Source organism: Catharus ustulatus, chromosome 2 (assembly GCF_009819885.2).
Source record: "Catharus ustulatus isolate bCatUst1 chromosome 2, bCatUst1.pri.v2, whole genome shotgun sequence".
Classification (NCBI taxonomy): domain Eukaryota; kingdom Metazoa; phylum Chordata; class Aves; order Passeriformes; family Turdidae; genus Catharus; species Catharus ustulatus.
The window spans coordinates 23,172,517-23,316,695 of NC_046222.1; the positions used below are offsets into that span (position 1 = coordinate 23,172,517).

Below are 144,179 nucleotides of genomic sequence, written 5' to 3' on the forward strand. Positions count from 1 at the left end.
AAGGTTGCTCATTCTGCTTCACTGGAAACACTTACTTCCCCTTGACAAACACTGGGCTTTGCCCAATGGAAAAGCCTGTCAGACATCATCAGTTGTGCAACCCTAAGGCAGGGACATATGTATTCAAACATGGCACAGGCATCCTCATTCCTCTCATTAAAAACAACAGCTCTGATTTTCTGTGCTGGGCGCTGCCCTGACAGCCCTGCTGTCTGGCCCATCTCGCTGCTGGAGGCTGTTACCTCTGGAGCAGCACTGGAAAAGGTCTGCTAAAGCTCAGCTGTGCATGTGTTAGCCAGAGCCACCATGGGCTGCATGTGGGGACACGTATCCTCTTCCCCTGGCTCAGCTTCTGTGACAGCAAGGCTCTGTCACAGGGGAGGATGGGCAACTGAAGGCAGCAGCATCACTGCTGTAGTTACTGGAGCTCAGCTGAAAGAGTGCTACCCTGTCATTATTATTGATGATGCTGTTAGTATTATTACTGCTATTGTTGTTGTAATCCTCTTTTAATTTGCCCCAAAGAAATCAAACTTCTGTTACTTTATATAGGAGCCATTCCCTTGCCACTCACAAAGATCTCCTGTCGGAAGTGCTGGAGGTACTCTGGAAAGTATGATGCAAGTTTTTAGACCGCTTGATATGGGCTTTTGAAAACTGGACTCAAAGTCATTACACTGCAATAATTTACAGTAATTTCACGAGGTGCACCCTTTTGACTAAAATTTTGGCCTGAACCCAGAAGTGAGCCTTATAGTCTGGTGTGCCTTATATAATGGACAAAGTTGCGAAATTTGCCAAACTGAAAGTGTGAACCGCAATGGGGGGGGGGGGGGGGGGGGGTTGCTGTGGGAGCGCAGAGTTGCAAGGGGGGCAGGACCGGGCAGCCGCGGCCAGCAGGAGCTGCGTGGGGAGGGAGGGAGCTGCCGCCAGCCCTGGCCCCGGCAGCTGGTGGCGGGGGAGGGAGCCAGCGCCGGTCCCGGCTGCCATGTGGGAAGGGAGGGAGCTGCCACTGGCCCCGGCCCCGGCCCGGGGGGAAGAAGAAGCCAGGCGGTGCTGGCCCCGGCGCAGGCACGGGGGAAGAAGAAGCTGCTGCTGGCCCCGGCCCGGGCATGGGGGCAAGAAGAAGCTGGCCCCAGCCCCAGCCCGGCACAAGCTGCGCAGGGAAGAAGGGAGGGAGCCATCACCGGCCCCAGCCCAGCATGAGCCGCGTGGGGAGGGAGGCAGCCGCTGGCCCTGAACCGCTGTGAGCCATGGCCGCCCTGAGCTGCACCTCGCCAGCCGGTGCTGGAGGCGGGTAGGAGTGCCGAGGCCCACGGCACGGGGAGGGCACCTAGGGCTGCATTTAAAGGCTACGCCAATCTGTGAAAAATGTTTGCAAATTGAGTACCTGCCAGTAATTAATTACTTTGTTGTGTGCAGCGCAGCTCCTCACTGCAAAAAAAAGTACGTCTTATAGTCTGGTGAGCCTTATATAATGTAAAAAGTTGTGAAATTTGCCGACTCCCAGAGGTGCACCTTATAATCCGGTGCACCTTATGGTCGTGAAATTACTGTAGTTACTCTGGAATTGACAAGTGCACCAGCTGAATTTGTAAGGTGGGCATATACTTGCATCAAATTATAATGCCAAGTGATCAAGGCCTCTGAAAGATCACAGAGTAGTTATTTCAGTTTAAAACGGAAGACGAAAAGAGACAAGGTTTTCTCCATTACCCAACAAAACAAGTGGCAATGTTTTTTATCAGGCAGCCACAGATGTTTGAATTCTGTGACAGTGCCTTGATCACAGGGCTTTTTCCTCCTGGTTATTTCCAAGCTTCTTAACTATCATGTTGAATAAAGGTGCAGAACTATCTTGCATGATGGATATTACATGTCCGGTTCTTGTGAATTTAACCTCATTCTCAGCCTTGTCTTCTTCCAGAGTGGTGTTTTGTTTGTACCTTGTTCATCCCTGGATGGGCAGAAGCTTGGCAGCCCTGCCAGCTGGTGAACCTTATGCATGAGACATACCAGTTACCCCACCTCCCACCACCTGGCACAGTATCCACATCTCTTACTTTCCCTGTTCAACACTACTCACAGTGTCCCTCTCTGGCACCCTGCATGTCTGCCAGCCAGCGGTTTCCGGGGTTGGGAGTCCCAAGGCTGCAGCCTCCACAGCTGATACAGGATATGTGCCTTCCAATACTCACGTGTGTTTTGGATAGAAGCAGACCTGCTCCTGCCCATCCCAAATTGACTTGGCATACTACGGTGACTTAGACTGCTCTAAGGTATGCAGCAGTATTAAGAAAAAGCCTCAAAAAGGATAATCAGGTGCCTTTTCTCTCCTAGCTGGAGAGGCCCAATCTGCACACCACCTTTGTTGCCCTCTACATCAACAACAATCATCACTGGCACTTCTATCCCCTTCTTCCTCTACATTTTCCACCTTCTTAGCTCTGCCCCTGTGCCTCCACTTTTATGACAGCAATCTGCTGCCTGGAGGAGCTGTTTTGAAGAGTGGATAGGATACAGATGGATGATAGATGGGACGGAGGAAGTATGTGTAGGTAGAAGGCTGCTCAGGTAGAGAGAAGGGATTGTGGGATTCAGGAAAGGTAGCAAATTGGAAACAGAGCCCACTTACTCCAGGGAGTATGAAAGGAATAAAGGGCATCAGGGGAGAAGTGGCAAGAGAAGTGGAGGAAAGGTGACAGACTCTATCACCTATCTGTCCTCTCCTAAAAATCTGAAAATCTCACTGCCAAGTTCTCTTATTCACAAACTTCCTGAAATCTACTATCCTTTCCATCAGATTGATGACACCCAAAGTCCCACTGATCCTTCTCCCCCACTTTTCAGCATTTCTTGCCTTTTTCTGCTGCTGCAGAAAATTACTTTTCTTACTCAAAACGTGCTGATAGCAGGAAAATTCTCTGAGGCTGAAAAACCTTGAGATGCTGGGGTTGTGACCTGATACTTGGGAGCTTACCTCCTAGCTTTTCATTTATTTTTACACCAGCCTCACAGGAGCTGAGCTGTGCCTGCTCTCACACCTCTGCAAACAGCATCTCAGCATCTCCCTCTTAGATCCTACCACCAGCACCAGCTGTGACCTCTCAGTTGGGGTGGAAACAAATCCATGTCCTATGGCCACACATTCATTTTTGTTCCCCCGCCTTTTTTTTTTCTTATGGTCCCTGTTCTTCTGTAAATCTCTGCTATTTTGTTCTTTAAGCTTTTTTTTTGTTTGTTTGGGATTTTTTTTTTTGGCAATATAATTTTTTTGTCTTATCTCTAGTCCTAAACTTGTCTCTTTGCCAATCACCAAAGATTAGCAGCAAACTAGTGCTGCAAAATCTAAGTGGTCTCATTAGACATGAAATAAGATTAGTGGTAAAGAACAGGAGTTTGCTCTTCCCAGGTAACTTTTTAGCTGTGCATTGTCTCAGGTAGAGAACACTGTTTTATTTATGCAAGCTTATATTTTATAGCTTTTTTCCCAAGTCACAGTGAAAACTACTTTTGTTTCCAAAGAAATTCTTATATTCTTAGAACTTGAATATGCCATTTGGGCCACATAAATGTACAGTAGTTTCACGAATACAAGCCGCACGGATTATAAGCCGCACCCCCGGTGCCTCGACAATGTTGCTGTCTTTGTCAATAGATAAGCCGCACCCCGAATATTAGCCGCACTTTCGTTCGTCGCGAGAATCCGTGCGCAGCTTTCACAAATTGGCCAATTAGTAACAGGATCGCGGCATAGCGGGGTTTACTGGCTCGGGGTGGGGCCAGGAAGGCTCGGCCCGCTCATGGTTGCCGATAGGGGTGGATGGCCCGGCTCGGCACTACGGCTTGGCTGGGCCGGCCGGGCGGTGTTGCTGCCGCCGCCGCCGCCAGGCTCCCTGCTCCCGTCTGCACTGCCACTGCTGCGTTTGCTTGCCCTGCGGGCGGTGCTGCTGCCGCCGCCGCTGCCAGACTCCCTGGCTCCCCACTCCCGTCTGCACTGCCGCTGCCATGTTGGCTCGCCCTGGCCGGCACTGCTGGCCGCCGCACCGCCGGGCTCCCCCACGCTGCTAGCCCCGGTTCCCCTGGGCTCCCGTGCACTGCCAGCCCTGCTTCTACGGGGCTTTTCCCCGCCGCCGGGCAGCCCTGCGCCGCCGGGCTTCCTGCTTCTACTATCCTATCCTATGCAATGTGGCTCCCGTGCACTGCCAGACCTGCTTCTACGGGGCTTTTCCCCGCCGCCAGGCAGCCCCGCGCCGCCGGGCTTCCTGCTTCTACTATCCTATCCTATGCAATGTGGCTCCCGTGCACTGCCAGCCCTGCTTCTACGGGGCTTTTCCCTGCCGCCGGGCAGCCCCGCGCCGCCGGGCTTCCTGCTTCTACTATCCTATCCTATGCAATGTGGCTCCCGTGCACTGCCAGCCCTGCTTCTACGGGGCTTTTCTCCGCCGCCGGGCAGCCCCGTGCCGCCGGGCTTCCTGCTTCTGCTATCTTCCCCTATGCAGTCGGGCTCCCGTGCACTGCCAGCCCCGCTTCTGCCGACTCCCCCGCCATGCTGGCCCAGGCTCTGCCGCCCTCCCTGCCCCGCCCTGCTGGCTCAGGCTCAGCCGCCCGCCCCCCGCACTGCTGGCCCCGCCTCTGCCAGGCTTTCCTACCTCTGCCGGGGCCGGCTGGGCTCCAGCTTGGCTTGGGGCTGCCGCGGGCTCTCACTTCCGTGTTGGTAGCTTTTAGAATTTTGTTAATGTATTAGCTGCCCCGGAATATTGGCCGCACTTCCGGGTTTCCACCAAAATTTTGGTCAAATTGGTGCGGCTTGTATTCGTGAAATTACTGTATGTTGGCCAGATGTTTAATATCCTTGTTTCAATGTGTTTTGCTTGACAATAAAAGAATAATGAATGTTCCTGCAGGACAGCTTGATGTAGATCAGGACACAAAAAATGCATTTTGATTTTTGAGAGTGCAGAAACAGCAGACACGAAAAAATGAATTAAATGCAAATTCTGTTCCTATTTTTCCTCTGTGAACTTCATATTTTATCCATAGATTTGAGTACATGCATTATGAGTTGACCAGTCATTTACTGTAAAAACAAGGCAAATATACACCTCAAGTCCAGTCACAATGAATGCCACATAAATCACCCCCTATAATGAGTTTATGGAATCTGCCCCTCCTTGCTATACTCAGTGGATATCTTCAGCTGCCTTCCAGCAAGGCTGAATTTGGTGAGGTAAGTGACAATCTTGAGTGTTTATGTGTTCCACCTGTTGAAAGGATGAGTGTTAAAAGAATACTGACACTACAAGGGATCACATTTTGCTGTAATTTATATATCTTAAAATTCTCCAGGAGTTACTGGGTGTGTGTTGGTGTACCTGAAGGCAGCATTAAGCCTACGATTTATGGAAGCAGTTTAGTACAGCGATAAGCCTATCAGAGATTAGCACACACACACACTGAATTTCTGCATTTTGTAAGCTGCCATCAATCCCCCGTACTGCCGCCAGAGCAGATAATATCTTCTTGTCTGCAATAAAATACACTCTTTCTAAATCTGGTACCAGAGATATTTATTCCTTGCACAGCTCAAACATATGAATAAAGAAGTCAGAATGACTAGATCAAGTCCAACACAAATCTGTTGGTATGCAGCATATTATTTGTCATACGGCGTTATTCAAGTTCCATGCTCAAATATGACATGAGACAACATATTGGGAAACTGGAATATGAAATCCTGGTTCTGCCAAGATCATGGTGGTCTACTCATGTCACTGCTTCCAGTAGAGTTTGTGTCTGGGCAAACCTCAGTTGAATCAGTGCTGGTATCTTTCACAGAGCACGGACTACAGATGAAACTGGGAGATGAACATTGGTGTACAGTAATTTCACGACCATAAGGTGCACTGGAGTATAAGGCATACCTCCGGGAGCCCACAATTTTTGCAACTTTGCACATTATATAAGGCGCACCAGACTATAAGACACACTTTTTTTTTTTTTTTCAGCGAGGAGCTGTGCCATGCGCAACAAAGTAACAAAATAGTAATGGAATCGTGCAATGGAAGGGTTTACTGGCAGGTGCTCAAATTGCAAACATTTTTCACAGACTGGCGAGCCTTTAAACTCAGCTCCAGGTGCTCTCCCCATGCCGGGGGCCTCGGCACTCTCGCCTGCCTGCGGTGCCAGCTGGCAAGGCGCAGCTCAGGGTGGCCGCGGCTCGCAGTGGTCCAGGTTGGCTCAGGGCTGCCCGCAGTTCAGGTGGGCTCGGGGTGGCTGCGGCTCGCACTGGGTCGGCGGATCCCCCTCTCCCTCCCTCCCCGCGCAGCTCGCGCTGGGCTGGAGCCAGCAGCGGCAGCTCCCTCCCTCCTTCCCTGCGTGGTCAGCGCCAGTCCGGAGCTGGCAGTGGCAGCTCCCTCCCTCCCTCCCCACACAATTCGTGCCTGGTTGGAGCTGGCAGCTTCCTCCATCCCCGCGCAGTTAGCACCGGTCCGGAGCTGGTGGTGGCAGCTCCCTCCCTCCTTCCCTGCACAGCTCACGCCGGGCCAATGGCGGCAGCTCCTTCCTTCCCTGCGGAGCCTGGGCCGGCAGCAGTGGCTCCCTCTGTCCCTCCCCGCGCGGCTAGCGCCGGGCCGGAGCCAGCAGCGGTGGCTCCCTCCCTCCCCGTGCAAGTCACGCCAGGCTGGAGCCAGCAGCTTTCTCCGTCCTCGTGTGGTTAGCGCCGGTCCTGAGCCGGCGGCTCTCTCCCTTCCTGCGTGGTTAGCGCCGGGTCAATGGCAGTGGCTCCCTCCTTCCCCACTTCTCCCCGGCTGGTGGCCGCTGCGTCCCTTCTCCCGCTGCGTCGCTTCTCCCCACTTCTCCTTGACTGGCGGCTGCGCAGCGTTCCCCCCAGTTGGCAGCCGCGCCGTGTCCCTGTGTCTCCCCGCCCGGCGGCCGCGCCGGTTCCCGGCTCCCCCCACACGGCCGCAGCTCCTGCGGGTTCCAGCTCGGCTTGCAGCTCGCACTTCTGGGTTGGCAAATTTCCGAACTTTGTCCATATATAAGGCGCATCCGGACTATAAGCCGCACTTCCGGGTTCAGACCAAAATTTTAGTCAAAAGGGTGCACCTTATAGTCGTGAAATTACTGTACTTGAAATGTATTGTGCAGCTAGGGCTAGTCCCTAATGGTGTATTATCCTCTGGCTATTCACCTCCTTCAGTCCTTAATGGTATTGCAAAAGGAGAGAAAACAGTCGCAGTAATACAGAGCAATAACCACCACCAAAAGCTGAGTTGTTGTTCTGTGTCAGACAGCACTCCTTTTCCCAGAGAAAAGGGCACTCAGTTATAAAATCAGGAAGCGCTTTTAAACAAAATAGAAAAAAAATACTCTTCTGAGGTAGAGCTTAAAATGAGCCTGGGACTGGACTGGGTGGCATGATATGTGAGGTTTGTGTGGCATCATTTGGGAGTTGAGAGATGTGAAATGTTTTTTTAGCAGTTCCAACGGGACCAACTTTTCCCCAACTTGTGCTCCCTCTCTGTTCTGCTATGCCTCTTCTTCTGCTTATCTTCTTTTTTTGGCAACTAGTTCTTCTGAAGAACACCCCCCTTTATTTCTAATAAGATATTGCAGTACACATTATAATAAAGACCTGATCTTTGGTACAAAACAATAATCCAGCAAATTATATAAAGGATAAACAGGTGAAGATGTTAGTCCCATCATTGGAATGAGATGTAGGGGTCAAGTGTCATTAAAAGTAGATGTCACTAAAAGTCTCTTTAGGAAAAACCTCTGTTTCCTGAAGGTGGGATTTCTCTGTGTGGAAGTAAACCCAGAAGACGCTAGTCACATCCTGCTTATGTAAGAGTGTGTAAAACCAGAGACAGCAGAGGCCATTCTGTGTAGACCAGAGCCTGACAGTGGCCAACAGTGGTACCTTGCCAAGAGCAAAGAAACAGGGCCAGCATATAGCAACCCCTGCCCTGTATATTCCAGTCTCCAGCAAGTTTTGGCTTAAGAACTCCCTGTACAATACAGCAGCAGAACTGCATCAGGTAGCTTTTGATGCTTGCTTCTTCCAGGATTGTACTGGATTAGTTCTGAAACTCACATGAAGTTCCAGCACCCATTAAATCCTGACGAAAGGTACTCCAGAGCTTAACTGTGCATTACATAAAGGAGCTGTTTCTTCACTCTGAACCTGCCACCTGCCTGCCTTGAACATGTGCTGTGTGATTCCAACACAGTATTTCTGGGGTCTTCTGCAAGCTGAGGCAGAGGAAGTCATGTTTGCAGGCTCAGCAGTGTTAGGTAGCACACACCAGCATCAGAAAGCCACATAGGAGATGCTGTTATTTTCATACAACTTCTCTTGGGCTTTCAAGAACCCAAAGACTCTTTGTTTTCTGGTCCACTTTATTGACTGGATCTGGCTTTGTAGGTTTTTGTGGATGGATATACATGATGGCAAGCCTTCCTGGCAAAATGAATGGCCTGGCTATCCAAATGAAATCAGAAGAGTTTGTTAGGAATTTTTTCTTTCTTCTGATTCACAGCCATGTTTCTTTTCACCAGTGAAAAGTCCTGATGTGTCAGAGGAGATTATTCAAGGCCATCCCATGGCAGTGCAGCTGAGGAAAAAGTATGGTTTACAACCCCGCTAGAAGCTGAGCATGCTAAATACACAACACTCTTGCCAGCATGAAGAAAGCATGTAGCTTCAACAGCGATTTCACTGTAACGGTGGAATAGATTTTCCAAGCTGTGCACAAAACTGTGCGGTACAACCACCTTCCTCCCTCTGAATTGCTTTGCAATGGGTGTGAAGTAACACAACAAGCACATTTAGAGCCATGATAAAGTCCTTCTGATTTTATGATAAAGGCTGTTGGTATAAAGCCCCCAAACCTTACATGTCTTTTCAGACACAAGAACTGTTTTTTGCACAAGGACAAATGCAAGCTTAGGTCTGCCAACACTGTGCCAGGCTTAAGAAGATAAGAGCCTTCAGTTGCGCCCTCCCATGTCCTCTCATGCTCCTTGTCCCACTACAGGTAGTCCCCTGAAGGGGCAAAACATCCATATTGCTGGCAACAGAAATATCAGCAAAAACTGTGCACCCATCTAGCATTACTCTCTCACTGGGCTTTGTTGACTCTCTTCCAAAACTATCTCTGTTCCTCTCTGAGAAAAATTAGGCCTCTTCCCTTCTTCCTCCTGAACACTACCAAAAGAGGAGAGCATGCATGGCAGTAAAAAAGTGTTATTAAAGAACACTAAAGGTTCTAGCTGTTCTGGAATATTTGGGGAAATGTGTGAATACAGAACCAAAAATGACATTCTACAGGTTTCAAATATCCCACACAGGATTGTTGCACAGAGAGTGAGTTAAAGAGGGTTGTATATTTGATGGCTGAAATACTGTCAGTCTCTCCCCTGCCACGAAACATGTTCACAATGCTTAGACATAAAGTCCAGTATTTCACTCCATCTCAATAGGAATTTTATGACTAAAGTGTCGAGCATAAGAAAAGACCAATTTGTAGTTTTATTGATCAGGCTAAAGGTCAGGGGCAGACATGTAGGTTACAGTGCTTCCTCTTAATAGACACAGGACAAAGGACCTACCTTCTGAAAGCTTAAGAATGAAGCAGGGAGGGGGAATTTACACTGATGAAACATCTCAGTTGAGATGTCAATCATGACCAAATTGGACAGACTCAGAGATGAGAGGCCTCACAACAACCACAGCTTTGCCCTCCTGCCTGCACGTTCTGGCAGAGGGGCCTGTGTATGTGTTTGCTGAGCTGTGATGTGGTGATTGGGCAAATGCTAGAATGCCATTTAATGTAATAAAAACATAATTCATGTTGACGAAGTTTATGAGATCACATTTCCCAGCCCTAGCTGAACCATATAAAGCATATACTATCGCTACAGGCATTTTGGCTGAAACAGTAGGGGCTTCTACTTCATGGAGATAGCCTGGAAGGTATTTGTCACCATGGCCCACTCTGGGCTGGCTACAACAGTAGAATAACGCAAAACTACATTGATTCATTGTCAGGAATTTAGTTTAGATTCAAAATGCCATAAAGTGAAATGGTTTCCACAGCAATGTCAGTTTTTCTCCTCTACTTACATTAATTTTATCCTCATTTGCCCCTGTGAATCACCACTGAAAGTGAGACTTGGTCTCTGTAGTATGGGCTGTTTCTGGTCTCTCTGTGTTATGTTTGCAGAGTAAAGCTGCTTATGGATGAGACTGTGCTTGCTGTGCACAGCTTTTATTAAAGATAGTTTGAACTGACTTTTGTTCCTTCTGCTTTTCAATTACGCCAAGAAGTCATCTTCATGCCTCTGGCAGGTCCCATGCCTATCCTCCCTGCTTACCCCACTAAAAGTAGCAATAGGAGGAAGCTTTCATACTTTCCTACCATTTACGATAGATATATGCAGGGCAGGCCAACATTATTGTAAGTGGTTTCATTTAGGTGTTGCTTTTCCTGACCTTATTTCTTCAGGTGTATTCCCTACAAAGCAAAAAATGGGTTTTGTTTTATGGGAAATTTAATCTTTATGTACAAAGAAGAAGGATTCCTAAGTCATAAGTGACAGGCTAACACAGCTACGCTTTTTGAAGAGGAAACCAAGAGCTGAAACCTTCCCTTTTTGCTTCTTTTACCCACATTATGTTGAAGGTAAACTAAGACTGAAAATAGGCAACGCTACAAGTCCCTGAAGATGGTTTATCATTACATGTTCAAAACATCTCTTAGGTGCTGGTCCCATCATCCATACTGTAAGATGGAATTAACAGAGACAGTTAAAGGTCCTGAGAAGTATAAATTTAGGAATTTATGTGTCAGAAACTAAGATGGTCTAGCATACACACTTGCACATGCTGAACCGGAGAAAATACCTACTTTCATTCACATTTTCTTATTCCAGATCTCAAATTGGCTGATTTTTTCTCTGCCTGTATCATCTCCATCGTGTTGGCTTTTGAATTCCAGAAAGAATCTGGCTTTATCACACATATACCTTCTAGAAATCTCATTCTTTGCCTTTCTTTTCAAGCTATTTTTCTCTCTTCCACCGTTAATGAAGTTCCATCATAGGTTCTTGCAATTTTGAGACCTGAGTTCTTATGTCTTGAGGCAGACATTTGCATAGCTAGTTCCATACCTTGTTGCTACACAGCTAGGTGGCTTCTAGGTGCCTGCTGCACTATCAGTCAGTCGGAGCTTCTTCTGGTCGCAGCCATTTCATGACTGTGATCAGCTGAGAGAGTCATAAAAACATTGATGTCTTGTCTAAGAGCTCATTCTAAAGAAAAAGGGGCAGTCATGTGATAACACAAAATCAAATAATAGTTACCTATACCTCACTTGCAATCTTTATGCCTGGCAGACTTAAGAATATGACGTAATTCTTAGCACTCATCTCCCCCTGAGCCATATCTTTTCTCTGGACCAGCAGAGTTGCAGAACTCGCTTTCCTTCCCATTACAAGGATAGAATAGCCTAAGCTCTGTGTGTATTCAAATTATAGCCTCAGTAGTCCATTAGTGTGCATTTTTATCACCTTCACTACTTACATATGTGAATGTCTGCTAAATAGTTTTTTCTAGAAAAGAAGAAAGGGTTGTGTTTACTTAGTGTAATAAGAAAATAGAAGAGGAGCAGAAAACTGAGAGCTGCCAGCAACTCTACCCAGCATTTTGCAGCTGAGAGGGTTTGCATTTAACAACCGAGGCTACTAGACATCAGGTCATCCAATTAGCCAACAGCAGTTGGGGAAAGACACTCTCTGAATGAAGCCAAACAGTAGCTACAGTGTCTGTGGTGTCCCTTATCAGGGAGGGCCCAATGGGAGTTGGCCTAGCTGAGACAAAAAGTCAGTCACATCTCACCAAAAAAAAAAAAAAAAAAAAAAAAAGCACCAGGGGTTGAGTTCAAGCCCTGGGAAACATTTGTTAGGTTAGGACGAACCTAAGTGTTCTTCCCACAATCCTTAGCGTTGTTATGTTAATTGCTTCAAGTTCTGTTCCACTGTTGGTTACTTGTTCCCCTCATATGGTCATAGTTCCAGAAAGTTCTCCCTCCAAGGGTATATATTATTTTGGATCCTCGGAGTTTGTCCCCATACAGGGTTCAGTTTCTGGGCATCACCCCTGTTTTATTTTCCATTAAAGTTCTTTAGTTCTCGGCCAACTCCAGTGTTCCTGCTCCTTTATTTTTGCCACTTAAACCCTCAATACTCTGAACCCAAAAGTTTTGTTGTGGCCACCCTCTTCGTGACAGGGACCCATTAGTGTGAGGGTTTGAGAGGACAATATCAAAGAAGAAGATTAAACACTGCAAATTGTTCAGACTGTGGAAGAGATGGGATAAGAGGCAGAGATCATTAGAAGAAAAGCATGAGGAAGGAAAGCTGAGGGGCAATGGGCATCCGTTTGATTTAAGAGAGCAGAGACAATCAAGTAGCCTTATGTACAGAGGCAAAATTTTAGTCTTAGAAGCATCTTATTGGTATGGAGTAAGGCTCCTTTTGATCTCGGATGTATAATTGCTGGCTAAGGACACAATGAAATATTATAGAGAAATTGGGCAGAAAAATTTCAGCAGCCATTATAATGAGGGACATGAGATCAGGATGAGATTTGGGAAAGTTGAAGATGAGGGCAGAAGATAGTTTTGGAGCTAGAAGAATAGAGCATTAGAAAAGAGAGACAAATTTGAAATTGGGGCCCTACTTTGACCTTATAGGCAGAATAGGTGTAAGGAGTCTCTCAGAGTTGAAACTGGAGATAATGCTCTGCTAGCCAGGACAGTGCATTTGAGATAAGGGTGGAGAAAAAAAAGACATTTCACTACGGACAATTAGTCAACACAGGTGAATTTCCTGTTTTCAACCTACTTTTAGGACATCCTTTGGCATATGTTTCCAGTACCCAACCAACTCTCCAGGCTGGCACACAGATGAAAGCAAAGCCTGACCTATTCCCACAGGAACTGCTGTCACCTGTGCATTTTGTGAGGGCTTCTGGAGCCTTTCCCTCATCATGCTGCACAGTGCAACTCTTCCCCAAGGAGCTGTGAACAAATTTGCCTGTGTGGGCACACATGGGAACAGTGCAAAAGGATCTTCAGTGCAAAGAGGCCTGGGTAGGGTAGTGACAACTTTTGCCACAAAAAGGATGTGTTCCAACCACAAGTGAAAGCGACTTCCATATTTGGAAGTCTGTATGTCAGGGTAGGTCAATGCCATCTCATATAAAAAAACCAAACAAATATGTGTAAGATATTTTCTTTTTTTTCAGTGGATGAAGCAAAATTGTGTCACCTGAGGACAAGCCTGGTTGATCTCCCCAGAGAAAGGAAGCCCTCACCAGAACCTAAAACTAGGTAGAGGAGCCAGGAAGCCACAAGAGTAGGCAGTTATTGCCAAGTGTTTGTTGCAGGGGCTATAGTAGCAATGAGTAACATTTCTGGCAAGTTTTTCATCTGAAAATCTTGGAGGTGAACAAAGAGGAGAACAAAGCCCTGAGCTCAGCTCCATATCCCACTTCAGACTTACACCTCTATTTTAATATAGAATTCTTAGTGTTGGAAAAGACCTTCAAGATCATCGAGTTCAACCATTAACCCAGCACCACTATGTTCCATGTTCCACATTAAACCATGTTCCCAAGTGCCACATCCACACATTTTTTGAACACTCCCAGGGACAGTCGCTCAAACATTTTCCTCAGCAGTTCTACTGTCCACAGTTCACTGTTCTAATGTCTGTCCTCCTTTCAGTCAACTTTTTTCCTATTATCCAATCTAGACCTCCCCTAGAGTGACTTGAGGCCATTTCCTCTTCTATCACTGGTTGCCTGGGAGAACAGCGAATCCCCACCTGGCTACACCCTCCCTTCAGGTGGTTGCAGAGAGTGATAAGGTCCCCCTGAGCCTCCTCTTCCCCAGGCTAAATAGCCCCGCTTCCCTCAACCACTCCTCACAGGATCTGTGCTCCAGACTCTTCCTCAGCTCCGTTGCCCTTCTCTGGACCCACTTCAGCACTTCAATGTCCTTCCTGCCGTGACGGGCCCAGAACTGGACACAGGACTCGAGGTGCGGCATCACCAGTATGGGGGAACAATCACTGCCCGAGTCCCGCTGGCCACGCTATTGCTAATCCAGGCCAGGATGCCGCTGGCCTTCGTGGCCACCCCTGCCACTGCTCCCCGCTGCAGCGGCGGGACACGCGGGACGCGCCCGATTCTCGAGGAAGCAAAAGGGGGCGGGCCGTGGCTGCCTCTGCCGTCACCTTCCCCACGAGGTCGCAGCAGCCGGGGCGCAGCCGGCAGCTGCTCGGGGCTGGTTTCCATGGAGACCGCGGGAGGAGCCAGGAGGGGACATGTCTGCGGGGACGTGCGGGGGGAGCGATGGCGGCGAGGGGCAGCGGCCTTAACCCTTAGCTTGGGAGCCAGAGGCTTTCCCGCGGGCCCCGCAGCCGATGGAGGGACCCCCCGACGCTGGGGCGGCTCCGGCTGGCACAGCTCGGCGGGACGCAGCCCATAACGCAAGGCAGTGACAGGGGAGGAAGGGGAGGATGAAGAGCGCGTTGGGGATACCGCTGTGCCCGGCTGTCACTTCCATGGACGCCTGGCCGAGTGACTGCTCAACATCACCATTCTCCGCGGAGATCTCCCGCAGCATACTTAGGGAAGGCACCAGCCATTCTCCCCGTGAAATATTGAGCAGTTTAACCCAGCCACATCCTCTGGTGGGAGCGCCGATGGTGCCTGTGGTCACGCTCCATTGTTGGAATACCGGGTGCGGGAAGGTGGTGGCGGAGCAGTGAGCAAAGCCCCAGCAGCGCTGCATGGGCAAAGGAAACTGCCCGTGTGTCAGTACACGGGCCTGGGCTTCACACAGGAGCGAGCTGCGCAGTTCAGGGTGGTGGTTACCTGCGGAAAAGTGCTTGGTCACCATGGTGACCAAGAAGTGCTCCATCTTCCTGGGAGTGGAAAGCAACAGTCCCAGAGCTTTGCTGTGTGAGACCAGTGGGTTAAATGCAGCTGGCTTCACGTTTTGAAGCCAGGGATTGCAGTCTGTGTTCGATTTGTACATATGCCGGTGACTATACTTATACAAGAAGGACACTGGTGTCCACTGCAGCCTGTGTCTTCCAGAAAGAACCGTACAGAAGAGTTAGCAGCAGCTGAGAGTGGACCAGGGCCTAAGGGTGGAGGCGGCAAAGCTGTTGTCTGTCTGGTACTTTGAATGGTAAACTCAGTTTTAAATAAAGATTAAGATGTATTGATGTGGTTGGGGCTGGGGCTCACCAAGTTTTAGCTAAGGGTCTTCAGGACTACCAAATGTTCAGCTTTCTGTTTTAGGTAGTTATATGTGCATCAGTGTATATTTACATATCATTTTAACATAAATCTGTTGAAGCCAAAAGTATCTGATGAAACTTTTTGGTTGGATGTCAGGTTTTTTTCATTTGTTTGTGATACATTCAAATAACACTTCTAGCTGTCCATCTTCAGGCATACCAAGAGCTTTCCTGATATTTTGGAACTTGGGAGTTCGCTTTTGTTTGTTTGTTTGGTGTTGCTTATTTGTTTTTGTTGTTGTTGGGATTTTTGTTTGGTTTTGGTGTTGGGGTTTTGGTTTGTTTGGGTTTTTTTGTGTGGTTTTTACTGGTTGTTGGATTGGGGTTTTGGGTTTTTTTATTTCTTTTTTTTTTGGGGTTTTTTTAGTTTTGCCACAAGCATCCCATAATTTGATAAAAAGTTATTACTGCTCCATGCAAACTTTGGTCCTTTTCAGGAAGTCCTAAATATTGATTTCAAAAAATATCTCTAAAAGCCCTCATCATTGGTCGCTCTCAAGAAGGTTTACAGCAAATTCCCCTAACTCTCAGGTAAAATTCTCAGTTACTGCATGTCTCTCTAAGAAGAGGGTAACTCCTAAAAGTGAGCTATGAGACTTGTCTGGTTATTTACTGGTTCTCATATATGGGAACTCTAAGGCTTTCAGCCAGAAGGAGGGAAACAAAAAAAAAACCAAAAAACAAACCAAAACAAAAACAAAAAAACAGAAAAGAAAACAACAAAAAAAAAAAACACAGAGAAGGAAGGAAGGGAGGGAGGGAGAGAGGGTGAGGGGGGATTCATCCTTAATGTGAGTCTTCCTGGGATCCTGGAAATGAAGTTTGACTGATGGAAGTAGTGGCAGATTCCTGAAACATTTTGGGGAGAATTTTGTTGCAGATGAGAAGGACTTTTGAGTCCATGACCTGCTTGCACTTCAGAAGAAAATGCCCATTAGGGAGGTGAAAAACACCACTTCTGTATGAGTTCCTCACAGTGTGTCCAGCTGGGTAAGGCAGTGCTGTACTTGAGCACTTGAGCATGCCCCACATGAGCTGGGGTATCCCTGCATATCCAGGCTGAGACATGATCCCCAGAGGAAATTAGCCATATTAGCATAGGGTGACACTGAGGTTAATCTCCCCCATTTCTGAACAGAATTCTCTGGATCTCTGAGCACATGTGGTTATATTGTTCCTAACTCTCTAGTTATTTGGGACACAACTGCCCATGACCAACTCCAGGAAAAGTGGAAAGTAGCTGCATAAGGCAGCACCACCAACCCTGCAGTCAGCTCTGCCAAAGCTCTGGATTGGCAATGCCACCATAGAGAGGGACTGAGTAGGGTACAACATTTATGGCTGAGGCTGCTCGTCTCTCAGAAACATCCTTATTGCTTCTATTTCCTTACTTCTTGAGTCTTGAGAGATACAATTGCAGTTCCTCCCTTCCTCCCTTCCTTCCTTCCTCGTGCAGAGGAAACTGAATTTTGCCTACATTCCTCAGAATCCACCAGCTGCCTCTGTTACTGCTTGGGGGATCTCTGCTTGGTGTAGCCACATCTTTTGAGACCACCCAGCTCAGGTATGTTTGCTGTAGCTAAACTTGGCAGAAAGACCTGCTTGCTCCCTGTCACCTTTCTTCCCTTCCCAGGAATGGCAGCTGCAGCAGAATTGCCTGGCTGCTTTTCAGAGGAATGTATCCGAGAGCAAAGTGAGGTAGTGGTCTCACCACTCAGTATAATTAAAGTCAAACATCATTTTTGTGTAGCCTGTGCTGTGGCAACCATAGCAGTTACTCCCTTTCAGCTGGAAGGTTTAGAAGGCAGAGCCGTGGTATTTCACAAAAGATCCTCCTTGCAGGCAGGGCTTTAAACCATCTCATTGAATGAAATATGCTCAAGAAGTGAAGAGTAGCAGAGGGGGGAAGAATGCACAGGGTAGGACAACACTATTCCTGGCTGTAGTTCAGTAACAGTTCCTGAGGCAGCACCTGTTAGTACTGTTAGGGCGAAAAAGGCTGTTTATACTTAGTGCTTTGGTACCCTGACAGCATCCCCATTTTTTCTATCATTCTCTCTTGAGTTCCGTGGAGAGGCCGTATATTGCCTTCCCTCTAGTCAAAGGGAGCAGGGGCTAATTGCATAGATGGGTTTCTGCTGAAGGTGAAAAACAAAGGGCTTGCTAATTCATGCACACAGACAGGAGGATGTAGCAGTATACTGTCAGCCATTCCAGGTACCATCAGTAAGGCAGAGTGAAGCAGCTTGGCACAGTGCACGCAGCCCTTGGGGTAGCAGAAAAAGCAATACTGATAAGGAAAAACAGAAAAAAAGACAAGGGGTCAGATTGCTTGGTTGTGATATATGACCCTAAATTCTTTGAGCACCATTATGGGAAAAGAAGTGGTGTGGCCACAATGCTTTTGCATCCCAGCTACTCTGGACTCTAAACACACTCAATGTACAAACCAGGTAGTGCAATTGCCAAGGACAGAGCAGCAAGAACAATCTGGGATGTGCCAAAGGGACTGTGAAATCCCTGACCACTCAGGATGGGCTCTATGTGTTTTATGCTGGAGGTCCTGAGACACACAGCCAGAACTTGGGTCATGATTTGCTGAAAGAAGCAGCAGAACTGGGCAGCCTAGAGTAGGAGCTCCTGCAGTGCAGTCTTGGACTTTTTCAGGGGTTACAGTTTCAGTATTGCTGCCAAAGAATGCAAAGGAAATTGGACAATCACCCTCAGCTAGTGCAGGAGAATAATATCATGTGAGTCTTACATAGTGCTTTCCAACAAGAGATCTCATATCTGTGTCATTACTGATAGTTTTTTGTCTTCGGAAAAAGATACATGGAGAAGGCAAGTGAAAATGTCCAAAATTGCCTGGTAAACTGGTGGTAAAAAAAATAGGAAACCTACTGCCTCACACTGCCAAACTGAGTTCACTTGTCACACACAAGGGAACGAAACATAAGGCTGCTGTCTTCCTTTCAGTCCTTCTGAGCTCAAGGCAAAAGCTCTCCCTGAGGCTGTGGATACTGAGGTGTCCTATGCCAGGATGGCAGATGCCTGCGCTGTGTGGGTCCCATCCCCTGTGAAGATCATTGTCCAGACAGCATGTCTCACTTTACCACTGGTCTGAAGTATTCCTTCCTCACATGGATTGGCAAATGGTGGGGAGGTAACTAGATTGATCTCCCTTGTAGGCCTTTCTCTGGGACTTGGTACACAGGTTCCAGATGGTACAAAGCCCCTGCTGCTTGGATCTGCACAAAAACCTGTGTCTTCTTCAACCTATTTCACAACAGATTTGGCTCGCTCTTGGTCGGTTGCTATTTGTACAAATTAAGATGAACTGCCAGGAACATTTGCAAACAGAGAAAAGCAAAGTGGGATGTACAAACAATTCAAAGTAAGTCTCGAATCTGGTGAAATGCTTGCAGGTGCTTATAACATTTGACTTACTCTAGCCCATGTATTACCCACTCACATACTCATTTGTCCACCTTTCTTCTGCCCTCACGCCCACGCACTCACCCTTCACAGATTCATTAACCTTCTTTTCTCCCCACCATTTTCTCTTCCGAACACAGTAATTCCCACACACAAATATACCTTAGACACACTCTTTGTTCCCCACATACAAGCACACACACATTTCTGAGTGCTAAGTGCAGTGACTGTAGGTGGTGTGTAGCAGACGATGCTGTAATCCTATGCTGTAAAAAGCCTTTGGGATTAGTGAGCTGAGAGCTCTGATAGTTCTCACTTTCACACGAAATACCACTAATCCAGTTTATGGGGCTGACTGTTTAGGTCCTTCCCTGACCTCTGCCATTGTTTTCCAGGGGATCTCTCTGGTCATCTTCCTCTTGCTGTACCTTGCCTCTTTCTCCCTATGCTTTTCTTTTTCCGTGTTGTTGCCCTAGACCACGGTGTTTTAGAGAGCTTGGCCATCCCTGTATCTCTCCATGACCTCACTCTGGCCCTGATTACCTCACTGAGAGGTTGAACAGGGATGAGCAATCAACCTGCCATGCAGTGTGGGGCATAGGGCAAGAAATCCTGCAAGGTATGGTGAGACCAGAGGCAGATACAGTAAGTGGTAGGGTGGATCTTGCTGCCGTCCAAGCAGTGCTGAGTCCGCCTGGCATCGAGCCTGCCTCTAATGGAATGTGACCCACTGCTGGGAATGAGCTCATCTGTAATCCACTTAATTGAGTTTTATGAGCAGGATTCTCACATCAGGGAGCCAGCCTGCCTTCTTCCTAGCACTCATCCTCCTTTGCTTGCTGCCAGGGGAGGAGAAGGGGAGTGGAGGGGGGTGCATGCACTACTCCACTGAGGTGCTGATAGTCTGGCTTCTGATTTTCTGTCTGCCCTGGAGAATGTGCAGGGAGCTGGACAGACATGCTCTTCAAGACACCCACTGCTTCATAGTGTAATGTTGTTTGCTTCTGCTGCAGGATGCTCAAATTTCCATGTGACTATTGGTAATGCTGTTAGGACTGCAGAGCCTAAAGTTTTCCCAGCATTTTGGTCTCTGTGCAAGTACTGGGTACTCAGACGAGATGCTCTCATGTATGCCTGAACCATCTTACCTGTGAGTCCAAGTGTGATGTGATAGAGTCACTCTGATCTCACACCGACTTTCAGTGTGGAGTGATCTAAGTGGTGGAGCTGTCAGGATCCTGTAAGAATCTTTTTTTACACTGTAATATCTTGCCATCTTTAGCATTTGCATCATCATTTGTTTGTACTGTGTGAATTGGTCACATAAGAGCCAGCTAACAGATGCAGCCTTTTTTCTTGGTGAAGCAGAACAAAGAGAGGCAGAGAAAGAGAGGGAGGAAGGCTTCTCCCCAAGGGGGCATGACTTTCCTTGGAAAAGGCTATTAGAGACCCTCTGGCATGTGAAATTTGGGATATATTCCCTTCAGTGCTAGCATAAATGTCTGTATTTGAAATAAGTACTGTCTGTCACTTCTAGTATACTTCATAGAAGAAAACTTTTCATGGCTTCAGATCAAGTGTTACATATTTCAGAGCAGTAGCTCAGCAGTTCCACAAATCCATAGCTTTAAGGAAAGGTCATGGCATAGGGAAAGGGAAGTGTACTGACATGTTAACACAAAGCCTATAACGGACCTGAGCAGGGTCATCACTGTGTATTGAGTCCTCAGGTGTTCCTTAAAATTCCCAGACACTGGACTCATTGAAATACATTATAATAGAAGATCTCATTTTTGTAAATATGTGTGCTTTCTGTCTTCACAGTTGCAGACAATACTGAAAAATTGGACCAGAGGAAATCTGAGGATTCAAAACCCAGAGAAGAAATAAAAAGAATGTAAATAGGTTCTTCCATATGAGGGTTTTTTTTGGTTGGTTGGTTTTATTAGGATTGGTTTTTGGGGTGGTTGGTTTGGTTTTTTTTTTTTTTTGAATGACATGTGTTTTAAACCAATCTGACATAGAGATGCAATGAATTTCTATTGATATCACAATGCTGAACTGATATAATGACTGTTCAGGATGGTCCACTGTAACTGTACTGCAGATGAAGTGCCTGTTCTCTTCTGCTTTCTGAATTCAGGATTCCCTCAATTGAATCATAGAATAGTTTATGTTGGAAGGGACTTTTAAAGGCCATCTAGTGCAATGAGTAGGGACATTCTCAACTAGATCAGTCTACAGAACCCTGAACTTGAATATGAATTCACCCTGAACTCACCCTGAATCTTGGATATTTCTAAGGATGAGGCATCTACCACCTTTCTGGGCAATCTATTCCATTATTTCAAGACCCTCATGGTTAAAAATTTCTTCCTTGTGTCTAGTATACCATCTTGTAGTTTAAACTCACTACCCCTTGTCCTGTCACAACAGGCCCTGCTAAAAAGTCTGTCCCCATTTTCTTATAAGCCCTCTTCAGGTACTTAAAAGCCTCATTAAGGTCTTCCTTCAGCCATCTCTTCTCTAGATTGAGCAGCCCCATCTCTGTTAGTCTTTCCTCGTAGGAGAAGTGTTTCAGCCCTTGGATTGTTTCTGTGACCATCCTCTGGATCTGCTCCATCAGGCTCATGCTTTTCTTATGCCATGGACCCCATAGCTAGATTCAGTGCTCCAGATGGGGTCTCATGACAGCAAATCAGGGGAATAGAATCACCTCCCTTGATTTGCTGGTCATGGTGCTTTTGAAGCAGCCCAGGATATTATTGGTTCTCTGGGCTTAAAGCACACAGTGCTGGCTCAGATCCAGTCTCTGATTCACCACTACCTCCTTCCCGTCAGGGTTGCTCTCAATCCCTTCATTTCCCAACCTGTATTGATACTGTGTTGCCCTGACCCAGGTGCTGGATGATGTGTCTTTGTTGAACCTCCTGAGGTGCACACAGGCCCACTTCTCAAGCTAGTCCAGGTCCTCTGGATGGCATCCTATCCTTTCAGGTATGTCAACCACAGCACTGAGTTTGCTGTCATCTGCAAACTTGCTGAGGTTGTGCTTGTTCCCATGATTGTATTGATGAAGACATTATACAGTACTGGCTCCAGTACAGACCCCTGAGGGACACCACTTGTCACTGGTCTCCATCTGGACATCGTGCTTGCATTAGTAGTTGAGTACTGCCCTCTGGATGGGATTATCCAGTTCCTCATCAGCTGTTGTTTTTCAAAGAAAGTCTTTTTTTCTCATGGTCACCTACAATCAGAATCCAGCTGGGTCAGCAATGCTAGTGTTTTTTGGTTTTTTTCCCAGACTTTTGCAAAATAAGCACTGTAGGAGCTAAACATTCTTCTAGTACCCAGCATCTCACTCAAACATTTCCCCTCTGTCCCAGCCCCATGTACACATATGTGTGAGGAAGGGTTTTACTCACATAAAAGGACTCTACAACACTACTGCTACCAACGCAACAGATAAATTTGTTGCAAATCGCTGACAGGCTGGTATTCAGTTGGACAAACTTAGACAGAGACTGCCTTGGAGTCAAAAAAGACACCTTTTTTTTTGTTAATACTGTTTACTTTAAAATCTGCAGTCATCCCAGCATTATACGAGGTCCCCAAATGGCCATGCAATCTGGATAGAGGTAACATTGTTCCAGTGAATCCAATGCTGCAAATATACTGTCCCACTTAAATACATTCTTCTGCCGTGCCTTTCACTGTGAAACTCTTGACATGATGTTCAATGCTATTTTATCCCTTGAGTAATACTTAGCTTCAAAAATGGCAGGAGACCCTTGGTATTGCCTCTGACTCTCTCTGTTTGTAGGATCTGCACAAAACATGGTACATGGAGAAAGGAAGAGCTGTTAAAAGGATGAAAGCTGTTCCAGTAAATGTGGTTGTTAGAAGCCAGTGCAATATCTGTCATTGAAGAAAGCAAAATATTTTAGGGTATTTGTACTTTATGGCACAAAGATTTTTTTGAGAAGTTTGGTAAAAATAATGTTTTTGAGAAGTACACAGTCCAGGAAATTTCTGCTGTCATGTCTTGTAGCACTAGAAATGTCGAAGTTTCTGCAAAGATCTGCACACTTCACTCCACTGCCGCTTCAATCGCAAAGAGAAACTTGTGTATCATTTTCTAATGGTTGGCCTAAGAAAAGACCCTCTCCACAGCATTTGCCTCATGTTTAGGTGTTCAGGCAAAATAGCAGGAGGTATCTTGTTTATCTAGGACAGAGGCAATCTTGAAGTAGCTGAGACTAAAATAATTGCTGCCCTTTCCTCTTTCTTCCCACACTAAATATCTCCCTTCCATGTAGATTTTCCAGATTTGCTGGTGTGGCTGAGCTAAAAGCAGGAGACAGAGTGCTGATAGGGGCTGTGCTGTGCTGTGGAGGTCCATAACACATCAGCTGTGGAAGGTCATGCATCTCGCCACTCTCAGTAATAAGTACAGAGCTTGGCTCTTCAGTCTCACCCTCCCCCAGTGAGCTCTGCACATACATCTACAAAACACCCACTTGTGTGTATGCCTATAAACAAGATAACAAATCATGCTACCTAAAAACCTAATTGAACAATTCCTCCTACAACCTGGGAGTGAAAAGAAGAAAAGACTATGCTGTTTTTTTCTATTTCTGAAATATTGAAGAGCTACTTAGCTACTGTTATGACAGAAAGGTAGATATCTAGGTTGATTACACAATAAGAAAGGAAGAAGAAACTGTGGAAGACACAGAGAGAGAAAAAAGCTTTGTGTTGTGTCTCTGTCAGCTTGATTAGTGGCTTTCTCCTGAATCCTCAATGGAGAGGCCTCTATGGGTCAATCTCATTAGAGATAAAAATGGCAGAGCTGCAGGAGTCCACACTGAGCTTTACCTAGAAAGTTTGACAGCAGAGCCACTGCTCAGGCTTGGAGGTACAACAAGGTGAGGAGGTGACTGAGCTGGAGATGGCTGGAACAGAGCAACCACCACTGACCAAGTGACCTGTGGAAACCTATTTGTTCAGGAAGGCACCAAAACCCAGGCCGGTTTCTAACAACAAATCAGTGGCAAGACACCATGACAAGTAGATGCTGAGCAGACAATTTTCCAAATGAGTTGACTAACCCACAGGTGACATTTTACAGGTTCTCGGAGAGTGCATCAAAGGTGAATCTAAGAAATTAATCTGTTTCACAACCAACAAGTAAGGTTTTAAGATCAGCAGCCCTCATGGGGCAGTGTGAGGCCTACAAAATTTTCTCAAGGAAAGACATCTAAATAGCATTCAAAATCATCAGGATCCTTAAAGTCGTGGTATTTGATATCAAAAAGAAATTGTCATAAAACAGGAAAAAGTCTGGAGTTCCTGAGGACAACTGAATTAGGATCCCAATCTGTTTTCTAGGGAATATTTTCCATGCAGAAGATTACCTGGTGGCTATCACAGATATCTGGAAAGTCCTGTGCTTTTTTTGGTCTGCAGTTGCTACATGCAACTGCCCTGGGTTTCTCACTGTAGAAAGAGGCTGAGTGATGCTTTCCTATCTCAGGGGTGGAGTGACATTGGGTCCTATTTGTGAAATGCTCTTTCATTCTCTAGTACAACACAGCATGCCAGAGCGGTGAACAGTGCTGTGGACACTTGGCATCTCTTCCAGGGGCAAGAGGGAAAGAGGCACATGGGGGTATGTGATGTGTGGGAGAAGTTTATAGTGGATTTGCTCCTGCTGTCAATTCTGTGGAGAGAAAGAATGGGACTCTCACTGCATGCATTTGCAAGGTCTGTGGTGATATGAGCTTCCTAAAGTAGGTTAGGATCAATTTCTGTGTTGTCAGAAGTGGTCATGTGCTTTGGTTTAGGTATTTTTGTGGTAATGAAGGCTGGTTGGCAGTACCACTTCACACTTCCAATGGGATTATAACTTAAAAAGGGACAAAACACTGCAAGGCAAGGGAGTTTCCTATGACTTCTTCAGTGCTGCTTACAATACACCTGTTCTGTCTATAACTGTCATAGCCAGGGGTACCACACATCCATGCTCAAACCCTCTGAGAAACTCCTAAAATGAGATCCTGTGTCTATCATGTTCTTTGCCTACATCCCTCCACTCCAGCTGCCTGTGATCCCAGCTGGTCTTGGCTCAGCAATCCTTTTGTTTGGAGCTGTGTGGCCCCGAGCCGAGTCAGACAACATTCTCAAAACATTAAAGGAAATTAAAGACCATTCAAGGAAAACTTTTCTTTTACTCCCCTCTGGTAGTAGGACAGATGCTTTTGCTTTTCCAGTCCTGCAGTGGATCAGGTTTTTTTTTGTGAATTTGGGCTCCACAAAAGTATTCCTTGCTCCTGTCTCCAAGGAAATTGTCTTAATATTGATGTTTTGGTCCAAATTCTTTGGCAAAAGTCCCCTTATGACGTAGAAGTAACATTTTCCCAGGAATTATAGCAAGTTACTCTCTGTTAGGGACCCTAGTTGTGTTTAGTTAAGACGCTTATTTAGAGCTAAGATAAGACCCTGAAGCTGGTTTTCCGTTTTTTGGGGGGTTTTTAATAACTCTTTTTCTCTTCAGTTTTTCTTTAAAGCCTGCTCTATGGAGGCAATAAAAACCTTTGCAGTCCAACAAGACCCTGTGAAAAAATTCCTGTTTACCTGGTCTATAATATCACTGATCAACTCCAGATCCTTCACTACATTTTCACTTTAATATTTACTTCTGTTATGAGGTAATCTGGAGAAATCAAATGAGGCTATGAAATTTAATTTTGCAGAGGTTCCCCTAAAATTGCCAGCCAACTACTCTAGGTCTGAATCAATGCCATGCAAGAGAAGTGCTTGGTGTTACATCCTCTAATTCTGACTGTTGGCAATCTCCATTGTGTAGAGAAGCTTGAGGTGGCAGACATTCATTTTAATATTCCCATTAGAACAATCCTGCTAATACAAGTGATTTAAGCAAAGACTTTTGTTGTAGAAATAATAGCTTAAGTGGAGGTGGAACCTCCTCTATACCTCTTTCTTTTTTTCTTTTGAAATCTCAGTGCCTACAGCATATTATATGTCACAGGAAATATCAGTGTAACTGCATATTGTAATTTGCTTGCAGCACATATTGTCGAATCTGTCAATGAAGTGTTTGGCAGTGATAACAATACAGGAAAAATCTTTTTTATGATCTAGCAGATTTTTTTATCAAGCTGTTTAAGTCTCTTACTATTTGGTGGTGGTCTAATATCATAACAAGAAGCACTGTGTAACTTATGCTTCATCCAAAGTTAAAACATTGTTTATAATGTCTCTTGGCTTGTAAAATAAAACCTTGCCAGAAAAGGCCTCTTTACCTAAGAGACAGGCATTTACGTGACCAAGGACTTCCCTCCACATCCTCCCATCTCTGCAATCAATTGTGTAGTTGTGAATGATAGAGTCTACAAATGGAAATGTCAGGCAGAAAGTATTTATGCAATTTTGAAAATAATGTAGATACTGTAGTTGAATCTCAGAGAGATAAGATTACACTGTTTGTGTCTGTTTTTGTGTCTGTGTGTCTGAAAGAAAGAGCAAGAGGGAGATTACATTGTGTTAGAAAAAAGGAATGACAGTGTGTATAAGAGAGAGATAAAATTGTGTTTTCAGAGCCTCTGTGTCAGAAAGATTTCATTGTGCAGGTGTATTTGTAGCTGTCCTTATGCTAAAGAGAAAGGTCTGTGTGTGTTTAGAGGGAGAGATGATGGTCTATTTGCATTGTAGGCATGCAGTGTGTTAGAGAATGTATGCCTGTGTGCGTATCCATGTAAGAGAGACTATACTCTGCTTTAAACATTTAGGAAAGTCATACTGTGTAAATGTTGCAAGTTTGTTTACAAAGAAAACCACTGTCAGAGTTTTAGAAACATTTTTCTGAAATTCTGAATTTCCCAGAGTGTCTTATACTTTTCCACTCAAAGCAAATTTAGTAGCTCATATTAAAGTATTTGTTGAAGAGGCAAAGTTGTATCAAGGGAAATATGAATTATAAAATTCTGTCTGAAAAAAAATCAGTTGGAATAAATGTTCATGTTATTGATAAACAGCATTTGGAGTAAACAGAAAAAGCCAAAATTATCAGAACTTGCATTTTGCCCAAAGCAAATGTTAATGTCACTTGTTGGGTATTTCATGATAAATTCATTCAAAGCCATAAGTTACCAAAAAACATCTTTTCTTCCAGGAAATATGAATATGTAATGGTGATTCAGATGCTGAGAGTTATGATATATATCTGCATTTTTAAACAGAATGCATTATATTCTTTTTCACAAGTACTTTGTCAATCTAAACTCCCTGATAAAAGCCCTGCCCTTTCCTTTCCTTTCCTTTCCTTTCCTTTCCTTTCCTTTCCTTTCCTTTCCTTTCCTTTCCTTTCCTTTCCTTTCCTTTCCTTTCCTTTCCTTTCCTTTCCTTTCCTTTCCTTTCCTTTCCTTTCCTTTCCTTTCCTTTCCTTTCCTTTCCTTTCCTTTCCTTTCCTTTCCTTTCCTTTCCTTTCCTTTCCTTTCCTTTCCTTTCCTTTCCTTTCCTTTCCTTTCCTTTCCTTTCCTTTCCTTTCCTTTCCTTTCCTTTCCTTTCCTTTCCTTTCCTTTCCTTTCCTTTCCTTTCCTTTCCTTTCCTTTCCTTTCCTTTCCTTTCCTTTCCTTTCCTTTCCTTTCCTTTCCTTTCCTTTCCTTTCCTTTCCTTTCCTTTCCTTTCCTTTCCTTTCCTTTCCTTTCCTTTCCTTTCCTTTCCTTTCCTTTCCTTTCCTTTCCCTTCCCTTCCCTTCCCTTCCCTTCCCTTCCCTTCCCTTCCCTCTTTCCTTTCCTCTCCTTTCCCTTTCCCCTTTTCCCCCTTTCCCCCTTTCTCCTTTTCCCCCCTTCCCCCTTCCCCCTTTCCTTTACTTTTTTATAGTATTTTTAATATAGTATTTTTAAAAATATTCATGGGAATGGTGTATTTATCTTTGTTGAGAAGAGATAACATTTTGGATATACTAGAGAAAAGTACGTGTGAGACATATGATGGGGAATTGAGATGTGCTGAAAAGAGGAAATGGATTTCTGCTGTCTTCTCCTTCACTTGGATTTTCCCTACATCTGGGCAGCAATGCCTCTGCTTCCCTGAGTCATGGCCAGCTCTCAGCACCAGACATCCTCTGTCTGTACAACTCTGCTGGGGGCACATGACTCCCTTGGATGTGCACACACTGTGTTCTGCTTCCATGGACATAGGTTGAGTCTGTGAAGCTCTGTGGCACTAGGACACGCAAAGCTGAGCCCACTTCTGTGGCTTTGTCATTTAGGTGATTTAGGCTGCTTGATTTTATACTGCATGCATACATGTAAGAGGGGGTCTCCCATGCAATCCCCAAGGGGACTGGACTCCAAACTACCTCACACAGTAAGTAGGGGAGAGCTGAGTGGTCAAGACTTGCTTCTGCTAATCTGAATGCAGTATCTGCATGTAGGCTAGTGTTTTCCACAGCTGTGATTCATGTGCCCATCATTTCCATGTCATGGCAACCTTAGAAAAAGCTGTTGGACTGCCAGGACAGTCACCACACAGGTTTTTAGAAAAGCACTTGGCATCCTTCATGTCTTCTTCTAAGAAGGGGAAGAAAATCCACCTTGAAGTATGCAGAGACTTTTCAGTCCTGCAAAGACCTGTATAAGAGGCAGGAGGAGGGTGGTAGGGGGCACAATGGGATATTTGTGTTCAGTCAGCAGTGGTTCTTGTCTCCCTGCGATGGAGTCCAAAACTTCCTGCTGGCAGCCTGTTACTATCAACAGCCATAAATCCATGCACAGTAATTTCACGACTATAAGGCGCACCCTTTTTACTAAAATTTTCCCTCGAACCCAGAAGTATGCCTTATAGTCCAGTGCGCCTTATATGACCTACAAAGTTGCGAAATTTGCCAAACCAGAAGTGTGAGCTGTGAGCCGTGGGGGGAGCTGGCAGTGCCACGGCAGCCGGCTGGAGGTGGGCCCAGGGACCTGCGGCACCACCCCTCCTGGGTCCAGGCAGTCCTGGGGGCCCGGTGAAGGGGGCCAGGTGAAGGCAGGCCTGGGGGCCGCGGCACCGCCCCTGCCGGGTGGAGGCGGGCCCGGGGGCCCATGGCTGCCGGGTGAAGGCGGGCCCAGGGGCTCGCGGCACCGCCCCTGCCGGGTGGAGGCGGGCCCGGGGGCCCATGGCTGCCAGGTGAAGGCGGGCCCAGGGGCTCGCGGCACCGCCCCTGCCGGGTGGAGGCGGGCCCGGGGGCCCATGGCTGCTGGGTTGAGGCGGGGCCTCAGCCAGCAACCACGCAGGGGGAGCCTCGCTGCAAAAAAACAAGTGCGCCTTATAGTCCAGTGCGCCTTATATGATCTACAAAGTTGTAAAATTTACCAACTCCCGGGGGGGGGGTGCGCCTTATAGTCCGGTGCGCCTTATGGTCGTGAAATTACTGTACTCCTTGTTATTAACTGAGATCCCTCCATGTCATTCTGTAGGATCCTTGTTGCAATTCAGCAACGGTTAACTTCTGTCTATAAATTTTCCTTCTTGGTCTACAGCAATCTCACTTCTGGCTGCAGGTTTGATGACAGGCTCAAGCACGGAGAAGGTTGAAACTGAATATTGAAGAGGAGGACATGAAGATAGCGCTCTTTTATCTTTTTCAGCACTAACCCAAATGGAAGCCATCCTGCAGCCATGCAGGATAGCCATTAAACATCTGTACCACTTTGTACTATCATATGATGGTACTTTCTCTATTTTTCATGCTCAAGAAAGATAATATGCAAACATCTACTCAGTCATCCCTCTCTGTGCTTATTCCCCAAGAGAACTAGGCTGCCTAACTCGGGACCATGCAGGTTTCAGTGGTCATGGAATTTGGCTCTGCTATGCTTAGACAGCACCTGCACATCTTGTCTTGGTGGCCGTGTGTCTCTGCACAGTAACGCTCAACACATCTTCCCTTTCATACTGTCTTACGTTTATCTGGTTCTCTTGCGTGCTCTTGTGTTTATGTGCACTGCCAGGTTTGCCACCTGGCAAAAGCATAAGCACTTCCTTGTGATTCTTAAATTTTGTCATTTTTTGCAAAGCCATAGCTCCTACAGTCAAGTGATTGCATGGAAGTTCTGGCTGTCATATAAAAAGAGGTGCAGATATGCAGCTTTTTTGGTTGTGGAAAAAGCTTGTAAATGTAGTGCTACAATGGATTATAAGAAACAAAATGAAAAGTCACACTCTTTCTTGTTTAGTTGCTTGATTTCTATGTCAACATAATGATTTTTTGGGGGGTGCACAGCTCAGGTTTTTATTTACGCTATCTAGATTTTGGTACACCTTTGTATGCACATGTACCTTCTCAGCTGTATTTATAAAAGTACACATGCATTTGGTGTAGATGTACATGTGTACACCCACACCTACCAACTGCACATATTCCCTTCTCACAAAACCTTCTCTCTTACTCTACCTTTCTTCCATACATTTCCCTTTCTGCAGCTTCTGCCAACCACTTCCTCTGAGTTATGGAATCTCCACTATTGCTGTGGTGAGTAACCTTTTCCCGTGTTCTCTCTCCCTCCTCTCCTTCACTCCAGGAAAGCTCTTTCTGATTCTCTTTTCACTGGTGTCTGGCATTCATAGCTCTGTAGACAGAGAATGGCAAGAAGACAGTGACGTGAGCAGACAGAATAACCAGGGAATAAAAAGGAGTTGGTTGAGAATCTGTAATTAGAAGCCCAATTTCCATTTCCTTCTCAGGCACTTCAGAATCTCTTTCAGGGGTTCCTTGACTGTCTCAAAATCGAATGTCATTGAGATTTTTTCTTATTTTCTTTTTTTTTTTTTTTTTTAATTTTGCATCCTCTTGTTTCCTTGGCAACAAGTTGGTGATGCAGGAGCTAGAAATGTGCTATGTCTCCGTGGAGATGTTGGCGTGGGTGTGCCATGGTGACATCCACGAGGGACGCACAACTCCGCCAATCCTACCCCACCGCTTGTAATAAGCACCATGGGCCCAACCTCAGAGGTGACACTTTTATTTTTAGTTTCATAGGTGTTAATCTACTCACTTTTCATGACGACAGGTCTAGACGTCTGATTAGTTACATCAGCACAAATTGACTGACTTGAAGAGGGCTGTTAGGGCCAAACCTTTAGGTTTCTCTTCAGGAACTTAACTCAGAAGAAATTACACTCCTGTCATGGATTGTACCCATTGTAATGATTTGAATCCTTCTCATTCTCTCGGGGAAGAAAGTTACCAGTGATTACTGTGAATCAGAGCTCCCACGTTTTATTTTATTCTAAATGATGTTTCATTCTTTCATACCACAGGGGCTGCTTATTTGGAATGCAAGGAAGCTGCTATCATTTTTGGCCTGGGACACGGGAGATTAAATTTAACTGAGATGTTTAGCTGGAAGGTTCAAGGCAACTTACTTGTATACTTCCATAAGGCAAAAGTGTCTCATCTAAAGAGTCTGTTGTTCAGATGGCTTAGCCCTCGTCTGGGTCTACCCAAATGGCTCACTATAATGTTCTTGCCCCTTCTAGTCCAGAACACTCAACACCTTTACAATATGTTTTTTACTGTGCATTTAACCTGTTCAACCTTCTTATTCTGCATTTTGTCTTCATCAATGTTCCGGTTGCAAGCCAAGAACCCAAACTCTCCTTTGACATAACTCTTGATAAAGTACAATAATGGAGGCTAACCTCAATCTCATAAACTAACCAGAGGTCCTGCTGCTTTTTTTGTCTTGTTTCATTTTCTAGAAGGCTTTATGACATCACACAGAGACTGTGATGTCAAAAGGAACTCTCTGGGTAGGCTTTTGAGAAGTTGCTATGGATCTTCTTACTGGCAAATGACTGTAACTTTATCCCAATGGGATTTGCAATAGGGCTCATCCATGCAACAATAAAGCCAAGCATTAAACTCTTCTTGCCAGAAAGACCAATTAAAGAATTAAGTATGAAAAGCTAAAACCCATAACAACCAGAGTGACAGGGTTTTCTTTTCCTTTTTAGACTGTAATAATCTTTGCAGCGTATTGTTCTGGCGTCAGCATCCTCAGGGATACATTGGTGTAGCAAATGATGGAAAGAAGCTGGAAAGGAAAACCAAAGCAAATACAGCCAAGGCAAGATAAGCTTCTCTTCCAACCATGCTGGCAGACTTCTTTCACCTTCTTTCCTACACTTCATAAATGTTTTGAGCACATACTGAGTTTATTCAACTTCTAAGACGTGTTCTTGTTCAAAAGGTGTTTTATTGTGTGGAGCCAGAGGAAACATGAGGAACAACCAGGCACCACCAGCACATTAAGAAGATGTGTCATTGACACAGCATGTCAATGAGAAGTGAATCCAGATTCTGTTTTTAAGGACATTATGTTCCAAGAGGGGTACATAAATCTGACCAAAATGCCTTGCTCATTGGATCTGAATCTAGCGTTTCATCCCAACTGCCACTGAAATCCAGGTCAAGTTTGTGTTTTTATTTGCACTTATGTTAACAGATGAGAAGAGCTGACATGTCTGTCTCGCACCAGCATTGTATCTAATGTCTAAAGGAGGACTCCTGCCTCAAGGAACCAGTAACCCTTAAGTGTGATCTGATAAGATGCAAAAGACTGTAATGGAGATACTTCCACTAAGTTTGATGGGGAAAAAGGCTGTATGTTTGGTTGCATGTTTGCTGGGAAGAGAAGTGATAGAGCAGTGCCCAGAGCCTAAAATCTATCATGTGATGAATTATCTGGAATAAACAGTAAAGGTAGTAGAAGCTGTTGTTGTAATACTTGGTAGAGGGACTCTGTCTAAATTATGTGACTAAAACTAAATAGAGAGAAAGATGAGCTCAAAAACCTAGGCAGAACTGTCCTATGGGACTTTCTTTTTTATTTAGTCTCTCTCTCTTTTTTTTTTTTTTTTTTTCCTAAATAATGCACTAGCAGAAAGTATCTTCAGTCTGCAGAAAATTTTAAATAAAACACTCCAGTGTTTATGTTTCCAGCCCAATAACTGTTACTGATTTTTCAGGAAGAATCAGGTTTTCCCCCAAAGTAAAAACCTTGTTATTCCTCCCCATCTCCCATCTCTGGAGCTGTGGGAATGAACTGTATACTTACCAGGAACACTGCAAGGAACATCCTGCCAGCTCAGATTCTTCTCCATTTTAAGTAATTACAGCAAAATCTCAGAGCAGTTTTACCCATACCAAACAGCAAGAGATTCCCCATGTCTTTTGAAAAGAGGATATAACATGAAATAAAGTTCTGTCCAGATTTTTCTGGCATCTTTTTCTACTGTGTCCTTCATGGACTTGTTAACAACCCTTAGTGCTAGGGACTGTATACACAGAATACATGAGAGACTTTACCCTATCTCTTGTCCCCCAGAGATTACACAAGTATACACCAAGTATGGGATGCTTTTGATTTCTCTTCCCTTTCTTCCTCTGACTTCAGATTCAGCAGCTTCTGCAATGTGACAAGTTCCTGTCAGCTGTCAGGGCACTAAAATAAAGCTTTATCTTGTTGCCACAGCCCTGAATGACAGGGCTGGCAATAGGTGCACTTCAACCAGGCAGCCACTTCTGCCATATGCTCTTCCAACCTCACTGCATGCTAACAATCTGTAGCCTGGCAGATTTGCTGTTTTTCCTTGCAAGACCTACAGAAGGAAGCAACCCTGGTTCCTGTATGTTCCTGTTGCAGTATCTTATTACGCTGGGTTGCAATCCTATTTTTTTACCTTCTTCCTCCAGCATTGGGTGAGAGTCAGACTACCAGTCTAATGCTGGAGAATGAGAATTGTGCTAATTCTTTTTAACTACAATTGACTGAAAAAATGGCCTTGGGGCACACGTCATAAATTGAGTTAAAGCTATGCACCATGAAGTTGGAAGGGGATAAAAAAACAACCTATCTTCCTTTAGGGAGAGAGGACATTAGGTATTCACACTTCAAGCATGCCAACTAATCCTCCTCATTCCACAAGGCTAATTTCAAAATAACATTTATATAGCATGGTTTGCTGGGGAAGGCACTGATGAATCAGTTAGCTGCCCTTTATAATAAGCACAACTGCTTCCTAGATTGCTCTTTTCTACTGCCTTGTCTGCCAGTCATCTCTGTGCCACATGCTCCTTATTCAAAGGGCACCTGTTGAATAACCATGAAGTGAAGTGACAGAGCAGGGCCAATAAAAAAGGTGAAGCAAAAGTGCATAGTGCAGTTTTAACCACTATATTTCAATGGGCTTGCTGTAGGGACATGGGGATTCTGCTGAATGACTGTGCTGATGCTTGAATGAGGCTTCATGGTTGTGTGACTGCTTCCTGCTGTGTAGGAAAGCCTAGATGGGTGTTTTGAGCTCCAACAGTGCTGCAGCTCAGAGCATTTCTTTGCTACCACAGGCATCACACATATCATTGTCTGAATGAGCCCTACACCACAGGCTTAGGTTAAATATTGCTGCCCAGCAACAGCTGGGCAGTCCAGAAATTGCAGAAGGACTATGTTTTCAGACAGCTGCTGTGGGAGTAGCCTCTGATGGGTCTGAAATAGTATTCATTGATTTGGAAACTCATCCGTGGAGCAACTTCTATTAAAAGTCCACTACATTAGCAAAGAAACCTATCCAACATGCTGGTGATTCTGCTGACTCAGGATATCAGTCTGTCCCTGTCATGAGGAAACTTCAACTCACTATTTCATATCACCCATGCCTGACAAGGCAGCAGTCACAAAGATAGCTCACCCTCCAAGACTTAAATAAATATAATCTCTGGGTAGATGGCAGAGACAGATTCAAATTAGTGAAGGAGAGGCAGGGAAAATCAAGTATTACTCACTCTCTTTAGCAGCTTGAGAATGACCATCTTTGAGTAGACCAAAGGTCCATCTAGTTCACTGTCTTTATTCAGGAGCCATAACTAGGGATGGAGAAAAAGAAACAACAAGGTAGTAAAAGAAACAACAAAGATGCTTCTCCCAGACACTCTTCCAGCCTGTAAGAGTTTTCAGCTCTGATACTTTCTGAGGTAGAGAATGTCTGACTAATCAGCATACAATTCTGAAAGAGTCATAGCAAGTTCTGTGTCTTCTCTTATGGGTAAGCCAAAGGAAATTATTCGGGGTTACAGAAGTCAAATGAGGGAACTATGTAGGTTCAGGGAAATGGCTATGTGAGGAAGAATTTATGAAAAGTACAGTAAAAGGGAAATATTAAGGAGTAGATTGGGGCATACTATGTACTACAGGGTCACAGAAGAAGAGTTTTTCCACATATGACTTCAAGAGAATCAGATTTGAGACATTTCAAAAAGTGTCTTCATCACACGCAGTAATGTTATTTACCTTAACTGTGGATATGTTTGGCAGAATAATAACAAAGATGAAATATGATGTATTTCAAAGGAACTTAAAGATCAGTGAGGATTTTGTTTTCTCCTTTAGGAATGTGGTAATTGAGAAACTGAAGTAAATTTATCAAGGTCCCAAAGCATGTTAGGAGCAGTAAATACACTGCTACTGTGAAAAACAGACATGGAATTATTTGAAATTGTAAAAGAAAAGAATTAGTGCCTTCTAAACACTGCAGTGAAAGTATATAGCTTTTAAATAATATAGACTCTAGGCTAAGCCTTAGAAAAATAGACAGTGCTGTTGCCAGGGCATAAATGTACAAACATGAAGAAAAGGTTGTTGTTGCTCAGCTTTATACGTGTTCCTGTTAAAGAATTGTTTCCTGACGTCTATGAAAATGTCTATTTGTTTCAGGAGATAATGTTGATTTACTTTAAGCTTTACTTAAGAGCAGTTGGACACCAGGACCAGAAGAAAGCAGCAGAGTCTATTAGGTCCTTGACTGGGCTAACTGAGGAGGGAACCAGGTGTGGCTGAAGTCAATGATAGTGTAACTGAATTGGGTTCATTCGGTTGTTGCAAAGAAATTTGAAAAACTGAAGGCAAGTGGTTCTGCATCCAAATTTGAAATCCACTTATAAACTAACATTTATCAAGACATATTTTGGACACTCTGAGGATTTCTAACTTTGATACTTCTATGGATTTACCTCCTAGGTAGAAGGATCTCAGAAAGAGAGGATCCACAGCAGATCCAAAAATTTCCAATTAATTGAAACAAACAAACAAAAAACTCAAACCAAAGCAAGCAAAAAAAATCCACAACAAAACAAAACAAACAAAACCCCCACGGGTTTATGATTGGAATATTTGGATAGATCTTACAGAAATGCATGATTGCATTGGATATAAGGAAATAATTTTAAATTTTCAGTGTTGATACAGAATTTTGGTTTTGGGGGTTGAAAAGGAGAGTATGACTACCAAGTAGAAGTTCTGTCCACTTAATAGCATTTCAGGAGAAGGTAGAAAGATTTCCCATCTCTTATGCCTTTCAATAATGTCTTTGTAGAAACTGTGGTGAAATTCTCAGTATTAGGTGAAATTACACATCCAGCATCAACAACTTTGATCTGTAGATTATAACACTGCTACAAGAAAGACAGAAAGTATTGTACAATAGAATGTTGGAGGAAGTGACAGTAAAACAGGATTTAAGATCACTTTTAAGTCAGTTTAAGCTTCCTAAATTTGTTGTATGTAGAGGAATAGGGCTTTAATGCAGAGCATGACAATTTTTTGAAGTACAAAATCATCCTTTAGTTTTCGTGGGATGTGACACCTGTGTACTTACGCAGACAGACAGGATCTGTTGATGTCCTGGGAAATATCGAGACAAATTTTGGGCCAGTGAGGTTGCACTGCCTGTGATGAGATGGTAAAAAGGGAGATCCAGCAATGTCCCATTTTCAGTGGGCATGATATGATCAAAATTAAGTCAGAGTAGCTCAGCATCCTTTGGGAGACCATTTTGACTTTTTGGATGACTAAACATACAAAGGAGGAAGCTTTTGCCAAAGATCTAAGAATTAATAATCTTCACTGGCTTCCAAGCAACAATACTAAATGAGCTCTGTGTTTCAGCATCTTTCCTCTCTCCCTATTGGGCTGTTTCAACCTTTTAGTTCCCAAGGGTTAAAGGAAATGCTGGAAGACCTTGAGGGCATCACCATGCCTCAAGCCATGGCCTGATAACTACTGAACTTAGAGCAATAATGAAAATTGCCGTGGTGCCATTTTAACATTTAACATTTTAACATTCCTTGTTCATGGCAGACAGCTAAGCAAGGAAGGGTCTAACCTGTGTCATGTGCAATGTGGAAATTATCTGACACTGTCGAGTTGTTACTTTCGGTGTTTTGTGTTACCTGGAGGACTGAGTGTTTTGTTTTCTCTGATTTATTTTGCTTTTAAGCTTTTAGCCTTAAGAAAGAAATTAATGACATACAAAGTTTTAGGCAGAACTCAGTGCTGCTCTTGAACAGAATCATAGAATGGTTTAGATTGGAAGGGATCTTAAAGGTCATCTAGTTCCAAATCCCTGACATGGGCAGAGACATCTTCTACCAGACCAGGTTGCTCCAAGCCTCAGCCAACCTGTCATTGAATGCTTCCAGGGATGGGGCATCCACCAGTTCTTTAGCCAATGTCTTCCAGTGCCTCACCACCCATACACTAAAGAATTTCTTCCTAGTACCCAATGTAAACCTACTCTCAGTTTGAAGCTATTCCTCCTTGTCCTGTCATTACATGCCTTGTTAAAAGTCCCTCTCCATCTTTCTTGCAAGCTCCCTTCAGGTACTGGAAGGCCACAATTATGTCGCTCTGAAGCCTTCTCTTCTCCTGGCTGAACAATCCCAACTTTCTCAGCCTGCCTTGTAGGAGAGGTGTTCCATCTCTCCAGCCATCTTGGTGACCCTCTCTGGGCCTGTGCCAACAGGTCAATGTCCCTCCTGTGTTGAGAACCCCAGAACTGGATGCAACACTGCAGGTGGGGTCTCACAGAGAAGAGTAGAGGGGCAGAATCCCCTCCCTTGTCCTGCTGACCAAGCTGCTTTTGATAAAGCCCTGGCAATGCCACTGTTATTGTTGAACTGTGTCTAACTTTGAGAAAGCTGGACATACACAATTTGCTTTTCTAACTTTATATAGACCTAATAAAGACTGCTAACTTGAAAAGAACTCTAAAATAAGAAAGCTCAGAATTACACTTCCTGAAGCAGATAAAATTGTATTCTCTTGTAGGTATTCTTAACAATAGAACCTTTCAATATATGATGATATGATACAGATAAGATTGTCAAACTCTCCATCATTTACTATGGAACATTGTTCATATTTGAGCTTAGCTTTCATAACAAACAGAGAATTAACTTCTTTTTCCTCCTCTCTAGCTGAATAAATTAGGGCAACATGGGACTATTACCCTTCAAATTTTATAGCATATGTTATTAAAATAAATTTAAACTTGACCCCACTGAGATGAACACACATGAGAAGACCATTAAGGTCAGCCTGCTTGTCCTCGCTGATGTAGGTGGTAAACGAATGCCTTTTTCCTCCTTTCTGCCTTGAGCTGAAGGAGACCTTTCCCCCTCCACTGAGCCCTGCATCTGCTGTGCCATTACCAGAGTAGGCATAAAGGTCTCTGTGTGCTTGACTGTGGGTCCTCATCACCTCCCGTGCTGCTTCCTGCTTCCTTCTGCAGTCTCAGAAACCCTCTCTTGTGCTCTACTTGTGTCAGGTTGTGCCTCAGCTCTGGGTGGCAGCTGCACCAGGGACCAGCTGAGTGAATTGTGCGTGCAGGTTGTAGGGCAAAGAAAGGGGTGCAGCAGGTGGGAAACAAGACTGGCAGCATGTCACGTGCTTCTCTAGGATGTCACAGTGCCAGGCATGCATGGGATATGACACTTTGTTGTACAAAGCAGTTATGTCAGGTAGTGAGTAGGACTGCTTTGAGAAATAAGGCTGCCCCTCTTCAGAGAGTTTCTCTTTCTCCTTGCAACCAAAATTGCTTGGAAAAAGAGCTAATCCCTCAGATTTGCACAGAAAATTCACCATTATGCTTGGAGCAACTCCAGAAAATCACAGTCCAGAAACACAGCTCAGTATCCTGTAGAGCTGATCTAAAATAGGGTCTTTTGCTGTTATACAATTTCCATGCACAGGGCAGCAGATTCGGATTCCTGGCTGCACAGACCTGGACTCCTAAAAAAATTCCATCTTAGTTTCCTGCCCTCTGGCATGAATTCCTCTGACTAAGAGTGAGGTCTTGGAAAAGAAGTAATAGCTGCTGTACCAGGGCACTCTTAAGAAGGTTGGGTATGGTATGGTGTAGATCTGGTGATTTAGAATTCTTTTAATGCATGCACACAAAAGCACAGCTCTGATGCTGCTAGCTGATAATCTACAGGAATTTCCATTCTCCACTATTGATGTTTTTATAGAATAAATTGAGCACTTTTTAGCATGTAAGAGTGTTTCAGTCCCAACCTTAAATTCCTATAGGTTTGATACAGAATTGCATCAAAATCACTATGGGTGTCTCTCCCACTTCTAGCAGTAGTCTATTTAAAGGGAATTGTAACAAAATTTTAGCTGAGGTGAGACTGAACTATGACCTATTCTCTGTCCAAGACCTCTGATCTGCATTTTGGACTGGGGAGCTCTTCCACTTTAATCAGATACAGTGAGTTTTGTGGTGAGGATCCTACTGCAAGGGAACAATCCTCTGCATATACCATGTCTGCTATCTGGACTTTCCTCTTTCCTCTCAGTGGGTATCTTGTGGCTAAACTAAATGAAGACAAGGCAAGGAGAGAGTATTTTTAAAGCTTTAAAGGAAAGTGGATGTTTACAGTTTTCCTACTCATTTAAATTTCGGTAGATCTGACTCCCCCATGTACAGCTGTGGGTAAGTGAAAGGGTCCTGTCAGCTCACTCTATTAGTCCTCCAATACAAATACTTCCTACATCCATTAACAGTCCGTGTTGTGGAGTTTGTTTCTACCATTGATTCTGATCAATGTGTAGCTTGGGTACCATGTGCATGTGAATGAAGCGTGACCATGGTTAGAAAATTTTAATCCCTTTCCTGAAAAGCTGAAGGCTAAGGCAGATTTGGCCTGTTGGGTGTCCTTCATCTCTGGAAACTTCACTGCACAGCTGACACTGAAGTGCCAGTTAAGGGCATAGGAAGATTTTCAATTGTTTTCCCTCTCATTCATTTCCTGTCTGGGTCCAGGGTACCCCATATACCTTCCCTCATGCAGGCTGCTTCAGCTCGAATCAGCTCTTATGCTGGAGAGGAGTCTTGTCAGTTGAGAGGACAGCACAGTAGGGGGATGAACCTGTCTCTGCCCACTCTTCCTCCCAGTGCTGAAGCATCCAGGTCATTGTCCCCAACCTGGTGTCAGTGAGGGGCATTGTGAGCACATGCAGAGCAGGACCAGGTGGTCCAAAGCAGGGTCAGGAAATTGTGCCTCACACCATAATGCTGTCATGTCATCATACCGGTATCACTGGGCAGCTCCCCTATTCAGCACTGCAGTGCCAGGGGAATGGCAATATAGCATCAGAGGAAGTCGGGAATGGAGTAAAACAGAAGTGAGGGTGGGCTTTTCTTCTCCAATCATGTGTGCAGTCAGTGTGTGGGACTCACACCTCAGTGTTTGTCTCCATCTCAGTCCCATCACACCCCGCAGCACGGAACAGCACAGACATCCCCACATGGCACTGTGAGGTGCGAGCGTGGACACTGACAGCAACTCGTCATGGCACTGCAGGACTTAGAGTGAAGGGTGGAGCCAGTCTGAGAAGCAGGGTAAATTGGCCCATGCTGAGCTCCTGGTTGACACTGATTCTCATTCAAAGCTTTCTTTCCTGAGCCTGTGCTGCAGCAGGAGGGACTGTGTACAACAGCATATATTGAAGGGTCCCTGGAGAAGAAGAAAGGGACTTCCTGGGTCATCCTGTCTCACATTTGGTTTGCTTGTAAACTATCACATTCCCCCATGGCAGACTACAACTACACTGAGAATAATAGCTGATAGGTTGACTGCTTTCTGTCATGACATTTTTCTTTTTGACAGACAAGCAGATGAGATTTCATTTTATTGAAGAGTTACAGTTTCAGCACTAAGCTGTGCTGGGATTTAACTGTTATGTTTGCATTTTTGATGATTCTGAAGCTCAGTAATAATTAACATTGACCCAAGGGTTTTACAGACCATTTTTTGTGCATGTTAAAATTATTCTACCCTTGCTTGTATCCAGGTATTCCACCTTGTATAGAACACACAATTTACAGAAAACACATTTTTTCTAAAATTATGAAAACAGGGAAATTATTGAGGTCATTTCTTATTATGTGTGAAATTGTAAAGTCAGGTGTCTTCGGTACTGTAAACCCAGCTGTGCAAGCATGGGAAGAAAAATGGATATCATGGGAATAAATGCAGAGCACCTGTGCACATCTCTGGGACTAGCTTGATGGCAACAGGTGCTAATGTCATGTGAGCTCAGTATCATGCAGGATAAATAACCCTGCAGTCATTGAAGACACTGAATAAATTAGAGCATTCCTGGAGTGGCATTTTCTGAAGCCTTCTCTGCAAGAGTAAGTGACATTGTGGCTTTTGAAAATCGTGGCTTTAAAGCCTCTTATTTCAGTCTTAGGTCAAAATAAACTTGGCACTCCTTTTCTAATATTAATAATTCAGGATTAACTGAAACTCAAGGTAAATTGGCATAAGTGATCCTTATACTGGAAAATGGGTACTCCTCCAAGGAGATTAATGACTATATCTAAATCATTTAGAAAAGGAGTTTGGTTGTAGTGTTGCACAGTACTGTTTTTTGTCACTAAGACAGAGATGACTGAAAGTGAGGCCAAATGAGACCACAGCTGCAAAGCTTCTGAGGAGACTGAAATTACAAGTGGTCCCACAGTGGCATTTTCAGGAATGCCTATTTAAATTAGGATACCAAAAAATCTTTATAAAATTGGCTTATTTCCCTCCAGCATGAAAGTTGCCTAACAAAAGGCGAGGCTACCACTATATGTGGAACATATGAATAGAGAGAAAACCCAGTCTATCTCCCAATGAAAGCAAGTCACTCACTTCAGAGCTGTTTTTACTGAAGCTTTAAATATCCCTAGTAACGGGACTTTCACAGTACTTCTCTCAATAAGATGCCTCTTCAGTTTAGTATGGTTACGACTGGGACAGCTCTTATAGGCAAAACTGCTTGCTGGTTTCATTTAGTTTTGCTTGGCCAGGCAATCAACCTGATTAGTCCCAGGAGCAGGTCAGAACTATGTGCTTCTTCAAAATGAAACTGAATCTAATGCCTTGCTATTGAACCTAAATTAGTGGCTGGACTGAAAATGCTTTTTCTTTCAATCTCTAAGGATCTCAAGCTGCTGGGGTAACCTTGCAGAAGAACTGAACAGGCTTTAAAAACAGAGTTTTGTGTCTCTTACTCCACCTACCTTATTTTGTAATAACCACTAATATGTCTTGTTAATTTGAAATGATCTTTACCCTTTCAAATTAAAGATATGACTTTGAATTAAAGAAACCATCATAATAATTACTTTATATGAACTATATCCCCCTTCATGGTGAAGCAACATGCAGCATATACCAAACAGTGGACTACATATCACTCCAAATGATTCACTTCTAGAGGCTTACAGCTTTTGAAAATATCACACTTCTCCACCTCCTTAGCTGTCATTCACTCAAGTCTCACAGGTGAAGCTTTTAAAATCAATGGTCATTGTTGACCCCCTTCTTCTAGTTTTCTTCCCTGGGCCCCCCATTCATGTTATGCTTTGGAACTGCTCTTCCTTTTAGATGTGTAGATTCAAAAGCTAAGGTCAAAGGGACCTTTCAGGGCACATCTACACTGCGTGATGAAGTGTCATCCTGTGACTCAGAAGGAGCACTGAATGGGGCCAGATCTGGAGTGCCCTGGAGAGACAAAGGTGTCATTTGGATGAAAACATCCCATCTTCACTTGGGCACTTAAAGAGATTGGGATTCACCTGTTCTTCTTCCCTTAATTTTTGCTTCTGATTTTCATTAACTCCCTGGCTTAAGTTTGTGCCTTTATTTTCGTTTCATTCTCTTTGGCCTTTTCATTGCTGTGGACTTGTCCTTTCTTCCTGTTGTTATGAGGTACTTTACATTTGAAGTGAAAACAGCCAAAATGGCAAGGCAAGGGATGCTGGAATATGATTTTCAGAACCATATAATTTGCTGAAGAATCCAACTTTTAAATATACTTAAACGGTCCTGATTTGAAAGACAGTGGTGTTAGGAACTGACATGCCCTGAAAATTAGAGTTTCAACATATGGCTCTTCTCTGTAATGAGATTAATTCAGAGGAAACACAGATGTGAGCCTACAGTGGACTGGCCACTCACCACTAAGTCTGTATGTTTGAGGAACACATTAAGGAGGTTTTGTCTATGTGCCAAAAGTTACTTGCGATAAACTGGAGCATACAGTGCTTGTGGATCTGGGCATGAAGAGAGCTAGCTCTGCCTTTGGGTGTGACTGATGGGGGTGAGCAACTGCCCTGGGTGAGCACAGGAAAATGACCTGACTCTCCCTGACTGCACCAGCACAGTTCTGCTGCCAGCCTGCTCCCTCTCCAGGTGGGTGTCTGTGAAAAGTGGGGGCTGGGAAGGCTTTCCTCATCAGGGCTCCCTGGCACAGGGAGGTTCCCTAAAAAGGCCTTGTCAGTGGAAGAAAATAAGCTTCTAAAACACTTCTGAAGTGTGATTTGTCTGACCTAGTTTACACTCCTGCTTTAGGATGATCTGAGTCACACCCTCAAAGTTCCCATTTCTCTTCATTATCACCAAAGGGAGACCTGGTTGTAGCTCTGAAACATGGGGACTCCCATCTCCCAAGGCCTTGGGAAGCAGCCATGTGGGTTGGCAAGTGCCCACAAACTCATGACACCCTCTCTTCATCATGGAGATGAGCCCCCAGCAACTCCAGAGGCCAGGCAGAGGCTCCTAAATCCCATAGGTGTAACTCAAAATGCCGGTGCACTGCTCCTCAGTGCCTTCGCATGGTGTCGCCAGCAGTGACGTACATCACAGAGATCTCTTCCTCAAATGTGATATCCACTTCTTTCTACTACTCCACTTCTTACATCTCTTCTTTTATGATTGCACAATTTGCCTTCTTTTTCTCTGCATGCATTTTCTGAGGCTGATTTTCATTACTTAATCCTTTGGTCTACTTCTATGTCAGCTGGTACTTGCAACTCTTTCCAGTTTAGTATCTTCTGTGAATGTCATTACTGTATTTTTACTTTCTTTTTCTAGTCTATAACCCAGGACTAACGCTGATACCTTCTTGACCCCAAAAGACACTTTCTTAAATTGCATACAGATGTAGATAGCTAGCTAAATTTTCTTTGAAATGCTATTTGCTTTTCTTAAAATAAATGGTGTACTGGGAACTGCAATGATATCATAGCAACAGGATATGATTATGTAGGAGTCTGTACTGAGGGGTATTCCAGAAACTATATCTATATATGTATGCAGTTATTTGTATATGTATGCAATTATTTGTATAAGCATGCAGACATGTGTGAATATTTGTATTAATAATGCATATAGGTGTAATTAAAGAGCAAAGACCTTAGTAATAACCTAAGACTTTTTTTTCTCTTTTGCAGGTAGTTTTATATTAAAGATAAATTAGAAGTAACTCTATGGTGTGGCAGAGAATCTGATGTAGTGACATTAGTGCTAAATAGAGAACAGCATCTGACTGTGCCTCCCAGACTCAGTAAATGAAATATGAAATCCGAAAAATCCAGCAATTAAAAAAAAAAAATTTAACATGCTCAACATTGTCACACTTTGGTTTAACTGTTGTCTGTGTTGTTTTTTCACAATGACAGATAAAGCTATCCAGCTCTTGTATATTCTGAGAAAACATGGTGCTATAACTTTCCAGACATGTGCTTGGGAGCGAGTGCATGCGTGCATTAATGTTCACTGGGCTCCTGCCATCGCCATGATCTCCTGTGCATGCAGACCCATGCGCTCCTGCTCCCACACGTGCATGGGAGGTGCCTCCGTGTGTGAACACATACATCTGCTTCGCAGTAGTTCGCAGCAATTTGCAGGCAGAGATCAATAGGCATAGAAATTACTTCGACACAGAAATTAATTGAGATCTATAAGGAAGGAAAAGGGATGATTTGTGTGGGTTTGGAAGCTATTCTGGTTTGGGGGTGGGGGGGGGAAGTATTGCATGAGTGTCATTTTCTGTGCCTGTGGAAGGTCTGTGGGATGAACCGAGGGAACAAGGGAGAAAGTTGTCCCGTTCAGTGCTGCAGGACATCACTATTCAGGGTTTATGGCTGTGCATATGGAGAAGGCAGCACGTGCATATATGTTTGCTGGGGCAGAGGAATTTTCAACAGCCATTTTAACATATTCACCAGTTCCCGTTTAGCTCGCAGCTCCCACCTACGGTACATCACCTGTGCATGGCATATACTGCCTGCCGTGGCAGTACCTCCATTCCCTCTTCTCCCCTCCGTGCCCACCCCACCCCACCCAAGCAAAGATTTTTGCTTTCTTCACGCATAAGTCCCACTCCTGGGATTTATGCGTGACCAGGGGGCTTCGGCTGCTCCGGTGGGAGTAGGGCTGGGGGCTCTCCAGCCGCCCCGTCCCCTGCTCGCCCGGTGCCTCCCAGACACACCCCAGTCCACCCCACCCCTCCGCAGCCCGCAGTGTCCCCTCTCCCCTGTCGCCTCTGTACAGTGGGAAAGTCGTTGGGTAATTGGGTCCAGATTGAAGATTTTAATTATTCATGAGGCTGGCGAGGGACTTGGGGGGTGGGGGTGGCTGCCGGAGTGGGGGTGGGGTGGGGAGGTGACTAGTCAGGGAGAGCTGGCGAACAATTCTGGGAAGGGAAGGGAGGGAGGCAGGGAGAGGCAGCGTGTGCATGTGTGATGAGCAATAGCTGTGGACCTTCCAGTTGCTGCTAACTGCCCTGGTGTGTGTGTGCGCGTGTGCTCGTGTGTGTATGTGTGTGTGAGCGAGAGAGAGGGAGAGAGAGAGGGAGGGAGGGAGGGAGTGGAGAGGGTGGGGGGGAGAGATAAGAGAGAGAAGAGGAAAAGGAGAGAGGAGAAGGAAGGAAGAAGAAGGAAGGAAGGGGACAATACGATCATGCTGTGCTGTATGAGAAGAACAAAACAGGTAGAGCTTAAGATTTTATTTCTTTCTGTTGAGAAATCTCCCAGGCTGCTGCATGTCCGTGGGGTGCGTGTCTGCCTGAGTGTGTGAGGGGCTGGGGTAGGGGCTGGGGTCAGGGGGGAGGAAATTTCAGCTGCTCTCAGTAGACGTCTATTTTGCAATTCTTTAGCATTTTGCAACTGAAGGCTCTTTTCACACCCTGCAACGTGACTGTTTTGCCTTTCCGGGGCTGGTGATGTGGGGAAGGGGGGTGGCCTACATCCACATTTGGGGGAGCTACCAGAATCCCCCCTCTATTTTTTTTTTTTTTTTTTTTTGATAGGGGCATTTATATTGCCTAGGATTTTCTGTCTGTGGTTCTGAGGGTGTGGATGGGGCGGGGGGAGGGAGGTGGAGGGGAGTGTTGCGGCTGGCAGGAAACGTGATGAGATCTGGCTCTACCTTGGAGATAAAGGAAGCAATTCTTCATCTTATGCCAAAAAATAACGGTTGCCCAGTGAGCCTTGATCCCTGGTCAGAACGCTCTCGATTGCTCCTGTTTCTGATGAATGGGAGATGCTTTATGTGCTTGTGCTGTGAGGTGGCCGTGGAGGACAGGTGTATTCATTTTTTTGTGTTACAAAAATCTGAGCAAGAATTAACCTGAAGGAATTTTTTTTTCCACCTATGCTATGTGAAAAATCCAATTAAATAATAACAAAAGCATTAGTCTAATGAGGGGGAGAATCACCCTCTTTGCAATACCCTTCATAGTACAACCAGTTAGACAACTGTGCACCAGCTGGTAAAGAGACAGAGGACCACGCCTCTGTTAGCTCTGAACTCGGGTGGGATAAGAGAAGCTCGCGGTATGAACCTGTTGGAAACCCGCTCATTTCCTTTCTTGGTATCGCCTGGCTTTTGCTATAAGATAATTGAGATGATGAGAAGGTTTGGGTGGAGGCTAGTTTTCAGTGTCAAAATTTTTTGTGTCCAAAATGATAATGGAATTAGGAAAAAAAGCTACTTAGATCATCTCCCCCCACCCTTCCCCTTTTTATTTTTTTGTGAAACCACAAACCTGCTCCTGATTAAGAGAGCCTTGTTGGCTGAACCTCTTGGACTTCCTCAGGAGGATGCTGGATTTATGCAGTTGAAACTTGACGCAGGAACTCACTCTAGATATCTTTGCAAGGCATTTTAGAAACTTCTAAGAATTACGGATTTGCAGGTAGTAGGAGCTTTGGTCCTTGTTCTGAGCACAAAACTCAACTCAGACACAGCACCATACTGGCTACTTTCTTTATATATGCGTACATTTCAGTGTCTTTTACAGCGTGGCACTGCAGTATTCTGTTCACACACTGATGTGAGTAACTACAGTTCCTGTGAACAGCACAGTGTTGAAGGAAGATTCAGGTTGAAGTGTACTTCTGAACGGACATGTGTGTGTTAGCGAACGAAGGAGAAATCTGTAGAATAATGGGGAGGGGCAAGTGCTTAGGATAGAAAGAGATCCTGCGTCATCCTATGTTTTTCCTTAGGCAGGTTTTTCTTTTTCTTTTTTTTTTTTTTTTTTTTTTTTTTTTTTTTTTTTTTTTGGTAATTAGTAATATGCTCACTAAAATCTGGAAGGAGGGGGTGAAGGCTGGGAAGGAGGGGAATACGTTGCAGTCAGCCAGCAGAGCACGTTCTGATGGCAAATCGGGATGAAAAGAGGAGGAGAAGGAAAGCGGACAGGGAGGCTAAGTGACAGAGCGGTGGGCGGAGGCGCATGGCAAATTTTAAAATAAAATAAGAGCTCTGGGAGTCAGAAGAGCGCTACGGCAGAATAGGGATCATTCTGCCCATACCATCGCAGGTTGGGCATTAAAGCTCCTGAATGATATTCCGATGTACCGGTTCTTTACACCTCTCTGGGCTTACTCCTGTCTTTTTGTGTTCCGTGGCTTTTAGGCATGCAGGTACTCTGCTCACACACAGCCCCTCTCCGCGCTCCCGCACGAGCCCACCGCATGGCGCACACCCCTTTGCGCGTGCACGGGCAGCGCGGCCCCGCTCCGCGCGGGCACGGCGCACTGTGCGCTCGCCCGCCGCTCCGCATGCTGCCTGAGCCCCGCGCAGCCACACCACCCGATTGTGACTGCCTGAGCGTACTCGTGGATATCGCCGGGCTCGGAGCCCAGCTGCTGCTCCTGTTCGTGAATACACACCGCAGCTGCCAAGCTGGCAATGTAGCAGCTCGCTCGGGAAAGCTGATGATACACCAGAGAAAGCTCTGACTGGGAGAAGAAAACGACCTCGGTTTTCAGCATGTGCTTTTCCTCTGTCCCCACCCCGACCTTTCGCTGAGAGAAAAAGATGTAATGGGGTCTTCAGCACTGGCAGGAGTTTCCTTCCCAAAATAAAGACAGCTCTCAAATTATTTTTCAGGGGAAGTCCTGGGTGTCCCGCCTTTCTGGCAGCTAAAGAGCAAAATGTTGTAATTACAGGCTTGGGCGTGGAAGACATCTCTTCACATTTGTGTCTAGGTGTGCCTCTGTGTGTCTGTCCTCCCACATCTCAGAGATAAATATACTCATACGCTCATACCTTGCAGATTATTCTTTCTTGTGGGTGAAATCCTAGTGTGAAGAGTGAAGTATTTGACTGACTGACTGTGCCCGCCCATGAGAGATGTAGATAGCTAAGTGTTGTCATTTCTGCCTACAGTTGACTGCAGCTCTGAATCTGAGCCCACAAAATATTCAGCTGAGAGGTAGCAAACTAGGCTGGGTCGAACTATATCTGAAAAACAGAACTCAACCTTTCCCACTAGCGAGAGATGCAGTCAGTAACATGCAGGGCTGGGCAGTGAGATAGGTGGCTAGAAATGCAAGTGTTGCATGCACTGCATACTAGAACAGATGGACATTATGGGGGTATGTGCACAGTATTGGATTGCATGAGTGATTAAACAATAACCCGCAAGCAGGTTTCCCACTTGTGGGTGAGATGAGTCTCATTCATCACCAGCCATAGACGATGGCATCCCTCCCGTTCCATCCTTTCCTCATCCCAGCTCCGGGAGAGTCAGCGGCTGCAAAGGTTTAAACCTGCCACACCCATCAAATCAAAGAAGCGAGAGGGGAGAAGAGGCAGTCTGTATTTCTTCTCCTTTTCACATGAGCAGCATGAATAAACAGGGCTGTACCTCTAAAGATGCAGTTTAATGCAATTAAACAAAACAAACAAAAAAACCCCAAAAACAAAACAAAAAAACCCAAAAAACCAAAAAAGGCAAAAGCATTAGGGGAACAATTCCAGCAATTACAGCCAGCTGGTGAGGTGGCTTACCATTCCAGGAACTGCAGAGGTGTAGAAGAAGGAGAAATGGAGAAAAAGAGAGAGAGGAAGATGCCTGCAGCATTTAAGGTCTTCTTGCCTCAGGATATTAAAATGTCTCAGGTTCCAAGTTTAGGATAACTGAATTATACTGCATGATCCAGATGTTCAAAATTTGCAAGGTGTGGTCTTACCTTTAACCACCACTGTGGACAGAAGAAAAGGGGTATTTTAAAGGAAAGGTGTCTATCCACATCCTTCCTCCCATCACTTGCCAGCATGGTGTAAATCACCACAGACTGCTGACTTCAGGGCAGAGGCACTCTGTCTGCACCTAGGGAGAGTTTAGCCACTGCCTCTGCCTTTCTGAGAGACACTGATCAGCTTCTGTGCTTCTTCCAGTAAACTGTTCCATGGAAGTTTAATTACTCCAGGTCCTCACTATTCCTCTTCCTGGGGCAATACCACTGGGATTTCTACTGGGAAGTGTGTCTCCAGAGTAACAGCCCTCCCATCACCCTCTACTCCACTGCCTTTGCTGACTATTAGGGACATTGATTTCTCCTAGATCATGTAATGTAGCTGTTCTTAATGGCACAGATCAGCCCCCTCCTAGGAAACTAATTGCAGGCAGAGATTCCAGTGGGAGAAGGACAGTGGTAGTGCTTTAGTGGGAAAGAAACCAGTCTGTGGATCCAAATTGTCTTTGGCCACTTGCTCCTGACTCGAAGTCTTAGCAAAAACCAGTCAGGCAATAGCCACTGGTATGCAGAAGCATCCCTGCCTAGAGGGCTGCACTGAATCCTCTGTGTGACCATGCCAAGCTGGGGACATGTGTGCAACCCAAGGAACCAACATGTATTATCTGAGCACTTGTCCTGGCCTGATACTGAGGCTGCCTGAATAATCTCAGAGCTGCTCCTGCCTCAGGATAAAGAGATGAGATGTAGCTCCAGGCTCTGTCCATGCCATGCTGAGAGGGTGGGCATCACTTGGGGATGGGAATGAGAGGGATCCCTCCTTTAGTCATGTGGCTTTGACTAGAAGGAGAAAGTGCAAAGTGTTTTTACCTCAAATCCACTCTCATTTCAGGCCAGTTGTACTGGACCCTGAAATTAGCTCAGTTGGTTAGAACGTAGTGCTATTAACACCAAGGTTGTAGGATCAATCCTTGGGTGGACCATTCACTTAAGTGCTGGTCTTGATGCTTGTGGATCCTTTGAACTCAAAATAGTGTCCAATTTGGATTCTGTGATGCTATCCCAGGATCATCCTGTGCAGACATTGTATTTCCCTCTCCCCATTTTTCAGAGAGCAGGGATTTCTCACTGCTGGCAGCTGTCAAGTTGCAATGCCTTCTTGTGCTAGCGGGAAGGTGAACATGGCATATTTGGCCCTTGCAAAATGGAAGGCAGGCTGATAGTCTTGCATGATGCAAATGAAGGATTTGGATTTGCTTGGATTTGCTGTGCTTGTGCTGTGAGGTATGTGGTCCTCATAGTGACTTGTGTGCTCCATGTGCTTCATGTGCTGTCCATGGCAGAGGACATGGGGCAGAAGTGGGTTCTGCCTAATTCTCTACCAAGCAGACAGGTATCTGCTGATGGATTGGTGTATTAACAGGTAAAACAGTAGCTATTTGAAGGTTGCTTCTTCTTTTGGCTGAGATAATTTGAAGCAAAAGCACCAGAATCAGAGAATATTCTGACTTGGAAGGTACCCACAAAGATCACCGTGTCAGTCTTTCAAGGGAATGGTCCATATGTGATAAGCCCACAACTTTGGTGTTATTAGCACCATGCTCTATAAGCTGAAGTCTCTGCATTGTTGTGGGAGGCTGGTGGTGCATTGGTGACTGCCATTTGCTCAGTGCATGCACTGCTGGCCCATGCATCCTTCCTTCTGTACAACCCTCCCATTGTCCTCTTCCATAATGTAAATGACTTGTGATTCCTTTGTTGCTTTGGTCTTCCTCCTTACACAGGGAGGGCTTTTTTTTTGGATTCGTGAATGAACAATAACTCTGATGACAGTGCTCTAAAGATACCTGAGGATGAGAAACCTTTTGATGGCAGGTCTCTGTTTTGATGCCCTTTGGAAGTCACTGTGCATTTCCTCTGTTTGCTGTGAATCTGACAGGTCTCAGGGGTAGATTTGGCAGCAGTTCTTACCTGTCTGCATCTAAATTTTGAAATCCCAGTGTTCAGTGTTGTAAAGAAACAGCTGTAGTCCAGTAGGTCTACACAGAGAAATGTTGGGCTGGTAAGAGGAGTTCGGTCATCCAGAAAGGCATGGTGGAAGATACAAATGCTTGCTGGTAGAATATCTTGTGTGGGAGTACCAGAGCAGGTACCCAGATGAGACACCTTTCAACATCTGAAGTCCAAAATCAAAGTCAGGAATCCATCCACGTTCATTTAATCTATAATTCCAAGATCCTCCTGAGCACACCAGGAGGTGACATGTAACCTCAGAGATCTGATGGCCTCATGTGGAGAAGGTGTTTATATTTCCTTAGGGCTCTTTCTATCACCTGCTGAGTGTATGTGTAAAACTCCATGGCTTTTCATGGTTCTGAGCACCGTAGGCCAGTATAGAGGAATTGGCTTAGGGAGAGCTCGTTTCTCTTTCTGGCAGTGCTATTAGCCTGCTCTCGGACTTGATCTAAACATACATTCTCTGACTGTTATGACTATCTCTGCAAGATACTTCTTTAATTTGGAAACTAAACAATTAGAGGGAGTTTAAAAAAAAAAGGATTCAGAAGCCCTTAAATGTGAGATGCTTTAGACAGGCAAAGCCCTGATTTATCATAACATCCTCATCCACTCTTGCAGTGCTAGGATGTTTATTAGCCCCTTGTGTTCCTTTAACACAAACCACTGATTTCCTTCTCAGACCCAGGCTTTATTACAGTGGACCAGAGCCTGAGAGTAGGTCTACAACTTAGTTTTCTCCCTGCTGTTCACCAGAGTAGTAGCTCCTCCCTGACCACCACAGTGATCCAGCCTACAATATATGTATGGGGTGAAGGAATAATGCAATGAAAATAGTGATTTGCTTTTAATATGGCAGAAGGAATTTGTGCTTTTGGAGTTACACTGCTCCTGCTGCCTCTGCCTGTTCCTCATTCTGTCTCTTCTCCCCATCTGCTCTGCTCCTTGCCTTCCCCCTGCTCCCTTGACCATGCAGTATTTCTGCTGGGAGCATCAGCCACTACTGCCAGAGTCTGGTTCCCTTTACCTTTCCTGGCACAGGTATCTGAAGGACCACTATGTTCCTTCTTTGTACTCCAGTTGCTTTTGTATCTGCCCCAGTTCTCCACTTGGGCAGTGTTGCAGCTGAAATAAATGATCATCCCTAGACGGTGAAAGCAAAGTGGTGCAGCTTCACTCCTCACCTTGCTATTGGCTTAGGCAAAAGGTTGCCCGGCCACAGCAGCAGCTGGGAAGGGCATGGCTGTGCCAGGAGCAGTGCATGCAGTACAAACTAGTGTCAGCATTCGTACTTTCCTGATGGTTCATGCTCCTTCCAGGCTTGTCCCTTGGCTTCTAATGCCACTGTTGGACAGCAGGCTGTGTTACAGCTGTCTTGTTGGCCCAAGATAGGATGTCCTGAACCTGCCAACCAGGGATGGTTGGCATTTATGTCTCAAAAGGGAAGCTAGGATGTACTTACAGTCTCTTAAATTATGACCAGTAAATGTCAGTTCCCTTCATTATTCATCTTGCATCAGAAGTTTTTTTAATTCCAGCCATTATCACAGTCTATCTCTAGTTATAGAAAGCTGGGACATCTCATAATATTTAGGCATTCTCCCTGGCGGATACACCTTTCTGTAAGAACTGGTAATTAGTAAAGCTAAAAGACTCCAAAAGAATCTGACTTTCTTGGTTTGAATGCCCCTAAAATCCAGGAGTGCGGGGGAGTGTGTTTGCATCTGAACCCCACTCTGAAGCTAATTTTATTGCAACCTTCCCATAATTGCCAAGAAGTGCTACTGTGCTCTCAGGAACTTCAGGGTGTTTTATGAATTGGAATGATTTCTAATAATTGGTATTATACAGAATAATTTACAGTTCTGATTATTCTTATAAATGTTAAGACTTATCAATTAGCATTCAGTTCATCAGACTATTGAGTGGAGTCTCATCCATTTATTTTATTAACAGCATCCAATGACCTTATAAATCTGCAATATTAAGTACTCCAAGGTGTTCAGGTTGGGCACCATGGTACTATGCTATGCTCTTTTGCAGAAGAGATCAATCATTTATATAATTCAGATTGAAACCAGCAGGATGTAAACCACAATGGTTTTAAGCTGACCATTGTTCTCCTTGTATCATTCCACCTTCTATCTGCCCACAGCTTTAGGAGTGAGGCATTCAGGGTGGATTTGTAAATAATTTAACAAAAAGTAATTTAGGTTTGGAAGGGTAGTCATAAAGAAACAGGTGTCAGTTGCATATTTGCTGACAGTAAAATTGCAGCCATTTGGTTTCACACAAGAGTAAAATCCACTGGTGGAAATCACCCATTGAGCAAATGCAAGGAGGTCATCATGTGCTCAGCTGTGCCTGAGAAAAGTGGTGAAGCTGGGAGCCAGTACTGGAATGATAGGGAACTGAGAAGGAGCTTTTAGAAGTTTGGTCCAGTAAGCTGGACCAAAAGTTTACCCCCAGCAGGTAATGATAGGGAATGATAGGGAACTGAGAAGGGGCTTTTAGAAGTTTGGTCCAGTAAGCTGGACCAAAAGCTTACCCCCAGCAGGGACACTTCGCTTTGCTCCTTAGAACTGTGAACTTTATCTAGTGCTAACATTTTAATTCTTCACTTGTTATGTTGGAGAAGTCAGACTGGCAGCTTTCAACAACCTGGATTTCATGAGCTGAAATGATTCTATCAGAATGGAGATTTTACCTGATCAAAGATGAAATACTGTGGGTTTAAGCCTTTCTGCTCTTTATGATTCCCATGGAAAACCCAAGAGAATTTCAAGTCCTCCATAGAGTTCTGAGGACTGATAACTGCAACAGAAAATTGATGTTTAATGTTGACTGTTAAAATTGTAGTCAAAATCATGATAGGGATTCAACCAGTCCTGCCTAAAGCAGAGCACTGGCAAATGGGCTTTCCCTTGCATCCTAAATTCCACTCAGAATACCAGCTAGAAGAGATAAAACCCTAAGGAAAGGACAAATGGAGCAAGGAAAAAAAGATCTTCCCCCAAAAATAATTGAAGGACTGAAGCCAGCTGAAATCTCTGTGAAGTAAACAGAAGTTGGATAACTTCCAAAGGATAGTTAGTAAAGTTAATATGTGCAACAATACTTGAAGCTCACTCTTATATGGTAAAAGTGGATATGCAGCTAAAAGAACCCTCCATTATGATGCCAGTGTACAAGATTCTGTAGAAGACGAAAAAAACCCAACAAACAAACAAACAAGAAAACAACAACAAAAACAACAACAAAAAAGCCCAACCAACCAACCAAAAAAAATGAAGACAAATGACCGAAAAATTACCCCAATGCCTCAGGGTCTCTTAGGAAAACTTCTTTTAAAGAAAATTCTTTTATAGGAACTCTTAGCAAATTTTCTTGTAAAGTTCAGTTAATTCTTACCTATATTCATTGTTTTCTTGCTTTGAGTGGTATAATTCCACAAATCAGGAAGAGATGCCATAAGACAGTGTAGAATCTTGTAGAATTTAACTACAGTAATTTCATGATTACAAGCTGCACCTGATTATAAACCGCATGTCCAGGTACCGGCAACATTTAAGTCTTTGTCCATACATAAGCCGCACCGGAATATAAGCCACATTTTCGTTTGCAGAGAGGACCCGCATGCAACAAAGTAATGAATTAGTAACGATCGCGGGATTGCTCGCCCTGGCTGGCACTGCCCCATGGTGCTGGCGGGAGGGAGGCACAGAGCCCGCTTGCACCCGCAGCAGGAGCAGGAGGGAGGCACGGAGCACGCTTGCACCCACAGTGGCAGCAGAAGGGGGAGACACGGAGCGCCCGCCTTCCCCTGCCGCAGGGCCAGCGGCATGGAGCCCCCACCTCCCCCCCCGCTCTGCTGACATGGAGCCTGCCTCCACCTGCCGCGCAACAGAGTACAGTAATTTCATGAATACAAACTGCACCATTTTGACTAAAATTTTTCTCCCACACCGGAAATGCAGCTTATACTCAGGAGAGGCTAATATGTGAATAATTTTCTGACATTTACAACCCCAGAAGTGCCAGCCACTGTGCCGAGCTGAGCACCTGCCAGTAAAACCCAGGATTTCGCAATTGTTACAAATTGGTTACTGTGTTGTGCGGCAAGTGGAGCCAGCTCAGCGCCAGCAGCGCGGGGGAGGGAGGGAGACAGAGGAGTTCCCTCCTTCAGGCAGGGGAGAGGTGGGGGGCTCTGTGCTGACATCCCCACGGCTCGGGGAGGAGGCGGGGGCTCCGTGCTGCCATCCCCGTGGCCCATGGGGTAAGCGGGGGGCTCCTGCCCCCGCCTGCCGTGGCAGGAGCAGGCAGGCTCCACCCCCGCCCTCCCCCGCCGTGGTGGGAGCAGGGGGTGCTCCATCCCTGCCCACCATGGCGGGAGCGGGGGATGCTCTGTCCCTGTCCGCTGCGGCGGGAGCAGGGGTGCTCCGTCCCCGCCTGCCACCTCAGGGCAGCACCGAGCCGGGGCAAGTGAGCCCAGAGGTGGCAACTAGCCCCGAGCGGCCCCACCGAGCGACCCCACCGAACTGGGCCACCTGGCCCCGTCTGCAGCCCCGAGCAGGCCAAGCCTGCACAGCCTTAGCTGAGCCAGTAAACCCCCTGTCATGCCACGGTTCTGTTACTATTTGGCAACTTTATTGCAGGCGGGTCCTCGCTGCGAATGACAGAGCGGCTTATACTTAGGTGCGGCTTATTTATGGACAAAGAACGAAATGTTTGCCAACACCCAGAGATGCGGCTTATAGTCCGTGTGGCTTGTATTTGTGAAGTTACTGTAACCAATTTGTAACAATTGCACAATCCTGGGTTTTACTGGCCGGTGTTCGGCTCGGCACCTTCCCTGCACTTCCGGGGTTGGAAATTTCAGAACTTTTTTCACATATTAGCCACTCCTGAGTGTAAGCCACATTTCTGGGTTGGGAGCAAAATTTTAGTCGAAATGATGCAGCTTATAATCGAGAAATTACTGTACTTTTTAATCAATGTGACTGTCAAGAGGAGTCTGAAATGTCTCACGGTATTTTACCGTTGTTCTGAACTGAGAAGTAAGGGATCGTGCCAAACTGAGGTACGTTCTTAGAGGTGTCTGTCATAGCCTGCAGAACTTTAGAGTTTCCTTGCTTTCTAAGTGTAGAGGTGCCTAAAACCCTCAGACAATTACACTTACAACTGCAGAGTCCCCATAACATTCACAGGCTGTTTACTGGCATGCCTAGATTATCCTTTTATAAGCTGTAATTAGCTCAATACACAGACAAAATAATAATTGAGCCCAAGCAAGATAGTGAAATAATATCATGCTGACTGTCTGTGTTTGAGGTGCCCATGGAGGAGGGGAGAGCCGTGGTTGAAGCTTTACATCAAGCATTGTCAATAAAGCCAAAGCATTTTATGCCCATTTTGCATATCTTCAGTAATGTGATCTGCTGCAAGTTGATGGCTAAAAGAGGTAGCAGGAGCCACAAAAAAGGAAGATCAGGATCTAGGAAACGGGCAGAACAAATCAGGATGTACTGATGTAAGATGGTTCTTTCAAGTCATCTTAGCTTATTTACAAAGGTAAGGGAAGCAATCTCTGAACCATAAGCTTTGAATGCTCTGAGGATTCATGAGGGCTGGATGAGGTGTCAGAAGGCTGAAAACAAGCAGAAGATAAGAAATTGCAGACTACCCAGTTTAACTTCATTCCTGGAGAAAAAAAAAAAAACAGTGGAAATAATCAAATAAAAGAGATTATTAGGAGCCAGCACAGATCTGTCAAGAACAGATCATGTCAAACTTAAGCTTTCTTCTGTAACAAGCCTTGTGGATACAGAGGAAGTAGTTGTCATACCATGTCATTTGTAAGGATTTTGACATTATCTCACTGTCTTTTATCATAAATGAAGCAAAGAAACATGTTCCAAAGGAAGGCATTACAGCAGGGATGCAGAACTGGTGTAGATAATTTTACTCAATGAACAATTCTCACTGATTTCCTGTTGAGACGGAAGACTGTTGAGCAGGTTGCCACAAGCTTGTGCTGTGGCCTGTTAGTGCTTCATATTTTCATTAAATACATTGTACTTTATAATTTTAAACTAGATAACTGTCTAGAGGAAGTATTTTATAAAATCTGCAGATAGCATAAACCAGCTGTGGTGAGCTGGGGGAAACCACTGTAATTCATGAAAAGCTTGTCTAGCCAGGGACCTGGTTTGAACAGCATCAGAGTGAATGTGAAGTACTCTCCATAGGAATAATTAATAAATTGCAGCCAGTTCTGCATGGGAGACCACAGACTGTCCTTCAGGAAGCGAGACAGGGTCTCTAGAGGACCACAAGTTCAATGTTAGACTATAATGTCATTCTGTTGCCAAGAAGGGGAGCACCATCTCACCAGGCTGTGCAAGTGGGAGCATAGCCTGTCAGAAACATCTCATAAGCCTTCAGCCGTGATGTATACATGTAGGACTCAGCTGAAATGTCCTGCCTTAGTTCTGTACTGGGCTCTGAGGAAGTGTGGTGAGTGAGAGGATGTAGACTGGGATAGTGAGAATTGCTTGAGGTCAAAGGAGAAAAGACTGAAATAATTAGGATTCTTTGACCTAAAAGGAATAAGGCCAAGAGTGGTCCAGATGCCAGTCTGGCAAATGAAAGAAAATAGTAATAATCTGTTCCTCCTGCCCATGATGTATAAAACTAGGAGCAATGGTCTTTAATGGAGTGTCCAAAAAGGTTGTGATGCACTGTGATATCCTGCATAAACTATGGAAGCTTCAATCACTGAAAGGCTGCAGGAAGTAACTCAGGACCAGAGGAAGTACCTCAGGACCAGAGGATGGACTAAATGGTCTCTTGTGCTCTTTCAACACTATTTCATATTATTATTATCAAATATTCACTGAAGCAGAAACTGGATCCAGTCTGTCTTCTTGCAGGACTGTGTTTAACCAGTAGGATATAAAGTGATATTTACTTCTGTATGCTCCCTGTCTCTAGCCTGATGATTATTTAATTTTTCCATGGAAAAAGCCAAGGAACTTAAACAGGAAAAGCTAGGAGCAGCTTGCTCTGCAGTCTTTTGTAGGAGGGAGATAAGACATGAGATCTTTCAGGTACAGTAGAGAGTTGAACCACCATTTTCCATAATTTAAGGAAGCTAGTGTGTCCACTGAGATACTGAATAAATACCTATTTACTGCATGCTGTCAGAGAAGAACTGGAATGGATCCTTTCAGTGCAGTGGTTCAGGGCTTTGATCCAAACCAGAAGATACCTCCCCAATAACCTGAGCAAGATGCCTAAACCCAGACTGTTTAGATGTCACTCTGTCTTCAGCATTTGTTATAGGCAGGTTCAAAAGGCATTCACTTGCTGTATTACAGTACTGAGCTACTCAGTTCTATCCATATTTTCTAATGGACTTAAGGCTAGACATCTCACCTTCCTCTTAGCTTCCTAGCCTCCTAAGCTCCAACATCCATCTCCTGAACACAAACATTTGCTGGAACTCCACACCGAGGTGCCCTTTTCATCCTCTTCACAGGAGAATTATTACAAGAGATTTATCAATTGGCACCTTCTTCTACCTGCCTGACACGAATTGTCTCAAAATATTTGTTTGGCAGTCACTCAGAAATTCCCAACTGGATTGCTGCACTCCTACTAGAAGTTGCCTTCAGTGCTTAATCCCCTCTGCTGCCATAATGATGTGTCCTAGTGGTTGCTGGGGATACAGAATAAAACATATTGAGATATAATTCACCTTCTCTGGATGTATTCTTATGCAGCAGAGGAGCTATTGCTGGGTGGGAATATAGAAGAACTAAATCTGATATGTGGTATCTTCCAATATGTCATGCTAAATCCTTAGGAATATATCTTTTGTTTATTCCTGAGTCTTTTCACAACACAAGAGCGGGAACAAGACACCCTGCCCATAGGCAGGATTACCTAACTTCTGGGAGATGAGATAAATTGTAATAGTCAAAGACAATCTTTTCATCTCCATCAAACTTTGATGAGCTTTCCCTTTTTGGACAAGAATTTTCTTGGTAGGAGTCTTCTTCAAATAGACATTGTGGTTTTTAAATTTATTTTTCTGTTGAGATTAGAGGAATAAAGCTTTGAAAGTGCAAAGAATTTTGCAACCATTTAATAGGTAACAATTGCACCTTTATAATACAAAGGAGGAGAATGTTATGATTTCAAATGAAATTTCTTATTTTCTCCCTTTTTAGTTTCCATTTAAAAGATTAAACACCTTTATTAAGCATACATTTAGTTTTCAAAGTCAAACATTTAGTATACAGAAAATTAATTAAAAGGATTGCCTATCCATCTTTAATTTGTCTTCTCTCATGAATAGACATAAAAACGTGGTTCTTAATTATAAGATCAAACACTGGTACCTTTTTTTTTTCAATAGGATCCCTGTCTCATTCAGTGCACAGAATAGAATCTACTTAGGGAGTGAATGAGTTTTGCCATAAACTAAGCTGATTTCTATGGGTCTCCTGTTTCATTTACTGCCAGTGATGAAGGTTATGCATTGAGTTGGGCAGGGGGCTGTTCAAAAACAGAAGAATGGTCTCATATTTTGGCAATTGAATACTGCCCTGAAGAATTAGGCTTTTTCCTGCCTTTTGTCACAAGTTCCTATGTGATATGAAAGGCCACGTAAATGAGGTTTTCCATGGGTGGCCACTAATTGGTGTGTTCTCTTTTTCTGGATTCTCAGTTAGAGACACCTGGGGTCTGACTTGCACAAGTACACAGCTGGTATTGTATGGAGGTTTGCTGTCAACACACACAGAGCTGGGGAAGTACTAATCCAAGGCATCACACATTGGGAACCCAAAATCAGTAGTTGCTCTGGCCATTTTGACCTTTGCCTCTTTTACTTGATTTTAGTGTCTGTAAAATTGAGATAACAACCTCTCCTATCTTCCAGGGAGAATATCCATTAAGGCTCGTGAAGCAATGAAATATTATGGCAAAATAGCACCACAGAAAAAGACCATGAGGAAATCAGTATTTTGCATTCAGTGATGGGTTTGAATGGTTTGTGGCAAATAAGGCACTTTGCTATGCTTGAAATTAGTATAACAGGAAAATATTGAATTTGCCACCCACTCTGTGAGCTCTGTCCTTTGTAGTTAGCTAAGATGGGGACACTTTCAAGGAAAAAAAATGATACGCTAAAGACTATTAAAAGGCATGTGCAGGAGGAAGTCAAAGTGAGGTTTCAGAGGTAGTCTCCATTTTACATTTTCTGTTTCCACCTTTAACATGTGCCCAGAAAGACGCTTGTAAGACAGTCTTTTTATGTAATACATGAACCACATTACTTTTGACTTGTGCTTGTGAATGGGCTGCAAAATAATTGTGAAAAAATGGGCCAAAGGTGTTACCACTGAAAACAGTACTACACTTTTCATTGATATTGGAGGTTAAATCCTCAACAAATAAATCCTGGAACACTCTTGTTATTACTCCATTTGTATGTGAGGAAACTGAGGCACAGAAAAGAGTGGAATAATCTGCTGCAGTAATTGTGCCTGTTTTCTCTCTATACAATCACAAACTTTTAAGTTAGCATTGCTATTCCTTGTGAATGATTTAATCTAGGAAAGACAGGAAAAGGATAGGTTTGTTTCTCTCTTCTTCCTCTCCCTTCTCACCTGGAATAAACTGAGTAATGAAAATAATTTGTTTGCTATATTTGCCAGTGGTTTTTAATTTGTGCCTGTGGGGTGGGACATGTATCTGCCTATGGGACTCTGTGGGAGGACCAAATAAGGAAGAACTGAAGTAGTGGAAGCAAGCAGGTCTGTGCTGTCGTAAGTCCTGTATTCTGAGCTTGTGCTGAGCTCATGAAGTTCAGGATCTTGGTTTTTGCCCTGGAGGATCTCCAAGTGGGGAGGTTGTGCTTGCAACAGGGTCTGGATCATAAACTCCACACCAGGATGGGCTTAAGAAAGAGATCAGAGCCTTCAAATTGCACTTTGCAGGGAGCCTGTGAAGAGTCAAGGACCTTGGTAGTACGCTGTCACACACTTTCATTGATGAGAGCCTTCTCCATACTCTGAATATACTGTTGCTGTTGTGGCGACCAGAAATATTTGTACTGCCATTTCAAATCTCTGGTGTATCAGATGGGACACAATTTTGTGGTCAGGCACTGATGGGGAGTTTTTTCTGGCATGGATACATATGCTGGCTGCTGCTGAACTGTTGTGCTGCCTCCTAAGCCTGTGTCCATGAATTATCTTCAGAAGAAAGTTACTTTTCCAAGGGGTGCACAAAGCACTGGTGCAGAGCTGACAGTCAAGACAGAGTGATCAGAAGAGATATTTCATGGGGCAGTGTAGGTGGTCAAAGAGAAGGTTTTGTTTGCAGGGCTGGAGGAAGAACACTGTCCCTCTGCCATTTAAGAATGGAAGTGTAGAGGCTGTCAGTGTAGGGAAGAAAGAGACCTTGTTGCCAAGTGAAAATGTGACTGTCTCTCTGGGCCAAACTTGATGCATGTTTGCCAGGAAGGGAGTGGAAATGTAGATCTTGTATTAACTTTTGTGAGATAGGGGTGATTTTATAGTTCCTACTATTCCCAAAGCAGATGATATTTTAGGCTAACCTTGCTGCCACAACCCTTGTGGAAGTGTGCACTGCTACTGAACAGAAATGGAAGGCATGACAGAAAAGGCACTGGACTACAACAGCAGCATCTGTGGTCATGGGACTTCACTGGCTTCTCATCCCTCTAGAAGGACAAGCACTGACCACAGCAAATAATACTGTAACTTGTAAGCATCTGCCCTGGAACTGAAAGGGCTTTACCAAGCTAAGGTCAGCCTTCCCATCTCACAAGGTACAATAAGTGACCGCACTGGCAGGGCTTGTTTGCTTCTCTTCCATGGTTTTGAGCTGTCCCTGCAGAGGAAAAAATGTGCTTCTTGTTGCTCTGCCTCGTTATACCCACCTAGTTCCATCTTTCACATAGGATTAATTTTCTCTCAGTTTCACGCACTATGGTATCATCGATGCTGATATCCCCAACCCGTAATTTTTCAACTTCTCTTAGATACTTGCCTTTAAACTCTTGTTGCTCTCAGGTGCAGCAGAAAGCAGAGAATGCTGAGTACTTCTGAGGGGTACCATACAAAGCAGTTCTACTGATTGGAAATCAATTTGTGAAAACTGAGCAGCACAGAAATGCCTGGAGAAGTTAATCAGAATTGGAGATAGGTATAGGTTTTTTTTTTTTAAAACCATAAGCTGGAAGTACTGTGGTGTAAACAGGAGGTCATTTTACTGCCAGTGGCAGTGAAATAGTGCTCAGTAATACAGAGCATAGAAAGCACTAAACAGGATTTCTGCCATTGCTTTGCTCCACTTCTATCAATTCCCTGTGCTTCTGCCCTGCCCTGCAGCAACCCTGCTGTTCCAGCTCTGATGTTCTAGGGTAGCTATGGAGCTGACAAAAACTAGGCAAGGATATAGCTGATACTTCGAAAAAGTAATTCTCTGTTCAATAGCTTTTTTGTACATATTAAATGATAAAATCTTTAGGGGGCTTTTCCCTGATGCAGTAATTGTGCATTCATTAAATTGCCCGATAAGATCTACTTTCTATTAATTTATTTTTTGCTAAGAAAAGCCCTTCGTTTTCCACTGATTATCTTGCCTCACCTAATTCAAGGATGGACAACTTGTGGCTTTGGACCTGGAGGCAGATACTGAGTGATTGATGTAAAACTCCCACAATGGAATCACAGAATCACAGAATCTTTTAGGTTGGAAAAGACCTTTAAGATCATGGAATCCAACCTTTGTCCAATCAGCACCATGCCAACTACACCATGGCACTGAGTGCCACATCCAGCCACTTCCTGAACACCTCCAGGGGTGGCGACTCCACCACCTCTCTGGAGAGCCCATTCCAATGCATGACATCCCTTTCTGTGAAGAAATTCCTCCTTGTGTTAAACCTGAACCTGGTGCAGCTTGGGGTTATGGAGATATGTTGTATTACTACTAGCAACACTGCTGATGATTCCAGTGCTTTTTTAATCTGTATCTCCATGTGGGAGGAAGCTCCCAGGGACTTCTGAGGCCACCAGCTTCCTACAAGCTCTGGGACTCAGCTGGGCACCCAGCCTCATCCCATCCCACACTGGATGCTGGCACCTTGGGGAGCCATTGCTTGTTTCTGCCTGGGAGCTGCTTGTTGAAAAATCCCATACCTTGCCTAAGGGTACTGGATAAGGGCTTGACACCTCTGGAACACTGAAAATTGTTTTGGGTTTCTGGGGTTTTTTTGTAAGATGATGATGAAGCCAAGAGTTTTGAACTCCCATTATGTAATTAATTACATTTTAGAGAGTTAAATCTGGGTAAAAGTTGAATTATACCACATTATTGGGATAGGAAATAGATTTAGACTTCAGCTGCAGTATAAGCTAATATTTGTGTAATAATGACCATTGAGAAACTGCATTAGAAGAAAGTTATTAAAGATGTTAAGGCAAATATAAAAGAAATAAGCCACTACTAGGAATGTAGTTGTGCAACCTCAGTATGGTCTCCTCTTGTGAATGCATTTCAGTATGCTTCTAATAATAGGAACACATTTTTCTTTTCAGGGATTCTGACTGCATGCAGGTCACAGAATGGACGGTGCTCACTTAATGAGCAGTTATTCACTATTTCAAATTCTCATAATGTCAGTGTGTGATCCCCACAACTTTGCTTAATAGTATTCAAACCTTGCTCTTAAATCAGAAATAGTAATTCTCTCCTGGACTGTCTTGTGATTCTGAGCACACATCTAATATCACTTAGTAACTCTTTGCAAGACCTATGTCAGATAACTGAGTATTTTTATTCCATTTTTGCAGGTGGACAGCTGAGGCACAAAGAATTTGGTCAGCAGGATGCCCTAGTTTTATGTCCTGAATTTCAGGAACAGAGGGCCTGACCTTTATTCATAGTTTTTGTTTTTAGTTGCACATATCTGAAAACATCTTCCATTACTGTCAGCTGCAGCTTGGTACTGCTCCAAATCAGTCTCAAGGTGTCTGAAGTCAGCTACTGAGAGATGCAGAACTTGTCACTTGGAATGACCCCATGAAAAGCACAGGCCAGGATAACAGAGGAATTCGCAGCAAAGGTGGGGCAGGGGTGTAGGTGTAGCTGCCCTAGCCCTGGGATCCTCTGTTCTCCTTTGCCAAACTTCTCCCTCCTGCATTTTAACTTTTAACTTCCAACTGCAAAAACTAGGACCAAGATTTCAGTGTAATCCCTTTATACCCCTGAGTTTCCTAAGCTCCAAATATCCAGATTTCCTACTAACACTTTAAGTCTTCTTTAAGCTACTTTGTTTTACTTTGCAATCTTTCAGCAGATATTTACAAGCCTTTTTCCAAACAATGGCAGGGTGATATTAGGTAATTTACAGAACTGCCCTAACAAATAAGATTTATATAGGCAGGAGCCTAGCAGGTTTTTCAGAGAGCATTGGTGCCTAATTCACGCTGGTTTCAATAGGATTAAGGGAATGAGGCATTTGTTAAGATCCCACCATTCATTCCTTAAAACCCGGCCCTTTAATTCTCTTTGAGTCAAGTTTATAGGCAACTACTAGAGCTAACACATAGGAATGTATACTAAAATGTTAATAAATTAGTGGTAAAGTTCTGTAAGAGTACAATCTGTAAAGCAGGTGTCTTGGGGAAATGTGTTATATTTTTCTTCAGGCTTCAAAATAATTGTGTCTGCAACCAAAGGAAATTACATGTAGAAACTTTTTTCTCTGCTTTGCACTGAAATCAAAATGTTAGTCACCTGAAAGCTTCAGCAGGTGCAATTTTACATGAGTATCCTCAGGTATTCTAAGGATCAGGCAGATTCTGAAAACTTAGTGGCTGATTTGAGAGAGTACAGAAAGTGTTTGTACGTTCATAAATCATTATTTCTGGAAAAGTTCAAATGAGTCTTGTTGAATTTAATCTGGAAGTATTATCTATCTGTGGTTAATTTCTGATGTAATCTCTGTAGGATTTAGTGAATTCATTATGCAGACTGACTTCAGGCAATGTATTCATTGCAATTTGCTCTCTTACTCTACTATGTTTATACATAGTGTGTGTGTTTGTGACATGTAGTTGGTGATAGTTGTACAATATGATTTCCTCTCCCTGACTTGGAAGGGAAAGGAAGAATTACCAAAAAAGAAAAAAAAAAAAAAAAAATAAGGAAAGAAAAAAAAAAGAAAAGAAACCACCACACTCCTGGGCTAAAATTTTAGAGAGATAATAATTCACTATGATGGAATTTGCATGATTTTTGCATTGTTTCTATTTTCCTGACAGAATGACTGGTTAATATGAAAAGTATAGTACAATAAGTGACGTGACCTGGCCTCATAATGTAGACATTTGCACAACATAATCTGGATTGTTTGAGAAGACCTATGATTTGCTTGACTCCAAAGATGTATCTTATGAACAATTTGGTATTTTTATTATTAATGGGTCAATAAATTGATCTGGCAAGAACCAACCTTGTCCAGTGACTTCCTGAAGAAGAAAAAGCATGACTTTTTACTAAAAAAATAACGCTATTTTAGGTGGTACTAGGGGAAAACAAGCTGGCTGCTGTGTACCAGTGTGCTCTCTATGCCCTTCCAACACACTCCCATTGTTTTGTCTCCCATTGCTTGTTTCATTGCTTCCTTTCCAAAACCACAAGGGAGATCCATCCCACAGATGTAGAAATAACAATGGTTGTCAGGGTTATAAATCCTTATGCATTTTGATTTTCTTAGAGTGGTCACCTCTTCCTTCATCTGGAAGGAAAAATGCTAGGACTCCTGATGGAAACTCTTGGACAACCACTGATGAGGGTTTGACATTCTTATATTTCCTCTTACTTTTCTTGGCTGCTCCAGCTGCTTGACATCCTCAGAAAACTCCTAAATGTGCTGAATAGTATTTGATGGGAACTGAGAGGAAATGGAGCAGTCAGGCTCAGGACAGTGTTAACAATCCATCCTGTGTGGATTGCTAAGTATCTATAGGACATGGCCATTCATAAGTTCCTTTAAGCATTTTTTCCCCTTTCTTTATCCCCAAGTGCTTAGCTATTTTTAGCTCCACCTATTTTTATGGCTGCAGCTTTTCCTCCTGCCTTTGGGAGTCTGATCCACACATTGATTTATTTTGAGCTATATTGCTAATTACTACTTTTGTAAGTGTAGTGTTTCATTATTCATTAAAGCTGGGGAGACATTTTAGTAATTTCTCAGTAGAACAAATGTAAAATCAGTAATCAAGTAAGATTTCTGGTTAGGGTTTAGGCGGGCTAGGAGGAGTGATCTGACAAAGAAGCTGGTATGACAACTGAGAGCTATTGATATAAGAAGGAGTGTTACTAAGAAAGCAGAAACAAACTAACGTCAGCATGGACAAGATGCAGGGGCCAGCTGAAATGCCGGGAGGAATTCTTCAGTTCACCGAAGGAATAAACTACCACAGGAACCCAGATAGTCATTTTTTGGGGCAAATGTCCAAAGACTGGTAAAAACCACTCCTGCAGGGTGGATGAAAAAAATCAGCCATGTTGCCCTGTAAAGGGAGGGTCTCGAGGACCCTGGAGATTTTCAGTTTTTTCCTCTTTAGTGTGTGACAAAGCCGTTCAGTGTGTACTGGCCCTTACTAAGAGAAGAGGAAACACTGGTGTTAGATGTTCTGGTGGTAGATCAACTGTGCAAGCTTCCCAGTGCTTTCTGTCTGGCTTTGCATGGGTTCCTGAGGGAAGAAGGTTCTTATTTTGGAAACCCGTAAGTCCTTCTCAGGATGAAAACCCTATTTCCATATCACACCTTCATCAGAGTAGAAAGAATTGGAAGCAGCTCTGTGCACTCCACCTGCCAGCCATCCTAGGAGTCCCTTTTCCCTCAGCTTCTCTGCCAGGGGGCCTATGAGTAAAGCCCCCACAGGGTGGGCTCCAGGAGTTTCTGGATGTAGAGTACAGTTCTGCCACAGATGCACCAGTTGCAGAGTCATCTAAACTATGTGCCCAGGGAAAACACATTACAATATGCTATGCTTTGAGGCTACTGACATGCTTTCTGACTGAAGAATGGAAAAAAAACCCTAGAAGACCTTATAACCAAGATATGAAATAATAATTTCTGAAGCCCTTTTTTAATAACAACTTTAAAATGGAAAGCCTGGGCAGTGAAAAAAAATGAAATAAATAACAGTTGTACTCCAGCAGGAAGATTAAGACAAGATCTGGATGAATATTTAAATGTGGCTGTGATATACTAGCCCTTGTAAGTGGTGTATCCAAAAACTTGTGGCTTTTTCCCTAGCATATCTATTCAACATGTTCCCTTTGGCTGAGGATCTTTATAGTACTAAAATAGCAGGGTCCACAAAGGGGTTTTTGCAGCAGGCACTGCACACTCGCCTCCCCCTCCCCCCTTTTCAATAGGGTTGAATACAGTAAAGGAGCAAAGGAGGAAACAAAATGGCTCAAAGCCACATGTGCATTTCCCATAGCTCAGTGCCAGGGTCTAGAAAAAGTGATTAAGCCCTAGAGTTACTGAGTCTTGTGTTCAGGATCTTCCCAGCCAAAACTATGCCTACACTCTGGTGACAACCCACCTGAAGTGGGGAGGAGGGAGAGAGGAGAGAGATATGGTACAACATTATCCCTTGGGACTGTGCTGCTCAGGAGTGACAGCTGCAATCACAGGCCTGATTGATCAGTTTTACAGACCTTGGGAAGCACTGGAATTTCACAAACTGAGCGGTAAAGCCCAGATTCTTGGGTGAAAGAAACTGTGTCACACATGTCCCCTCTGGAGACCTTTTCAGGTTCTGACAGACACTTTAGCCCCCTTTTTCGATGTTCTCATCCTGCACTGACAGGAGGAAGTAGGTAAGAGCACAGCTTAAATATTGCACAATACTTTACTGAGCTACACAGCATGCATTTGAGGTTCTTGCAGCACTGCAAATACTAATTTAATTATGTTCAGAATCCTTCTGGAACTTAACAATGTCTCCATTTGTAAGTTGGTTGGACCAGCATACCACAAAGGCCTTGGAAAAATTTGCCCTAGCAAAATGTCAGTAGAATCAATGAAAAATAAAATTCCACTTTCATCATCTGACATGCTTTTGGAACTGGACTTCAAATAAGTCTTCCATACAACCATTTATAAGTTAATAAGTTGAGATAGAAGGAATAGAAAAAGATGGTCTGGGTTGTCTCACACTTTTCTGTGAGTCAGCAGTATATAAGAGCTCATAATGGGACCAGTGACCTGTCTCCTGTATTTGATATCTTAAAAGTCTAACTCTTACTGTTCCCACCTGTAGTAGTGCCTAAGCATGGAGGAGATACAGATATCTCTCCTTTCTCTGCTTCTACTTTAAACACATATAAGAAATGAACAGTAAATGTAGGCCAAGAATAATTTAACATAAGGTTTTCTGTAAGGTCCCTGATATCCAAGACATTGAGTTGTTGTGAAGAATTCAGTTTTATAAAATGGGTCCATGTCTTACCCACTGCTTGCAGTGAATTCATACACAGGCTGTCATGACAGTCCTATTAGAAATCTTGTAGAAGATCTGTGAGGCAAATATCAACACTAGTGCCACTGAAGTAAAGGTGGGTGGAGATGATGGCCAGGGCAATCTCTGGGTCTTCAAGCCCCAATAGGCATGAAGATCCACAACACAAATCAATAAACTGAGCTTCCATGAAGATCAGATCCAGATTCAACACCCTCATTCTCTGCCTTCCAGCTGCTAGGCTGATATTCTGTCCTGGTGAAGCTGAGGCTGGTGTTAACAGGGTCAGGAAATCCCGTGGGAGAAGAAGCAGTAGACCCAGTAGGGCTACTCTTGGCTGGTTAAGGAGTGGCCACGCCACTGAGACCAGAATCAGAAGCTGAGAAAAAGCCAGCTGCCCCAGTGAGAAGATAGAGTCTATACCAATAGGTATAAGCCTTCACAATGGATTGCTACTCTTTGGGGGTACAATGTCATGGTGCATACAGAGTTCAGCTCTGCAGTGGAGTTCTGAGATTTGCCTATTTGTAACTAAAGCTGAAGAGGCTGTGGGAGAGGATATCTTATGCAGAGCTGTTTTAACACCAATTTATCAAATCGAGTAGACCTACAGCTTTGGTTTTTTTGGATTTTGCTAAGAGCAGTTCTGATCACTTGAAAAATTGTATGGTGCTCCTCAGGGAATGGGGAAGCTGTTGGCTAAAGGCAGTGCTTGGAGCTAGGCTCTCTTTCAAGACTGGAAAAACAAAAGCAAAGGTCTGACCAGTAGGTTAATGGAACAGTAACGAAGTACTTACTACAGTACTTACTTAACTGCCCTTGTCAGGTCTCAATCAAAAATCCTGGTTTCTGCCTTCTTCAGTTCACCCTGTAATTTCAGCTGGGATACACACCTTTGTCCCTCCTGAAGTTTAATTGCTGCATGTGGCTGAAGGCACAGGCAGCAGCCCCAGGGTTTCACCCCAGCTATAGCTGCAGTTCAGGGTGAAGAACACCTTTTCTTCTGTGTGCAGGTGCTAGGTATAAAGCAGTGGTGGTGTCACAAAGGACAAGTCCCACCTGACTCACCTAGTGGTTTTCTGTGATGGAGTGACTACTCCAGTGAACAGGGGAAGGGCTACAGATGTCACCATTTGGAGTTGTGCAAGGCCTTTAATGTGGTCCCCAACGACATCCTTCTCTCTAAACTTGATTGATTTGCTGGAAGGACTCTTCAGTGCATGAGGAATTGGTTGGACAGTTAGCTCCTGAGGGTAGCAGTCAACACTTTGGAGCGCCTATAGATGCTGATGACAAGTGGTGACCTTTAGGGGTCCAGATGGGGACCAGGTGCTATTTAATGTTTTTCTCAGTGACAGAGACAGAGACAGCAGGATCAAGTGCACCACCAGCATATTTGCTAAACACCAAGCTGATTGCTGTCAACAGGCCTGAAGGATGGGATGCCCTGTGTTGCTAGGGAGGGAATGAGGTAGGAGCAAGACATAAGCTTCTGCTTCCTGTGGAGGTCATTCTGGAGACCCAGCACAAGCTTGGACTCTGGGGGATTTCGGCAGCTGTCTGCCCAAGATCTCAGGGGAGCAAGTCTGAGCAGGAAATTTACTTCTGTGCCCTGGGTGCAGCTAGATAAGCATCAAATGTGTCCAGCTCTCATGGGAGCAGGCACTCGCAGCCACTTGAGGCTAACAATTCCCTAAAAAATTTTGTTGAGTCCAAAACTAAACAAATGGCAATTCCCTGAAAATTTTTGTGAAGTCCAAGACTAAGCAAGCAAGGAAAAAAGATACTAGGAGAGGAAAAGTACGAAGGAAGAGACATTGATAATTCTGAGTTTCATTACCTGCTCATGGTTAGCAGACTATGGATCAGACTCTGAAGGGGCGACTTCAAAATAGTCCACGTAGCAGCAACCATCCTTACCCAAACTGCCCCAAAGACAGCCAAGCACACCACATAGTCTGAGCTTAAAAAGATAAATTTTCTCTTTAGTGGAGTGACATCCAAGCTTGCATCTCTATCTAAGCATGTCTACATCAAAAAATCACCTATTCTTTGAATGGACTTTTCTAATCAAAGCATAGTTCAAGGGAAATTTTTCACCTGAACCTTTTGCTGAATTTCTTCACTGTGGGCGATTTTGGGAGTAGATTTACACTGTCAGCTTGAATGCCCTTCTGGTTCCTTTCTAGGCTTTGATCCCTTTGATTTGAATGCTTGCTGACTGGTTCCTTCTGGAGTGACACAAGTATTTCCCTCCAAAAAAGGAGACTAGACATAACTGACAATACACAACACACCACAATCCACTCTCAAGCAAGAGCATAAATGTTGATTGTACCAAACACTCAAGACCTTTGACACAGTCCCCACAGACCTTGTGCCCTGGAGTGCCCTCATACACTTAGGCCACAACCCAAGGTATACACATACCCTTGGCATGAACTATAAAAGCAACACTTTCTCAAGTTCCAACCCAGTCCTGTCTGTGAGTCTCTGGATACTTAGAATTGAAAGATGAGGGAGTGCAGCCTGTACCCCACAACCACTAAAGTGCTTCACAGAGCCCAGACCAGACCCAAGGCAAGTGTTTTCCCCTGTAAACTTCTCTGAACATCATCCACTTTGTGTCCCCTTCAGAGGTAAGGCTCTACTTTCTTTCACCCAGCCTGCAAAGGCAAAATAAGCAGTAGTGAGTACCTTTTTCTATTTAACTGCTGGAGCTGTTGGAGCTTCAGGGTGGTAGAGGGCATCATGGCTGACCACCAGCTTAAGAGAAATTAAGGGTGACAGACAGAAGGGAGAGTCACAAAACAGGTAAGGAGAGTATGGATTTTATTGAGAAAGCTCATTAGAAATACCTAAATAGGTCTAGCTTAGATCGTCTTCCACCTCTCTTTTCAGCCACTGCACATGAGTGAATAACATCCATCCATCTGCATTACTGTCATCTTATTTTAATCTAGGCACCATAAAATAGACGGGAATTTTCCTACATATGAGAGGATCTTGTAGAGGAAAGGGTGGAAACTCCATTGTTAGAGGATTTGAAATAGGAAAGTTGAAACCCTGTTAGTTGTACCCTGGGGAACAATCCTGCATAGACCTTCAGAGGGATAAATTAACCTTTTTTTTTCTAAAGGGTTTTTTACCTACCATAGTCATCCTGGGAAAATAAAAGAACTCTGTTTTCTCACCTTGAAGACAGGTTGTGCTGACAGATGCCATCCTCTAGCCAGGTGTCTTCACACCATTTACTGGGTTAAAGAAAAGCAGTCTGTGGTGATAAATTTCTTTCTCACTTCCCAAAGCATGAATGCCTTTTCTCTCTTCTACGTGTCCATGCTTAATTTTTTTTTTCATGCATTCTGCTTCTTAAATGCTGTCTCTGAGACAAATCAGGTCATGTGGAGCCAGGCCCATGAAAAATGCTGAAGGGACTCAATTCTGGGAAATCACTGGGATTTCTTTGTGAGTCTAGGCCTAAGTGGCCTTGAGTAACATCTGTAAGAACATACATTGTGTTCTAGTCAAGAACAGAGCATGGGCTGAGACACATCTTAACCCCACAAATAGCACAGGAGTTTGGGTGATTCAGCACTAGTTCACATAAATAACTGAAGGAAAGGTTTCCACACATACTTTAGCACGGATGTCATGAGAAAAGAATTACTCTGTGCCCTTATTTCTCTGCGTGACTACACAGTTGTTTGTTTGGGGCTTTTTTTCCCCAATAGTAGTCATGTATCATATTTCCCTTGGGTGAAATGGGTGAAGTGGGTTATTGAGTGTATTATTGTCAATGGTCCTATGGATCCCATGGATGTCCAAGCTCTGGCCAGTATTGATGCCTTGTCTGGTGAAAGGATTTAAGTCCTAAATCTGGGCTCCCAGCACACAGTTTTCAGAATACTGGGAGATGGCCACATTTATCAAAGGGCTCTGGGATTTGGTGTCATGTTTAAGAGGAACTCCTAACTAAGGACACAAAGGAGCAGGATATCACAGTGGTGGCTGAACATATATCATGGCTATAGCATATAGCAGCCGGATCCTAGGATGAACATTAAGGAGGTTGATACATGCTATATATTGGAGGGAAGAGAAACACCAGGAAAAAGAGAGCTAGAGAGAGAAGCAGAGGAAGCTGTATAATATTTAAACACCTTTCAGTGAAACAGTAAGTCTTTCTTGGTCTCCTCACCCCAGCATTCACAATACAAAACAATATGATTATTTTTCCAAGGAAAGGCAATGAAATTTGCCATGAGACAAGAGGATTGACAGCAAGCAAGGACCAGAGCACTTGGTCCTCTCCTTTCTTTGCCTATATGTTACTGCAAACACATGGAACATCTAGAAAACATCTGGGTTCTCCATTTCTCCTTTCCTGAAATGCCACCACAGGAGACATTTAAAAGGGCCTGGAGGAGTTATAGTAATACTTCCTTAATTATTTGCCTAAGCTGTGAGTTTGGAGATGGAAGGTGTAAAAGCGGCCAGAGAATTGAAATCTTTTCCTGGCCCCAGGAAATTTTTACATTCCTGGTACCTAAGAACTAACCTCTGCCCTATCTGGGATTTAACTAATTTAATTAATTTCTTATGTCCTACTCTCTCAGCTACGTGATAGCAAGGAAACTCACAGGAACATGGAGGTGTGGCAGACAAGCAGATGGGGATGGTGAGAGGATCATTCCTCTAGGACTCGAAAGATGCTATGGGCTGTGCAGATAGAGACATAAATGTGTGTTTCATAAAGGCAAAGATTTGCACACTGGCTTCATTGGGTATGTGAGGATGGTCTGAATAAAAAAATGGACATGTTTGACTATGTCCTTTTATAGATCCATTTAGCTCTTCATCCACCTACCTCAGTGATACTTTTTTGCCATTACAGGATCCATGATTATTTTAAAACCAAATGAAACAGAGGACATTTGCTCTGTGTAAAATGGCAATGCATTGCACGTACCCTAACAGTACCATGAATATATCAGTATTAAGTTTACTTTACACATAAATGTGTAAATTAGGTGATGGAATACTAATATCTGAAACCTATCCCTACCAGACCTGATACCTGGCTGAGAATTCTAGATTTGATGCGAACACCAGTAATAATAGTCACTTTATTCTAGCCACAATACTACAGCCAAGATGTCATGAATGCTTGGGAGGTAGAGAAGATAGACTGATTTCTTGTTTTCCACTGACATGGTTTTGCATGCTTCCTGGCAGGGCTGACTCACCCTTTTAGCTTTCCAAGGAAGACAAATTGCTTTCCAGGAGCTTCTGCCATATACAGGTTATTTTTGAATGCTTTGTTAATTAAGGTTTATCTGCCGTGCACATAATCCACAGATGAAAAGCCCCAGGGGTCTTTTTTTTTGTGTGTGAAAAGAAGTTTCCCCCTGAACAACCTGTTTCTCACCCAACCACCCAACTCATTGTTATACAACATGACACACATACTTTATGGATACCATGTCCTACCCCAGAAGTAGCTGCAGGCCAGTAGCCTGAAAAAAAAAAGTAATTTCAAATGCCTGGCATGCTTTATTGGGGAAGGACTGAATAGAAACAGGATTCCTGAGGGCCACAGTTGGCAAAGACAAACTATTAGTACATTTCTTTCATCCACCATCTTCAACTCCACTTCTGCCTCAGGTCTCATGTTTCTTATCTTTTGTATCTGAAATTATGCTGAAAGCACCCTACTGGAAATGCATTTTGCAGTTGCACAACTTGGAATGTGGCAAGAACTAAAATGGATGTCATCCCAATTGGGAGGACAATGATGTCACTGGAATAGCAAAGGAGCCTTTTAGCTCTGCTATGCTGTAGGTGCAGGTGAGAGAGGTTTTGGTCTGACCTCCCTGGAGAGAAGTGCCCTCCCATCCCCTGCCAGGTCAGGGGCTGACAAGGACACAGGGCTAAGCCCTGTGGCTCACTGTGCCCTGGGCTCTGGCTAGCAGGGAAAGAGATAAACCTTTACAGGCTGCATAGCCTAGGTAACAGAGCAGCTCCTCTGGAGTCAGAGAGTCAGGCATGCAGCAGCCCGCAACCTGTAATAGCTGTCTTGGTTGGTGTAGGAAGTATGTGGGACACATCCCAAAGCCCAACAAGGCCAGTAGCAAGACACATCTCCCTTTTGTCAATATTTTTCTTGTTTGTCCAGGGATCAACAGTTTTGTCACAATGGTTTTGCAGGAATCAGGCAATCAGACATGGGGACTGGACCCTTAAGGCCTTATAAGTATGTCTAAATTGTCTTTCTAGTCTCCCAATCTTACTGCTGTTTGAGACTAGCCTCAGTCCTTGGGGAGAAGGAGTCAAAGCTACAGCATCTAAGAGGTACAGTTCTCTGAAGGAGTACCAGTCTATTTTTATGTTGCTGTGGCTATGGTATAATGCTGGCATATCCAAGATCTCATGAAACCAGCTAGTTCAGGTATTAGCAGTTAAGTTGCCACAGCAACACAAGAATTACTGCAAGCTGCAAAACTTGTCTAAGGAACAGGATGGATGAGCCTGTGTGGTATCTGGTTAGTTTAAATGTACTTCCAATTTGTTTCCACCTTGTGCTGAAGTAGGCTGAAAAGCTTACCCAGATGCTGCGTAACAGTGTTGATCTAGCTATGCAAGACACACAAGTAGTTGCAGCCTGCTAGTGCCTGTATCATCCTTGCACATAACCATCACCTGCTCTCTGACAAGCTGAGACAAACACAAAAAGTCCATCCCACTTTCCATACCGTGTCATTTAATCCACTTGGGGAAGTGTAGACATAGTGCTCACCCTGTGATTTGTGCAACAACCATTTTGTCCCTGGGCATGGTCAGGAGCACAAAAACTTCTTTGTGCAGAATTCTGTGTGTTAATCCCATTTACATATTCATTCACAGCCTTTTTCACCCCCTGCATAAGCATCCTGTTCCTCTTCCATCTCACTTCCTGCTGTATCCACAGCTATGTGGAGTGGCTCTTTTCCTCAATGATTTGGGGCTGCTCACTCCTAGGCCACCATACCCACTTAAGGAATGATGGGCACCAAAGTGAGGGTGAGGGATCTGTGCTCGCTGGGGACCCAAGTGGGACACAGGGGATACCACCTCTGGCATGGCAGTGGACACCAGATTGGTTCCCTGGCTGAGCATCACTCCCACATGTGCCTGACCTTGTCCTGTGCTATGGAAATGATCACTTCCAGTCTGTTTCCCAGGAATTACTGCTGCTGTGACCATTCTTCTTTCCCCTGTCCATAGGCATGATATTTCCAGTGGCACACCTGCATATTGCAGTGTCTTGTTCTCCCTTCTTCCTGCCACACTTTCATTGAACTTGTTTGTACGTTGTCCCCTCTCTCTGCTCTTCTGATAAGAGCCTTTCCCAGATGGCAATGGCCAAAGGAGTGGTTCCCTCTTCCCACACAGGAGTAAATGCTTCTGTCTTTCCCAGTCAGCTTGTTTTCTTTGTTTTATGACCTGAGTCAGCGATGGAAAGCAGGTGCAGACAGCAAAGAGGGCAGTGGCTCTGTTTCCACATAGGTCCTTTGAATGCTTTCCAATGGGACTATTAACAGAACAGAGTCCTTTCATCAATATGCAGCTGAGCTGTAACTTGCCCAAGAGCTGCTAAATTATTGGGGTGAAGCCTGGCCTGTCCTCTAGATTCAGTGAAGGTTTATAAGCATAATCTCTCTGCAGCAGACTAGCGTGAGGCACAGGCTCTGTTTTGGTCCCACGATTTTGCACGATTTAAGTCTAAAACACGCAGGAGAATGCCTGTTCTTTGTTATAAGGCTGAATTCCCCCCAATAGTCAGAGAAATAATAATAGTCAGCTGAAATTGGAAAGAGTGATATTAATCTGCCTATTAATCCTCCAGTGAAACCTTGAGTGGCGAGCAAAGGCAAAGTTCTTGGAGCACTTGCAGGCAGGGTGTTTGTGAGGAGTACATCCTGTGAACATCCGTGGGTGTCTGACAGCACGGAACTGTGGCAGGGCAGGCAGCAATCTTGTTCTCCGTTGATAGTCCCCAGCCAAAAAGCTATAAAAGACAAAGGACTCGGTGTCATTAGAGACACCTGTGAAACAAAGTGTCATTAAAAAGAAACATCGACTTGAAGACAGAGGTGGATTTGGAAGGACTGTGAAAATCTCCCTCAGGAGAGTATTTTGAAAATGAGTAGAGGAAAAAAATTAGTATGTTTCAAAATGAATGGGAAAATAAATCATGGAAATAGCGACAACCCGGCTGGTGAAAGCCTTTCCATGCAGCCAAAATGCTCTCCGCATTGCTGACAGAGAGGATGAGGTGCTTTAAATTTCTTTTACAAACCTCTGGCTGGAGAGGTTTGGCTGGATATCTATGTCTGTCCGGCCTTAGCATAAAATTAGGGTCACCTGGCTCCAAACCCATACCAAATGGAAAGGCTGTTTTCAAGCTTTTCATTGGTTAGCAGGAGGGGAAAGTGGGATAGTCTCAATAGAGTTAGAGCATCTGCTATACCTGAAGAAATCTTATCTCCCTCTTTTCTCCTCTGCCCTCCTCCCTTGTTCTTCTTCAAAGGCTGAAAAAAATGAGGATGGAGACCAAAAGATTGAGCAAGATGGCATCAAACCAGAAGATAAAGCTCATAAGGCAGCCACCAAAATCCAGGCCAGCTTCCGTGGACACATAACAAGGAAAAAGCTCAAGGGGGAGAAGAAGGGAGATGCCCCAGCATCTGAGACTGATGCCACCGACAAGAAGGAGGAAGGCCCTGCTAGCGGAGCAGCCGAGAACAAAGAAAGCAAGGCTCCTGCTGCCACAGAAGCAGCCGCTGCTGACAGTGCCCAGCAGGAGGAGGGCAGCAAAGACAGCAGCGTGCCAGTAGAGGAGAAAAAAGGAGCTGGAGCTGCTGACACAGGCTCAGAGCAGCCAGCCCCACAGGTTGCCACTCCTGCTGCCTCCTCAGAGGAAAAGTCCGCTGCTGCCGCTGCCCCCGAAAGGGAAAGTGCCACTAAAGCTTCCACTGACAACTCGCCGTCCTTGAAGGCTGACGAAGCCCAAGACAAAGAGGAGCCTAAACAAGCCGATGTGCCTGCTGCTGACACCACTGCCACCACCATCCCTGCCGCAGAGGATGCTACTGCCAAGGCAACAGTGCAACCCCAAATGGAGACAGTGGAGAGCAGCCAAACCGAAGAGAAGACAGGTGAGTGAATGCCTCACTAGGGAATAGCCTCTCCAGAAATTGATACCTCCCTTGGTCTCCTGGGAGCAAGAGCTGGTGTGGGGACTAGATTAAGAGTTAACAAGGAAATTCCCTTGCCAGTTTTTAGGGGTGGGGGAGATTACAGTAATTTAACAATTATAAGCCACACCATTTTGACTAAAGTTTTGGTCCCAACACGGAAGTGCGGCTTAAACTCGGGAGCGACCAATATATGAACAAATTTTGGAAATTTACCAACCCAGAAGTGCGAGCCACGGGTAGAGCCGAGCTCGCAAATTGAGCGCCTGCCAGTAAAACCCGCGATGGCGTGATTGTTACAAATTGGTTACTTTGTTGGGCGGCAGGGGGAGTGGGCTCCCGCCGGCACTGTGGGGCAGTGCTGGGCCAGGGCAAGCCCGGTAGCGGCGGTGCAGACGGTGAGCCCAGCGGCTGGCCCCACCGAGTGGCGCCAGGGCAGCACGGGCCGTGCTGGAGCCCTCCTGGCCCCAGGGGGGCAGGACAGCAGGGCTGAGCTGGATCCCGCCCGGCCCCGGGACAGCGAAGCGGGGCCAAGCTGGAACCTGCCTGCAGAGACTCCTGCAGACAATCCTGCTGCTCTCCTGCTGCACTCCTGCTGTCACAGCCCCAGCCAGCTCCCAGACTGGCAGAGCGCTGCTGATGCTGAGGCTGCAGCCATCACGGGGCACAGACCAGCTGTGCCACAGGCCAGCCACCCTGGGGACATCAGCCAGCTCGTTCCCACCTGCCCTGGGCCACTGCCAGGTTCCAGCACCCACTGCCAGCAGTGCCAGCCCCATGCAGACCTTCAGGGGTGGCCCAGGGCCAGCAGGGCAAGTTTGGGTGGAGGATGAGCTTCTGCCCTCTGCTCTCTTACCCCTCTCTCCTGTCCACAGGTGCAGGCAGCTGGAGTGAGGGTCCATCCCAGCTCCCATCCCACAGCAGTGTGACAACCACAGGGAATGATGGGGGCTCAAATAAACCCCAGGGAGTTTCTAATGCAAATGTTAATAAGGCACTGACTGTATAATAATAACACAAGTGGGCAGCTCGTTTGATAAATCATGGTCTTTTGAAGTCTGGTCTTTCAGAAACCCCAAACAGGTCCCTGGTGGGGAAGTGCAGGATAATCCCCAGCTCCTTCCAGCTGTGCTCAGTGCTCACCCAGTCACTCCAGACCCTGCAGTGGCACTTCCCACTCTTATTTTCCTGCTGTTGCCCCCACAGCCTGAGATCCAAACCCTGGGAAGGTGCTGGGCCCCATCCCCACTGCACCTTTCATGCTGTGCCACTCTCCTGTGGTTTTACCAATGACATGCTCACAGCTTAGCAAGATCCAGGGAAGAAGAACAATCACCTGGGACAAGATGGGAGCTGGTGTCAGAGGGAGGCTCCCCCTGTGTGTGCTCTGTGCTCACTCACATTCCTGCTCCTGGTCACTGGGATGGTGAGGCCAAGCCAGAGCCCACCCGGCCCTGGGACAGCAGGGCTGAGCTGGAGCCTGCCTGGCCCTGAGCCGAGCCAGTAAACCCTGCGATCCCGCGAGTCTGTTACTAATTGGCAACTTTGTGAATGTTGCATGCGGATCCTCACTGAGAACGAAAGTGCGGTTTATAATCTGGTGCAACTTATATATGGATGAGGACCTAAACATTGCCGACACTCGGATGTGCGGCTTACAATCAGGTGGGGTTTATAATAATGAAATTACTGTAATTTTTTGCTTAACACCCTTTTTCCTGATTCCAATCAACTTTTGGAAATACTGCAGCTCCTGCTGAGGTTCCTGTTCCTCTAGATTTAGGTGCCATCATCCCTTTTTTCCATGGTGGCAGGAGAGTGTCTGCCAGCTGGGAGGCTTGAAGGGAGAGCTCCCCAAGCTCTGCACATGCTAAAGATAGTGATGAACCTTTTCAGTCATGCTAGCACAGACAGCTCCGGGGCAACTTGGCCAGGTCACTGTAGGCTTCCAGCTTTAGCTGAAAATCTCATAAGACAAAATCTCTCCCATACTGCAGGAGACCTTGCTGGTGGGATGGTCATAGAGTCAAAAGGGTGTTTCTTCCATCTACTGGTGTATGGATGAGATTCTTAGTACTGGTTAGTACTAAAGAGGGTAAATGATGCCTTAAGTTTCAGCTTTTATGTTTTTCAGATTCTCTGCTGCCTGGTATGTAACTCTGAAACTTCACATTAGGTATTAGTGAGTTTTCTTCACAGGGTAGTTAGACAAAACAGTCCCTTCCCAGGTAGAGAATCAAGGACAACTGTTACCCAAAAAGCATAAACAATGGCAAAGTGAAGGGGGCAAGCCAGGGGGTGGAGATTTCATAACCTGAGGCTATAATTGTAAAATTAACTCCAATATATAAATGGACCAAAACTTTAAAAAGTGTAAGAACTTGTGACTGGCATCCATCTTGGATCCATCCTGGGTGTATCCCTGGTCAGACTCTTGTACTGCCCAAGGTGTATTCTTTTAAGGCCTTTCAATAAATACCTATTTTATTCCTTTAACTGTCTAGTCTCTGTTCCAGATCAGCCTCTCTTGGCATCACAACCATATCTTATTATCAGCAGTGCTTATAGTCTCATCCACACCCATACTTGTAGGGTTTCTACTTGGAGTACCCTCTGCCAGCCAAGCTTGCATGAAGCTTTTAGACATGGGTCAGCTAATTCAATCACGGATAGCAAAAGAATCAGATAGGAAAGGGAAAGATTAAGAGCCCTGACAAATTAAAGGCCCTGAATGAGGACAGAAGAGAGGGTTGAATACTGAAAGTCACTCTAGAATTGTTTTCATATCCTCACTGTTGACCAAGTGCAAGTCTGCTTAACCAGTTCCTCTGGGAAGGGGTGAAGACTTTTGAGAGGCAAAAGTGGACATTTTAAAATGAAAAATATAATATTTACAAACCATAAAGAAGAGTTGGATATAAATTTTGATACTGAGCTGAGTGTGTCAAAGATCTGAGGATATTTTTCTCTCTTGTTCTTGACCTCTCTTATTTTATCAAAGAAATAGAACACAAAAAAAGAACAGGTAACATTGGAGGTAGGCTCCACTTGAAGCTCAATTAAGAGACAGTACCTAGTGTAACTGGCCTCCACATTCATTAAATGTTCTGTTGTACAGGGCAGCCTGCATTCATTGTCTTGTTGGGGGAAAATGTTGCATATCACCTTGATGTTCATACACAGCCTGATGTAAATTTTAGAGAGCCTCAGCACCCCGTCTTGTACTTACAGATATTTCTCCATAATTTCATTTGGCCCACTACTTCTCCTCCACAATTTGCAACTCCCACTCTCCAATTAGGCTTTCAAGCCTCATAGCTAACCTGGGGCTTCAGGGAACTCTATTCCTGCTCAACCAAGTGGACAGATAGGGAAGAAAAGATTCCAAAAGGAAAGATTAAATACTGGGAGAGGAACTTATGCAGGACATTTGGGATTTAAGGGATGGGCAAGGGGAGCAGCCTTCAAGAACACAAGTCTGAACCAATTGTACACAACTACAAAAGGTTGCTGGTTTTAATTCCTACTCAGAAGTTTCCAGAAATAAGCCTTGAAATTGAATTGTCCATGTTTGCTTTTTGTTGTCCAGGTCTCCAGCCATTTGTTCTTACTTTATATGATGAGTTAAGTGGTAACATAAATATCATGTGATTAGTGAAATATAATTTGCTATGTTGCATGCTGTACTTGTGTTGGTTTTATTCTTGGGCAAAGGTATAAACATCAATGGCAAGAATAGGGCAGGGTGAATCAGTGTTTTGGGGTCCTCTGTACACAGGATAATGAATGATAATTTCCTATTATTTAAGACTTGAGATGCCTTATTCCTAAGCAAGAGTGATTCTGCTTTGAATTAACATTCAATTTTTACTCAGATTAATCTGATCTAATGGATAGAGGTAGGACATTTATAGTAGCAAGCTATTTGATTTTAATTTTTATTTATTTTTCATGAAAAAATGTTTAATTCTATGCAATATTCAGAATTATTTTCAGATACCCTTCCCATGCTTTTGTTGGTTTTAACATAATTTGAAGTGGCCAACCATTCATGGACACATCGTTTGAAGTGGCCTTTAAAATGCACAATTTAATATGCATTTGCACATGATACTATTACTTATGTAAACATCTAGCCAACAGAGGAAGCTGGAAAATCTACAATCAAATATATATTTAAAAATTAGTTTTCAGTGATCAAGTGTTCAAGACCACTAAGTGCATTCATTTATACTTATTCAGTATGCATGCAGTAACACTCAAGCTTAGAAATGTTTGCAGAAAACAAACATGGAAGGTGTGTGGCCAGAGTCAAGCTGAAAGCCTCTTTAAAATGTTAATGAATATAGATTTTTCTTGAATTCCTATTCTACTATGATATCAGCCTTCCAGCCACAAACCTGAACAGCTGGCTAAGTGACCCCAGAGTCATCCAAGAAAAAAATGTAAAAAAGATTAAATAGGTCTCCTTGTACATGTCTCTGAGGATTCCAGGCTGTGCTCTGCAATATACTCTATAGCACAATGTCCACAACAGAAGGAAGCTGCTTCCTTCTTAAAGAATATTCCTCTGAAGAGCATCATCACAGTACGAAAGCACCCACAGGCAGGAAATATTTCCTGACAGAAGGCCTGTGCTTTCTTTATACCATCTTCATACTATTACTCTTTCATATTTTTAAACCTCTCTGTCTCTCTTGTTACTTACTCATTCCATAGACTTAAACACATTTGCTTGGTCTCAACCTTTCTCCCAGTCTTCCCCCAGCAAACACAGCACTGGTGCTTGCTGGTGTGACTGCGATGGTCATCCATTGAAAGAGGAGACATCTGCCACTTCGTGCTTCTCCAGCCCAGGGACAGATCCTCTTTCAGCTTCATCTGTCCCCTTGGCCTTCAAAGGTCACCTCTTACCATTTCTGCGATCGAAGACTGGCACAGTAGTGTGCTGTGTCAGGCTGCCAAAAATAAATCAAGTTGGCTCCTGGCCAGTGTCATCAGTTGGCTGGTTGCCATGGCATGCTTGGCTGCCACTATCCTGAGGCGTGTCGACCGTGCTGCTTTGGGGTGGTGGTGTTCATCTGCCTTGAATTTTACTACAATGGCTGTATCCTGCTATCTGTGGACACCTTTTCTGGTGCAAGCACAAGCAAAAGGCAAAGGCATTTAATTCACCCAAGAAAGATTTTTGCCTTTATCTATGGGCAGGATAGAAAAAGACAGGATATGGGGAAAAGAATAACTAACCAGATAAAGAGAAGTGCAGTTTTTAATGCTTAATATTCTGGAATGGGGAAGGACAGAGTGGTTTTTTGTACCAGTCAGTAGTTCCCCTGACAGCCCTCAACTCTCTCTTTGTTACTCAGGTCTACTTGTTCTATCTGTCTTTTGGTAATGACCTAGGAAACGGCTTCAAACAACTGTCCTGTATCCAATAGTAGTTGGTCTGGAACCCCAGGCATTCCCAGTTGTACAGTAGGGCAGTTCCTACTGGGGTAATCCTCAGTGTATCTAAAAGTAAAAGAGATGGATTCCAGTCTGGGTAAGGCATGAAATGAGTCAGTGGGCTTTGTTCAGTGGCAATGAAGAATTGATGTAAGAAGGACAATTTCTCAAACCTCTTCATGTCTTTTAGTGGATGATAGGAATGCCAAGAAGTTGTCTTGTCATCTGATCATCCTTTTCAAGACTTACATGTATAGATTTTCTTCTTATGATCCAGCTTTTGGCTCTTTGGTGTTGGTATTATTCTTAGAGAAGCTCCCTTAGATGCCAACCTACTGAACAGGACACAATCCAAAAGTGATGGAGGGAATTTACAGTAATTTCACGATTATAAGCCGCACCATTTTGACTTAAATTTTGGTCCCAACCCAAAGTGCGGCTTATAATCAGGTGCGGCTTATATATGGACAAAGAACAAAAAGTTGCTGTTTTAGTTTGGAGGACAGGTGTCTGCTGAGAAAAGCAGGAACTTCTCTTTGAAATGGAGAATGTAAACCCCCTCTCTCCAAATTATTATAATTTGGAAATCAAGGGGCTTTCAGGTAAAAATATGGAAATTAGGAATAACAGTTATTTTCTAGGGAAATCAAAATAGAAATACAGTACTACAAAGAAACAAACTCCAAACCCTGACAAAGTCAGAGGACAACCTGAAACCCTGTCAGGCAGGGTGTTGGTAGCAGTCCCATTAAATGGTGGTTGCATCCTCCTGCAGTGACAGATGTGGCTCAGTTGGAGCAGTGCTCCTGTACAAGGTGCAGTTTCCCTCTGGAGGTCCAGTGGTGATGTGGAGAAATCCGGATTTCCACTGGAGTCCACTGGAGAAAGGGGCTACCTTAGTGTCCCAAAGCCTCTGTTTTTATCTCGGTAAGAAATGTTGGGCTCTTCCCCCGGCTGGAGCAACTTCCAATGGGATGAAGTAATTTTATCAGTCCCACAGTGGGACTCAATGGGCCATTAGCAGACAATGACTCCCTGGAGGAAGGATGGGTTGTGAAAAGATAAAGAACAATGCCCTGCCTGGTTTCAATGGATGGCCCATTAGCAGATTATCTGCCATTGAGACAAGGATCACTGTCCCCACCCTCAACAGATGGTGATAGAACAGATACCTTTTATCACACTCTGTATTGTAACATGCGGCTTATAATCAGGTGCGGCTTATATATGGACAAAAAACCAAAAAGTTGCTGAAACCCAGAAGTGCGGCTTATACTCAGAGCGGCTTATAATCGTGAAATTACTGTATATATTACATATGGATGAGGAAGTGAAACTCATTCTAATCATGGTTGCATTGGCTTAAATCCAGAGAGTCTCCATGAAGGTTACTGGAAAGAGTCTGGTAGTGCACCTTGAAATGAGATCAGTATCCAGCACAGCAGACTATGGAAGAAGATGGGCTATGATGTCCTCCCATGGAGGAGAGGAGGTTTAATGTCACACAGTGTTAGAATAGATTTGTACTTTCATAAGTTTTCAAGTCTCACCTCCAAATTTGGTTGGCTCTAACATCAGAGAACTCTCAGAAGCCCAGAAATGTGAAAGAGTAAATTGTGCGTCAGGAAACAAATGGATCTTCTTTTTTGGGAAATGAAGAATGCCTTTCCTGCTTCATGAAATAGCTTTACAATGGAGCAACTTCACAGTTGAAATGAAAAATCAGCCAGGTGACAAGTGCTTTGCATGTAAGAGTTCCCCCAGGGCCCTGTATCCTGCAAGCAAGGAGCACTGGGAGGAACTATCTTCCCTTCCTCAGAGGGAGCAAGTCCCTGTGGATCCTTTTGCATGGTTTACAGTTGAATCAGTTCTTTGTTTTCAGTTCAATCCCCATATTGATGGAAGGACAATACTTGCTGCACTTTGGGAGCACTGGCTGTATAAAGATTTGGAAAGGGAGACAGTCTATTGTCTTGTACCAGTCAGAACGTGCAGCCTACACTATGCGAGAGGATTGCAGCTGTCCGACTTGGGATTTCAGTCTTGGCCCATGAATAGCTGGCAAGAGGCAGAACAATCTCACTGCCCTTCCTGTTTCAAGGTAGCTTATCTCTGCTGCTACACCTGGCAGCCAAGGAAAGCAATGCAAACATAGTAGTCTTCCCACGGCTGCCCCAGAGGGAACAACTCTAAGCAAGCATGGCAGCATTTTCTTGTCTGCAGTACTACTCCAGCAACAAAGTAAGACTATATAAATGCAGTTTAGGTTGCTTGATACATGCTGAAGTGTGAAGTCTGTGTCTAGTCCTCAGTTGTTCTGAAATTTTAATTTTCCAATTGTGTCTATATGGGCATAAACATTGCCTACTTCATAGCTGGGTTCGCATTGGTGCAAACAGCCATGTGATGGGCAGGTTGGAATGTCACAATTTTCCTTCACACAACCCGGCACAGGTGCAGAATTTCCTCCTCTATTGCAGTGCAGTGCTGTCTCTTGTCCCATGTGTGCCTCAGGTCTGCTGTTTCCTAATGAGACGCAGCTTTCCCTGTAGAGGCAGGAACTCTACTAGTGGGCAAGTGGTAAAACAGTACCTTTTTTAACAAAATCATAGGTGAATTTAAACATATTTACTGATGTAAAGGTGTGGACCAGCTCTGGAAAAGACCTCATGAGGAGAGTGGGGTAACCACTCCTTCACACCTAAGAGGTACCAGCTCTTCTGGAACCCCAGTAAGAAATGCATGGATACTCGAGGCTGGTTGCCTGGCTTATTTTGTGAAGGCTGAAAATTATAGGAAAGGTGACAGCAATCTTTCATCCCTTCTGGTGTTGGCAACTACAGCTGTTGCTCTTCCAGACCACATGTATGGGTGACATTGTTTAGGGCAGTGCCAGCCAGTGTCACAGTTTGTGCCATGTTGTTCAGTAGTCACTCATGCTAACACACGGCTCTCTACGGCCAAGACCAGTGGTTAAACTCCAGGGAGATTTTGCTCTAAATCACTTTCATTACAATGCTTTCCACAGTGGCCCACTGCATGTGTTCAGATCATCTTCAGAAAATGCTCCATGGGAAAAAGCCTTTCTATAAATGATAAACAAAATTTCTGCTGAGAAGGGCTCAAGTAGCAGACATATGGACACTGTGGACAGACAAACAATGAAAATTAAGTGATGGCTGTTTACTGTAGCTGCCAGAAGTGCTCTGCATCACTGCCAGTGTCATCTCTTTACACTAGGATTAAGTAGGCTGGACTTTTCTGATAGTTATGAGCTTGCAGAGTATCACCTGGGATTTACAGCTCCGGGGAGCTTAAATTCAAAAGTAGAAATACTGACTCTGTAGTATAGATGACTGCCACATGCAGAGAAAAAGGATTTGGAAAGTTCACCAGGTCAGCACAGTCAGATTAGCTAGACATTCCTCAAGAGCTATTTAATAGGTGCATTAATACTGGATTATCAATGTCAGTGCAGCGATCACTTCCAATCTCTGTGGAAACTTCATAGACTCTGGCAAGGTGAAGTTGCACTCACAAGGATCCATGCAAATAACTGGTAGAGGAACATAGAAATTGCCAAACTAGGTCAGAACTAATATCCATTTATTGTACTTCTCGCTGTGGCAAGCACAAATCACTGCTATGGGCATATCTAGGTAAAATGCTTCTCTGCTGCTGGGACTCATCCATGTCTTCTACTGTCTAAGATTGGGTTTAACAGGTAAAGCATAATGTATTCTCACTTTTTATGCTGTGGTGTTATATGGCATATATCTATGTGTGGCAGGGGGGTGGTATGCACACAAAATATCTGATTGACTAAGTATCAACAGCTTTCCCAACTCCAACGAACTGTGCAATGGCCAAAAAGTTCAGTGACGAATTGGCCACCATTGCCTTAAATAACTTTCTGTACTTGTGCTATGTCACAGAAACAGCAAAAGCTTGTGGTAGCCCTAATTCCTGCCTTTGATTAGGGTATCATAATACAGTATGCACTTATGCACAGAGGGCATAGTCTCATAGCTCTTGCTGTTCATCTCTTCCCTGAAGAAAACACAAGCAGTGCTTTCAATTGTTTTTTCTATTAAATTATTCACATGCCTTTTAGGAACTCTGTTGCTTTTCCCTGCACTCCCTTCAAATCTGCAAATCTGTTTTATGAGATGGAATGACAGATACTCTTCATATTAGTCCAAAAAAAGCTGTAACGTTTTACATGTTTCCAGAAACTCATTATTTCTTCTGTTTTGTTCCTCATCCCAGTCCTTCTGCACACCAATATCTTTCCTTTTTACAGACAGCTACTGAATGAGCACTGATGACTGCAATGACTCTTTTTGTAAAGACACTACTGAATTATTTTATTTAGCCATATCTGTGAGACTGGGCAGTGGCCAAGAGACCCAAGGGAAATATAAGCAGTGACAGAAGGCTTACAAGTCAAGCCACTGACATCAGCTCTGTGGGATAGTTTCCACCTCCAGTTCTGGACCTCCAATAGACCTGTGAAAGACCATATTACACAAGCTCAATTTGAACGGGTTTCTAGGGACAATATTTCTCAATACTACATTCATACTGCAAGCTTGATTTAAAGAAGGGCTTCCTCATTTTCTAGCTTTCCTCTCTGGACATCTTTCAGGCAGAAAATAGATGAGATATTAAAAATAATCTGTGTGGCAAACCCAGATTATGGCGAGTACTGCTATCATGTGCTTTACTGTTCTTTGAAGAAGAGTTTGTTCTGGTTTTGCAGGTTACTGGAACTGTGACTTCTTTCCTACTTCTGTACTCCTTGCCAAAGATTCTCTTTACATATCCTTTAGCTCTAATGGCCTGTACCATTTAAGAGCCTTGGTTATCACCAAATGTGAATTTGATCTGTGCAAATGTTTCTTTTTTCCTTTCTGTGTCCTTGGGTACATGAGTGTCAGCATGGGACACTGGAATAGAGTGGAAAATCTCAGCTGAAGTCCTGGCAGTCAGGAGTCCACCTTGGACACCTGCCCTTTGATAGGCTGTAGTGTAGTCAGGAAAAGAACTATGGAAAGCTGGACAGAGTCCAGGAATGTAAAGGAAAACGCTGCTCCTCTAATGACCAGAAAAGCAAGACTCGGTGCTTCATGCAAATAAGTCTTAGATAAAAGTCATAAGGTCCCAATTATCCAGTGCTCAAAGAAGGACAGACTTCCCAGCTGTACCTTGAGGCAATAGCAAATGACTCCTCTCTTCATTATTAAAGAAAGCAGAAGGTGGAAGACACTATTCAACCTCTCCGTCTTCCTTCAGCAAAACACAGTAATTGGTAATGCTAGTAGTGATACCTGGACATTACCTGTAACCTCCAGGGCTTAATGAAGAAGAAAATCTCTCTGACATTTGGAAGAGCATCCAAATCCCAATGCTGAAGTGGGTGCAGTGGTACCGAACCATAGCTGATAATGCAGTGCAGGTACAGGGAAAGGGATAGAACAGGAACAAGAGCTGTGACCATTATGCGGAGCACTCCCCAGTGCTGCTGACTTTGACAAAACTGTCTTTGCAGCTGTGAAAAATGTTTCGAAGACGTCACTTGATAACACTTGAAGAGATGGAAGATGGAATAAAGTAAAAGTAATTCAAAGTTGGGGTGATGGCAAGTACTTGTAAAAACGACTTTGATGTTCTTCAAAGCTTGGGGCACACATTGTTTTGGAAATGGCACAAGCCTCTAACAGGGACGAGTGAATCAAAGCTTGTGTGGACTAAGTCCATAATGGCCTAGTTTTCAAGTGAAGATGGGCTTAGGAAAAAAAAAAAAGAGTACATATTCCAGTTTAGACATCCTATGTTACTATTCTGCTTATGCAAGGCTAGGATATCACCCGTGATTTCAGCCTCAGTGTCACAAGCAGTTCAAACAAACCTCCAGTCATTGGTGCTGAAACAAGTAATATGTCACAGGAGACCAAACCCTGGGACCAATCCCCCCTTCAGAAGGTCTGTCCCTCTTCAGAAATACTTTTGAGTTGAAGTAGTCTGTCTTAATCTTAGATTTGCTCACAAATCATCTATATGTTTGTCCTCCTGGAAGGCACTTAGTGCAATCTTAAAATATTGGTCCTCTGTTTTCTCTTGTTAGAAGGAATGGAAATCCCCCCCATTCACAGAATCTGATCAGAGGACTGCTGTGAGTTTATCTTCAGTAGGACTGCTACAGTTCACGGGAACAGAAATTCTTTGTCTACATTCACAGTCCAAGTGGTACACCAGGGATCCAGGGGGTGAAAGGAATTGACTTCTTTATTGCCAAATAGTGAGGAGGTGTGAGTGTCACCTGGATCTTGCAACTCTGTTAAAAGACTGCAAACAGGTTTGGTACCTGCCTTTAAGCTTATCTTTGGGGCTGAAGGTATGTTTCCAGAAGCACTATTGCCAAGCCTTTATTGGGAGGCTTACCAGTGTGGCCAAGCATGGTGCCTGTTGGACTAAACTTTGACCTCTTGCCCATGACACAACCTCTCCCAAACACAGCTGAGGCCCACCAGGAAGGTGTGGGGAAGAAATGCACAGCACTGCTGCTGAACAGCAGATTTTGGTCTCCAGTGACACTAACCCAGCACTGTTCACTGCACTCAATAAAGAGACAGAAAATGAGAAAGAAAATGGTTTTTTGTGCCTCAAGATAGAAATATTTTTCATTGCTGAAGCCAAATGACTATGAGAGAGATGGATGGAGACATCAATTTTTACATCAGAGAAGAGGGAAAATATTCCAGGCCCTCCTAACTGATGTAGCATGCAAATACTTCTTGGCCTCATTTCTAGAAAAACACATAGACATGGTTCTGCCAAACAGAGGAGTTAAGCCTGATGACAGTTCAAACCACAACTGTTCTGGGCTTCTGAGTACTGATAAACTGGACTTTTTCTGTGATAATATTTTTTTTCATTAATTTTTAATTATTCAAACCCAAACATAGTATATACCATTACCAAGAATTATGGTATTTCTAGAATAAAGTAGTAAGAAAGTCTTTGCTGCTTTTAGAGTAGCTGGGATGTGAGGGTCAGGTCCCCCTTGAATGGGACAGAAGACAGGATGCTTCCTTATGCTCGGAAGCTGAAATCCAGTGAGCTTTGCAAGCAAGCCATTGAGCTGCTGGACAAATTTTTCCCTGATCCCTCCTGCTGGAGCTATTCCACTTTGTATAAATTATTTATTGTTTGCTGGAGCCAGGATGTGGCATTTGGTCTCCCCTATTCCAGATGACTGCCCTCACCACTGGTCTACAGAGTCAATGTTTTCCTCTGGCTCAATAAATATTTAATGGTTTATGGAAGTGGAACAGCTCCAGCAGGAGAGGAAGAGTAAGAGAGATGTGTTCATTCACATGGATACCTCACAAGTTTGCTCTGTGACCAGCAGGCAAGGCCTGAGCCAAGGACCTTTATAGCAAATAAAATCAGCAGGAGGAGACAATAAGAGCACAAAATGTTGGGGTGCCACTTCCTATGCCTCAGTGCAATTTCAGAGCAATGTCAGAGCAGCTCAGGCCTGATGAGCTCATGCCTCATATCAGGCCCTCTTCTTATGACCACCATTGTCAAAATTATGGTGCTCAAGCCAAAATTATGGGCTGCTCCACCTTGGCCAAAATTGTATGAACTCTGCATGTGGAAGCTGTGGTAACTGGCAGCTTCTGTGGACCTGTGCAGAGCTGGGCTTCATGGCAGGCTTTGGCTGTACATGAGATGGTAGAGGAGCAGCTAATGCTTGGTCCCACAGCTGAGTCAGGCCAAGGGAAATGTCCTTTGATGAGGAATAGAAGCCTTGTCATTGCAGACTAGCTCAGAAAAGGGCTGTAAGGGTACTTTTTTCCATCATAGTAGACAGTACTGAGGAGCTGTTGACAACCCAGACATTCCTGCTGCTCCAGAGAGTAGGTGCACCCAGGCTATGGCACAGCTGGCTGCGCACAGGGCATGGGGGTGCCTGGCTGTGCCTCTAGGTGGTGCCCCCAGCATTTGCAGCTGTCCCACCAAGTGCCCTCATGTCACAGCCGAATTCATTATCTGCCTGATGGAATTGTTATTGTGAAAAGCCAATTAAACCAAGATGGCTACTGTGGGACAGCCACATTGGTTCGCTTGGCACAGCACTCAGAGTTCAGAGACTTGACAGTCCCTCTCCAGCTGGGAGAAATGGCTCTCAAAACTGGTCAAAAAATAATAAAAAAAATTAAAATAAAACAGAGCTTGCCAAATTTGAATTAAAATCAGAATTACTGATGCAAGCTGCTGCCACATTCACAAAGACTGGTGCTGGGATTAAGAGCTCTCATGAGAGGTTTTCCAGGCAGCTCCTTCCTTCCTTCCTGCTGTACAGCTTGTCTCTTTGAAATGGCCAGCACCAGGCTCAGGGCTGCCCTACACCTCCTTTTCCCTGGAGGTGACCACTTACTGGGCAAGTATCACACACCTCTCTCTGGTCATAGAGATTTCTTGGGGCAGAAGGGATTACTTCACAACCCAACCTCTCACCTTAAGTCAAACCAGGAGGATCTGGCCTCTATATGATCTGGGGAAAGTGTCCAGCTGCGTACCCAGTTTTGCAGGACAGGTGCTGTGACTCCTGATCATTCCATCCTTGGAAAAGCAGTTGAGTAGTCCCAGATATGAGATTTCAAGAAGAGGCGATAATTACTCTGCACCAGCAATGCCACTGTGATGTCTCAAAATGGTTTTTTTCCCCACAAGTGTTTGTAGTTCAAAATGCCTCTTCCTGTGTCTGGGGTCTCAAGCCTTCTCCTGATGAAATGAAAAGCAAAGGCTCCCAGGAGTTTCCCTGGGTACAGTATGAAGCCTAAACTGCCTTCTGGAGAGCAGTGTCTGTGCTTCATCCTGCACAAAACATGCTGGGATTCTATGGGTGTGCATCAGCCATGTGTTTGAGAAATATTAGTCATTTCTTTGATGCAAAGAGCTGGTGGTGTTGATGTTGCAGCTTCTGGGGACAGTTATCAAGAAGATGGTTGTGGAAAGCCTGACAATAGGCATTTAATTAATTTTAGCATCCAATTTGCAGAACTTTGGTGCATGATGATGGACGGGAATAGACTAATGATCTCTAAATGAAATTTCTCCTTCATTTAAACTCGAAATGGGAGGATGGCAAAGGGAAGAAAAAGAGGCATTTTATATCCTCCCCTTGATTGTAATTCCCTGCCTTCAGCTAGATCAATATCATTTCTGCTGGAGATGGAGGCTGCCTCTGGTTTCCATGGCAATGTGGTTGTTGGAGGCTTGCAGGCTCCACGAATCCCCATTTTATCAGTCTTCTAGGTTTTAATAATGGAGACCAGCAGTCAAGCAGCTTATGAATGGCATGTGTCTTTTGGGCTGGGGGAAGGGAGGTGGGAGCATAGTTTGCAGTAAGGGCTGTAGCAATTTGTTTCCCTGCCACCGACAGCTGAAGGGGGAGGAGTAAATGGGGAGGAGCAGCACATCCATTAATTCTGGATGCACTAAAGGAATTTCTAGAACATTTTGCCACAATTACAGAAGATTTCCTCCTTTAGTTTCTTTTCCCTAGCCAGTTTTTCCAGGGAAGGGGAGGAGAAGAGCTTCACAGTCAGTCCTGTGTGAGGAGATGGGAGCTGTAGAGGGAGAACCCAAAGGCTCTACCACTCTGTATGTTTCCTTCCTCTTCTTAACCCTCTTTATTTCAGGATCAGCAGTGTGTGAATGCCAGCAGTCTGCCACAGCTTCAGGTTCATTTTTATCCCCCTACTGATCCTATCATCATTGCCAGGCTGCTCAGCAGAGCTGTGAGATGGGCAGACCTCTGAGGACCTGATCTGTCTGTCAAACTTCTGTCACTTGCTGTGCTATTCTCTGTGCATCTGCTTGGCATCTCCAAATTCAAACCTCCATTCATTCCCTGAATTAACTACTTTGCTAGGAATGTCCTGGCTGTAGAACAATCTGTCACTTCAGGAAGGTTCAATTGGCCTAAATCTGTTCAGGGTACTTCCATTTCTTCTTATCTTTCCTCTGATTTCTCCCCAATAATCTCATAAGGCAGTTGCTCAAAAGAAGCTAAAGAATAAATGGATGTGTCTTAGAAAGACCTTGTTCTTCTGTCCCGTCTCATACCCTCTCTTTCTAAACTATCCTCCAGAACTTAAACCAGCAAAGGAGAAAAGATGGGTGACACAAAAGAATGCTGTTGCATGATGAGATGGGGACATCCTGTTTTCCAATACACGTGCCAAGAGCAGCTGTCAACTGTTATATTCCACAGCTGGAAGGAAGTTAAAACTTCCATATTCAAGCTCCTTGAATAATAAGGTATTTAAGGAATTAAAGAGTACCCTTTCTGATCTGCAGGACCTATGTGAAATCAACAGGGGCAGGGGGGGAGAGGAATAAAGAACACCTTATTCTAAGGTTTTCCTCAGATGAAGTAATGAACGCAGGAGATAGTAGCTAGAAGGGCCAGTAGCTTGGAACCAGTCCTGGAGGGAGCTCTTCTGGTCATTCAGGACAGCTGAGCACCTGATTGTTCATCAGATCAACTCTGATCCCAGTTCATGGCTGGAGATACCCTGCACAAGTCACTTCCCATTTCTCCCCTTCAAGCTCCCTGGCTTCAAATTCCTCCTGGTTCCCATGGAACCTTGGTCTTCGCAGGTCTCTTGAGGTGAGGTCACAACATCTCTGAGGTCACAGCAACTCATGCTGTTCAGTAGGAGGCCCCTCCATGCCAGTGCAATGTATCTGTCTCCAAGGCACTCTCATCCTGAAAGAGCTCTTTTACCTTGCCTTTGGCCACTGTACTGTGCAGTCTCCCGCATGCCCACCTGGTGCGACAGACCATCCCCACAGAAGCACTGTGATCCTGTCCTCCCTGGAGCTGCCTTTGCTTGTAGTGTGACAGTGGCCAAGGGACTGGCCTTACTAAAGGGGATCTTGCTGTCTGAAAACCTAACCACTCTGCTAGAACTTCTTCCAAATGTAGCTGGATTGAAATTGCCCACTTAAGGGTACAGTAGGCAGGAAGTTTGGGCCAAAGGTGCTGGTAATAGGCAGTGATAAATGAACAGTCACCAGTAGGCATGTCATTTTTCTCAGCTTCCATGTCTGGCTGCATTATGGGTGTGGGAAAGAAACAGCAGTGGAAGAAAGAAAGAGAGCTGCTTCTTTTCCATTCTCCAGGATGGAAGGATATTTGCAAATGTAGCTGTAACAGGGTTAACACCTCATATCCACAAGGAACATCCTCCCTTTTCTCTCCCCACCCTCTTCATCACTCCCATTTCTCTGGAGACCTCAGTGCACCCTCCCTCAGCCTAAGTTGGGGAGTTTCTGTGGCAACCCATCAGCTGGTGTCTAGACACTGTGAAAGATGCTTTGCAAGGGAGCTGTGAGCCTGACTCCCCTCAACACCCCCTCCCCGCTGCTGTGTACCCTGAGCATCTCTCCCACCATTCCCTCCCTTTCCATCTACTGCACACATGGATGCCAATGCAGGCTTGGATTTCCTTGGTGGTGCTGGAGGAAGAAAGGCATGGGGTGGGATGAGAAGCAATGGAAATCCCTAAACCACTGGCTCTTCAGCCTGACAAGGCACAAAGGCAGCTGGGGCAACAGAACTGTGTCTGGCTGTCCTCTGAGGATTTAGCAGGATCAGAAAAAGAGGCAGCTGTCCAAGCTTGGACGAAAGTTACCAGCCACAGGACTTGCAGAAGTTGTGGGTCTTTTGGTGTGGGTTTTTTTTTTCTTTTTTTTTTTTTTTTCCCTTCACTGCTGGGGCAACGGAACCATTCTTATATGCTTCTGGAAAAAGATGAGGTGGTACAGGAGGCCCAAGTTACCATGTATTGGGGCCATATTAATAGTTTTGTTTCAACCTTAACAGGCTGACTTGCTTGCTTCTTTCCAGTAATTACTGGGTGACTTTCCTGGACCTCCTGCCTGCTGCTTGCACTGGGAACACTCCTCCCCACCACCTTGTTGCAGGGTGTGCTAAAGGTTTGCAGATCTCCCCAGTGTCATGTGCTCACCAGGACCTGCAGGGCTCACAGGAATCAGTACCACGGGTCTGTCGCTACTGGGTGAGGGATTCACCAGGGATTTCGGAGAAATCATACAAGTTGATACCCTGACACAACCACTTACTTGAAATACCCCATTTCTTCATTTCTCAGCGTTTAGCTGAGGCAGCATTAAGTCTACCAGTTTTCAGAAGCAGCAAGTTGGGAGAGCAGAGGATTTTAGCTTTACATATGACGCATCACAGGGCTGACTGCAATGGGCTAACATGGATCAGAAAGAGAACTGTGTAAGCAACAGCTCTGAACCTGAAGTGTGTCTTGTTTCAGCAGTCTCAGACCTACCATCGTCTGCCTGGAATAGACTTCTGGCTGGCTAGAAGGACAGATGGATTGGGACAGATGAATCAAGCTGTGAAGCCTGGATCCAAATCTGGATCCAAATGTCATTAAAACTAGGAGATGCTCAGGGCAGAGATTTTAAATGAGGCTTTCTAGTGCTCCTTATCCTAAAAAAAACCGAAAAAAATTAAGTAGAGTCATCTCTGGGTCATGTGAGATCTGCATATAAGAGGACAGGAAAGCCCAGATTAATATTTGTGGGCAGAATGACGAACCAGCTGAAGGACAGGCTTTCAGTTCCGTCTCTGCCCAAGCTGTAGCTGGCAAAGGACAGAGAAGGGAGGATGCACAACAAATGCTAGAGAGAGCAACGTCTGAGTAGATTTGGGCAGTACCTCAGTGTGAATGCACAGGAGAATTCTAGCTGCACAATCAATATCAGCAATAATTATGCAAACACTGAGAAAGCAGCAAAAGCAAAGTCTCTGCATCTGTATTAGAATCCCATAGTGTTCTGCAATTTCTTGTCTCTTGGCACTGGCGGTGGTAATTTAAAGATCTGCAGTGGAACAGAGACAAAAAGGAAGATAAAACCCAAGCCACCAGCCACAAAAGAAATGATCATCAGAGAGGTTGCTGCTACTGTGGTCATAAGCTGATGTCTGCTCTGATTTAATTAATCTTGGCAAGTCAGTCGGGAGCTGGGCAGGTCCCAAGAGACAGTGTTTTACCAGGAAATCCACTCAACCTAATTTCACTAATGTAGGGCAGTGGAGAGACTTGGAGAGGAGCCTGCATGCTCAGCCATTAGAGCATGGCGTCAGCAAAGGCAGCTGGAAGCACCACCATCCAGCAGAACTGCTGCTTGCGTGCGTGCCTCAGCTTCACAGCAACCAGAGCTCATATGTTCCAGGTGTTTGCTCCCCAGCAGGGCTCGCAGACATGACTCTCACCCTTTCCAGGAAATAAGTGGAGAGCTGAGGGGCAGGAGCTCTTTAACATCCTATTGCAGCAAGGATCTGTATCTCACTTCCATGTTGTTAGCTTTCCACGAGTAATGCTGTTGCCCAGCATGTGCCAGTTGAAGCTGCAGGTATGAAGCCTCTCTTTGACACAGGCCCTTCAGCTGGGAAGCAAACACACATCAGCCTCTCCCACCATGCATCTCTACCCTTAAATAATTCTGCAGTAACTGCTTAAGGTTTGCCCAAGGCTGTCCAAAAGGTTTCTCAACTTGACTGCACCATCCAGAATGCTGAATGGAAGTGACAAGAGTGGCAGCTCAGCTCATAGATGCCTGTCTCTCTGGCAAAATTATCCTATGCTATAAGATGATCTGGACTGCAGTATAGATTTCCAAAGATTGAAATAAAAAAAGATTGAAATAAAAAAGCAAACTGAAATTTTAAAGCTAGAAAGGTGGGACTACAGGACTGGAGTAACCACGAACCGTGCAAGTGATGACTGCTGTGCATTAAAAGAATTGTAAGGGTGGTGATTGCAAGCACAAACCAGGTTGGTTTTGTTGTTAGTTTGAGGTGATTTTTTTTCAGCTTTCTCACGTAGCCATTCTTGCTTTCGCCTTCAGGACTGAATTTGATTTTGGCCACCCCTCAAGTTTTTGGTTTGTTTGGTTTTTTTGGTTGTTTTTTTTTTTTTTTTTTTTGCTTTACATCACAGCTCCACCTCCCTTCCTGCTCTCTTTCCTCTAATTTGTGAACATGGGTATTTCTTTTTGCTTTGTAGCTGGAGTGCTCTAGAACAAATGTGAATGTCTCCACCTTGGCTTGCTGCAGGTGTAGCTATTTCTAGGCTGCAACTTGTCCTAAAGTAGGCATCCAAATAAGACAGGTTAATAGAGTCTTAGAAATGTGCTATTCATTTCCACTAATTAGGAAGGAAGGAAGGAAAGGATGAGAAGATCAGTTGCACACATCTCTCTGTAGATGTCTGGAGTTAGGTGAGATGTCCATCCACTCTGACTTCAGCTTTCTCATTTCATGATATCACCACATGCACATTGATGTCACTCCAGTCCAGGTCCACTTGAAGAAAGAGCTCATTGCTTCCTGCTTGTTCTGTCCCTTGCAAGTGGACAGGGGGTTCTGACCGTGCAGGCAGGAGGAGATCTCACAGTGCTGGCATGTTCAGAAGGGAGGCAGCTTTAGACAGGTGGAATTTTGGCTGCCCAGGATGAAATGCTTTTGTTCCTCAAGCAGGGGATGGCCTAAACTCTCAACTACTTTTTTGTCATCTTTGCACTCAAATGCAAAGTGAATGAAAAATGCCCAAACAGTGTCGTTCTGTGCGGTATAATGGTATTTGTCCACTGCAAATCCACAGGTTTAAGAGTTCAAAAAAGTGCAAAATCAAGATTAGTATTGGGTAAAAAGCAGTGTAAGAGATTCCTCTCTGATGTATGGAATCCCCAGGATAGTTATCTACTAATCTCCCTGGGGATACCTTGCGTCACTTTTCTGGGACACTGAAAGCAAGGCTGGAGAAAGCCTGGAAAACACTGCAGAAATAGCCCGCATCAAACAAACTGGTGAGTCAGATAAACTGCCTCACATTTCCTTGTGGATCAGAAACTGCTATTACTGGCCCTGATGTCACTGGTGTTGTGATGCATTACTCCCATTGCGCAGAGTGAACCCTCTTCGTTTTATTGCTGTGTTTTAGCAGTGCCACAGCTTGAAACTTATTTTTTCACACTGAATTCTTTTTTCCTTCATGATATTGCTTCTTGCTAAAGTTCATCATTACATAATAGCAGCAGGTTGCTTCTTTTCCGTCATCCCAAGGATCAATGAAGTGCTGGTAAAGCTGCTAGGAAATAAAACACAGCTTAGCAGGGTGTAGCAGTACACAGAGTGTTTCCCCTTACTGCTTCAGTATCATGCAAGAGAAAAGAGGGAGAGGGATTCACTGAATTCTGTGTGATAATTCTTATTTTTAAAGTTTGTTTATGCTTGGGATATGCACAGCCCAGCATTTGAGTTGTACAATCCCTCTCTGTTGACTTGAATGTGTGAAGTGACTTTAAATTGTTCCTGCTGCTCCATGACCCCAGTTAGTCCAGTCTATTTCGTCCATGGCAGAAATCAGTGCAGTCTCTGGCCTTTTACAGCAGAGTCATCAGCCTGCCACTATCTGCTCCCCAGAGAACATTAATGGGGACAGTGAGGCACCTCTGCGCAGTTCCTCTGCCAGCCAGGGGTCTCTAGGCCCCATGGGCAGTCCCAGGAAATTAGATTTGCCACTGTGGTGAGCTGAAAAGGAATGGAACATGGCAGAAAATTGTGTTTCAACTTGCCTGCTTATCCTAGAGCAAGGACAGCTTGGGAACACTGTGAGCTAACCAACATCACTGCCATCTCCTCCACCTTGAGTGTGAGCAGATTTCATGTCCACCCCGCCCCGAGTGCTGAAAAGAGCCCACCACTGCAGGAGCTGGACCCTACTTTCAGCTGGTGATTAACAGGGCATCTATGCGACTTAGTAGCACAGCAGATGTACAGGACCCACCGGTGTCTGTCTGTCCCTGTGCTTGCTGTGTTACAGGCCTATCTGTTGTGCCGTCCTGAGGGGGCTGTGGAACTGCCAGATAAAACCTGCACATATTTTTGGTCAGAAGACACAAAAAGTTTTAAACACAATGAAAAGCTGTGTCAGGACTTGTGCTCTCTTTGTGGCTCTTCCACTCATCTTCCATGTACATGAGGATAAAACCCCAGAAATTCTGCCTTACTAGGATCTGTCAGAGCCTTGTAAGAAATCAGACTTTGCTGCTGGCTAACAACAGTCTTTCCACTCAAATTTAGGGTTAGATGGTTGCACACTTGGATTCTACTCCCAGCTTCGTAATTCAGGGTGTGTCCTGCTATGAATGCCTTGAAGAGCAGTATTAAATGGACTCTCTTCCCTCCCACTGATCAAATCATTCAGGAAAATTAAAAAAGTAGGCCAAGCTTTCCCTTTCAATGATACTTGTTACAGTCCTTTTTAATCAGTAGCCAGTTTTTTCTCTGGTCTGTGGTGGTAGCTGTACCAGACATCCTGCTTAGCTGTTCTGTATCAAGGGAAGGAAAGTCTACAGATGTTTTTGCTGACAGGGGGTTTGCAGATGCAGTGCTGAGGCCATGGGGATGTTCCCACAGAAATTTTTCCTTCTGGAAGATCAGCAGTCAGAATTTAGTAAGATGAAAAGCATGTGAAGGTCCAGAAGCAGAGCGTGTAATGAACATGATTCAGAATGGAAAGTTGTACATAACTTAAAGGTGATTTATAAGGAAGTGGTGCTTAGGAACATGTTTAAAACCTAGGCTAAAAGAGCTCAGGGGAAGAGGGAAGCAGGAATGTAGCACCTACTGCCAGTATTGGAAGAAAATACAAGTCTGCCATCTGATGGCATCAAATGGACCAGGCCAAAATGCATGAAAGGTGTCAGTAAGTTTCACATCCCAGTTAGCATCCTCTTGGGTATGAGGATGCTAATCCTCACAAACTAAACACTAGCAACTGAACATCCTCATTGTTAGGCTGACAGCAAGGCCCTGGTGTGATTTTTGTGTACACAAAGTAGCTTTGCATCAGACAAATCCCAGACACAGCTACCCTGTTCTGGAGAAGAGAGTTTAGCCATATGGACATAAGCTGTGTGGTGCCAGTTGGCCACGTGGCCAGGGAGCAGTCCCCAGCCCATTTTATTTACTGATATAATGTAGTTTGATAGCCTATCAGAGAAGCCAAGAACTGTGCAGGGAAACCCAGTGCTCTCTGAATGAGATGGGTACAGGTATGTGTCATACCAATGACATATCTGTCCCACACCACCCTGTCCTTCAGTACTTGTTTCTCCTCCCTGTTCTTTACCCCAAGTCTGGATTGCTGCTTGCTTGACCTCTCCATGGGCTATTTATGTATGGGACTGGGAGCCAGTGAGGAAAAGGGAGAGATGGCAATAGAGCAGACCAGTCACTACAGTACACTAAGACCCTTGTGCATTATTCCATTTTACAGCCCTGCAGCTCTGGGTCCACCACCACCTTGTCCTGTAAAAAGCAATTCACACAGTATATGCACTGTTTCTGAAAAGAGGCTGGGAACATGTTGTGTACCCTGATGAGAGCTAGGCAGTAGAAACTCTGAGACAATTGAATCTGTCCTGCTGCAATGAAGGAGGCATGGGCTAGATGAACCCAGGAGTGAGATCACTCCAGCTTGAGGGGCATTACTTTTAATTTGCCTTGTTCCTCCTGGCTGCCTCTGCCTTTCCCTGGGTTCTGATTCTCTATCTAGTTTATTGTGGTATAGCTCCTAGCACTAGTTTTAACTTCTCATGTGAATGGTGTGCCAGAACAAGGTGTCTGACTGACAGGCCGACCCAGCTTCCAGTTATACTCACTGCTTCCCCCCAGGGCAGCTTTGCTTTTGAAAGGAGAGACCAGAAAACTGGAGATATGTGGCAACCTCTGGATGAAGGTTCCCATTCTTGAAGGCTAGAGACATTTCTCTAAATCTCTGTTCAATGTGAGAGAAGTCTGAGTTACAGGGTATAAAATTTTTCCCTCTGGGTCTTGCAGGCTTCAAGTATGTAGAGTTTTTTCTTTATGACTCCTTAAGTCTCAGCTGAGAGTATCCATATTGTAATTGGGGGACAATGATTCAACTGTGGTTGGTACAGGCAGTGGGTTCTGTAAAAGGGTGTGTGATCTAGCTGATAAGCCAGGAGTCTAATCAGAGCCCCTAATGAAATGAAATGAACAGTGGTTGTCTGTCACATCAGCAGTGAGCAAGGCAGCTCCTTCCAGTGGCGCACGCTTTCTGGCTGAAGGTGTTTTGTGAGAGCTACATATTTGCCTGCTGAGCTGAACCTTGGCATGTTTTTCCCACACTGCAGAAATTCCAGGGACTTTGAGATGTGGGTGACTCTGGAGAGAGAGAAACTTGAAGCCATTCAGTCCATCAAGCTGTGTGCACATGCAGGATGCTCTAGATCATGGCTGACTAACCATCTCTTTTCCCACTAGATGCTGTAGAAGAAACCAAACCTACTGAAAGTGCCCAGCAGGAAGAGGTGAAAGAAGAAGAGAGCAAGGCGGACCAAGAAAATGCCTGAACATTAAGAAATTACTCCCCATTGCCCCTCCCTCCCTCCCCCTATCCTCTATCCTTCCTTCCCACCCCAATCTCGATTTCCCCCCTTCCTGCTCACGTCTGTGAGCCTGTCTGTCCCTCTCCCATTACCACTTAAACCCTTTTTCTCTCTGTGTGGCAAACATTTAAAGAAAAAAAAAAAAAGCAGGAAAATCCCAGTCAAACAGTGTGGCTTAAACATTTCTTTGTTTCTTGGTGTTGTTATGGCAAGTTTTTGGTAATGATGATCCAATCATTTTGGGAAAATTCTTGCACTGTATCAGAGTTCTTTGACCTGGCGCGTGCGTGTGTCTGTCTGCCCACTGCAAGCGCTCTCTCTCTCTCTCCTCTCTCTCTTTTCCAAGTGTGTGTATGTGCAATGTTACGTTCATCTGAGGAGTCCAGACTTACTGAGTGAGTTAAAACAAAAGAGGGGAAAAAAAAGGTTCTTTTCTTCCTTTTTCAATGTGATGGAATGAACGAAAGAAAAAACAAACAAAAGACCAAACACAACAAACAAAATGAACAAAAAAGAATACTAAGCCCCAGCTTGTTTTCAGAACTAAAGCAACAACTAGAAAATGTGCCAATTAGCGTAATGCTTGGATCCAGGCTCCTTTTTCAAACTGAACAATAATTATAATAAATGAGAATAATTATCATTAATTTTACCGTGTCACATTTCTATGCTGCTGTACATCCTGCTGGCCTGTGGTCTTTGGTGGGCCGCTTCTTGCGTGGCCCAGCTGTGCTCCTTGGCTACCAGTCAATGACTGACTGTTCTCCCTGGCACTACTGAGGGGATTTTTAAGGGAAGCAGGCTTGGATTTTGAGCAAGATGTTAGCACTAGCTAACATAAGTAAGGAAATTAGCAAAATCAGTTTTAGGAAAGATCATTGAAAGCATCCCTCTAGGAGACCTCTAGGCCCTGATTTGGAGAACTATGGTGACCTTGGAGGCATAAGCCTGCAGAGGGACCAGCTTTGATCCACGCCCAAGGTCTAACCCCTGCCAAGGGATGGGCCAAGGGCTGTGAGGGGACAGGGCCCTAGGACCTGAACTTCTCACCACAGCAGGATGTTGCTCACCCCATTGGGCTGGAGTTGAAGTCCTTGAGTAGCATAGCGTGGCCCCTCAAAAGTGTTCTGTTTGGCAAAATAAATTGGGCCAGTTATTATTCAATATTTATTGAATAAATGGGCACATGGGCAGGATGAGGCCTGGTGGTCTAGGATCCAGCTGGTGGCACTAATACCACCACTAGCTGATGGTATTAGAAATACCTAATTCCTGCTCCTGCTGAATCCAGGGTGTTTCACCCAGCTCTAATGAGGGCCAAGGCTTTCAGCTGTCATTTATGGCTGTCGACAGAGCCCCACCTCCTTAATCTTCACCACTGCTTCCCGCAGGTTGTGGTCTGTTCCCTGGTGCCACCCAGCCTGTCCAAGTGGAAAACTGACAGACACCAAACCCTGAGCCTGTACAGCCATCTGGGTCTGCTGCTGTCTTTATGAGCTGTGAGAGCAAACAATTAAAATACATTTAGTAATATCTGGGCTTTCATAAAAGCTAATTACTGCTCTTTAACTGCCCTGATTATTTTCATGTGCTTTACCAGCAGCTCCTGCATGGTTTCCTGACTTCATTGGCAATGACTGCCAGAGTACCCTGCAGCATAACTTTGTGATGCTGCAGGACCAGGATTAAATTGTCCTTGCAGCAGGAAGACCAAAAGATGAGAATGCTGACAGCTCCAGCATCCTTTGGTGGCTGATACTTCCATGGGTGAGTGGCAGCCTTCAAGGGCTGGCTGGCACTCCATGTCCTACTCATTTGTTCTCCTCCATCTCTTTGTTGGAAATAGGGAGAAAAGATGAACAGTATCTCCCCATAAATGGTCACTTTGGATGTATACTGCTCACTGGAAGTGCCATCAACATGTCAGGATTCATTTCCATGTGCTTCCTGGCATTCTGCAGAAATAAGAGAGAGAGAGACAGGGAGGGTTTTTTCTAAAGAGAGGGAAAGAGAGAGTGGGAGATAGATTGGACAAAGATTTTTAAAAACAGGGATTAGAGAGATGAAGGGGGGAAAGATTTTCGAGCGGATAGATGGATGATAGGGAGAGAAAGGGGAGTATAGCTAGAGAAAGAAAGATTAGAGTGCAAAAGATGAGAGAGAGACAGGAAGAAATTAGATAATATGGAGCAATAGATGATTGATAGAGATAGAGAAACGTAGATAGCTAAAGTAGATTAGATGGACTAAATAGATAGGAAGATGGGCTGACTGACAGATAGGTATTGTGTCATACTTCATAAATGATATATATGCTAATATTCCCATGTCATGATGGGTGGTAAACCCTGAGACACCTTCCAGCCTGACCTCAATTCAGCAAATGTAGCGCAGACATCAGGTATTGCTTGGACCGTATGTCAGGTCTCACCACCCCACCCGTGTCTACCATGGAAGCAGCGGGGTGTGGATGGTCTTTGGGAGGGATAGCACTCTGAGGAACACGGGGGCTGAGGCGTAGGGAGGAGAGGTGTACAGTATGTTTGCTGTTCGTAGCACACAAGGGGCCCAGCCCAGCACAGACACTGCAGACACCCCGTGTCTCTAGCACCAAGCTGAGAGAACTGAGGTTCAGCTCTCAGGATTTGTGGGAGAGGTGTTTGGGAGGAGGCAGGAAGGAGGGACCACGGTTTTTGTTTGGCCTGATCTCCTGTCATGACCATTTTAAAATATTTTCTGTCTTGCCTGTTTCTGCAAAGATCACATGGTTTCCCTGCTCTTCGGATTTCAGATCCCAAAGTTTTCATCTTGCCTCCCCTTTGCTATTACTATTTTTAACTTTATAAGGAAAAGAAAACCACTTCTCATGTCTTCCTGGACATAGGCCTTCCTCCTCCCTCCTCAAAAAATGAAACAACTTTCTCTCCCCAGGGATGTTTTATCTTTCTATTTCGCATGTTGCCTCCCCCTTGGCTGATGGTTGGGGCATCGTGCGTGTTTAGTCACCATTTGCAAGAACACACTTTGCCATGTTGCTTAGAGAACAAAGGGTTAGGTTTTGTGTTTTGGTTTCCTCCCCCCTACTCCCCCCTACAAAGAGAATGGGATATGTGGTTACCAACTGCAAACCTAAATTATTTAAATACGAATTCTCTCCCTTGGTTCCAATTTAAAATTACTATCTGTAACCAAGCACCCCCTATCTTTATTATTGTACCGTGTCCTGATCCTGCCAGAGAGTCAGGGCAAAGAGAGCATGAGAGAAAGCCCAGAGACAAACCCTGCCTTGAGCAGGCAGTGGTTTAATGTGTAATACACAAGATTTGTATAGGAACCTGGGATGTCTTCAGGGTACAGGAAGAGAGCAGAGAAAAGCATTTGAATTTCCTTGAGTTGCCTCTTCAGCCAGATTTTCAAAGGCTAAAAGTAAACACTGTAAAGGATGTAGCATGGGACGGAAACTGGAAAGAGAAAAAGGGTATTTGAGGAATGATTATTCTAGCAAGACATGAACTGAGCTGAAAGCAGCAGAAGAGGCAGGAGATCCCAGAAGTGAAGAGTGGGGCAAAGAATCATCAGGGGAGTAGTTTAAGCTTTTCTACTATTCATGCTGTAACAACTTACAGGAATTCCCCAGGGAATTTGTATCTAATTCTCTCTCCCTGAAGAGGATAAAGGTTTGCCTGGAAGTGTCTGTGGTTGTTACTTTATGCAGGAAAAGGGCAGGGCATGTCAGTGACTCCCACTGGGAGTATGGTGCCTGGCCTCACCATGCAGTGCTATGGAGATTCAGGGTCCTAAAGGGGCTTTTTCCATGCCCCTGTTGTAAGATGTGCTAGTGACCCACAGCTATCCTAAATGCTTGTACCAGCTGTAGGCCAGCTCTTGACATTTCACTACATTTCACTAGACTAAGCCTTGAAAAATTGAAAGAAATTCCAACATAAACTCCCCATCAATGCAGTAGATTGTAAGCATGCATTTGGTCTGCTTAGCAATGCTTGTGGCATTCTGACTGTCTGCACTGATAGCAGATGAAACCCCACAACCCTTGCAATAGTTGCATCAGCCAAGGAGCTTTTCCTTGAGCCTCATTCCAAAGGGAGGGGAAGGGCATCCTGCTAAGATCCCTTCAGACCCAGTGTTTTCTAATACTAAACCCTAATGCAGCCCCATGAGGGGCTTTAGCCACAAGGAACTCACCCGTGGTGACCACATAAATGTCATTGCTTGGGAAACATATCACTCTAGATGAAAGAAATAGCCATGATTGATGGAGAGGGGTTTAGAAAAAAAGGAAAGAAAACAAAGAAAGAGGGAATTCCTATCAAATTCCCCACAGGAGTTATTTCTTTTCTCCAGTGGTCTCCAAACAGCAATCTAGAACTTGTGACTTTTCATACTGAAGGTCTGCTGTTTGTCATAGGTGTCTTAGAAAGGAAATTGAGTGGATGTGGTTTGCAGAGGTGGAGGGAAGGGTTTGAATGAATGTTTTTGTGGTTCCTCTTGGCTAAGAAGTCTGCTTGGCAGTCACCTGTAGCTCAGCAGCACCAGAGGAGACATTGGGGGGTCCTCTTCCAGGCCTGTGCTCAGATTCCTTGCTTTTCTGCATTGCCACATTAGCACTTTCATTGGATATTTAGAGCACCTCAGGACTGGTTCTCCTCTCGCTCACACTGGGGTAACTCAGGAGTCGCTCCACTGGAACCAGTGGTGTTAATCTGGTGTGAAAATAATGCGAGAGGAGGATTCAACTCCTCGGGGGGGGGATTTTCCAGGTCCCCGAGGGGGAAAAAAAAAATCAATGGGAGTTACATGTCTAACTGCCACTTGTGCCTGTGAAAGTCTGCCCCTTATCTACCTATATGTATATAGGGTACAGTTTTCAGAATAACCTAAGTGACATGGGCACTTGAGAACACACACTTCACTGGTTTTCATAAAGACGCAAGTTCCTAAGGCCCAGATGCTGAAGGATGTCCAAACTCCTCTCTGCAGCACATTTGGGGGTCTCAGGCCTGAAATTCTCCAGTCGTTTCCCAAAATGGAACTAAAGATCACAAGTCATTTAGGTGGTCCTGAAAGCACTACCCTCTATCCATTTTTCAGGGTGTTGATCTCAGGTCGTGTGCGAGCCTGCATTCTTACCTACAATGCTTTATTACTACATTCTTCTGTTGAGCAATACTTGGAAGAAGAGGTGAAGGTCGAGATTTGCAGAACAGGCTAGTGACCTCAGTGGCTCACATCTGGAGTGCCCAACTTGAGAGACACCTCACTGGGGTCCAAGCCACAGGTCCCCTGTATGTTCTGAAAATCAAGATTCATGTATTACACACCCAGAACCACTGGTCACTTCTAAAAAAAGAAATCCCAGCCTGAGACCTAGACTACTCTCACATAAGAAAATCCCAGGTGAACTGTTCACCCAATAGCTTGGTTTTTCTGCTCATGCCTGTTCCCAATGAATAAAACAAATCCCTGTGCATCACCTAAGCCCTATTTTGAGGAGTTCCACTGGCATACAGCTGAAGTAACTAAGTAATAAATCAGGGCCTGAAGAAGGTGGCTACAGCCTAGAGAGTATCAAGAACTGTGACATGTCTGGAAGCTAAAAAGAGCAGAAATTGAGAATTAGAGCGGCCCATTTCCGATGCTCTTGTGTGAGGATCTGGAAAGAGTCTCTCACTCATTGTACTTGTGCATTATGAATGTGTCCATCTGCAGAGATCTAATGTACACATATGTCCTGAATATTGTCCTAAGGTTGCAAGCTTCAAAAATGAGACGAAAACATTCCCGAGAAGTGAGAATAATACAGATGTCTGTATTTGAAAAATTGGTTCAAATAAACTCTCTCACTTATAGATATATGTAGTTGTGTGCAATTATTTGCTCCTGGAATAGAAATTTCTCCCTTGTGTAGGGCTTTGATTCTTTTACCAAAAAATCTCATTTCATTCTCCCTTGACCTTCTAAGTCAAGTCCTACTACTGTTGGGAAAAAAAGCTTTCTACTTATTCTGTCTGGGTAAAAAGAATGTTAAATTGAAATGTTGAAGTCTAAGGCCATAGAGGCCAGTATGTTTTTATTGTGCTTAATATCCATTGAGGTAGAATATTTAACTGGCCTGATGGAAGATGTGGTCTCCTGTGCAAAAGTCCTGGGTTTTTATATAACATGACACAGATATCCCCAGGGACACTCTGACCCAGGAAAGGCATGTGGCTGTCAGAGCACTGCCTAGAAACTGACTGGAACAGGCTGAACTGAGAAACACTTTGAACCACAAAGCTGCAAAATGTCAATGGCCATATCTGGGCCTGGGTTGTTCTGAATCAGGGAATCTGCTTGGATGTAGAAATGGGAATAGGGGTCACCAACCAGTAATGGTTGCACCTTTGGGGATCATCCAGTCCAACCCCTCTACCAAGCCAGGGTCACCTAGAGCAGGTGGCACAAGAGCCAGAATGTCCAGAGAGGGACAGTCCACAACCTCCCTGGGGAGCTGTTCCAGTGCTCCAGCACCCTCTATGGAAAGAAGTTAAGCAACCTTGTGCAAGCTTATCTAAAGATATCAAATTCCTTATTGGATTTAAATCTTCAGTAGCTCACTGGAAAACCTCAGAAGTTTTTTAGATAGAAATTTATATACTTCAGCAGCTAAGAAGCCCCACCAATTATTTCCCTCAGTATCAAGTTTGTACCAAGTGCAATACAAACAGACCAGGAATTGCTGCCTGGGCTGTGCTAGGCTTCTGACTTAATCCTGAGCTGTATCTGACAGCAGCTCAAGAGCAGAGCTGAAATCAAGTATTTTTGTCACATCTATTCATCCCAGGAAGCTTCATAACCACTGTTTAGAAATCACTTGCAACTCATCTATGAAATACAGCAGCTGGCTTAGCAAGGGCCCAGAAAATTCCTGATGAGGTTCCAAGGAGCTGCCTGGGAAACAGATCAGACCTCACCACCTCACATGGGTTCTGGACAAAGTGCCAATTTACAAATGACACAATTAGACGTCTGTATTCTTGTATGTAATCATCAGTTGCCTTGTGGCTTCTCCAAAAAAGGCGTGGACTACATCTTGTGTACAAACATATATTAAGCATTCAAAATCAAGTGGTTTCAATTAGCCACATCACTAGATTGCAGGGATCAGTCCTGGCAGATTGGCTTTGCTTTTGTGGAGCAAAACACCTCTAAAAGGACACTCAAGGACCTCTCTCCAAGTAAATGGTTGTCTTGAGGTAGCAAGGCTGTCTTGCACTCTTTTATTTGCTGCACAGCAAAGGGGGAGGGCAGGAGCTGAACAGTTGGCCCAGGGCATGTGTGTCAGCTGAAGCTCAGACTAATGTAAATCTCCACCTGAGACTTTATAACAAGCCACACAAAATTTGTCTTGCATGATTTCCAGAGTTATATTCTTGGCACTGAAGAAGAAGTAAACTTTGTCTCTGAATTGTAGAAAATGACCCATGACTCACCTTGGGTGTTCAACCTCCAGAGTCGCCCAGGTGAACTCCCTTAGGATATCTTGTCACATCCATGGACTACACTAGCAAACTTTCCCCAGTTTCTGAGTGAGCAAAGTGTTTCCCATACCTTTGGTGGTCCCCTGGCTTAGCCCACTCTGGGCTGAGGGAAACCTCCCTTCCTGGGGGAAACTGCAACAGGAACTTCAGGGTTTCCTGTTTTTTGACAATGCCAGCAGCTTCAAAGCACACTTGCCACCTTCATTGCTCTACTGAGGTCGCAAGCAAAAGACTATTGTTTCTCATATAATCACTCAAATTTCTAAGTCTGCTTTCCTTTATCCAGCAGGAATGTGAAGCACTCTGTAACAGACATTTTTAGTCTCCTAATCTACAACACTTTGTCCATTTTTATTAGTATACAGAGCTGGCATCAAGTCTGAACAGGGCTACTCCCTTGTTGATGATGAACGGAAAAAGCAAAAGAAAATTATGCACTTCTGTACCTAAGATCACTTTTGTTTATTAAAAATGGAATTATTTTTCTCCATGTAGGGCTACTTTTAAAGAGGAAATAATTTTCCTCTAGCTTGGCATGAAACTGTGAACATTAATAATAAGAGAAGAAAGGAAATGAAAACCCATTTCTTTCAGAGGAACAACACTGTGGCTGAGAGGCAGGGTTTGCAGAGAGGTGGTAGCCTGTACAAGACAGACTGGGATGCTTGGGTCTCCGCAAATGCATCAACCTACAACCCAAACTACAAGCTGCATATAGGTAAAAAGGCACTGCTTAATTTAATTATGGTAGTTGATTAAACAAGTTATGAGTAAAATGTAATTAGAACTTCAGGAGCAATGGATGGATGCTAAGCCAAGAGAGAGATTCGTTATCTGTGGTGAGAGAGAGGAAGGGTACAGGTCATTGGTGGATGGATAACAAGGAAGAGTTAATTGAGGTGAACTGAAAACCACTGATGAGGCCTCTTTCTGCTAAGCCCATAATTATGCTTTTCTTACATTGAGACAGTCCTCTGCTGAAGATTTTTGTGACCATCCTTAGGACCCTGAGATGGAGAGGAAGAACCAGTTTCTCTCACTTGAGGTGAGGTCTAATGGAAAATTTCATTTTCCCCCCTCCGGGGACTGGGTGTCCCCATCCTTGGCCATTTATCTGTGTACTGTCTGTGGTTTAAATTTCAATGAAGCCTCATTCAACACCTGTCTGTGCAGCAGCTCATTGTTTAAGTGTGGAGATTATTTCACTGTAGGTGCTGTAGGGCAGAGGCTCCTTCCTTATGTTTGCCTAGGTCCTGAGTCTTTCCTTCTTGGGTCTTTCTCCCTCTGAGGCAGACCTGAATGATTTAGAAAAAACAGAGCGAAAGGTAGGAAGTTGCTTTCTTTAGAAGTTGCTTAAAGACCAGAAGACAATTCCTGTTTCAATGCCAGCACCCAGCAAAAGGGTGAACATTTCCTGCATGCTGGCACTTTGGCATCTTTGACCCTGCTGCTTCTCAGAAGCAAAGAAAGAGAAGACCTACAGCTGTGAGTTGTCTCCTGCAGGCTCTTCTCCATGCATGACAGCCAAGTCTGGTGCCAGACACTCCACAGGGCATGTTTGGCAGCCAGGGCTGGAAGAAGAGGGTGTAATGCAGGGTGCATGGTCTGGAAAGACCTCACATGCCGACTGGTCTCTAGGAAAATGCCAAAGGCCAATCACCATCCCATCTCACATCCCAGGGAAGGGTTTTGCTCACCCCAGCCTATGGGCTGTGGCTGGATGCTGGTGGCTGGGGAGGGCTGGCTCTGCCTGGCCGTGGCCTCTGGGCTGTTGGCACATGCTGCTTGCGGTTCCTCGCTGGCGCACAGACCATTAATAAGAGTTTCCAGCCTGTCACTTCCATGTTGAATCCTTTGAAAGCCGCACTCCTCTGGGCCCATTAGAGGGAGGAACTGTCTCTGTTGAAACATATGGGGCTGTCAGACTCTGTCTGTTGCTCTGAAAGCTGCTGCCGCTCTTGCTGTTTGCTTATGGGGGGGCAGCAGCTGTCTGGAGGAGGCTGTGATCAGGATGGGTACTTGGGAAGGGGCTGGGGGAAGATAGCAGGTGAGCTGGGAAGGATGCTGGTAAACAGTGTGCTGGTAGCTGGTGGGCTGCTGTAGGATATTGGAATGCTGGGCAGCTCAGGGGGATTCCCTTACACTATGGGTGTGAGAGGGGGAAGAGGTACATCTGAGGACAACTAAGTGGTGAATATCAGGGAGGGTATGTAGGGGCAGGCTGAGGCAGCAGGAGACATGGCTGACACAGAGATGTAGGACTTGTCTGGAAAAGGAGAGGATGGCAGCAGTGTTGGGTGACTCTATGGGGACTCTGCAAAAAGGAGGCTTTGGAAAGCATCATGTGTCATATGGTGCTGGAGTTTCTCATTAAGCAGCACACCAGCCCCCCAGCTCCATTTGCAGAAACTGAACAGGATTTAATGGAGTCCCTTGACTTTTTCCTCTGAAATATTCATAGGTTTTAGCAGTCCATTTCATGCTCACCTCCTTCTCCATTAACGAGCATCAAAGAGGGACTGGGTGGAAAGTAGGCTGCTGTAGAAAAAGGGACCTGTTCCTCTGCCCAGGGACTGCTGGGAAGCAATCCATTCCTGGGCTGCTCCATGGCCCTCTCAGTAGGTCTGCAAAATGACTGGAAATGAGCCCTGGGCAGCATGTACATGGAGGTGATTAATACAGTGGAAAAGGAAGGAAACCAATTAAGCAGAGCGCTGTCTGGAGCTGCTGCCCCCACCCTTGTCACACAGATACATCACGCCTGTCTCCCTGTCTGTCTTCATAATATGCAAAGCCAAGAGCTCTGTAAGAATTGCACAGGCTGACAAAAAAATGCCTGGAGGCAATTACTTTCCTTCTCGCCTTAGCACTAATGTTGTGCTAGGATACAGGGCAAGTCCAGAGCTTCCATGAGACAGCACAGAAGCACAGAAGTTGGATTATGGATGCCTCATGTAGTCTGCAGTACTTGGAACAGCAAGGATTCTGGCTGGGAAGTTTGGAGAAAGAGTGCAATAAATAGTGTGATTGCACTCCGGTGCATTAAATGCCACAAAAGATCGGGACAGGTGGGATCTCAGAGCATTTTCCAGACCTGGAACTAAACCAGGGCTCTAATAGTCTAACTGATATATCCCCACCAAAGTCTACAACCAAGTACCTCTAGGATTCTAGAGAAAGGTGTCCCTGCTTATGATGGGGGGGAAGGTGTGGGGGTGGAACTAGATGATCTTTAAGGCCCCTTCCATCCCAAAACATTCTATGATTCTATGATTTTGGGGGTGGGGAGTAGCGCAACTCTCACAACTTTGCTCTGGAGTCAAACCTTTTTTGCAGCAGTCACACTCCTAAACCATGCAGTTTAAAGACTCCATGGACAACAGTAGAACCTGGGTAGTGCTCTAGGAAAACAGAGTGGTCCTCCACCAGTGGTATGCCTGCAAAAAGCACAAGAGATGCTCAACAAAATCTACATGCTAATGAGTTGTCAGAGAGAGAAAACAGGATTATAAATGTACCGTTTTTTGTGGTTCCTTCCCACTGGATTAAAACCAAAATAATGTCACAGATGCAACGTCACCTATTTATTTGTGCTCTCAAAGCACTCACTAGTCAGGCTGCTTCCCCTTCCCTCCCATACACCCATACATGCGTGTGCTTGCATGTGTCCTAGGAATCAGATGTTTATGCAAGTGTTCGCAGGATGTTCCACATCTCCCTGAAATGATAATCAGCTTAATTACTAAGCATTCAGCAAACACCCACAGGCTCTTCCAGGGCAGCTCCCTGCAGCATCTCCATGAAGGAGTCTGTATGTTTTTCCTCCACTGCCACAAACAGCTCCTGACTAAGAGCTCGGGCCCTCATATCTGAGCTGCTGGGTTGTCTGGTTATTTATTCGTTTCCAGGAAAGAAGAGAGACATTTGTAAACCAGCAGCAAGCCATGACCAGACACTGAGAGTGTCTCAGGGTGAGACTTGGCTACCTCTGATTTTTTGCATCAGTCTCTCCATGCAGAATAGAGATGTGAACAATCCTAGTTTTAACCAGGCCAGATAAGAAATTTAAACATGCCAGGTCCATAGTCTGGCAATTAACTCTCTCTGTAGAAAAGACAAAAATCATGAATCAAGTACCAAAAACTGTGGAACCATTAAGTTTTGCCACCCATGGGTTGCAATCGGGCACATCTGGGTGCTCAGCAGATAAGCACTTTTTAAAGAAATGAAGGACTGCTTGGTTTAGTGAGACAGTCAGAAAACACACTGCTGAGGTAAGAAAAGAAAGCACTTTCTGAGGCAGCAAAGTGCACTTCCTGTAAGAAAGAGCACCATTCATGGCTCTTCAAAACTTTTCCAAAGGATCTCCTAGACTGAGACTGTGGGCATTTTCAAAGATCATGGCCACATCTTCACTTTTAATCAGTGGACTTTTTATCAGCCCCCACAGCTCATGTAACTTCTCAGGTGATTTTGCTAAGCACCAGCAGAAGAAAGATTCAGGCTCCCCCTCATCACTCTGTAGTTACCATCTGTGAGTCTGACAAGATTTGGACTCTTCAGACAACTGTAGCTGACTTAATTTCCTTCCCTGTGGCACTGCACAAGCAAAACCCACATGATGATCCTATCACATTGTTATACACACTGAAAGCTTTTAGGGCTCTTAAGGTCACACTTCATTAATTTACTGCCTTTTTGTGGAGCTTGGGGACCACAGAGTCCAGAACCAGGGAATCCTTTTCTGTCTACCATTCTTGTCATCACATAACAAGAAATCTCCATGTAAAATACAAATCCTGGTGTCAGAGAGCATTTTGATCTGAAGCAAGGGAGAAGTTCACAAACACAGGTTCACTTCTCCACCCAGGAATGTTTACACAAGGAGATATGACTTTTCCTCTGTTCATAAAGGAAAATGTTAACAGTTTTGCCCAACCTTCCACATCCCAATTCATTAGCTACTCAAGACCCTGTGTATGTTAGACCTTTGCTCACACAGACACTTGGCTGTTGGTTGCCATCACAAGTAAATAAGATGCTCCAGCAGCATTTGAGTGCCTGGGCAGCTGGCCAGCTCCAGCTGTTCAAGTTTGGTTATAGTATTGCCAAGACCTAAGGACTGTCTCACATCCCTGGTGATATTTCCAGACCTCAGAAGTCTGCCAGCCTCAGCATCACAGCATTTCTATCACCCTGCATCCGGGAGCTGTCAGTATTCTTATCAGCGTTATCTGCACAACCCCTGGAGCACCATAGAAAGGATAATCATGGCAACAGAGGGCTATGAAGGCTTAAACCCTCCAGACATTTTGGGCAGGGTTCTGCCGCTTGCCCAGGGGCCTGGGAAGAGGTTGTGACAGAACAAACAGCTGAGCTAATTTCCCAGGATTTAGAGCAGATCAGATCAGTAACTGCTCTGCCCCGAAGTATTTATTCTGCTGGGAAAGGGATGGGAATAACACATACCTTTAAGCCTTGTTAAAAATATATGCCATGAAGACAGTTCCCCTCTCAGGCTAAAACTGTCTCCAGGGACGATCTCTGGGGAACGCCTGTGCAAGCGAAACACCCACTAGGGAATAGGTTTCTCAGGGGGCGTGTCTATAGGTGAGCACTCCTCTAAGTGGGATGCCTCGGGGGAGGGCACATTCCCGCATGATGTGCTGCTTGCCTCTGCCTTTCTCTAAACAGCGCATCCTGTCCTTGCGGCTTGGAATACGCTTGTCACAGAAAAGTCCGCACATGTAGGGTAGGACTTCCTTTTAGTTCATTCCTAGCCAGCTCGTAAGATCAAATTTTAAACTAGAAACACCTCTTGAGCCCGCTCAGCTGCTCATCAGTAGCTGCTCTGTGCCAGCTGAGCTGTGCCCAGAGCCTTGGCATTGCATATGGGCACAGTCAGTCACCCTGTACGCTTCTGTTAATATCCAGGTTTAAATGCCACTGCCATTCAACCGGCAATACAGTGACACAGCTACCTGCACTGAACAGCCTTTGCCACATGGTGACACAGTAGCTGGTGTAATAGGGAAGGAAAATGAGGATTTTAGGAGACCTTGACATAGGGAAGGCAAAGCACTACTGAATCACTGACTGGGGGTGCATGCTTTGCTCCCTGCTGGGGAATAGGGGAGGCAGGAGCAGCAGGAGTTTTTGGAGATGGTGGCAGCCAGCGAGCCCTGGAGGCTGCACGGCAGCCACAGCAAAGCATCCCTGTGCTGCTCAGAACAGTTCAGCCCTGCTTTCTGCTGCTGCTGAGACTGCTGGAGGGGAAAATTCGATTTGCCTTTTGTTCAGCCAGCCTTACCGAAAGCCTCCCTCAGCAGCTGGGTGAAAAGCAGAACCCTCTTATGGTGCCTGCACTTCGGTATTGGCTGAGTTGAGAGGGACCCCAAGAGCTGAGCCTCCTCCTCTCATAGCTGGCTCTGAGAGCTCATGCTATGGTAGAGGCACTGTGTCCCTGCCACAGAGACATCAGTGTTCCTCAACAGCTATGCCTGCTGCTCTGCTTGTGGTGGAGAAAGCCAGAAAGGGTGGCAGAGATCCTTTGGACCTGTGCTTTGCTAAATGAGGCTCAGGACCCATGGTGCATATGTGCACTCTCTCGGCTGATTGCAGATGCCTCCCAGATATGGCCTGCCCTTGTCCCATTTTCATCCCACCAGAGAATACCATGGCACATCCTGACAACGGGCAGCTAAAGAAGGGGCACAGTGCTCTTCTCCTTTCCTCACGTTACCACATTACATACTCTATTCTGGCTAGTCACCTCAAAGGCAGCTCCTGTAACATGTTCTATCTGAAAGGCACTCATGCTGGAGCAGCTTTTAAATTTATACTCCCATAAAATATTTTTTCCATGCAACATTTTTTTCATAAGCCATGGGACAGATTGAAATCTGACATGTTCAGCTGTCGCTGGATGAAGGGAAGAGCAGAAGTGACAGGAAATTTTTAGGAGAACTATATTAAACTCTGTGTAGGATTTTGATTTAGTAGTAACAGCAAAATGAAATTTCAGCTGATATTCCATTATCCTGTTTGCAGTGCACTCTAATAGCATCTCCATTCATAAAACAGTTCAGCTCCCGTCCTTTGGTGTTGATCTATTTGTTTTGCTCTAGAGCAATTTCCAACACACAATGAATTTACCTTATTCTTCTGCATACTTACGTATTCAGGAAAGGGACAACACCTTTCCAGGCTGCCACACTTGTATTTGCATGTTGGATCCTGACAATGGATCTTCCCAACAGCGCATTTCATATGGGCGACCCTCTACAAATGTCATTGTAAACACTTGGCCAGATGTACTTCTTCCCCATCTTTCAGACTAGTGGAGTGCACTGTGAGCAGATAGGCAATGAAAAGAAAGAAAAGAAAACACAAAAAGCTGGTCTAGGAAAGGGTGGGGGCTGAGGAGGAAACATTTTCTGTTTCCATCTGCGCACGTCCCAGTGACCCATTACAAGTGTGTGACTTGCCTGGTTTTGCAGAAATCACAGTATGCAGTCTCACCAGAGGGTTGCAATGCCTCTCCCATTAAGCCTGGCTTGAACTGGAAATCTTTTGTTCTTTTCGGCTCTGCCCTCACTCACAGAAGTCAGGCTGTGCAGCTGGCACCCAGGCAACTGTGAGACATCTGTGCGTACAAAAACAGAGGTGCCATGTTCTCTTTGCACTAATTCCTGAAAATTTCATCCTTTCTTTTTGGAATTTATAATAATGGGCCTCACTTTTTACTGATATTTTCTTAGGAACTCTGTGAGGTGAACACAAAGCACTACCAAATCCCACAGGTATTGTTTTAGCCCTGCTTTCTGGTGGCATTATAGATAAATCACCCTTTAGAGTGGGTTCAGCCCTTTAGAGTGGGTTCAGCCCTATTTGTCTCCCTTTTCTACACCCTTCCTATCAGACACTGAAATGCCTCAGCCTGCTTCCCTGCCTCCCAGCTCCTGCAAGAGCTTCTTGCAGGCAGCCTCTCTACACCATCATTAAGTTACTAAGCAGCCGAGATAAAAGGTTCCCACCTTCATAAATAATCAATGTGGGCCAAATGGCTTGTGCTTGCTTGACAAACTCATGCATGAGAAACAGAAAGGGAAGAGACAAACACTAACCCAGCAAGGAAAATAACCACACCTCATGCCAGTAAAGGTAGAAATAAAGTGAAGATTCAGAAAACAGAGAAGCAAGTGAACAAGAGTAGAAAAGAAAGGAGCTAAGCTCCCATCAAAAACTTCTTTAATCTGTATTAGCAAAGTATCTGGAAGCTGTTTTTGATTTAGCTAATTTACTCATTAAAAGGAAGTTACCTACCAGTCCCTGGGTGAGACTCAGCCACTGCCCATGCCTCTGATGGGTTTGCTCATGGCCATTTCCTGGCATTGGAGGGATGTAGATGTGCAACCAGTATCAGAGAGACCAGTAAGCCCAGCATCAGGGTCCCACTGCAAACACAGGGTGTGCACAGATCCATGACAGCCCAAACAGCCTTTCTCAAAGGCTGCTACAGCTCAGCTAAATGGGTTGTCCTACAAATTAAGTTTCTGAGGTAAGATTGCCATTTTAGAATAGAGGGACTTCAAGTTTGCCAAGCAGATGTCACACCTGTCCTTTACCTCTATGGCACGTGTCAAACACAGAGGCCCATCATTATCTGACATGGGTGAATCCCTTCTGTTTGATAGGTTCTATACCTAATAACTCTGCCATGGGAGAGGAGCTCACAGCCCAGCAGACTTATTGGTTTTGGTACATTAGTGCTGATTTTCACCACATGGGTGCCTGGTCCTTAAAGAAGGTGTCTGTGCTGAGAATCAAAATTGTACAGTAATGACAGAAACCTTTTCACATGACAGAGCTGATAGTAAGCATAATATCCCTGTGCTCTTTCTCTTTAGGGTCATCCATAGACATTGATAATGTACATATAAGGCAAAAAGCCCCAAAACATTTATGCCTGATTCACCACTGAGTAACCTCTCACCCCAATCTGGTGCCAAACTTTTACAGTGAGGCTTAATCCAGGGCGATGAGTCAGGTCCGGCACAGTTATCTCAGGAGGTTTCAATAAGAACTTTAGGCAGGTTCTGTTCTTCCTCTGGTATGAATCCCTACTGTTTGTAAGCACTGGACAGAAACTGCTGCCACAGTGAAAGTCCCAGGCTGTAGACTTTCCACTCCCTAAATTACTGCATTGCTTTGACTGAATACAAGACCCGGGCTGTCAAGTCTTGTTCCTTGTTCACAGGTGACCCTGGACTCAGTATCAGAAGGATGCACAGAGCAGTGCACAGGCTCCTCCTCACAACATGCACCTCTTTCCATCCTTGATGAGCTTTTGTCTCCTAGGGCAAGAGGATACAAGACTACCAAACAACCACATATCACAGACACAAAGCAAAAGAATGCAGTGGCATTGCCAGTGCTTTGGAGATTAACAGAGTTCAGCAATTCATTAATTTAAACTGCTCAGCCAACTGAGAAAGGGGACTATTCCTTCTGGTATGCAAGCAAAAACCACCTCACACAGCCATTCTCCTTGTGTCCCAAGCCAAACCTCCCTGACCTTAGCTGTGATCAGACTATCCCAGTTTCTCAGACTCCTGTGCGAAGCTGAACACAACAGATTTTGGCTAGCAGAGTAGTGATGAGTTCCTGCTCCTGTTCATCTTCGATGCAGTAAAAAACTGCTGCAGACACAAATTAAAAAGGGTGGGAGGGAGGATAACATCAAAACAAATTCACACTCCTGCTCTGAATAACTGTTTTCTCAGCCCTAGTATTATATAAAAGCAAGGGGGATCACTAAAAGGGCACAAAGGGAGAGCTCCCAGAGTACAGACAGTGAGCAAGGGAGTGAGTACTCTGGATTCCTTGGAGATAAAGTTTCATTGCTATGGAATCAATCTTCTGAGCGTCTCTTTGCAATTTTGTCTCATTCAGTGCCTCTTGAAATGAGCTTCCATTTGTCTGTCTGCTGCAAATTTTCCCTCGTTTGCCACATCAGAGTCATCATTAGAGGCACAAAGTGCCTCCAGTGCCTCTTTCCCCGCTTTCTTCAGTCATTCTCCTTAATAGCTCTTGGTTTGTTAACTCAGCTATCTCTCAGTGGCAATCAGATGCTGTTAGTCTGATCTAGCTGCCTCTGGATGCCCCATTTCTCCTGTTCCCAAGGACTCATTGCTGCCTGGGGTGGTTGCCTGGGGCAGGGGCCAGGGAGGTGCTTTAGAGCACTTGCAAACTTATATCTGCAATTGTTACAGCCCCTTGTGAGACATGTTTGGTATCTTTCTTTATTTCCATTTCAATTAGCTATTGGGGGTAACAAGTAGAAGAGGAAGGGATTGGACAACATTAAAATTGTCCTCTGAGCTTCTTGAGGACTTTGCCTTCAAGCTGATTCAAGTTTGCTTGGAGTCAGGACCTGCCTCCCAGCTGCTGGCTTACAAAGAGTGCCCACCTCTGCTGGCAGGAAATGGATCTGTCTCTACAGCCAGCAGCACAAATACTCACATCTTTTCCACAGCCCTCTGGACCTTGAGCACTCCAAGACATGCATCTCCCTATGGAGATGCCCCACTATATTATCCTCATGCAGACAGCAGTCCCAGACTGTGCTTGCACAGCCATTCCTCTTGCTCGCTGCCAGATCACTTGGCAGTGAAAGGCCTGGCTGGGCTCTGGTGCACAGTCTGCCCCAGAAAGGGAGCACACACTGCAGCTTGTGCTGGGTACCAGGGCTATAGCAGCTGCAGCCCCATCCTGCATTGTGGGAGGCTTGCCCAGATGCCTGTCAGCAGCTCTGCTGTGCCAACGGCTGCCTCAGGAAAGCCTTTCAGAAGAGCCCCACGCTGCCAGCAGCAAGAGCAGATTGTCAAGATTGTGGCACTGTGCTCATCCTTGGTGTGTGCTGTGGGTGGAAATGGCAGCACTGCTCCTGCTCTGCTTTAGCCACAATGAGAGCCGCACGCCTGTAGCGGTAAGAGCGTGCAACAGGGGCTGTCGCCAGCAGCTGCCTCCACCAGTGAACCTCTTGCACATCATCACTCCCGTGCCACGTGGAAGAGCTTTGATCAGAGGCAGGAGGCTGTGCTGAAGGTGTGCAAGGCTCTGTGGTGGGAGGAATTTCAGGCTGAGTAAAATATCGTTCATGGAAAGATGTGCAGAGCCCATCCCTCACTTCATTAGACAGACAATCAACACACAAATACTGGTGCTGGGAAGGGGCTTGTCTTGGCTCTGTTATGCAAACCACTAAAGTCAGCAGCCAGTGAGAGGATCTGAGAGAGGTTTAATGTCACTGGAAGTTCTCAGGCCATTCTACAATGGGTGATGAACCCATAGACAAGTAAGGCAGCCTTTATTTGAGTAGGCTTCCTGAACCAAAGAGGATGTGGTCTTCGCTCAAGCTTGCCACCAGTTTGTGGGTACTTTGGATGACTGCTCAGTGCCTGTTTCCCGCAACTTGTGCCAACTGAAGCCACATCAAGTGAACAATATATTCACAGGAATAAAAAACCAGAACTGGAAGCCAGGTGCACTGTGAAGGACTGAAGTTCTGCTGGATTCCTGCACTTGTGTCAAGTGCTTTGTGCATCCTCACTGACCCTCTTCTGCTTGGCATCCCCAAGAGGCTCAGATCCAGGAGTGATTTCTCCATCTGGGAGAAGTGGGTTGCAAAATGGAAGCTAAGGAAACAGTCTGAGGTCTGGGATCCAAGAAATGGAAAACCCAGATTCACATGCTGTGCTGGCAGAAGAAGGTGAGATCATTCACCTCTACCAGTGACTTCCACAAACTCTCCCTCTGCTAGTACTACAGCCTGTTAACTCAGGTGTTGGGGCCTGCAACCCTAGTATCCAGGGCAGAGACCTGGATAAAAACATCATCACCCAAAATGGGGCAGCAGCAGATCAATGCTGAGGTGTGATTTCCAAACCAAGCCTTGCTGCCCTCCAGCCCTGTAAAAATTTTGGAGTAGCTTTCTACTGACAGAGTACATTATTCCTGGTCAGCATTTTGTACACATTTGTAATATTTTAAATGACCTAAAATCAAATTTATCATCAAGGTAATTGGAATGTGTGACAACTCTACTATGCATTCCAATTAGCCTTCCTCTCTGTGATAATGGTTCAAACATTCATTCCTCTAGTTTCCTGGTCAATACACTGTTTTTAAGCTGAACTGGAAAGATGACACTTCTGAAGAGGAAGCAGTAAATGTTCTACAAACCATATACTCTGAAAGTATTAAACATCAGAAAGCATTGTGTAAACTCATAGTCCCCAAAGTGTTCTCAAGTTTCTACAGATACCACACCTGCCACATGTGGACAGAATTCATAACACAGACAACAGACCAATAAAAAGGTGTTAGGTACAGATCAGATGAAAGCTCTGCTTATTCTCAGTTCGCAGATAACACTAAGTGTGTCAATGCTGGTCTGCTGGAGAGTAGGAAGCTCTGCAGAGGGATTCTGGTCAGGCTGGATTGATTGGCTAAGACCAACAGTATGAGATTCAGTGAGGCAAAGTGCCGAGTCTTGCCCTTGAGTTACAACAACCCCATGCAGTGAAACAGACCTGGAGAAGAGTGGCTGGAAAGCTGTCCAGCAGAGAAGGAACTGGAGGTGCTGGTTGACAGTGACTGACCATGAGCCACCCTGTTCTCCTAAGGCCAAGAAGGGCAATGGCCTCCTGGCTTGTGTCAGAAACAGGGTGGCCAGCAGGACCAGGGCAGTGATTGTCCCTCTGTACTTGGCACTGGTGAGGCTGCACCTTAAGTTCAGGTGTTTTATCCATCACAGTTTATCTTTTTAAATCCAGCTCTTTGCCAATTCTGACAATGCCTACTTTAGAAAGCAAAAAGCCAGTCTTGGCTGAATTGCAAGATACTTTTATGGACACACATTTTCCCAAAGCCTTTGACTACCATAACCCATAACTAATTTCCAATTACAATTTAGCAGGTTCCTCATTGAGAAAAGATGAAGAACACAGTCCCCAGAACATCTCATCACTTTTCTTACTCTTCTGGAGATTTTGAGTTAAGTGCTAAGAATTCAGATCCTCATTTACTGGTAGATCTGCATCACTGCTAATAACTTCCTATGAACATCTTGCAGGGAGAACGGGGTACAGCTAATAATTGCTCTTACAGATACAAAAAGCTCTTAATGGTGGTAAAAGCAGGAATTAATGTTAATGAGTCTGCTGTTAGCAAGGAGCATTATTGGTGTTATGCTTATGCTCACGCCTCACCAAATGCAAAGCTTGTCTGTTAAGCAGATGCCAGTGTTAACAGCCAAATGTCTTCCCATGGATAACTTAGTGTTATGTTAAATGTACCATTAAAAATAACTATTTAAAATGTTAATGAAAAGAGGGGTTGTTCTTGCCAGGGTTTATATTTTCTTCTTTTTAGCCTCAGCTTTAAGGTGGTGGAGGTAAAAAGGCAAAGACAGCTTTTCCAGGTGTGTTCAGAGCACTCACACTGAGGTGAAGTCCTGAGAGCACTGGTGTCATTCATGTACAGCACCACAAATCTGGCCTGCTTCCACCTCAGTGACCAGCCAGTAGAGCTCAGTACTGACCTTAATATCCATAGAGCACAGTGGTACCCCCTGCCCTGGCTCTCTCTCCACTAGCTCTACTGTGATCCTCCACACTGCACTTCCTGGCTCTCCCAGCAACGTGGAAGGGAATGATGGTGATGGAAGAAGGTTCATAACCCATCAATTCTCTTCAGTCTCCAATAGCAAAGGTATGGTGCTACTCACCTTCATGTTCACCATCCTGCTTGCACCTTGTTCTCAGTGATGTACTTCTGCTTAGCCCACCGTTTGTGCTGAGCTTCTGATGGTTCTGGTTTTATTTAGTTTCATACAATTTAAGAAAAGTCTGTACTTTATTGGAAACCAAACTTACGCTGTTGTATGTGTTATGTTACAGAAACAAAATTAAATATAACTTTGCATAGAATATACCCATTTTGTATGCAGGTCTCAAGTCTCTGCCCCAGTGGACTGTAAATAGGCAACAGGAGAGACAGTGGAAGGTGACACAGATGCAGACCCAGAAATAAGAAGTCCTGGTTTTTCATGCACCAGCAGTGAGCAAGGATGAGACCACCTCCCTTTCAGAGCTGCAGCCAGGCTCTCCTGCAGCCCAGGCTGAACCTGGCCATATGCAGCCTTTTGCTGCTTCCCTGGTGTTGGGTGCAGACACATGCTGCCCTGTGCAGTAGCACAGTTAGCCATGTCCTTAGGGGCCACCAGGAAATAAACGCTGTCCCACTGGGAAAAGGACAGTGATGCCATGCTGTGACAGTCAGGTGGCATTTGCATGACAGAGAGACATCCCCATTATAGTCATTTGGCTGTAGATGTCCTGGGTTCTCCAACCCTCACATTTAAATTGCCCAGGTCCTGCTGTCTCCTTTGACCGGTTTTTCCAGCTTCTTGGTTTCTTCACCCCTTTTGCTGTGTTTGCTTGTAAACTTGCCCAGGCTACTCTGCTTCCTCTTCCTCCTACTCCCTTCTAATCTATTCTTTCATGCCTGCTTGTGACCATGGTACAAGACTCTTGCCCCTTTTCCACTTGTCCTGGCTGTCCTTCTTCCAAGCCCCAGGCCCTCTCCATTCCTCTGCTTGCCCACTCCATCCTTGTCACAAAACCTGGCCTCTGCAGTGATGCATCCTGCTGTTCTCTGGCCATCATTTCCTGCCTCCTTCCCCACTACCCTCCTTCTCTTTCTCCACCATCTCAACCATTATGCTCTGTCTTTCAGTGCTTCTGTCCCATGCTTCCCTAAGTAGCTCAGCCTCAGCCTATTCCTCCATCAGCTTCCTTGGTCTTCCCCTCCTGCGACTGCAGCCTTGATCCCAACCTCTATCTGCACACACACGTGTTGCCTTGTTAAATCATGCAATTAAACTAATTTAAAAAAACCCAAACCAAACAAGAAGCCGAAGGCAAGTGCTGACTTCAGGGATGTGCACTGCAGTTTTGCCTATGGCATCTCCTCCTGGCAGCCCCATCCCACATCTATTTCCAGCCAGCCTGCTCTCTTCATCCCCAGGCACTGCACTGAAGGGGTCAGACTGCTTGGGGTGACACAGCACCCTCAGTCCCAAGCCACTGGCCCCTGCCCTACTTGCAGCCCTGGACCGCCTTGCCCCTCCAAGGAAGGTGAGGGAAGGGGTAGCTTGACTCACATTTGCCCTGTGGGCTGGCAAGTCACCACTAGACATGGTCTGAGAGGAGACAAGCCAGAGTATGCAAGGCAGGGAGGGGAATGAAGAAACATTACCTCCTTTTCATGTTTATTTAATTTTTGTATTTTTTTTGTATTTTTTTTTAAGATCACAGAAGAGCAGAGCATTCATACATGTAAAGAAACAGAAACGAGATAACAGAAGTTAAATACATTGAGAAAAGAAAAAATAAAAGGCTTATTTTTTATTCTATCACTGTGTTTTGTTCATTTGTTTGTTGGCTTGTTTAGTTTTTTGATTGGTTCTTTTTCACACACACTTGCGCTTTTAAAACTTTCTTTCACAGAGCTAGTTTCAAAACCAAAACAATGGAAAAAAATAAAATGGCCATTTTCTCGTTTCGTTAAAGAGAAGTTCAGCTCATGTCTACAGTGCTGGGGAAAAATATATATAAAGATATAGATATATATATATATTTATATGTATATAACACTGTTAATGAGGAGAGTTCTAACCACCCCACCGTGTAGCAAGAAGAAGGGACTGGCCTTCATTCTCAGGGTCTAGAGGATGAATCTTGGCTCCAGCTGGGAAGGCTGAATGATTTTGGGAGGTGATGGCGGCACTGTGGTGACAGGTTCCTGCTCTGTGCCCCCTCCTCCCTTTCCTGGCACACACGTGTGCTCCCGCAGGCACAGGCACGCACACGCCTTCTCCTGGTTCCTCAGGAAGTCACAGTATAGCTGTGTGTCACAGACAGAGCCACGGCCAGCAGCAGGTGGCTGAGTACCTGCCTGGCTGTGCGTGATGGAGAGTGTGGGGAAGGAGAGCACCCAGGAGCACTCCTGCAGCATGTGTGCCGTGGAGCTCGCAGGGGTGTGCGTATGCACCTGTGCGTGGCTGAATGGGGAGCAAATGTCACAATTCTAGAGAAGGACAGCTCTGCCTGGGATGTGCCCTCCTCACTGGCTGGCTCCTGGGTAGGCCTTGCTCCTCGTCTCCACCCATGACCCCTCTGTTACGTACAGAAACATCCATGCACCTTTCCTTGGGACACGGCTGGAGCCATTGTGGTGTCACACTGCTTTACTCACTGAGGCCCACTTTGCTGCATGGTGAGAATGCCCTGGGAGGATGGGAGGGAGCTCCTGATGCACCATGAGGACAAGCAAGGAAAGAAGGGCCCTCCTCACAGAGATGCAATCTCTGCCCCCTCCCCAGCTGCGCTGCCCAAGGAGCCCTGCTGCTCATGCAGCCCCCACCACCTGTGCTGAAGTCATGTCCCCCGTCACAGCCTCCTCCTTCTCCACTGTCTGGGCTCTTCTACAAGGCCTACAGGGCAGTCTGAGTTGCTGTGGCACCAGATAACCCTAAGCTAAGCCTGCAGCAGGTGACGGATCCTTTTCTTCCCACCTGCCTGGGCTAATTAGGAGAGCTGCTCCTCTTGCCCAAGACCTGCCTTGGCAGGTCTCCTTGCCTCACTCCATCACCTTGATCCACAGAGGTAGAGAGGACCATACCAATGCACTCTCACCAAGATGACTTCTGCTCCCCTGATACAGTGAGTGGACCAACGAGCAAGCACCATATATTGCCCTAATGCGAGCCGACAATTAGGAAAAATTTGAGGGGCTAATGGGAGCTGCCTGATCACTGTTCTAGCAAGTTACAAGAAGGAAAAGTGAAAGAGGTTGTAGTGGTGTGGCACAGTTCTTATTCAGCAGTCACACAATTAAAAAAAAATATCTTCTGGGCATCCCACTAGAAATGAAGCCACTCTAAGATTAGCATTGAGACGCCACGGTCTCCTTGCTGGTGAACCTGAGAGTTCTGTGCATGGATGACGGACAGCACTCATCCCTATCCTTTTCCACCAGCATCACATCTTGGAAATTGCTCCTCGTCAGCTTCTCCATCACTTCCCTGACTCAAGTTTTGCTCTTCCCATAGGACAGTTTGCTGCCAGCATTTCTAACTCAAGAGTTTTTGTGTCCTTGAGTCAGAGAAGCAGTAAGACTTCACCATCAGGAGAGAGCGAGACAGAAAGAGAGCGAGAGAAAGAGAGAGAACTGCTCACCCCCTTGGCACTTCCTCTGTCACACTGTCTTGATCAGCCATCCCCCATGTCAGTTGCTACATCACATCAATCACCATGATCATTAGGGCTGCAGGAGTGTGCTTGGAGGAGAGGAAGCGGAAGTGCGAGGGGTTGGGAGGAGTAGAGGTGTTTCCCTGTGCCCATAGATTCCCTCACCAGGGGAGGGCAAAATGATGAAACACTGCACAAAAACTGAGCTGAAATATCATCTGTGAAGGATTCTAGCATAATTCCTCTGACTTCCCAGATCCTCTTGTTTCATCAGGACTTTCTGCTGCTCCCCCAAATTCCTTCCAGATGTGTAGCTTCCACTCAGCTTGGAGACCACATGGCTTTTGATGGTGGCTTTGTCCATGCTGCGTGCTTGGACTTTCAGAACGGGGTTACTCAGACAGGTGGCCTTGGGGCATGGTCTGGATGCACCTGGAGCTAAGAAGAGCTGGTGGGGCTTGGATGTTCTTTGACCAAAAGTGGGGTAAGCATCAGTGCACGAGCAATCTGCCCAAGTGGTGAACAGTCAGTGGTGTGAGAAAGATGTGCAGACAAAGACTAACTCTTGACACAAAGCATGTCACCAATGAAATCTCCATGAATGGCACGTTCACATGCACTTGGGGCTAGCATGGGGCGACACAACTTCACTGGTGAAGAAAGCGGGTACGGGGCGGGAGGAGAGGGTGTATCACTGAGCAACGAGCCCACAAGCGCGGAGTTGCAAACAAACAGAAATGAACACAACTGCCAAGATACAGGTGTCGGCTGGAGCATCCCACATCGCCCTTCCCAGCCGTTCAGAGACAGGCATTTGCTTTGTTTTCCATCTGACCAGGCACACGCTCCAAGCAACATGCTGCAATCAAGCATGAAGTTCATGTGGCTTGGGGTGGCTGCATTTCCTCTGTCCAGTATCTTTCAGAAAGACTTGCCTTCACCCCTCCTCTCAGTCATCTGAAAAGGGTTAGAAATCTGCTAGCAATTATGGGGCCATATATGAAATCTAAGTTTTTGTTCCTCTGCTTGAACATTACCAGACATCTCATGTAACTCTTGTAATATTTACAAACCAGTAGAAGAAATACAATTTTTTCCATTTTTTTCATATCGTTTTATAACACTAAATGTTAAATCTCCATCAATCAAACACAATTACACTGACAAGCTCAAGGAACTGATGTCCTGTTACAAACTCCCATCTTTCCTGTTCTCCAACCAGCTGAGAGACAGCAGGAAGCAAGAACACAGCTTTTTGGGAGGTGATGGGAAAGATAGCAATGTAAACAGGGAAAAGAGATGATGAGGAGATACAGTTTCAGAGAGAAGGGCCTGAGACATGAGAAAAGCCATTGCAACTTCTCTGTCAGAGCATGGAGGGGAGAAAGAATGGGAAAAAACATTAGACCTTGCCTGTGTTTCCTATATTCATCTGGGCTCACCTCTTGACAGATGCTTTGAACAGGTCCTCAAAGTTCAGGGAGCTTGAGTTCAGCTTGAGTTCAGGAGAAACAGGGTGATTTTTACAGCACCCTGTGGGGCCCACTGCAGCTTAGAGGATTAGATCCTTGGAGAAAACCAAACTCCAACCTACCCACAATTCCCCCACCCCTTCAAGAAACAGACCTTGCCAGAAGTGGGTTTCCCAGCATCTCTGCAGTCAACAGGCATACTTGGTGTTGGTGGCTTTTCTCAGAGAGGTCTGCAATTAACTGGCTTTCACCCTGTTTCACAGCCGTGCAACAGAGGCAAAGATCTGCTCAGGGCCTGCAGGAAAGACCAGATCCCAGCACTGGGGCTGGGGCCATATCCCTCACTAATGGGAAGATGGCTTCAGAAAATGGATGCCCTGCTTTTAGTGGGATATTTCCCTTTTAAGCATATGCCTCTGTGCCTTGACATCTAAAAAAATCCCCTCAAAACTCCTTTGAACCAAAACAGACGTGAAATAATGAGGTGCTGGGACTTGATGACCTCCATCACACCGTAGGGGTCTGATGTGTGTGACCCCAGTGCCTAGGAGTGACCCCATGCTGACAAAACACATACAGAGAACCCATGGGGCACGCATTACCATAGCAACTGGGTTGACATCAGAGAACCTAAAGCGGGTTTGTCTCAGCCCTTAGGAGCAGCCTGTCACAGCAAAACACTGCAGGCTGCCCATCTTTTTCAACAAGCCTGTGTCAATAAATCCAGGCATAGGGGCAGCCCTGAGAAAGAGCAGTGTGGTGTTTTTGCTTGTGCCAGTGTGCAGGAAAGGGTGCAGCTCCAAGACCTGGCTTCTGGGATCAGGATCAGCTCACGACTATACCAGGGGAAAGAGGAGGCCTGCTGCAGCAGAAAATCTGGACTTGTTACTAAGACTTTGAATTAGATGGCTCTCCTGAAGGTTAGGCACAAGGACTGGATGTCTGCATGCTCTGAAGGATGCAGGGCATTTTTTTCATGGACTAACACACACCAGTCTCCAAAGAAGATACCCAAGTCCCCATCAATGACTGCCCTATTTTGGAGAAAATGAGCCATCCCTGGGCACCTTGGGTGGATTTCAAGCACCAGTAGACCACTTGCAGCTTGCACCCACTTGCAGGTATGGCTTTGGGGTCTGGAGGACCATAAATTACCACCACCCAATCCCACAGCAGTTCTACACCAACCCTTGCAATGTCCAAACTTCAGCATGTCTCATGTTTCTAATAAATTTCCTTCTGGCTGCCTGGGAGGAGCCCTTGGCTGCCTGCTTTAATGTTTGCCTGCTGCTTCTTGGAACAACTGACCTCAGCAGCGAGAGGGCAGTGCTGGCAGTGCCACAGTGCAAGGCAAAAGCACCATGCTGAGCACAGGCAGGAGCCTCATGCAAAGGTGGGGACGGGCTCGCAGGCAGTAATTCCCACTTGCCTTCCTGGAAAAGGACCACATGGTGGGTATCCCCTCCCGCATAATGCAAGGCCAAATTGTTTCCCCCTTGCCTGCATGTGAGCACGGCTGCCAAGTGTGCTGCCACTGTCCCAATGCCCAGGGCAAAGACAGAGCAGGAAACTGGCCGCTGCTTGAAAGCTGAGTGGCTGAGCGCCTGTAAAGCGCTGTGCTGTCGTGGGGTAGTCACTCGACTTCAGTGGGCTAAATCAAGCTCTCCCCTGTACATTCCTCTCTCCAAAAAAGGCCTACCTGCTAAACCCTGTTTTATCGCCTTTGCTGCTGGTGGATCCTATGGCTCGTGAGGGCCAGGGGACAGGAGTCTTCTCCCCTCTGCCCCACCCACACACAGGCACTGCAGCCCCTGCTCACTCTGGCTCCTGCAGCAGACCTTGTGCTGGTGTGGCAAATTCCAGCCACCACCCAGCATTTTCTCAGTCCTGTTTCTCACAACTTTTTCTCACCCCCTCACTTAGGAGGCACTAAAGCCTCTCTTGTTGGCACCTTTGTATGTGATTCTGCCATGGGAAGTGTGGGGCACTCTCCAGCAAGACCAGCACCCTTGAGATAAGAGAAAAGCAGGGGAAATTGAGCTGCCCACTACTTTGCTGCATCATTTTAATCACCTTGTAAGCCTAGGATTTTGGACCTGACATTTGTTTTATTTCTTACATTCACAGGTCCTGGCCATTTTTTGACCCAATTTCTTTCAGATGTGGAATTTGCAGTGAGTTTTGTAATAGCAGTGGTGTACAACACACACACCCACATACACACTCACCCTTACACAACCTACATTTCTCTTTATACTGGAGAGGACAATGAGAACAAAAACAACAAAGCAACGAAAAAGGGTTTTGGCTCTATTTTTGCATGTCTACCAAAATGGTTAGGAATGACCAGATTGTGGTTTTCATGTTGGGGTATTGTTCCTATGCACACTACACCTAAAAGGAATGGCTGCTTGGTGACGTCCAAGGTCTCATCACTCACATCCCACCAGCTCAGCCTCCCATCCCCAGGAGGAATGGTGGCAACACTCTTCAGTCCATAGTGTTGTAGGCCAGTCTTGGTTTCTTCTGCTTGCTTGGACAATTGCATGAGTGCACACCCCCATGAGCATGTGCAAGCACTCATGCATAGCACAGGCTGCTATGTTGGTACTTGGAGGCTGAAAGCCAAACAAGTTGGAGGTGGGAGAGGAAAAAAAGCCTAGGCAAGGGCGCAGACTGACTCTTGCAAGCAAGGTCGCCAGAAGACAAAAAGCCAATGAGGACACAGGAGAAGGGACACAATGTGAACATGTGTTGCAGCTGCCCCTCTTTCCTCACCCCTCCTCTCTGCCTAAGTTATCTCTCTGCATCTTGTCTCACACTTACAAGGCAGGACATTATCTACAATAGGATGAGTATATGTACACATGGACTGTTTGTTTTGCATGCTTAGAAAGAGCAAGAGAAAGACAAAGAGTGAAGATGGAGCAAGAGCCACACATGCATGCACGCACGCACACAAGCATACACAGGAGAAAGAGAAAGACACCTGGTTGAATGGGGCAGTGGGGGGAAGGAAGAGGGTTTTAAAAGAAAAAAAAGAAAAGTAGGCTTTCAGTAGAGTTGATATAGCTTTAGTTCAGGCCTGTGGGGTGATGTTGTATGAAGAAGGGGACAGGAAAGAAGGTATCTAGCAAGGGCTGGGTGCAGGGAGAAGGGAAGAGAGGATGGAGTTCTTCACAGGACACCAGTGTGCAGAGAGCTTCAGGTGACTTGCTCTGGCTTGTGGTTGTTTGTTTCTTTGTGGGTTTTTTTTGGGTTTTTTTTTGTTTGTTTGGTGGTTTTTTTGTTTGTTTTTTTTTCTTTTCCCTTTTTTTTTTTTTTTAATTTGTTTTTAAAAGTAGGAACTGGCTGAGCATTAGCTCACAAAAATGACCCAGGGCATCCAAAAAGTTAAATGGCTATAGACACCGAAGCAAAGATCTCTTTCTGCAAAAGAAAGAAAGAGGAGGAAGGAAGGAAAGTGAGGGAGTATGGAAAAGAGGAAGGAGGAGAGAAAAGAAAAGGGATCTTCTTTTTAATTGGCTTTGTGGGTTTTGTTGGATTGTTTACATTGCAGCATCCTCCGGCTACACGATCCTTGCTGGCGCCCCATTCTTTCCCTCTCTTCATGTTGCCTCCTAGGCAGTCGATGACTTGACAGCCGGCTTTTCAGGTTTTGGATTAAATGTTGCTGAGTCTTCTTTGCTGTAATTTTTCCTCTCCCCCCTCTTCACTCCTGAACACACAAAAGTTGTGAAAGAAACAGTCGTCTCGCTCTCCCCCCCTCTTTTTTCTCTCTCCCCTCTCTTCGCTCTGTCTCCTGTATAACGCGTTTTGTTTTGTGTGTTGTTGTTGTTGTTGTCGTGTTGTTTTTTTTAATTATTATTAATATTATTATTTTAATTCTGATTTGTATTAACATTTGCTGAGTAGGCAGAGTAGGGATGCTGCCAGAAGCCACAGTGGGATGGCCAAACTCATGGAGCCGTTGTCTACTCTCCCTGTGCCAGGTCCTGCAGGGTGCGAGAAGGGAGAGAAGAGAAGACAAGGTTACACGAGGCTGGGTGAGATGGGGGTGACACAGGAACGCAGTGCTTCAGTCCCAGGCTACTCCTGCAGTGGTGGGTTTGGGCTGCAGGGCACAGCCGCTTTCCCACCTTGGTGAGCCTCTCTCCAGCCCAGCTAGAGGCGGCTGTCTGCCAGCTCATCAGCATCCTCCTTCCCTCAGCCCAACACTCCAATGGCATGTGGCTCTCCCTAAACAACACCCACACTGGAGGAACAGGGCCTGGAGCAAGCAGGAAGGCTCAACCCTGGCTGCTGACCACATCCCAACCCTTGCTGTGCCTTCAACTGGGAGCTGCTGGCCTTCCAGTGAAGGAATAAGGTTCACACCTTTGCAGATGCAGCCCCTGGTCACTACCCCCCACCTGCCCACTCCACCACCTTCCTAGTGGTGATGCCAGGACTTGTAATTCTGTGCAGTGGCCAGTACCTGTCTGCAGGCAGACATCAGCTCCACAGGAACTGATTAATCACAGTGGTCCAATCAATAAAACATGGGCCCAACCAGCAGACACCTCCCCTCCCTCCCAGGATTGCACCGTAATAAATTGTTTCTCAGTTGGGGTGGAGAAAGGTGGAGGAGTTGCTGTGGCATGCATAACCCTGTGGCACGACACCTATGGGGTGAGGGTGCAGGGTATGCCAGGGAGGTTGATTTTTCAGGAGGGTGGGAAATGAAGTTGCGTGTGTGTGTGTGTGTGTGTGTGTGTGTGTGTGTGTGTGTGTGTGTGTGTGCACATCTGCAGGCTTCATCAGAGGGGGCAGGGAGAAGCGCGCTGCTGCAGCAACAAATAACACAGCCTCGCTCTGGGAATATTAAGCGCTAACACTCCTGACATCTTCTCATTCATCCTCTCATTTATGGGTTCCCTTTTCTGGATGACTTTAATAGCCGTGGTGCTGTTTTAAATTCACCCTGCAATCCCAAGGCTTGGCAACCTTTTCTTGATAATCGATCAGGGAGGTGTACATGGTTGTGGGTCTGTAAATGCAAGCTCACCATAAGTATGTGCAGATAAAGTGCTCATATATGTACATATGCACACATATGTACATTTATACATATATATGTGCGTGTAAAATGCTGGCGTGTGGAGATGGAGATGAGGTTTTATGTTGGAACTGATCCTGCTGTGGAAGAAAGAAGTCATGCTTACTACAAAGAAAAACTGTTTCTGATGGCAGAGGGGAGCAAAAAAAAAAAAGCCCTGTCATGAGGCTGAAGTACAACTGCTTCCTCACAACCTGCAAAGGTGAAGAGTCCTGCTCTCCTGAGAGCACAGGTGCCACCCACAGGTTTGCTCAGCAGCACAGTCACTATTAAACTCAAACAAGTGACTAAAAGGCAGCAAATCCAAGAGGAATGTCTCCAGAGTCCCTCAAATTCCATTGCACTTTCATTTGTCTGATTTCTTCCTAAGGTAGATGACCAGAGTAGCTGTTTGTGCTTCAGTTCTGTTCTTTGATTTTTAAGTACAGTAATTTCACGAATACAAGCCGCACGGACTATAAGCCGCATCTCTGGGTGTTGGCAAACATTTCGTTCTTTGTCCATAAATAAGCCGCACCTGAGTATAAGCCGCTCTGTCGTTCGCAGTGAGGACCCGCGCGCAACAAAGTTGCCAAACAGTAACAGAATCGCGGCAGGGCGGGGGGTTTACTGGCTCGGCTAAGGTTGTGCAGGCTCGGCCCGCTCGGGGTTGCCGACGGGGTCAGGGGCCCAGTTTGGTGGGGCTGCTCAGCGGGGCCGCTCGGGGCCGGCCGCCGCTGCCACTGGACTCACTCGCTCCGGCCCGGCGCTGCCCCGTGGGGCAGGCGGGGACGGAGCCTGCCTGCTCCTGCCGCGGCAGGCGGGGGCAGGAGCCCCCCGCTTACCCCACGGGCCACGGGGATGGCAGCACGGAACCCCCCTGTCTCTCCCCCGGGGTTGCGGCAGAGGAGGGAAGGAGAGAGCTCTCCCGCCTCTCCCTGCCCCGTGCTACCTGCAGGGAACCAGGCTCCACCAACTGCGCAACAGAGTAACAATTTGTAACAATCGCGAAATGCCGGCTTTTACTGGCAGGTTGCTCGACTCGGCACCTCGGTTTCCATTTCTGGGGTTGGACATGTCAGAAAATTATTCACATATTAGCTGCTCCTGAGTGTTAGCCGCATTTCCGGTGTGGGAGTAAAATTTTAGTCAAAATGGTGCGGCTTGTATTCGTGAAATTACTGTAAGTATGTGTTGATTTGTGTGGAAAATTTATGTCCATCTATGGCTTCTTTTTTTCAGTTAGTCCACATGCATCTTTTGTGGTTTGTCACACAAATCCTACAACACTTTTTTTTTCACTGTTTCATTTCCTCCCCTAAACTCAGGAACAAGTTTCACTTCAACTGCTAGCCCTACCTCACCTATGTTTCAGAAAAAGCATCTCTCACAGCCAAATAATGGTGGGGAGACTGTTTGGGACCATTTGCATGCCTTTTTGAAACAAAACATGACTCTTCTGGCCTAGCAAGTAAACAAGAGCACATCAGGCAGGGTGTATTTCCCACAAAAAAAATTCAGCCACCACATTTTTACTAGCTGGTTTAAATACTATTTATCTTAATGTACCCATGGACACGTACATAACATTCTCATGACAACCATTCCTCCTCTTTGCCACTTTTATAGGGTGTCCACTCAACTGGAGCAAAGACATTTGCACCAATGGTGGCACGCACTGCACACCCAGCACAGCAGAGGCAAGGGGATGTTTGACCTTGGTTGGGTACTGCTGCCTTAATGCATCTGAATGCATGGATCAGAGTTTGTGAGCTGGGTGGGGACTGGTGGCAGAGGTATGGCATGGTGTGGTGCAGTAAGAGATGAGACTCTGGAATATCCAGGTATAAGAAAGGACACACAAAGACATGTGATGTGTGGAGGACTTGGGAGAGGGTCACACTGGCTTCTGTTCTGCTTGAGCTTGTGTGTATAAGTTTGTGAGCATCTGAAATGCTGAAACTCCCATCTCCAGAGATGAAAAATAATACATGTTCTCATGGCTCCCCTTGTGTCCCAGTCAGATGGTGGAGCTGGCTGCAGAAAGCTCTCCATATGCAGTCCTGATCATCTTCTGTGCCACATCACAGGCTAACATTAGCAGCCGTTCTCACCAGCAGACCATGCAGGTGTTAGGCAGTGTGTTAGGCTGACTGGCAAGACTGGGATCCGTTGCAGCCTCTGCACATAACCCTGGAGGCCACATGGAATATCTGGGTTTTACAGCATAGATAGATAGAATACATGCCATGGGTGCTAGGTTTACTGTCACAAATGCTGTAAAAATGTGGAAAGGTCATAATTCTATCACAAAATAATGTTTTGGGGGGACAACAGCTACTCAAGTGTAATAAGAAAGAGAGTGAAAATGCTGGAAGAAAGTAAAATGTTTGTCTTTGAGTGGGATTTTCTGCAGGAAATAGCATCTGTTTTCAATTTATTCTATCAGTCACCATTCCTTCCCAAACATACCTCAGGCTGTGCCAGCCCATGTTTGCATGATGACTTCTCCATGTGTGTGCACGAGCAGCTGCTGCTGTGGGCTGTGCACACCCCTGCCATGGCCACTGAGGTACCCACACGGGCATAGGTGAGCACTCATGCTGGGGGGACAGTACCAGCCCTCACCTGCACAGTGCCCTCCCCTAGTGTGCTCACCTCGCTGCATGGCGGGATGTGCACGTGTGGACAGGCACACGTGGGCACAGCTCCCCTAGGTGTGCATACACACAGGGCAGCCCCCGGGCCTCTGAGCGCACAGACTGCCACAATGCCCCATCCCTGCAGCCCCCAGTGCACAGACCCCTTGCAAACTCCCTACCCTGTAGCCCCTCGCCATCCTCACATATCCCCTGGCCATCCTGGTCCTGCAGCCCCCGTCACATTCCCTTGCCATCCCCGTACATCCCATCGCCATTCCCTACATGTCCTCACCATTCCCGTACAACCCTTCGCAATCCCCATACATCCCTCGCCATCCCTGCACATCCCCTCACCATCCTCATACATCCTTCAACATCCCCGTACATCCCCTCGCCATCCCCGTCCATCCCTCGCCATCCCCGTCCATCCCTCGCCATCCCCGTCCATCCCTCGCCATACCCGTCCATCCCTCGCCATCCCCGTCCATTCCTCGCCATTCCCGTACATCCCCTCGCCGTCCCTCAGCAGCAGCGGGCCAGCCAGCGGTCTCCGGCGCCCTCTGGCGGCCACCGCGGGGAGCGGTCCCAGCCCGCTGGAGACCCCCAGAACTCCCCTCATGAAAGATCCCCGGTTGCCCACTCCTGCTCCCTCTCCGCTGGCACCGGGAGCTTCAGGGCTGTCCCTGCGGTCTCCCGCTTCGGTGACCTTGAGCCTGTGCTCTGGGAATTTACTATAATATCACGGCCTATTCATCCCCCCATCCTGCCCCGGCAATTCAGCAGGCCTGCCAAATCCATGACCACGTAAGGGTCAGGATATTGAAGGCGAGGAAATTTGGTTTCCGATGTTGATGAGCTAATATGAATATCTGGCAGCATTTCACAGCTAAACCCCTAAGGGACCCCAGAACCTAAATGCTAACCAAGTCAGATCCCATTAAGCAAATCAAGAAGGAGCAGACTGAAAGCTGTCGAGGCAGAACAACTGAACTGCTCTTCCTTGCGACAAATGTGAGACATTTGGATACCTGCTGCAGAGGCAGGTGGAGTCCTGCCATGATGCCTATGTGCTGCAACAGCTTCATGGGACACTGCATCCTGTGTTTCCAAGGTTTTACCGTTTCCACACATTCAGCCCAGGTGATCTGCATTGGTGCCACACCACAAGGTAACCTTGGCCAAGTTTTAGAGAGTTGTAGTAGTTCTCACATGGCTGAAAGGGGATCATGTGCAGCTCCCATCCCACTCCTCTCCCCAAGACAATGTAACTCTCGCTGCATCCTTAAATTTGACAATGGGAAAGACAGAGCCATGCCATTGTGACCTCACTGCTCCTGCCCACCTGCCCATGTGCAACAGCCCAGAATAACAGCCTGGCACACAGATGCTCCAGGAATCATCCCTAATGCTTCTGGGAGAACTTCCACATCCTTCTGAGTGAAGATGCAGAAGGGGTGTCAAGACCTTCAATCTGGGACATCAGCAATTTCACCTGGAGCCTAACACTCCTGCAGGCAAACCCATCCATGCAGCATGAGGCAGAAGAGTTGCTGCATGCTCGCGGTGTGCAGAGCGCTGCAAGCCAGCCTAACCAAGGTTTCACTAGAAAGGATGTGGGGATGTGTGCAACTGTATCAGAATTGGCTATTATAGCTGTAATGCTTGTGTGTGTGATGGTGCAAGAACTGCTCCTACTCCCATGAAGAATGTAGGAAAGGACACGGTGAGAAGGATGGGGGGATTTGGATTAGATGGCAGAGGAAAAGGGGAAAAGCAGGGTGCTGCTTACACTGAGAGCAAACCACAGACAGATTGCAAAGCCAGCAGCTGCTTTCATCCTCAAAACCAGCCTGAGGAGCACACTACAAGGCAAGACCTTTGCTGGGTCAGTCCAAGGGTCTTGTCTAACCTTCAGTCCTCTGTGGTTGCTCGATGGGGACCTGCCAGGAGCATGAGGCCAGCCTACCTCAGCTGCTTCAGAGTGATTATAAGCCAGCAGAAACTGCACTCCTTTGAGATTAATTTCATCATCCATGAACTTGTCTGGTCACTTCTGGACTGCCTGGAGACTTCCATATCCATAGCCTCCTTCAGGTCTTAAAGAAGCACAGCAGCAGTGAGCTGCCAGCAATGACATCATGGCCCCACATTAAATTTGGATGCTGTGTTTTCCTATGACTTCTGGACCTTGGCATTAACAGATGGCCTGGCATGCTGCCTACTATTAGTTGCTACCTGAACTGGTTAGATTAAAACTGTCTCACGCACTCCTTGCTCTGCAGCCTCCTCTGCTGACTCTGGGAGAGCCAGGCTAAGGAAACTGCTCAGTGTGGGAAGAATTAACTGCACAGTGTTCAGATCTTCCCAGGAAAGGGAGAGATGAGTTTTTTGTCACAACAACTTGCAACACACCCAGCTTCTGCAGCAGTGTCCGAGGTCTGAAGGCTAGCCCTGCACAGTCCCTGCCTCATGGCTTGTGTTGGCCTCTTAAAGCCGACAGTGCCCCCTGAAGGTCGGGGGCTGCACGAAGAGGTGAAAAGGCTGCTGTGATGAGAGATGTAAGAAGAAGGTAATGTGGACTGGAGTGACAGGATGAGCCTTGCACTTGTACCAATGCTGGGCTACAGCACAGGAAATCATACCAGGGAAGATCTTCAACTGAAATGGTAATATAGGAATGCTCAGCTCATAACACAGAAAAGGGCAAGGTGAGGAGATGTCAGCCAGGGCGAGGATGGGGAAACTGAGGATGTTACGTAAGCATTAAGGTTAGGTAAGTAATGAGAACAGGTCCTGGGAAAAATGGAGATAAAGAGAGGAAATTAGGTCCTGGCCAGGCACCAGGAAAGCAAGGATGAGGGAGACAGGCAGAGGGGAGTGACGGTGCTTCTGGGAAGAGAGCATTAGTACCAGGACTGCAAAGGCAGGCAGCCAGTACCAGCCCGGGTTCAGAACTTCGGGGAAAAAGTGGGGTTTCCAGCAGAGAAGTTTAGGTATGGATGTAGTGCCCGGTGAAGCTCAGATGCCAACAAGCAGGTGCGAAAAAGGGCAGGAGCAGCAGCAAGCAAAGGTGTGCTGCCAGGGCTGTGACCCCATGCAGGGGAACAGAGCTCGTACATGTCCTGTCACCCTTCCTGGGCCGGGCGCTCTCTGCGGGTCCCGCTGTCCCTCTGTCCCTGTCTCTCTGTCCCCGCCCGCCGAAGCGCCGCTCCTTCCCCGCGAGGTGGCAGACGAAGGACACCGACCCCGCCTCGCCATCCAGGCAGCCTCCGGACTGGGAAGGGCTCGGGAAACGCTGGGAGTGCACCCGGGGCTAGGCGGCTCTGCACCCTCGCCCGGGAAAAGCCTGGGTCCCGCACGACAGAGCCCCCGAGACCACGCTGAGGGAAGGGTGCCAGCTCTGTGCGCCCCGAGCCACCGCTGCTCAACCAGACACAGGCGGCTACACGGAGTATGGCCCCCACTGGCCTGCATCTTTCCAAACCACTACATCTGCATCCTCGGCAAAACCTCTTTCGAAGACATATAAAAAGCAGGACATCTACCCACTACGGCAGCAGAAACTGAGGGTGCAGGGGGTGGCGAAGTTTGTAACCCACTCTACTTATTCCACTTAGGATGGGCTCCCAGCATGAAAATGGACCTGTTGCTCTGAGTGCTGGGAAAGGCCATGAAAATTCTCAGAAGGCTGGACCACCTCTCCTATGAAGACAGTCTGAAAGAGTCAGAGTTATTCAACCTCGAGAAGAGAAGACTCCATGATCTTCCATGGCACCATGGTTTTCCAGTACCTGAGACACTGACAAGAGCTGGAGAAGGGCTTTTTGTAAGGGTGTGTAGCGATGGGACAAGGAGTAATGGTCTTACATTGAAAGAGGGTAGATTTAGATTGTATATAAGGAAGAAATTCTTCACTATGAGAATAGTGAGGCATTCACAGAAACTGTGGATATCCCATCCTTGGAAATGTACAGTGCCAGATTGGATGGGTTGTGAGCACCCTGGTCTAGTGAAAAGTGCCCTGCCCATAGCAGGGATTTGAAACTAGATGGTCCTTAAGGTCCCTTCCAACCCAAGCCATCTTATTATTCTACTTCCTCCACACAGATAATCCCCCTTCTATCTCTTCACTCCCTCCAGCTCATTTTTGTAACACCAACAGCATGCTTGAAGGGTATGAGAAGGAAATGGAGACTGTACCATGACACAAGCCTTGCTCAAGAGGCAAATGAGGCCAGATGTGTAAGTGAACCCACAAGTTCACCAGAGGAATGCCTCCAAGTGTATGCACCATGATCATCACCAGCAGAAACTGAACCTGTTACTTTCAAGATTCCCAACACAGACCTTTAAAAAGGATCATTTGAGATGCAAGCAGAGAGCAGATACATTCCTGAGGGAAAAAAATTCATCTACCCATCTACACGCTTCACATCCACATTTGCCAGTCTCATGATCTGAGTAAACCAAAATGAAGGCAGGACAAGAAACAGCAGCTGCCAATTTTTCTCTTATTTGCATTACTCCAAGACGACTCCAGGGCTTGACATATCTGCAGTTTGCTGATGGAAGAGAGCCCACAGAGAAGGTTCAAAGGGCATCAGAGAGCTCCTAGCTCTTGATTTGCTTTGGAGAATCTGCCCTTAGGATCCTGCCAGGATAAGTTGCAAGGTAAAATCTGGTGTTAGAGGGCAATTGATCCCCATAAGTTTCTGAATGGAAGAGAAACCAGAAAGCAGCATGGGCTGGGCTTGAAGAACTTGTCTCTGATGGGAAGAAAAGAGTGATGATAAACCAAGTACAGCCTGCTGTTCTTCCAGGTGCCATCCACTCTGAGCAGCTCTGGGCTCCATGTTGTTGATAGGTTGGCTCTACTTACAGTGAAGGCTGAAGTTCTGACCCTTGAGCAAAAAATAGGACCAAAAATGATGGGGGAGGGGGGAAGAAAAAACCCCACCTCTAAAGCAGAAGGCACAAGTGAAAGAGGATGTGCATCACACAGGTGTCTCTGTCATCTCACTCCCCGGGGCCTGCAGGGGTCTTAGGGTTTGCAGTTGCCAGCTGCTCCGCAGGAAGAAATTTTTCCTAGTCTGTTGACTCTATTGCCAGGGCTTCAGAAGATGAAATCTTTATTATCATGGAGGCTTAAAAGGGAGGAATACTGTTAATTCCATTTTCAAGGTCAAACTTTGAAAGTTATTAATTTCTTTCTTCCAGAGCTTTGCACTCTACTCTGAGGCTTTAGGGATTACCAGCTTCTACTTACTAGAGTTCATTTGGGGCTTTTTTTCTTACTTCTTTCCTGTTCCTTCCCTGTCTTCTTGGAAGACACTCCTTTTCTCCCCTGTTCCCAGTGTTGAAGCTATTTTGCTCATTGCCTGCTCATTCCCCATTGTCACTCCCAGTTCTGCTCCTGTAATTAAAAGTTGACTGTGACTGCAGTGGCAGTAGGCTGTTTTCCTAGAGGTGCAAGTACCACTGTGTAAGCTGGGGAGGATGCCCTCCAGCAACTCTCCAACAAGATTAAAGAAATGTCTCTGGTGTCTATCAATCTTTGCACTCGGTTTAATGTACTTCAGAATTTGCTCATGCTTTTTTAGAACTGAACAGTTCTTCCCCGTGTTTTGGAGCTTATTCATGGTGTACTAAGTACTCATCTATCATACCTCATGTCTTAGAGGAATGAAGATTCATTCTGTAATGCAGCTCACCCATCCTTCCCTAAGGTCTAAAGAGTATCCCTGAAATCGTATTTTTCAGTGTCTTTCTGAGAAGGTCGTAGTGTTCAAGAGCTGTTTGCTTACACCATTTATCCTGGAGCTGGTTTATAGTAATCCTAGTCTAAAATTGAGCTGTTATTATCCTGACCAGTGAGGTTGGTGGTAGGCAGAAGACCACCTTTGTTTCAAGGTTACACAGATCTTTCATCATCAGATCTGTCTTGTGTATATAAAAAGTTTCAATGTTTTCTCATAGCTGAAGAAATTGTTCTCACACCCTCTTTATTTCCCTAGCAACTGAAGGGTTATTTTAAAAAAGCCAAAAGTCCCCCAAACCCCATCTTCCCCAGCGACTTAAAAAACAGATACCTAAAGCTGTAATGTCTTCAAATCACACATTAAAGACTCTCATTCTGCAAGCAAAGTGTCAAAAACAAAGAAAAAAGAAAACCCAAAACCCAACAAACCACAAAAAACCCAAATCACATAGCATATACAGTAATTTCACGAGTACAAGCTGCAGCAATTTGACAAAAATTTTGGTGGAAACCCGGAACTGCGGCTAATAGTCGGGGGCGGCTAATATGTGAATAATTTTCTGACATTTACAACCCCAGACGTGCCAGCCAGGGTGCCGAGCCAAGCACCTGCCAGTAAAAGCCGGCATTCCGCGATTGTTACAGTGTTACTGTGTTGCCCTGGCTCCCTGCAGGCAGCACGGGGCGGGGGGGAGAGAGGCGGGAGAGCTCTCTTCCCTCCTCTGCCGCAGCCCAGGGGAGGACGGGTGGGGGGGCGCGCCGCCATTGCCGCTGCCCGGGGAGGGGGGGGGAAGTGCGCGCCGCCATTGCCGCGGCTCGGGGAGCCGACGGGAGCCCCGCGCAGCCATTGCCGCGGCTCGGGGAGGAGGCGAGGTGCTTTGTCCGCGCCCACCGCTGGCGCCACGGGCGCGGGAAAGCTCCGTCCCCGCCCGCCGCTGCTGCCGTAGGAGCGGGGGAAGCTCCGTCCCTGCCTGCCACCGCGGGGCAGTGCCGACCCGGGGTGACCGAGCCCAGTGGCAGTGGTGGGTGGCCCCGAGCCCAGTGGCAACGGCGGCCAGCCCCGAGCGGCAGCGCCGGGCTGGGCCACCTGGCCCCATCAGCAGCCCCGAGCGGGCCGAGCCTGCACAGCCTTAGTTCAGCCAGTAAACCCTGCCCTCCCGCGGTTCTGTTACTAATTGCACACGGGTCCTCGCTGCGAATGACAGAGCAGCTTATATTCGGGTGCGGCTTATTTATGGACAAAAACCGAAATATTTGCCAACACCCAGAGATGCGGCTTATACTCAGTGCGGCTTGTATTCGTGAATTTACTGTACTTTTTCAGGAGTAATTTTGGGAAGATCTGAGCTTTTTCTGCTTTTTGGTTCCCTAGGTTAAAGCAATCCCTTTCCTGCTCCTCTCTGAAGCACATGTTTAGGGTACTGCAGACCAAAGGCGATGCCAGCACATAACCCAGTGTTCTCGATAGAGGACAAACAGCACAGCTCCCCTCATGCAGGGCACATGCTGCCCTAGGAAGCAGGTTTGCTAATTGGAGGCTCTGGAACCTCTTGAAAAATTAATATTTTCATCAGTTTCATGTCTGTCTGTTTACCCACTTCATCCCTGCTATGGTTTTCTACAAGCTTTACTGGATTTATGGCATGGAAAAGATTTGAGTGGCTGTGGCCAGAAATGAAGAGGCAGGGGACATATGTAGGGGTGACTGGAGCAGAAAAAGAACTAAATTGAGGTGGAGAGTGGTCATTGTGCTTGAGGTTACACTGGTACTAAAATCCAGTCCTACTGCAGCCTCTGCCCTCCCTATCTTTCTCTAAGTATCTGCAGAGGAGTTTCCTCCCAGCCTGTCCTTGAGGCTTTCTTAGGGATATCACTCTCAGTAATTCAGTGAATTAGAGATGTCATGACAGTCAAGCTGGGCCCTTGCGCTGGTGTATGTCTCTAAAGTGTGGGGTCTAAGTAAATATTACCTTGTGTTCCCTGTAATTCTCATCAAAATATGTAAATGTCCGTGTGCGTGCAATTCCAAAGTATGACTCCTGGTCACTTTGACACCCT

The 144,179-nt window shown here is 45.4% G+C and overlaps 2 protein-coding genes and 1 long non-coding RNA gene across 6 annotated transcripts in view; 1 reads left to right on the top strand and 2 right to left on the bottom strand.

Annotated features, from left to right (window-relative positions):
• Positions 1–45,666: 45,666 nt before the first annotated feature.
• On the top strand, positions 45,667–108,185 carry GAP43 (growth associated protein 43). Its single transcript, XM_033051194.1, has 3 exons — positions 45,667–45,991; positions 77,665–78,292; positions 102,192–108,185. Exons 1-3 carry the CDS (start codon positions 45,962–45,964, stop codon positions 102,278–102,280), a joined length of 747 nt encoding a protein of 248 aa, XP_032907085.1. The 5' UTR covers positions 45,667–45,961; the 3' UTR covers positions 102,281–108,185.
• Positions 108,186–110,149: 1,964 nt separating this feature from the next.
• LOC117010572 lies at positions 110,150–117,498 on the bottom strand. 2 transcript variants are annotated; one of them, XR_004420714.1, is made up of 3 exons: positions 117,031–117,498; positions 111,552–113,291; positions 110,150–111,149 (listed from the first exon to the last, which is right to left on the bottom strand). It is a non-coding gene; the product is annotated as an uncharacterized LOC117010572 (long non-coding RNA). The 2 variants fall into 2 exon arrangements; XR_004420713.1 differs by lacking the exon at positions 117,031–117,498 and adding an exon at positions 115,324–115,401.
• A 13,443-nt stretch (positions 117,499–130,941) lies between these two features.
• LOC116992811 (limbic system associated membrane protein) overlaps positions 130,942–144,179 on the bottom strand; it is a 1,292,475-nt gene continuing 1,279,237 nt past the window's right edge. For all 3 annotated transcript variants that reach the window (XM_033052803.2, XM_033052802.2, XM_033052805.2), the window contains one exon: positions 130,942–132,639. In XM_033052803.2, coding sequence (XP_032908694.1) covers positions 132,542–132,639 — 98 coding nt within the window. In that variant the 3' untranslated portion in view covers positions 130,942–132,541. The remainder of the gene's footprint in view (positions 132,640–144,179) is intronic.

What these genes read in the sequence shown, in the direction of transcription:
- GAP43 (XM_033051194.1), top strand. Translation starts at nt 45,962, where the DNA reads ATGCTGTGCTGTATGAGAAGAACAAAACAG. An exon ending in GTATGAGAAGAACAAAACAG is followed by an intron (nt 45,992 to 77,664) that starts GTAGAGCTTAAG and finishes TCTTCTTCAAAG; the next exon opens with GCTGAAAAAAATGAGGATGG. An exon ending in CCAAACCGAAGAGAAGACAG is followed by an intron (nt 78,293 to 102,191) that starts GTGAGTGAATGC and finishes TTTTCCCACTAG; the next exon opens with ATGCTGTAGAAGAAACCAAA.